The sequence below is a fragment of the Emys orbicularis genome, chromosome 7 (genome assembly GCF_028017835.1).
Source record: "Emys orbicularis isolate rEmyOrb1 chromosome 7, rEmyOrb1.hap1, whole genome shotgun sequence".
NCBI lineage: Eukaryota > Metazoa > Chordata > Testudines > Emydidae > Emys > Emys orbicularis.
The window spans coordinates 131,355,549-131,499,727 of NC_088689.1; the positions used below are offsets into that span (position 1 = coordinate 131,355,549).

A 144,179-nucleotide genomic window follows, 5' to 3' on the forward strand; every position below is an offset into this window, starting at 1 on the left:
AGTGACATTCACAGGAACCGCCCCCCGTTTAGTTACATCCTGCAGAGCCCCGACACCCACCTGTCAGCGACAGTCCCACTCCCTCACTCTCTCCTAGTCCCAGTGCTAACTGACCAGTTCTTGGAGTCTATCACAATGGAAATGGGTCTGGTTGTGGGGGGTCACAGCCCAGGCCCAAAGGTGGTGCGTGTGCTGGTCTGTTGTAACTGGAATGATAACGGATGAAAGCCCCCCTCCCAGCCCCCCCCAGATGCACTGAGAACCTGACCTACAAGAGAGCTTTGGGATTGGAGTTTAACTTCCCCCAGATTTTTCTTTAAATTGTTTTCATACTTAAAAAGATGTCCTTACTGCACAAGTGACTACGGCTATGGGCATGGACAGGAGACAGAGGCTGCATCGCAGTCATTGCACTTAGAACCATTTGCTTTTCTACAATGTACCCAGCTTTGCTACAGTCTCTGCCTCAGAGAAATTTGCATCCTCCTCCAAGGGCAGAGGCTGCCTCTGCTCACAAGTCTCACTCATTTACTCCAGACTCCAGCCTCTGACCCCCTGCACCCCCAGCATCAGGTGCAAGCTCCCAGCATCGGCCCAGAAGCCACTTCCAGAGGTAGCTGGAAGGAGTTATGGGCAATTCGGTCTTCCTTGAATCCAGGCAACCCTAGGAAAGTCCTGTCTGAGTCTTTACTCCTGGACCTTGAAGCTGCTGCAGTCTGTATTGATGGACACTGCCTCCCCCACGGTGTGGATAGTGCTGTGAACTGGAAACCCCTGACCCTCTGGAGCTCTGGTGGAGAGCAGGCTGCCCAGAATTAGGCAGGCTGATAGTCCGCAAGTCTGACTGCAACGATCTGGAACTTTGGGGAGCAGAGCTGGAGCCTGATGCTCCTGTGCAGGGCTGGGAAACCGACCCCAAGGATACTGAGTCTGCAGCAACCTGCTGTGCTGGACTGGCAGCAGCAGAGTGACTCTTCTTCAGAAGGCTGCTATTAATGCTTCCAGAGTGCTGCTGGCTGCTGTAATACCCAGAATTCCCTGCAAACAGAGCTGGGGAGTCCGTGGAAACTGAATGGGCAGGGCTGGAATAGGAGGTGGACGAAAGGGATGCTTCTGACGAGCCCTGAGCGGGGTTGTGTCCTGTTCTCGGTGGAGCTGCTCGGTAGCTGTACCCAGGAGACGGAGTAGAGTGTCCTCTGTAGGGGGAGGAACTCTGCTGAAGGAGAGCCTGGGACTCTGCTCGGGGGCTGTCAGACTGCAGGAGCTGGAGAAGGTTGGGGGAGGGAGAGAAAAAGTGTCAGAGCACAAATATTTCCTCCTCTCTCTACTAACCCCCACTTAGCAACACTGTTTGCTCTTCAGGCAACTTGAGCAGTTGCTGACAATGAACTGCAGGTTCTGATGCTTGCCTGTGACTAGAAATCAATGATGGATCTTACCTGGTAGCTGTATCTAGAAGGGCTGTAAACGGCTGGTCCTTTGAGTGCAGAACTGAGAACTTCTGGGGTGTCTCCATCAGCAGTACCTAGAAGGCATAACACAGTCAAGCCTTAAACTTCACTTCCTGGACCAGGGCCACAACTGATCTCTCCTAAGCTCATCTGTGTGACTCCAGTTATCTTGTTCCACAGTCCTGCTGCAGGTAAGGCAAGAGCACCACCCAGCACCTCAAGTCATTGGGCCCTCTGAAGCCAAAAGAAGTTAGCTAACGGCAATCTGGAGAATCCCAACACCCCACAAGAGCCACCAGCATGAGTAAAGAACGGTTATTTACCCAGTAACTGACCCTTCAAGATGTTGTAGTCGGCATGGAGCACACTGTAGGGGAGCATGAGCCTCATGTGCACAAGATCTTTTAACTTTTTCACAGTAGTATCTGTTGGGGCTGCGCCTGGGCTCTGAGCCTCCTCGTGCTTCTGCATGAGGGCATGAAGTGTGGGGCAGCCACAACCCTCCCTCAGTTCCCTCACAGTTCAAACCCGTTGTTACATTATTGACAAACTGTGACCATATAGATCATTGTTGCAACCGTTATATATTTGCAGCAAATACTGTACAAAGGTGGTTGTGTGAGGTGTCTATGGGAAGGTTATGATTTGCTGGTTATGATTATGCTGTCTGTATGTGTGTATCATTTTTGTAGTTGAAGTTATAAATATTGGCTATGTACTTGTATCTCAATGTGTTTGATTCAAAGGCTGTCTATACTGCCACTTTCAGTGCTAAAACTTTTGTCGTTTGGGGGTGTGAAAAAATACCCCCCAAGCAACAAAAGTTTTAGCGCTGAAAAGCGCCAGTATAGACAGAGCTTTAATCGCCGAGAGCCATACTCCTGGCGATAAAGCTACCACCTTTCATTAGGAGTTGGTGTTTTTAATCGCCGGGAGAGCTCTCCCCCGGCGATAAAGTGTGTCTATACTGCCCAAGTCACAGCGCTGCTGCGGCCACGCTGTAACATGGGTAGTGTAGACATACCTTAAATAGCATTAGTGAAGCATTTGGTCAGCTTCTTGAGAAAGGAATTTGCAAATTAAGTGCCCAGTCAAGAAACATTTAACTGACAAAGGACCTTGGGAGACTCCAGTCCACATAAGAAGTCTTCCTGGGAACATTCAAGGTAGCATGTGAGCCATGGCTGCCACCTGCAAACTGAGTCATGCATGGACATGTGACTTGCCCATGTGACTCCAAACTCCATCTTGCTGCTGTGATGTTCCACAGTAAGAAGATAGGGCTGTCCTGCCACAGGGCAGAGAATATAAAAGGCCCTGGAAACCCCTCCATTTTGTCTTCAATCCTGCTTCTGACCTCTGGAGGAACCTTGCTACAAACTGAAGCTCTGAACAAAGGACTGAATGACCCATCCCAGCTGGGGATGTTCCAGAGACTTGATTTGAACCTGCAGTTTATTCCATCACTGCTACAAGCCTGAACCAAGAACTTTGCCATTGCTGTATGTAATTGATTCCATTTAACCAATTCTAGCTCTCATCTATATTTCTTTCTTTTTATGAATAAACCTTTAGATTTTAGATTCTAAAGGATTGGCAACGGCATGATTTGTGGGTAAGATCTGACTTATATATTGACCTGGGTCTGCGTCCTTTGGGATCGGGAGAACCTTTTTTCTTTTACTGGGGTATTGGTTTTCATAACCATTCGTCCCCATAACGAGTGGCACTGGTGGTGATACTGGGAAACTGGAGTGTCTAAGGGAATTGCTTGTGTGACTTGTGGTTAGCCAGTGGGGTGAGACCAAAGTCCCTTCTGTCTGGCTGGTTTGGTGCCTTAATAGTAAAGGAACGCCAGCCTTGGGCTGTGACTGCCCTGCTCTGAGCAATTTGTCCTGAATTGATGCTCTCAGTTGTGTCCCGCCAGAGGCAGCCTCGTTACACCCGTGAAGCTGAGGACTTCGAAATGTTGGTCTGGAGGGTAGGCTGTGGGATCTACAGGGACTACAACATCCTGCAGAACCAGTTACTGTGGGGGAAGTAACCGGTCTTCGAGTAAGTGTTGAAGTGGATCCCCCTGGAGGTGACTGGCAAACAGTATCCCCTCTAGGCAGTGGCATGGAGGCATGCCAGCCACATCAGTCAAATAGCAGTTGGAATACTGCTCTTCTGAACCTGGCCTCAGACTAGCCACAGCATCCAAGGCGTCATGCTTGACAAAACTGAGTGGGGCGCTCCACAGCACAGCTTTACAGATCTTACACACTGGCAAGTTTCTGAAGCAGGTGGAAGACCCTGCCTCTTCCTTGGGGTGGAGCATGCCCTAACATTTGAAGGGAAAGGCTCGGTAGCCAATTGATGCCAAGTGGACATACTGCAATCTCTGAAAGGTTGCTGAGGCTCCTCCATCCCTCTGACCACTAGTCCATGCTGCTCATCCATGTGGGCACGAATACTGCCAGGTCTGACCCTGAGCAGATCAGCAGTGACTACAGGGCTGTGGGCGTGCAGGTGGTGGTGGTGTCTGTCCTCCTGGTTGAGGGTACGGTCCCAGGCAGGGACATGCACATCCTGGAGCTGAATGGATGGCTGCACAGATGGTGTCAGAAGGCGGGCCTTGACTTCCTTGACCACTGGGTGCTGTTCTGGGAAGGAGGTCTGCTGGGAAGAGACGGGGTTCACCTGACCAAGAAGTGGAAGAACATTTTCATGCACTGACTTGCCAACCTAGCAAGGAGGGCTTTAAACAAGGTTCAAAGAGAGCAGGTGACAAAAGCCTACAGGTAAGCATAAAAAAGGCAATCTTAACAGAAGACTAGATGTTGCTGTGTCGGGGAAGACATGGAAAATTAAAATAGGGTCATAGGAGCAACAAACAGTGGGGGAATCTGCTCAACATCTTAGATGTTTTTACACAAATGCAAGGAGTGTGGAGACTAAACAGGAAGAACTGGAAGTATTAGTAGATAAGATAAATTATGCAATTAGCACCACAGACACTTGGTGGGACAAGTCTCATACTGGAATATTGGCATGGAGGGATATAGCTTGTTCATGAAAGAGAGGCAAGATAAAAAGGGAGGTGGTGTTGCATTATGTATCAACAATATACAGACTTGTTCTGAGGTCTAGAAGGAGATGAGAGGCAGACTGGTTGAAAGACTCTGGGTAAAGATAAAAAGGGGAAAATAGGGATGATGTCATGGCAAGGGTTCTACTATAGGCAAATCACAGAGCGGAGGGGGATGAGGCATTTCTAGAACAAACATGAGAAATATCCAAAACACAAGAGTTGGTAGTAATTAGGGACGAACTACCCAGACATCTGTTGGAAAAGTAATATGGCAAAACACAAAATTTCCAGTAAGTTATGGGACTGTACTGGGGACAACCTCTCATTGAAGAAGGTGGAAGAAATAACCAAGGGGACAGCCATTTTACTTGATTCTAATTAACAGAGAAGTTGATTGCCAATTTGAAGGTGGAAGGCAATTTGGATGAATGTGATCATGAAATGACAGGTTTAGTTATTTTAAGGAAAGAAAGGAGTGAAAGCAGCAGAATAAGGACAATGGACTTCGAAAAACAGACTTTAACAAACTCAGAGAACTGGTAGGTCAGGGCTCACGGGGAAATCAAAGGAATAAAGGAGTTCAGGGGAGCTGGCAGTTCCTCAAAGAGACAATATTAAACACACAATTACAAGCTATCCCGCTGTGAAGTTAAGGGTAGGAAGAGTATTCAGAGGCCAGTATGACTCCATCAGGAGTCTTTAATGACCTGACAATCAAAAAGGAATCCTACAAGAAGCAGAAACATGGCCAACTTGCTAAGGAGGAGTACAAAAGAAAAGCACAAGTGTGTAGGGACAAAATCAGAACAGCCAAGGCACAAAATGAGTTACACTAGCAAGAGTATAAAAATCAGTAAGAAGAGATTCTTTAAGTACTAAGCCGAATATTTTTGGTAAAAATGTGACGCATCAAAGAGCGGGGGTCGGCTTATAAACAGGTCTACACCAAAATTTGATGATTTTAAACTCTATGGAATCATTGAATTGAATATCTAATACACTGTCGTTTTGTTTACCTGGAGCGTTCACCGGCACGGAGCCCCTCAGCTCAGCTGAGCCGCCGCTTCCAGCAGCTCCCATTGGCCTGGAGCAGTGAACTGCGGCCACTGGGAGCCGTGATCGGCCAAACCTGCGGACGCGGCAGGTACACAAACTGGCCCGGCCCGCCAGTGGCTTTCCCTGCACAAGCAGCGGAACAAGTTTGGGAACCACTGAATTAGAGAATTGGTCTGAATTCAAGAAGATTAAATTCAATAAAGACAAGTGCAAAGTACTTTAATGATCTTGAGGATGGCGTGGACTGCACCCTCAGCAAGTTTGCAGATGATACTAAACTGGGAGGAGTGGTAGATACGCTGGAGGGTAGGGATAGGATACAGAGGGACCTAGACAAATTAGAGGATTGGGCCAAAAGAAATCTGATGAGGTTCAGCAAGGACAAGTGCAGAGTCCTGCACTTAGGACGGAAGAATCCCATGCACTGCTACAGACTAGGGACCGAATGGCTAGGCAGCAGTTCTGCAGTAAAGGACCTAAGGGTTACAGTGGACGAGAAGCTGGATATGAGTCGACAGTGTGCCCTTGTTGCCAAGAAGGCTAACGGCATTTTGGGCTGTATAAATAGGGGCATTGCCAGCAGATCGAGGGACGTGATCATTCCCCTCTATTCGTCATTGGTGAGGCCTCATCTGGAGTACTGTGTCCAGTTTTGGGCCCCACACTACAAGAAGGATGTGGAAAAATTGGAAAGAGTCCAGCGGAGCGCAACAAAAATGATTGGGGGGCTGGAGCACATGACTTATGAGGAGAGGCTGAGGGAACTGGGATTGTTTAGTCTGCAGAAGAGATGAATGCGGGGGGATTTGATAGCTGCTTTCAACTACCTAAAAGGGGGTTCCAAAGAGGATGGATCTAGACTGTTCTCAGTGGTACCAGATGACAGAACAAGGAGTAATGGTCTCAAGTTGCAGTGGGGAAGGTTTAGGTTGGATATTAGGAAAAACTTTTTCACTAGGAGGGTGGTGAAGCACTGGAATAGGTTACCTAGGGAGGTGGTGGAATCTCCTTCCTTAGAGGTTTTTAAGGTCAGGCTTGACAAAGCCCTGGCTGGGATGATTTAGTTGGGGATTGGTCCTGCTTTGAGCAGGGGGTTGGACTAGATGACCTCCTGAGGTCCCTTCCAACCCTGATATTCTATGATTCTATACTTCACTTAGGAAGGGGGGGAAAAAATCACATGCACAATTACAAAATGAGGACGACCTGGCTAGGCAGTAATACAGCTGAAAAGTACCTGGGAGTTATAGTGGATCACAAACTGAATGAGTGAACAACGTGCTACAGTTGTGAAAAGGCTAATATTCTGGAGCACATTAACTGGATCAGTGTTGTATATAAAACACAGGAAGCAATTTTCCTGCCCTATTCAGCACTAGCAAGGCCTCAGCTGGAGGGCTCTGCCCAACTCTGGGCACCACACTTTAGGAAAGATGTGGACAAATTGGTGAGAGTCCAGAGGAGAGCAACAAAAACGATAAAAGGTTTAGAAAACCTGTCCTATGAGGAAGGTTAAAAAACTGGGCATACTTAGTCTTGAGAAAAGAAGACTGAGGAGGGACCTGATAAGTCTTCAAATATGTTAAGAGCTGTTATAAAGAGGAGTGATCAACAGTTCTCCATGACAACAAAAGGTATTACAAGAAATATTGGGCTTATAATCTGCTGCAAGGGAGATGTGGGTTAGATACAAGAAAAGCTTTCTAACTATACAGAGTAGTGAACCTCTGGAATAAGCTCCCGAGGGATGCTGTGGAATCCCTGTAACTGTAGGTTTTAAAGAACAGGTTGGACAAACACCTGTCAGAGCTGGTGTAGTCCTGTGCCTCGATGAAGAAGGCTGGACTTGATGACCTCTCAAAATCCCTTCCAGCCCTACATTTCTATGATCCACTTAAACTCTCTGTGATGAGATGGCTGCTTTTCAACAAGCCAGATATAGCCACAAAGAGATGAGGAAGCATTTGGTCCTGTCCAGGTAAGAGAGCAAGACACTGGAAACAGGCAAGAAACATCGCTTCTCAGAACCAGCTTGTCCCTGAGAAAGAAGTGTAAAGCGGTCTGGCCAGGAGGGCATGGAGCTAGTGGACACACTGTGCTGTGATAGCTACCAGGAAGACTACCTTAGGTGTATGTCGATTTATCGAACACTCTGATAGTGGCGTGAATGGAGGCTCCATGAACTTTAGGAGGAGTATGCTGAGATCCCATGTAGGAGTCAGGTCTCTGCCAGACAAGTAAGTATGCGGCAGGCCCTTGCGGAATCTCAATATTGTAAGATGTGACAAGACTGAGTACGACTGTATTGGAGAGTGACACACTAATACTGTTGAAAAGTGGACTCTGACTGAATTAAATGCCAAGCCAACCTGTTTCAGGTGCAGCATACAGTCGAGAATCTGGGGTATCGGAGCCTCAACGGGTTCCAAATGATGCTGGATTTTCCATATGGAGAACCATTTCCACTTGAAGGAGTAGGTCTTCCCAACAGACTGCTTCCTGCACTGCATGAGGATTTCGTATCGAGAAAAGTCTGCCAGTGGTGTGCAGCCAGCCAACTTTCAGGTCAGCTGCAACTAGTGTGGGTCAAAGTGCAATATCGGGCCACTGTGCTGGGATATCATGTCTGAGTAGATTGGGAGATGGATGGAGATGTGCCTAGGCCAGTAGGAAGCTATTAGGAGCAGTGCGGCCTTGTGCTGTCTATGGAGATCAGGGAGATTGGGGTAAAGGCATACAGGAAGTTTGGAGCCCACTGTAGCAGGCAAACAGTTGGTAAGGAGCTTGGACTCATGCTTCCTCTGGAGCTGAATTATGGGCACTTAGCGCTGTCCTCGGTGGTGAACAGATCGATCATGGGAGTGTCACATACATGCATGCTGACATGCAGCTGAGCAGCCCCAGACATGAACGTACTGTTGTTGTTGAGTTCTATCTTAGGTCCCTTGCCGGTGTCTGAAACCTGGTCTCTTGCAGGTGAGCGCTCTGTGATCAAGAGTCAATCACAGCTCCTACAAACTCTATTGTCTGTGATGGTGACAGATGATTTATCATAAGAACGGCCATACTGGGTCAGGCCAAAGGTCCATCTAGCCCAGTATTCTGTCTTCCGAGAGTGGCCAATGCCAGGTGCCTCAGAGGGAATGAACAGAACAGGTAATCATCAAGTGACCATCCCCTGTCACCCATTCCCAGCTTCGTAGTTCACAAAGAGTCCTCACCAGGAGAGCAGAGAGAGCATTTCATAGGACCACAGAGTTAGCAGGGACTGCAAGGGTCATCTAGTCTAACCCCCTGCCAAGATGCAGGATTTGTTGTGTTAAACCATCCAAGACAGATGGCTCTCCAGCCTCCTTCTGAAAACCTCCAGTGAAGGAGATTTCATGAGAATTTACTCCAGGGCTGCTGCTATCTCCTGCTGGGACTTGCCCATTATCAGCCAATAGTTCATACACAAGTATACATCAATTCCCTAAGCGTGCTGCCACCATTGCCAGGCATTTTGTGACTACAACCTGTGCTGTGGAGAGGCCAAGGGGCAGTACTCTGTTGTCACATTCTGGGGTGCAATCTAGACCAGGGAGAGGTTGGGTCACCACCTGGTCCGTAGCCTTGAGTGCCTCACAATGCTTTGCATTTCCAGCTCCCAATGTTATGGGGCAGGTGGTGACAAACCCTCCCTGGTCTGGATTGCACCCCAGAATGTGACAGTGGTGTAGTTGAAATAGGATTTATATACAACTTGCTAGTTTAACTGAGGTTTACACTTTAAGGAGAGAGATGGACAGTGCACAACACAGGTTTTGGGAAAATTCAGGACTGGGACTGTGTTGGGGTCACCCTGCTAGGCTAGTTACCAAGGCTGGTGGAAGCCAAAGTGTGGCTGTTGACAGGCTGCTGGGGTCAGAACTGCTGAACCAGGACTGTCTAGCACACAGACACTGAGGGTGTGACCTGCATGCTGGTAGGTTAGTTGTGAGTATCCCTGGTTGGAAGCCACAACAGCAAAGCACTGTGAGGCACCCAGGGCTAAGGGGCAGGCAGTGACAACTTCTCACTGGTCTGGATTGCACCCCAGAATGTGACACCTGCATAGGCAATGATTGGCTCCCAGTATGAATCTCAGATACTTCCTGTGTGCGAGGTGGATGGCAATGTGGATGTATGCATCCTGCAAGTCAAGAGCCAAGAACTAGTCTAGATCCTAGAGAGATGGAATGGTGGATATGAGCATTACCATCCTAAACCTGAGATGGCACGTGCATTAGTTGAGTCTCCTCTGCTCTAGGATAAGATGGAGGCTCTCTTCTGAATAAGGAAATACTCAGAGCAGAAGCCCGTTCCTCTGAATTCAGCAGTGCAATTGGAGGAGGAGATGATCTCTAGCACCCATCTGTCTGATGTCATTGCTGACCATGCTCAGTGGCATGGGGCGAGCTAGCTTCCAAAGGGGTGCTCTCTGAAGTGGAACTAGTGTGGCTCCTGAGTCCCGTCACATCTGTTGAAGTGCTGTAGGGTCAGGGCATGTCACTGAGGCAGAAGGCTGACAACTTCTATTGTATCTTGGCTTCTTCATGGAACGGTACTTGGGTTGCTCGGAGTGACAGGCTGGTGCCTACTGGGTTAAGGACGGTAAGACTTGTGATATGGGGCTGGTGTGCAAATCCCCAGGTGGGCTTTGAGTCTGTGCCCTCAAAGGGCATCCTCGATCATGGCCCGTACCTCCCTAGCGATGCCTGATGCTTGGAGCCAGAATGCTCTGTGCACAGTCACCGCCATGTCCACAGATCTGGCTGCAGCATCGGAGAAGTCCATTCCTGCCTGTAAAGTTGTCTGCCACCAACTGGCCTTTCTTGATTATTGCCCTTATTTTGAGAGAGAAGATGTCAACGCTACCCCAGCTCAAAAAGTCATTTTTGGCCAGGAATGCTGGGCAGTTTGCCACTTGAAGTTATAAAGAGGCAGAGGAGTAAGATTTTCTCCCGAGCAGGTTAAGCTGTTTTGGGTCTTTGTCCTTAGGGGTTCTCTTGTTTGATTTAGATTTTTCCTGGAGCATTGTAATGACTAAGGAGCCTGGGCTGGGATAGGCATACAAGTACTCAAACCCAGGCTGAGGGACCTGGCACTGTTTCTCCAGCCGTTTTGCAGTCATTGTTACTATGGCCAGCGACCATTACAAGGTCTTCGCCAGGTCGAGCAACTCTTCATTTATGTAGAGGATGGTTCTGGGTGGACTGGGAACTGTCAGAACAAACAACTTATGAGATTTCTCTGATGTGACTGAAGTCTCTCTCTCTCTCCAGAGTCTCAGCAACTCTTATAAGGAGCTCTAGGAAATACACTGGCGAAGTTCTCCGGCCTGTGTTCTACTGGAGGTCAAACTAGATTATCACAATGGGCTCGTCTGGCCTTGGAATCTATGAAGTCATCTCATGCTGAGATCACTGCCTTGTTGGGTGATGAAGACGGCAGGACCTTTGGGAGTGAAACAGGATGCTGCTGTTGCTCTGCCCTGGTGCCAAGGTATACAGTGCACTCAAGGCTTTGCACTGGTACCGGTATATGCCTCAGTACTGATGGCCCTGGTTTTCCTAGTAGCTCATCTTCAGCTGCGGTGTTGATGCTCGGGGTGAGGTGCTGGAGCTGGGATCGGTGTCAGAGAAGGCTTATTTTGTGCTGCAGGGTATTAGTCCTAAATGCTGTGTGGGGTTTGGTGGCTTTATCTTCTGAGGCATCAGGTGGTCTGTCCTCATGGAAGAATACTGAGCTCTGCCTCTGTGTTCGAAGCAGCCCTGCTCAGTGCCAGACTGATCCTGAGACTGTCGTCATCTGCTTTGGTGCTGATAGCACCTGCTGCGCTCGTGTGGTCCTGCTTTAGTGCCGGATCTTTCCTCAGTGGTCTCTTCTCCATGCTGGTCTTTGGAGTTGCTGCTTTGCTAGACTGGATGCTGGTGAAGCTGCCTTGTCCGCTACTTGGACCCTGAATCTCATCTTCTCAGGATCTGAAGAGATCTTCATAGACTGTTCCAAGAAACAAAGCTTCAACCATGCTTCCTTAAGCTTGTGTGTTCTTACAGAGAAAGAATGGCATACTGAGCAGCTGCTTGTTTTCCGGGACTCTCCTAAGCAGACGAGACACCTGCTGTATCCATATTTCTGAGGAATTAGTCCATTGCAGGCTGGGCGAAGCTTGAAGCCTGAAGGTTTGAGCCCATCATGTTGAGAATCCCTGTACAGAGATGCTGACTGTAAAATATTCAGTACAGGGGGTCGATTTAATTCAAGGAGGTTGTACATCAGAGAATCAAAAGCGTTATGAAGGGTTTTTTGGGAAGAGTTTGAAGAAATTTAGCAAAAGCTAAGAACTAGCAGGTTGGACACTTGCTAGGTTCTGTCTCAGTGCTGTGTAAGAGAGAACAGAGCGTCATGGCTGCCCTGGCCTTTATGCCCCTGTAAAGAGGCAGGAGGTGGCATAGGCAGCAAACGTGGCCCCAAAGGACACAGTTTTTGACAAAAATCAGCTGTCACGTGCATGAGGCGCACATGCAGCTACAGTGGGCTCCACACTGCCATACATGAAGAACAGTAAGACACTGCAGATCAGCAGTAAGGATAACAGGTTTCCATTCTAAGTCTTAATCTGACCTCCTTCCCTCCACTCTTCTGTGTGGCAATATCGCATGCATCACTTCCTTCCAAACCCTTCCATTGTTAACCTCTACCCAACAGTCATGCCAGAGATTGTTCCTAATTTTAATATTAAAGACCAAACTTTTTAAAAAGCCTGTATAAGACCAAGAGCTAAAACCTGTGTTCTAATGCTCTCGCCATTTATAGTCATCCTCTGCTCTGACATGTCCAATTTAGATGCAAGGCCCTCAGCGCTAGGAGCTGTCGCTTTATGTCTGTAAAGTGCCGTGCAGGCTGAGAGTGCTGCATGAATTAATTAAACTCCAGCCAGAGGAGAATTTCTTTGCAAATTTAAAGCTAATCAGAGGAGACTTTTTCTGAGCTATGAAAGCCGAAAAAAAGGAGGGTTACTTACCTTGTACGGTAACTGGAGTTCTTTAAGAAGTGCGTCCCTATGGGTGCTCCACACCAGAACATGCACATGCCCATGCACTCTCGACGAGAGATTTTCAGCAGCAGCATCTGCAGGTCAGAGCCTGTGACCAACACGCTGTATTGCTCCGGGGTGAGGGCATGGACCTGCTGCCACTCTAGTTCTTTCTTAACTGGAAAAGAACACTGAGAAAACTCCAAGGCAGAGGGAACGGAGGGCGGGCAGCGGAAAACCCACATCTCGAAGAACTCCAGTTACTTTAGAAGGTAAGTAACCTCTCCTTCTTCAAGTAGAGTCCCTATAAAAGTGTTTCACATGAGGTGGTGATTCCTGAGCAGTACCTCAATTATGGAGAAGGGTGCTAAGGAGGCTGATTGAGTAGAGAGTATAGAACAGAATCACCAAAGGCAGTGTTGGCTCTGAAAGCAGGTATGAGAGTATAGCGCTGGAAAGGGCATGCCGAAGACCAGGTGACTGCCTTGAAGGTGTCTGAGATGCATATGTTTTTAGTAGGGCTACAAGGTAGATGAGGCCCTGGTGGAATGAGCAATCACCCTTGGAGGGGGACAGCTCCCCATAAGCTCTAATGGAGGTTTCTGCAGCGCATTAGGGACTAAGATGAGGTCCGACTGTGGAGTAGGTTCTTTGAGAGGAGGAAGATGGTTGAACAGGCCTTTAATAAATGCCAGTCACTGGATGAGTGAAGACTGAAAATCCCTCACTAGGGGGTGAAAAGTTGTGACAGCTGCCAAATTAACCATAACGGAGCTCAGCTATAATCCTGTTTTTAAAATTTTTAGCAGATAAATCAAGAATGTATGTCAGACAAGACTCAACAGGAAGTATAGATTGGTGGCTGCACCAAACATGAAAATGTTTCCACTGCTGAAGGTAGGTTCTCCACTATGGAGCAGCACTGTTTGTCCCTCTGGAGAGCAGCCTTGTTCTACACCAGAGAGCCATCTAGTAGTCAGGCCTTGAGGGGAAGGTTGGGGGAGGGAGGGAGGGAGCAATCCCAACTCCTTGAAGAACTCTGCTGTCAGGGGAAGGTGGAGGCAGTTGCTGAGACATGCAAACAAGCTCTGGAAACCATACCTGCCTTGGTCATGATGCTGCAATGTGGAGGGCTACTAATTTCTCCTGTTTCCATTTGATCAGGACCTTGAGTAGTGATGGTGTTGGGAGATGATCATGCAGAGCTACATGGGGTCAAAAGATGACTAGGGCACCTCCCGTCAAGTGGCCACTGTGCCCCCTCGCCTCCTGAACAGAATCATCTGCACTTTGCATTGGATGGTGTCACGGAGAGACCTATCTCCAGATGGCCCCAGGTAAGATGTGTCCTTCGGCATACCATATCCTTCACCTCCCACTTGTGTTGAGGCAGAGGGAGTCTGCCACTGTATTCTGCAGTCCTGGTAGGTAAACCACTGAGATCTGTATGTGATGTGATATGCACCAGTTCCATAGTCTTATGGATTCGGTGCATAACGACCGGGATCTTGCTACTCCTTGTCAACTGAGATAATATATTGCTGTTCTGTTGTCCATCATTATTCTGGTTGGGTGGTCCCTGACATGGGAAAGGAACTGCTGGCAAGCGTAACACTATCCTGAGTTCCAGTATGCTGATATGGAGGATTGCCTCCTGTGGCGCCACTCTGACCTACGCTGGGAAGCCTTGGAAGTGCACACCCCGGCCTAGCAGGGAGGCATATGTAGAGATGATCCTTGTGGGAAGGGGCTGCTAAAATGGAACTCCCCACCCATACCATTTGGGGACCTTTCCACCGAGAACTCTCTGATGTATGGACACTCACTTGGATAGACTGTGTTGTTGGAAATGTAGATGGTTCTCAGCCAGGCTTGAGGACACAAAGCGTAGCCTTGCTAAGAGTGTCACAAACATACGGGTCGCCATACAACCCAGGAGTTGCAGGCAAGCCATTTCTGTGGTTTGCAGGCTCTGCTGTACTGTTGAAATGGGGCTGGACATTGTGGAGAACCTGTCCGTTAGCAAGTATGCTCTGGTGGTGGTAGAGGAATCTGGCGTGGCCCCAACAAAATCTATGTTTTTTGTGCGTGAGAGTGTAGACTTTTCCACGCCGAGGCAGAGGTCCAGGAAATGGAACAGAAATAGGGCCCTGTTGGTTGCTGTTTGTACTTCAAGAAACGAGTGACCCTTCAGGAGCCAATCATCCAGGTAAGCAAAGATCTGGCAGAGGTAGGCTGCGATGGCCAAGAGGACTTTGATAAAGACCTTGGGACAGTGGAGAGGCTGAAGGGCAAGACATGATATTGGCAATGGTCCCTGCCAACCACAAAACGTAGGAAATGTTTGTACAAGGAGTGGCCTGCTATATGAAAATAAGCATCCTAAAGTCAAGGGAGACAAACCAACCAATCTTCTGGATCCATGGAGGGAAGTAGTGTTGCTAGAGTTACCATTCTGAACTGTTGAGAGCAGATAAAGACGTTTAAAGTCCTGAGATCCAGAATTGGTCTCAACCCCCCATTTTCCTTGGGGACAAGGAAATACCGGGAATAGGATCATTTCCTGATGAAGGCCAGTGGAACAGGTTTGACTAGGTAGAACTGTACCTCCTGCCTCAAGAGACTCATGTGAAGGGTCCCTGAAGATGGACAGGGAGGGAGGGCATGCAGAATGAGCGGAACTGGATGGAATAGCCTGTAGAACTCACCTCCAGGATCCATCTGTCTGAGGTGATGAGCTCCCAGAAGGACAGAAAGTGGTGGAGAGAATCGCCATAAGGGTGGATGGGAGAAAGATGCATTGTAGGATCCGGAATAGGAAATAGTGCATGACCTTCAACCAACAGGTCAAAATGGTTGCTTCTAGCACGTCACGGACTATGAAGGATGGCCTCTTCTTGGTGAATCTAGGCTTCTTCCTGGTGGGAGATGGGGGTTCAGCTGGTTTCATGGGTTGATAGTGGACTGGGCAAGATTGTTGAGCCGCCTGTGATCTTATATTTTCTTTGTCACAGTCATATAGATGCCCAGAGATCACAGTGTCGCCGAGGAGTCTTTTAGTGAATGAAGGGACCTGTCTGTGGCCTCACTGAATAGCTTGGGTCCTTTGAAGGTAAGGTCTTCAGCAGTGTTTTGTACCTCCTGGGGAAAACTGGAACTAAGACGTTTGATGCATGACCACTGCCATAGATACAGAACACGCAACTGTATTAGCAGCATTGAGTAAGACCAGGAGAGAAGCTTTGGAGATTGTCTGGGGTTCCATTATCAGTGGGTGAAATTGTTCCCTGTGGTCCTGTGGCAGGTTCTCAAAAGACAAAAACTCAATTTGTAAAATCATGTTTTGCCATCAGGGCCTGGTAAATGGCTACTTTGCACTGCAAAGAGGCTGAGGAGCAGCTTTTGTGGCCAAGATCTAGCCATTTTAGCTCCCTCTCGGATGGCGCAGAGCAGGACCAATGTGGTTAGTTTCATTCATCAGAGGCCTTGACAACCAGGGAGTTAGGTATAGGGTGGGAGAAAAAAAAATACCCTGAGCCTTTGGGTGGAATACTGCATTTTTTAATCAGCACATTTACAAGTAGGTGGTAGAGTAGCTGGAGTTTACCTCAGACCTTAAGGGCTGGAGACAGCAGAGCATCATTGGTGGGCAAGGCAATTTTGCCCTGAGGAGGCATATGGAGAATGTCTAACAGGGAATGTTGGGTTCCTGTATCTCTTCCAATGGGATTTGCAAGGCCTCTGCGATCAGTTTCAAAGGCCTTGAAATCATTAGTGGGAGAGGCATAACAACCTTGTATGGCAAGGAGGATTTATGGGAAGATTTTTTCTTCTTCTTCCCCACCTGGCTCTTGCTCCTCTATAAGTCCTTCTGTCGAGCAGGAACCAGGGTCGGTGATTGCTGCTCTTGACATGCCCTCTTATGAGATGGAACCCTGAAAAACTGCTTGCCATAACAGGCCCATGGGTTCTAATTAGCCCATTGTGGTGGGGCATAAGAGAAAGGGCAGGACCCCAAGATTGCTGGGTGTATCTCCTGCTGGGAATTTCTTCCTGGGAGTGCACCTCAAAGGAAGGAAGCTGGAATGGGAAGTTGGAGGAGCCCTGTATGGACTTCTCGGAATCAGATGCAGTGTCATCTCCTGTGTCCACTTGAGGGACAAATGGTGCTGGTATCAGTGACTTTGCTGGTACCGGGGGCTGGAGAGGGCCTGGTAACCACATTGGTATGGAAGCTGAGACTTCGCTGGCTGGTAAGATAGTTCCACAAGAGGATATGTTGGTACTGGCTGAAAATGCCTCTTAGTAACCTCAAAATGCCTGTATGGGGCTGGTGACTGCATCGGTACCAGAGGACAAGTCAGCATTGTAGATGATACGACCAGAGGGTAAGTTGACTCTGGGAGATAAGTCGGTACCAGTGGGAAATGTGTCTCAGTACCTCTCAGCAATGGAGACTCAGAATCTGAAGGTCCTTCTGCAAAAGGCGCCTGGACAGTACGAGGGACTCTGGCTAGGAAACCTCAGGAGTCAGTATATGTAGGGGTATTGGAGACAGTACAGAAGCATGGTCTGGGCGTTTTCCTCGACTGGCTGCAGAAGACAGTACCAATGATGATTCTGGTTTGGTTTTAGAAGAGTTTTTATTCTTCAAAGGTACTGAGTCTGGTGCTAACAGCGATGCCACTCTATGTTGTTTAAGAGATGACTTCTTGGTACATGGCATGGCCTTTTAAACTGGTGTCAGGTTCTTAATATTGGGGAAGGTGGAAGCCACAGCAGTACCAGTGCTGGGACACAAGACATAGACCAAGAGGTTGACTTCCCTATGTTCTGTTCAATATCTTCATCAATGTGTTAGATACAGGGCCGGCTCCAGGCACCAGGCAACCAAGCACATGCTTGGGGCGGCACCTGGTAAGGGGCGGCGGGGGGGAGCGCGGCGCGGCATTCCATGGGGGGGGGCGGGCTCCGGCGGCGCGGCGCTCGGCAGGGGGGGCGGCGCGGGTGCGACGCTGGGGGGGGGGGGGGTTTCCGGCGGCGCGGGGCTCGGCGGGGGGGTGTTCCGGCGGCGCTCGGCGGGGGGGGGGGGGGGGGCGGGATCCGGCGGCACGGCACGGGGCGGAGCGCTGGGGGGGGGGGTTCCGGCGGCGCGGGGCTCGGCGGGGGGTGTGTTCCGGCGGCGCTCGGCGGGGGGGGGGGGGGGGGGGGGGGCGGCGCGGCGCTGGGGGGGGGCGGCACGGGGCGGGGGGCTCGGGGGGCGGCGCTTTTTTTTGCTGCTTGGGGCAGCAAAAAAGTTAGAGCCGGCCCTGGTTAGATAATGGCATAGAAAGCATACTTCTAAAGTTTGCGGACGATACCAAGCTGGGAGGGGTTGCAAGTGCTTTGGAGGATAGGATTAAAATTCAAAATGATCTGGACAAACTGGAGAAATGGTCTGAAGTAAATAGGATGGAATTCAGCAAAGTACTCCCACTTAGGAAGGAACAATTTGTTGCACACATACAAAATGGGAAATGACTTTCAAGGAAGGAGTACAGTGGAAAGGGTTCTGGGGGTCATAGTGGATCACAAGATACATATGAGTAAACAGTGTAACACTATTGCAAAAAAAGCAAACATCATTCTGGGATGTATTAGCAGGAGTGTTGTAAGCAAGACACAAGATTAGGCCTCAACTGGAGTATTATGTCCAGTTCTGGGTGCCACATTTCAGGAAAGACAAGGACAAATTGGAGGAAGTCCAGAAAAGAGCAACAAAAATGATTGAAAGTTTCAAAAATATGACCTATGAGGGAAGATTGAAAAGATTGGCAAGGAGTCTGGTGGCACCTTAAAGACTAACAGATTTATTTGGGCATAAGCTTTCGTGGGTAAAAACCTCACTTCTTCAGATGCATAGAGTGAAAGTTACAGATGCAGGCATTATATACTGACACATGGAGAGCAGGGAGTTACTTCGCAAGTGGAGAACCAGTGTTGACAGGGCGAATTCAATCAGGGTGGATGTAGTTCACTCCCAATAATAGATGAGGAGGTGTCAATTCCAGGAGAGGAAAAGCTCACCTCCTCATCTATTATTGGGAGTGGACTACATCCACCCTGATTGAATTCGCCCTGTCAACACTGGTTCTCCACTTGCGAAGTAACTCCCTGCTCTCCATGTGTCAGTATATAATGCCTGCATCTGTATCTTTCACTCTATGCATCTGAAGAAGTGAGGTTTTTACCCACGAAAGCTTATGCCCAAATAAATCTGTTAGTCTTTAAGGTGCCACCAGACTCCTTGTTGTTTTTGTAGATACAGACTAACACAGCTACCCCCTGATACTTGAAAAAATTGGGTTTGTTTAGTCTGGAGAAGAGAAGAGTGAGGGGAGGTGATAACAGTTTTCAAGTACATAAAAGTTTGTTACAAGGAGGAGGGAGAAAAACTGTTCTCTTTAACCTCTGAGGCTAGGACAAGAAGCAATGGGCTTAAATTGCAGTAAGGGCAGTTTAGGCTGAACATTAGGAAAAACTTCCTAACTGTCAACGTGGTTAAACACTGGAGAAAATTGCCCAGGGAGGTTGTGGAATCTCTGTCGCTGGAGATTTTTAAGAGCAGGTTAGACAAACACCTGTCAGGGATGGTCTAGATAATACTTAGTCCTGCCATGAGTGCAGGGAACTGGAGTAGATGACCTCTCAAGGTCCCTTCCAGTCCTACAATTCTATGGTTCTCTTAGATTCTTATTCTGGAGAAATTTTTTTTAAAAGGTCTGGATGGTGCTGAAGGGCCCCAGGGTTTCTGCTTACTGCAGCAGAGACAGTCACTGGAGCTCTTTAAACAGCCAAAGCTGATGTTCAAGGGTGGGGGGGCGGGAAGAGAGCCTGGAATGCTCCATCAACAGTTTCAGCCTTCCTCAAGTTTTCGAAATCTCCTTTCCATGGGTGAGCAGACCATGGGAATGTGGGTCTCTTCAAATCAGCAGAGGCAGATTCAATGTCTCTCATTGTGGGAAAGAGACCTGGGGCAGGTCCGACAGGGATTTTGGGCATAACCCATTAGTTGAAGTAGTGGATTGAGGCCAAATCCAGAAGCCCAGATTGGGCAAACAAAGGGAAGAGGGAGTAAACCCCCCAAACCACAGAACTGTGTTAAACAGAAAAATTAAATATTAAAAAATTACTACGAAAGAAGCATAAGAATAAATAAGAGAATAAAGCAGAAAACCACATGGTTCTCTATAGTGGACGCTGCAACACTCCCTCTCAAGCTGCAGGCAGCGGAGAAGGAACTGGAGTGGCAGTGACCCCAACCCCCTTGTACCCGCACACCAGAGCATGAAGGCGTGTAGGGCGCAGCTGTGGACCCAAGGACGGTCCTGATGAAAGTTTCTGATCAAGAATGCCCAGGCACGCACACATACTGAAGTTGAGCACCCCTAGGGACACTTCTCGTATAGTGAGTATTTAGCTGTTTGAAAACCCTTGTCCATTTGTAACTCAAAACACTTGCTTTAAAACAAGAACTAGAACAATGATGCTGACTGAACATGTCTCTTCAGTAAGAGGAAGTGGAGACACTTCCTCCAAATGTGTGGGAGCAGAAGACAACCACTCAGAAATTTCAGCTAGTGCAGAATGCAGAAGCCTGCTAACTAGCATTAGCTGGAGGGAACATAATGCTTGTTCTCTAGAATCTGCACTGATTCCCAGCTTACCTCTAGGTGTTGATTTGATCTATAAAACCCCACATGACTTGGGTCCTGACTACCTGAGAGAGACAGCCCCTCCCACAAGCTACCAATGGACAGAGAGATCCGTTGGGGTGCCTCTCCTATGAACTTCTAGATATAAACAACTGGGGGCAAAGCTTGCTCTCTCTCCAGTATTTCTAAGTTGCTTAATAAGGTCCACAACGATTTATTCTAGGTCTCAAGTGAGATCAGAATCCTATTGTGCTGGGCATTGTAAGTGAATCTCTGCCCCAAAAAGTCTGAAATCTAAATAGAAATGGTAAAGGTTCCATTTTACAGATGGGGAACTGAGACACAGAGATTAAGTGACTTGTCCATGGTCACACTGGAAGCCAGTTCCAAGAACCAGGAATTAAATCCAGACCTTTCGAGTCCAAGTCCAGTTCCTTAACCACAAGACCATCGTCTCTTTTGTGGTAAAATCCCAGCTCCTTTGAAGTCAGTCAATGATAAAACTCCCTTTACTTCCATTGGGCCAGGATTTCTATCATAACATCACAGTGCTCCTGGTATTTGATTTCCCCGCTGCTCTGATATAGCCTGAGTTTGTTGATCTCAGGCCTTTGCTTGGTGATGGTAGGTACACCACTCAGGTGGTGTTGAAGGAGCTCAATTCAGTTCAGTTGATCCTGACACCTCAGGGTCATTTGTTATATTTGTAGATCCACCCAGTGTCTTAGTAAGCAGAGGGTGAGAGCATTCAGGGACCCCTTTCCTGCATTCCCTCAAACCCCAGAACCCTGACACACAGTGAGGGCTCCCCTACACCCAGAGATGGGAAGGATGGCTACATGTAACTGAAGGTCAAACTCTTGAAAATTATATACGCAAGAGGTCAGGCGAATTTCACAACTGACCAGGATATTCACTTGGTAGGCGGCAGGGAATAAAGGGGCAGAATTAAGACTATGATTGGAACCTTAACTATCTGTTTCCTGAGTTTAAAGTGTCTATAATTCTCAGCTTACTTTTTGTGAGGAAATTTGGTGCTTGGTATCTTCAGAGAACTGTACAGCTAATTAACTCCACCAGCCTCCTGATGCCAGTACTATCCCCATCGTAGAGGAACAGGAAAACTGAGGCTTAAGGTGGTTTGTCCAAGGTCAAAGAGCAAATCTGTGATCTAGTTGTGGGATCAAATGCTGTAGTCAACTCCAAGGCTTTTCTAGGCCTGAAGGGTGAGGGAAGTAGACTTAAGGGTCTTGTTTGACTCACGAGGAAATGTGCTCAGGGAAAAGCTCCCATAGGATACTGGTGATGTCAAACATGGAGGTGCCACTTACCTGAGAGCCAAGCCCGCAGCTAAATCTATTCTGAACAGAGTCAGTTCCACCTGTCTAAGTATGAAATGCAGCTCTCCTTCAAAAGGCTCATCTGTTTACCTGGATCTCCCTCAGCAGCACTGTCACTTGTGGGTGAGGGCTCTCCTCTCTGGGATATCTTTGCACCACTGCGCAGAACCTTCTCGAGAATACCACGGCCCTCTCGAAGCCGCTCCACAGATGTGGGGACCATCCTGAAAGAGGAAGTAATAAGAGTTGAGGGCTGTTACTACACATCTTTGAGCACAATGACCAAGGCGTGGGGGTTGTGGGCCCCTTGATACACTTACAAGAGGGCTGTTTTTAAGCTCTTAACATATTCTGTTTAGAACGATTAGCATGAAGTCAGTGCTGGAGTGCAAGTCCCTGCCATACAGAGGTGGTAGAAGAATGGGTTCACCAAACAATTATGAGAATTAAGGTTCTGCACTGCTTTTGTGATGTCAACAAACCCTGGTGGATTTTACTCCATCAGTTGCTGGCTACCAAATATGACTACTGTGAAGTGTTTTCTAAAGCACTGCACTGGGACAATGAGATCTCTTCTCTTTGTTGTCAGATGATTGCGAGATATTTGATGTTTTATTGTGGTCTAAGTGAGTTTGGGTCCTCCTCTCTCAGAAAAGGGTATCAAGATTTAACAGCATTTTGGAAATCCTAGGATACACAAGTCTAGATATAGTCACCATATGGAAATGACTTTTTTTGCACTGAAAAAGCAGTTTATTGCAACACTCTATAATAATACAACATTAAGGTAGCTTTGTTAAAATATAAATCAGCAAAAGCAAGGTTCCTGGAGCAGTGTTAACTTAGCCATTTTACCTATAAATGCTACTTTCCATTCCTGTTTTCCTTGTCCAATTTGTTTTTTATTTTTAACACAGTAGCACTTAGAGGCCCCACACAAAATTGGTACAACATAGTGTTACTCACAATCCAAACACACAGTGAAAGTCTCAGCCCCAAAGAGGACAACAAGAGATGAAGTGACTTGCCTCAAGTCACACTGCAGGACAATGGCAGAGCCAGGAACAGAACCAAGGTCTCCTGGGTAACAGTCTGTCCAGTGGATCATGCAGTTTCTAAATGTGTATGCTTGTTATTTAATATGTAATACAGCAGTGCCTGGGTGCCCCAATCAGGGATTGGTGTGGTGCCACATTATTCTAGGCACTGTACATAGATAACAGAAAGCCCATGGTTTTTCTACAGTAAATATGTAGCATAAAACACAGATGTGCAGTCTAGCTGGATTAACATTGTGCAGGAGCTTAGACAGGAAATATAAAAATTAAACTGTGCAACCTCAACGTTGTATTAAGTGGTTTTTGCATTTATTTTCTCTCTCTCTCTCTTTTTTTTTTTTTTTAAAAGGAAAATATAATTTGTGCTCAACATTAGCATTTTAAGGGCCCAAAATGGACACTGAAATTCACACCTCAGTGAGGTGAATGGGGTAGGGGCAGAGTTCACTCCTCACTGAGGTGAATGGGGTGAGGGGGGTGAATTCACACCTTCTTTGCTGCTATTGTTTGGCTGGAGACAGTTTTCTGCAAGGCTGGGTTAACAGGGCAGCAGCACATCTGTTTACATTGTGATGGCTGTATCTTGGCAACTGAAAGAGATAGAAACTTATTTTTTTTTAAATGAAAGCTATTTGCAGATATTGTAGAATGCAGCAAAACTATGGAGACCTCTAAAAATCACAGCAAGTAATTTTAGCTCCCACTTCCTCCTGTCCCTGTTATGCCAGCAAGTATATCTGGAAATGTACAAGGGAGCTGTGCACAGGTGTCAACAGGGGACTTGGAATGAAACTGTTTTATAACCTTTACTCTAGCATGAGCCTTCTGTAACACCATTTAAAAGTGAAATGGGACTGTTCACTCTCAAGCCACACCCATTAGAACCAGGGAAGACGGAAATAGGATAAGAAAGGCAGCAAAACTGGTTAATCCCATTTTAAACAGATACTGATAACACTTCACCCTTGATAACCACATGGCACTGTGGCCCCCAGCCTTAGGCAGTGATACTGGCTCATGAGGCCATAGTGGAAACCAAACCCAGAGCAGCTGAATTAAGCAGGTAATGTAAAGGTGGACACTGGAGCTTGGCTGCCATGTGGAGAGGTGGTCCCACATCCCTATGCCTGGCTGTTGCATTCAGCCATGCCCCTCTCCCAGACAGCAGGGGATGGCACAGATGTGTGTGTGTGGGGTTGCTTTTAAACCTTTAAAAAACAGGCTGTAAAGTGAGCAATCATTTCCGTGCAGGGCCCCAGCTCAGCCAGTCCCAGCTTCTCCCAGCATCTCCATTGTGTGTGGAGCACTGAGACAGAAGGGCAAGACACGCTGTTTTTTTGAAAGAACAATCTCTTTTCTTTCATGCCTTTCTGTGGGGTTGTCATTGCAGTAAACTCACTCCAGCATATGGCTTCTCATGCATTTCCATTGTGGATCAAATCTTAATAGAAACTCTTGTGGACCCCACTTCCTACACCGCATTGCCCAGACCCACCTCCCTCCCCTCCTATGTCAACTACAGCAATTGCCTACACACAGAATTAGTATCGGGAAAATAATGTCTTTTTGCCTTTTAACTAGGGCTGCTGATTAATCGCAGTTAACTCATGCGATTAACTCAAAATAATTAATCACGATTAAAAAAATTAATCACGACTAATCGCAGTTTTAATCACATTGTTAAACAATAGAATACCAATTGAAATTTCTGAAATATTTTTGGATGTTTTTCTATGTTTTAAAATATATTTATTTCAATTACAACACAGAATCAAATTGTACACTGCTCACTTTATATTATTTTTATTACAAATATTTGCACTGTAAAAATGATAAATAATATTTTTCAATTCACCTTATACAAGTACTGTAGTGCAATCTCTTTATTGTGAAAGTGCAACTTACAAATGTAGATTTTTTTGTTACAGAACTACACTCAAAAATAAAAACAAACAATGCAAAACTTTAGAGTCTACAAGTCTACTCAGTCCTCCTCCTTGTTCAGCCAATCACTAAGACAAACAAGTTTCTTTACATTTACAGGAACTAATGTTGCCCACTTCTTATTTACAATGTCACTAGAAAGTGAGAACAGCAGTTCACATGGGACTTTTGTAGACAGCACTGCAAGGTATTTACATGCCAGATATGCTAAACATTCGTATGCCCCTTCATATGTTGGCCACCATTCCAGAGGACATGCTTCCATGCTGATGACGCTCGTTAAAAAAAAATGCGTTCATTAAATTTGTGACTGAACTCCTTGGGAGAGAACTGTACGTCTCCTGTTCTGTTTTACCCACATTCTGCCATATAGTTCATGTTATAGTAGTCTCGGATGATGACTCAGCACATTTTGTCATTTTAAGAATGCTTTCACTACTGATTTGACAAAAAGCAAAGAAGGTACCAATGTGAGATTTCTAAAGATAGCTACGGCACTCAACCCAAGGTTTAAGAATCTGAAGTGCCTTCCAAAATCTGAGAGGGACGAGGTGTGGAGCATGCTTTCAGAAATCTTAAAAGAGCAACACTCCCATGCGGAAACTACAGAATCCAAACCACCTAAAAAGAAAATGAGCCTTCTGCTGGTGGCATCTGACTCAGATGATGAAAATGAACATGGGTCGGTCCACACTTCTTTGGATCGTTATCAAGCAGAGCCTGCCATCAGTATGGACGCATGTCCTCCGGAATGGTGGCTGAAGCATGAAGGGACATATGAATCTTTAGCGCATCTGGCACGTAAATATCTTGCGATGCCGGCTACAACAGTGCCAGGCAAATGCCTGTTCTCACTTTCAGGTGACATTGTAAACAAGAAGCGTGCAGCATTATCTCCTGCAAATGTAAACAAACTTGTTTCTCTGAGTAATTGGCTGAACAAGAAATAGGACTGAGTGGACTTGTAGGCTCTAAAGTTTTACATTGTTTTATTTTTGAATGCAGATTTTTTTGTACATAATTCTACATTTGTAAGTTCAACTTTCATGATAAAGAAACTGCACTTCAGTACTTGTATGAGGTGAATTGAAAAATACTATTTCTTTTGTTTTTTTACAGTGCAAATACTTGTAATCAAAAATAAATATAAAGTGAGCTACTGTACACTTCGTATTGTGTTGTAATTGAAATCAATATATTTGAAAATTTAGAAAACACCCAAAAATATTTAAATAAATGGTATTCTATTATTGTTTAACAGTGCGATTAATCGCGATTAATTTTTTTAATGGATTGACAGCCCTACTTTTAATACAATTTAGCAGATGGAAATAAGGTTAGGCCAGCACCATGTGACACTAGCTCTCTGCAGAACCCTGGCAAGCACCATGTGGACCACAATAGGTTCCTGGAGCACAGTTTGTGAACCTATGCTCTAGGGTATTTGCACATAACGTAGACTAGAGATGTGCCCCTCATCTCCCGCATGTGCCATCGTGCCAAAGGTATAAGTCTCTGTTTGGAGGTCATGGGGAGGTGTATTATTTAGTATCTTTTTCAATAAAAGCTAGCATTAAGGTGTCACAGCAGCCCACACTCAGAGTCAAGGTCTGGCAGCAGAAGGCTAAAGTGCAAATCCCAAGGCAAGCACATGGTCCTAGAGTCTGGAGAATATGCCCCAAAAAAGAAAAATTGGTGGAGAAAAGAAACTTCTCATTGTTTTTTAATTTCCACCACGGATATTTGGCATCTAATCTACAAACGGGCTGGCTCAAGAGGCTGCTGGGATCACTTGTGTTTATACTGTAGAATTCAACTTATATAGCCAACCAGAATGAGTGCTGTGGCCCCGTTCTAAAGCCAGGCGATATATCTAGAGCCATTTCGTATGAAGGCTAACCCAGGATCCATCCCGGGTGAGCAGACACTTGCCAATGCGGTCTGACTTTCTGATGGATTCTATCTGTAGGCCTTTACACACATCTTCTTGGGAAAGCCCCAAGCAGAGAGTCTGACCGACTTCCTATGAAGCAACAACAACCTTGTCAGGAGAGCGAACACTCACCACCTACTGCTGATGTTCTCCTGGGATTTGCAGTGTGAGGTCGAGGAACTAGCCACCCTCAGGTCTGGTGGGCTGATCTCCTCTATGTGAGGCAGGGGGGGATGTGAGGGAGAACAGCCACTTTGTGGGGAGGATGGGGCTCGGACTACTGAGCCCTGCACACTGCTGGCCTCTGTGTCAGTCACAGAGCTGTTGCTGCCTTGTCGGGTCGGCGTCACTGTGCATCGCACTGAATCACTTCCCTCCTTGGCTTCCTGTTTTCGCTTGCGGTACTCCAGCAGAGAGACCTGTGAGAGAAACATTGCCATGAGCCTGGGCACTGAGGCTGTTAGTTGAACAGACAAATCACTAAGTTGGCAGGTCCAGGGGGAAGGATGCTATCCCTTCATATACTGCCCTAGGAGCACTGACTACATATACAAGTAAACATTTTAACATGCATAAAACCGCAGGATAGGGCATCCCTGAGCTATAATCAGGACTAGAAAAACAAGTTGTTTATGAAAAACAAGAGATGATTTGCATCTCTATAGTCCCTTTCATGCGAGGATCTCAAAGCATGTTACAAACATGAATGAAGCCTCCCCTGGGAAGTAGGTAGGAATTTTACAGGTGGGACAGAGGCAGAGATTAAATGACTTGTCTATAAGAATCATACACGAAGTCAGTTTCAAAACAGGGAAAAACCCCACGTGACAGATTAGATACCATCAAGAAATCATAGTTAGCAAGATATTACTGACAAATATGGAATTATGAAAAATATAGTCATTAATTTTAAGCCTATAATAAGAACCCCATGAAGTGACTGCAAATTTACCATAGAATCCACCCCAGCCTCAGAATTGGGTTGCAGAATTTAAATGGTTTCAGAGTGGTTTTAAATGTTCATTTAGAACAATGTACAAAGAAAACAAAGTTTGCATCCTTTTATATTGGAGTCACGTCTTCTTGAATTTGCAGACAGGCTGAAACAACAGCTCAGAGGTGTGACTGTCGTATTTTTCCACAATTAACTATTTAATGGATCATCATTTCAGAAGAAATATGCTGTTAGTAGTGTGCTTATCCCACAATCCCAAACTTCCTCCTGTACCTCCCCAATTGTCAAAAGCCTCAATGGCTTCTGTCCAGTTGCCAAACCTCCAGCATCCTCCTGACAACTTGTGCAATACAGGTCCACACAGTATAAAAATCTGAAGCACTCTGAAAGCTGAAAACAAAAGTGTTCTCTACTTCTATTCTCTATAGGTGACTTCACCATGCTCATCACCACAGGCTCTGAGCACCTTCCAGCACTGCATTAAACAATGTGACTAACATCTGTCATGGCCAATTAGGCCTCCAATCCTGCTAACACCAGAAGAACTGAACTACTGTTTGCAAAAGTGGGAAACTTTTGCAAAATTGCCACACTCCTGGTTTTTGGTCAAAGGCACAAAGCAAAGGATTCTATACGTCAACTGTATTTGGGGGGGAAAACACATTACATAGTCTCATATGATGATAACTCTCTTTCCATTCCTTTAGAATATCTGGAGGATGTTAAACAGAAGCTATTAAAGTTAGACATTTTAAAAATTAGCAGATCCAGATAACTTGCATCCAAGGATTTTAAAAGAGCTGACTGAGGCGCTCACTGGACCGTTAAGGTTTATTTTCATAGAATATCTGGGTTGGAAGGGACCGCAGGAGATCATCTAGTCCAACCCCCTGCTCAAAGCAGGACCAATCCCCAACTAAATCATCCAACAGATTTTTGCCTCATATCCCTAAATGGCCCCCTCAAGGATTGAGCTCACAACCCTGGGTTTAACAGGCCACTGCTCAAACCACTGAGCTATCCCTCCCCCTAAGTCTTGGAGCAATAGGGCAGGTTCAGAAGACTGGAAGAAAGCTAACGTCCCAATTTTTAAAAAGGGCAAATGGATAATTATAGACCTGTAAGCCTGACATTGATCCTGGGCAAGATAACAGCACAGCTGATCAATAATAATTACATTACCCTCTTTTAGTTTAATATAAATCAACATGGGTTTTGGGAAAATAAATTCTGTCAAACTAACTTGATGTCTTTTTTTGATGGGTTTACAAATTGGTTGATATAGTACTGTTGACAAAATATACGTAGACTTGGTACCACATGGTCTTTTGATGAAAAAACTACGACATAAAATTAACATGGCAACATTAAATGAATTAAAGACTGGCTAACAGTATACAGGGAATCATCATTGAGTGGGTGTGTTTCCAGTGGGGTCCTGCAGGGTTTGGTTCTTGGCCCTACGCTATTTAATGTTTCTATCAATGACCTGGAAGAAAACACAAAAAATGGGGGAGTGGTAAATAATGAAAAGCACAGATCACTGACTTAGGGTGATCTGGATCACTTAGTAAACTGGGCACTGGGTGTGTTTTAATACGTCTAAATGTAAATTCATACATCCAGGAATAAAGGAAGTAGGCTATACTTACAGGATGGGGGGGGGGGGGGGGAGGAGGAGAGAGAGTCTATTCAGGGAAGCAGTGACTCTGAAAAGATTTGGGGATTGTGGTGGATAATCAGCCAAACATGAAATTCCAGTATAACACAGTAGCCAAAAGAGCTAACGTGATCTTGGGATGCATAAACAGGGGAATTTTGAGTAGGAGTAGAGAGGTTATTTTACCTCAGTTATTTGGCACTGGTGTGACTGCTGCTGGAATGCTGTGTCCAGTTCTGGTGCCCACAATTCAAGACAGATGTTGATAAATTGGAGAGGGTTCAAAGAAGAGCCATGAGAATGATTAAAGGATTAGAACTGCCTTCTAGTGATAGACTCAAGGAGCTCCATCTACTTAGCTTAACAAAGAGGTTAGGGGGCATCTTGATTAGTCTATACAGCCCTACATGGGGAAAAAATGGTTACCTACTTTTTATAACTGTTCTTCAAGATGTGTTGCTCATGATCCATTCCATTCTAGGTGTGCACGTGCCCATGTGCGTGGTCGTTGGAGATTTTTACCTTAGTGGTATTCGTAGGGTCAGCAGTGGCATCCCCTTGAGTGCTGCACTCATGCGCCAGTATATCAGGCGCCACCACCCTACGCCATTTCAGTTCCTTCTTGCTGACAACTCCGACAGAGGGGCGGGAAGCAGGGTAATGGAATGGACACGAGCAACACATCTCAAAGAACAACAGTTATGAAAGGTAGATAACCGTTTTTCTTCTTCGAGTGCTTACTCGTGTCAATGGAAGTGGGCTCGGAGTTCACGATCTTGCAGCTTGCAGCACTGCCCTGCTGAAGCCAGCATCGTCCCGGGCCTGCTGGGTCAGCACACAATGGGACATAAACGTGTGAACAGATGACCAGGTAGCAGCTTTACAGATCTCCTGGATTGGCATCTGGGCTAAGAAGGCCGCAGAGAACACTTCTGCTCTAGTCGACTGTGCTTTGACTATTGCTGGTGGACTACTCCAGCTCATAGCAGCATCGGATGCAGGCTGTGATCCAGGACGAAATCCTCTGAGCAGACACAGGGTGACCTTTTGTCCTGTCTGCCACTACCACGAACAGCTGCACTGATTGACGGAACAACCGTATCCTATTGATATGGAAAGCCAGCGCCCTCCAGACATCTAGGTGTATAACCTGTGCTCCTCTTCGGATTTACGGGGCTTCGGAAAGAAGACCAGTAAGAAAATGTCCTGGCTGGTATGAAATGGGGCAACTACTTTGGGCAGGAACGCTGTGTGGCCGCAGCTGGACCTTATCTTTGTAGAACATTGTATAGGGTGGTTCTGACGTAAGCACTCTGATCTCAGACACACTGCGGTGGATGCAACCGCCACCAGGAACGCAACCTTCCAGGAGAGAAGGAGAAGAGAGCAGGAAGCCAGAGGTTTGAAGGGAGGCCTCATCAGCCTTGATAGCATGAGATTCAAATCCCAGGGAGGGACCGGATCCAAGACGTAAGTGTAAAGACACTCCAGACCTTTCCAGACCGGGCCGCCATGTCATGAGCGAAGATTGACCTGCCTTGGAATGCAGGGTGGAAAGCCGAAATAGCAGCCAGATGGACCTGATTGATGACAGAGACAAGCCCTGAAGTTTGAGGTGCAGAAGATAGTCCAGGATCAGCTGCAACGAGGCCTGCTCAGCTCGGACGTGTCATTCTGAGGCCCAGCTCGTGAATCTTTTCCACTTGGCCAGGTAATTCGCTCTGATGAAGTGCTTTCTACTACCCAGCAAGACCTTTTGCACGTGGGCCGAGCATTCCCGTTCTTCCACATTCAGGCCTTGGCTACACTCTCTCGCAGCGCTGCAAGTACTCCACCTCTCCGAGGGGAATAGCTTGCAGCGCTCCAGGCGCTGATTACACTGGCGCTTTACAGCGCTGCACTCGCTGCGCTCAGGGGGGGTGTTTTTTCACACCCCTGAGCGCAGCAAGTGCAGTGCTGTGAATTGCCAGTGTAACCAAGGCCTCAGCCATGCAGCAGCCACACTGTCAAGTGCAATGCCTCCAGGTTCGGGTACAGGAGACTGCTGTGGTTCTGGGAGAGCAGGTCTGGCCAGAGAGGGAGTCGCAGTGGCTCGGCTACCGAAAGGTCCAGCCGCATGCTGAACCAGTGCTGGCAAGGTCACTCGGAGGCTATCAGGATATGGATAGCAGGAAAGCATCTGACAGGGAACCCTGTCCATCGCCCGGAGTGAACAGAACACGTGGCATTTCCTGTTTTGGAGGGACGCGAACAAGTCCACCTGGGGAGTTCCCCCCTTTCAGGGGATCATACTGGCTGGCACCGGATGGAGCAACCACTTGTGGCGAGACAAGAAGGTCCTGCTGAGGCGATCTGCTAGCACATTTCTGGTCCCGGGCAGGTGCGCGGCTACCAGATGAATGGCCTGCCGCACACAGAAGTCCCAAAGGCTGACAGCTTCTTGGCAAAGGGCTGACGACCTGGCTCTGCCCTGTCTGTTGATGTAATATGTTGCAGCAGTATTGTCTGTCAGGATGCACCACCTTGCTCCTCAGGTGGGGCAAGAACGCCTGGCAGGCAAGGCAAACCACTCTGAGTTCCCTGACGTTGATGTGGAGGGCCAGATCGTCCCACAACCATTGGCCCTGGATGCTCAGCTTGCCCAGCTGGGCTCCCCAGCCCAGATCCAAAGCATTGGAGACCAGGGTCAGCGATGAGGATGAGGTCGTGAGGGGTACTCCCTCCAACACCGACCCGGGGCTCAACAACCAATCCAGAGACAATAGGATGCAATCCAGCACCCTGATCACCCAGCCTAGATCGTGTCTGTTGTGGGTGTAAACCAATGCCAGCCACCCTTGCAGAGGCCAAAGGTGGAGCTGGGCATGACTGACCACGAATGTACAGGTGGCCATGTGGCCCAACAACTGCAGGCAGGGGTGAGCCGTGGTTCTTGACATGGGAGATCAGGTCCGAAAACGCGCCTCTGGGAGAAAGGCTCTGGCCTGCATGGAGTCGAGAACCGCCCCTATGAACTCTATGTGTTGAACTAGCCTTAAGGTGACAAGTATCAGAGGGGTAGCCGTGCTAGTCTGGATCTGTAAAAAGCGACAGAGTCCTGTGGCACCTTACAGGCTAACAGCCGTATTGGAACATAAGCTTTTGTGGGTGAATACCCACTTCGTCAGATGCATGTAGTGGAAGTTTCCAGAAGCAGGTATAAATATGCAGGCAAGAATCAGTCTAGAGATAACGAGGTTAGTTCAATCAGGGAGGATGAGGCCCTCTTCTAGCAATTGAGGGGTGAACACCAAGGGAGGAGAAACTGCTTTTGTAGTTGGCTAGCCAGTCACAGTCTTTGTTTAATCCTGAGCTGATGGTGTCAAATTTGCAGATGAACTGAAGCTCAGCTGTTTCTCTTTGAAGTCTGGTCCTGAAGTTTTTTTGCTGTAAGATGGCTACCTTTACATCTACTATTGTGTGTCCAGGGAGACTGAAGTGTTCTCCTACAGGTTTTTGTATATTGCCATTCCTAATATCTGACTTGTGTCCATTTATCCTTTTACGTAGGGAATTACGTAGCCTTAAGGTGAATTTTTTCTCATTTATCAACAGGCCCAGGTGATGGCAGGTGGAACACATCAGACGAGGCTTCTCTGCACTGGATTCTGATACCTGCCCTTGACGAGCCAGTTATCGAGACATGGGAAGACCCTTGATGTCTGAGGTAAGCACCACTGGCGCCATTCATTTCGTGAAGACCCTTGGAGCCAATGAGAGGCCATGAAAGGGGAGTGCCGTAAATTGGAAATGGCATTCGGCCCACTATAAAACAGAGGAAACATCTGAGACCTTGGAATATGGAAATAGGCATCCTCCAAGTCGAGGTCAGCATAGCAGTCGCCCAGATCCAGGGAGGGGATGATGGAGGCCAGGGAGACCATGCGAAACTTCAACTTTGTGAGAGACTTGTTAAGGCACCGCAGGTCTAGAATGGGTCTGAGGCCCCCTTTTGCTTTCGGGATTAGGAAGTAGCGGGAATAGAACCCCTTTCCCTTCATGTCCCGAGGGACCTCCTCCACTGCCTCCAGGCGCAGGAGGTTCTCGACCTCTTGAACAAGGAGTTGCTCACGAGAAGGGTCCTTGAAGCAGGAGGGGCAGCCGAAAATTGCAAGGGTGTAACAATGAGACACTATGTCCAGCACCCAATGGTCCAAGGTAACTTGGGACTAGGCCAAACAGAAGGGACGAAGACAGTTGAGGAAAGAGCAGGGTGGATCCTGGAAGGTGACTGGGGTGTTGCTCTCGACTGCACCCTCAAAACGAGCACTTCTGGCCCCCGGGGTGTTTTGCAGAGGCGGGCTGCCTGGGACAGCGGGAGGAGGAAGGGCGACGGCAGCTGAAACTAGTGTCTCTGTCCCTTCTTCTTGCAGATCCTTGATGAGACTGCCAAGGCCTAGGCAGCGGAGGCGTCTGGAACTGCTTTCTTGCAGGCTGCAGTGTATGCATGCCCAGCGAGCGAAGGGTAGTCCTGGTGTCCTTTAGCCCATGCAGCCTCGCATCCATCTGGTCGGAAAAGGGACCGTTCCCATCGAATTGGAGGTCCTGAGTGGAGCTCTGCATTTCTTGGGAGAGACCTGCAGTCTGATGCCAGGAGCTGGGCCTCATTACCATTGCTGATGTCACCACCCTGGCTGCCAAGTCCGCCGCGTCCCACACCATCTGGAGGGAGCAACTGGCAACCGCAGTGCCCTTCTACACCAGGATGCCAAATTCCTAGCCCAAACTCTGAGAAAGGGACTCCTTGAACTTATTGAGGGGTCCCATAAGTTAAAGTTGTAATGGCTCAAGAGGGCCTGATGGTTTGCAATCCGGAACTGCAAACTGGCTGTTGAATAATTTTTTCTTCCAAACAGATCCAACCATTTGGACTCTTTATTCTTGGGGGTTGAACTAGTATGCCCATTCTTGTCTCTTTCAATGGCCACAGAGACCACCAGCGAGCCTGGGGGAGGGTGGGTATAGAGGTATTCAAACCCCTTGGCCGGGACAAAGTATTTCTTTTCGGCCCTTTTTGAGGTGGGAGTAATGGAGGAAGGAGTTTGCCAGAGGCCCTTGGCAATCTTAAGGACACCGTCATGCACCAGTAGTGCGACACGGGTTGGGGTAGAGGCTGACAGGACATTAAACAAGGTGTCTGCCTGCTCAGCCATTTCCTCCACCTCCAGGCCCAAGTTCTCAGCCACCTGACACAGCAGGGCCTGGTGTTCTTTGAAATCATCCAGTGGGCTGGCCCTCAAGGTCCTGCAACTGCCTCATCTGGGACAAGGATGATGACTGCACTGCTGGCGGAGGCTCCAGGGCATCTTCTCCCACAGGGAAGGGAGGCTTAGGAGTGGGCACAGTTCCTCTGCCTCGACCACCTAGCGCGCCTCGTGCACAGAGCCCGGTGCCATCAGTGCTGCCAACTGTTGCTCCAAGGCGGCGGTCCATGAGCAGTGTGAAAGGGGCATCACCACACCTGGCACTCCCCACACACTCCAATAAGGCCACTGCTCTGGCCACTGGCCGTGCTGCCAAGTCAGCGCTGTTGATGTGGCCTCAGATGCCCATTCGCGCTGGTGCAGTCTAGGTGAGCGGCTGAATTGGGCTTCTGTGCCGGAGGACTCCCCTTCTGGTGACCACGGTGGAGCCATTGACTCCTGGGTTTGTTTGTTGACCATTGCCGACCGGTGCCTGGAGCGAGGGGAACAGTGCTGGGGGGACTGGAGACACAACTGGGGGTGCTCCCACAAGGAAGGTGACCTGGACCTGCGCCGAGAAGACTGGCGGGAGGGCAAGTGGCGTCAGTAGTACGGAGACCAGCGTCTTGCTGAAGGCAATCCGTGTTGAGACGGCGGCGACCGTGGTGCCGGTGACCAAGGATGAGCACCAGAGAATCTGGGCTGCGACTCCGGCATGAAGATGGAGAGTGCTGCTTTATCTCAGGGGATCGGCGGTGCTTCACCGCCCGCTGAGGGGTCTTAGCGGCTGGCTTGCCCTCGTGCAGCCCACAGGCTGCATCAGCGGTGTGGGCGGAGGCCTTTGCTCTCTCAGCACCGGGGGAGCCTGTGAAAGTGTCGGTGCCGCCAGGGTTTTTGGTCCCATACTGCTCCTGGGAGTCGGTGGTGGACCTTTCACAGGGCTAGGGGCTCCGACCAGGGAGGTATAAGCACGCAGCTCTGGAGTGGCTGGGCGGCCCAAAGTGTGTCCCTTGCCTGATGACCCATGGCCTTTTTCCCCAGTGCCAGGGAGCCATGCTTTTTGGTCTTATTTTTGGACACCAGCAACAGGGGAATGGTGCTGGGCAGAGCCCGGTGCCGGGGGTGCACTGATGCACTCGGCGAGTTCTGGTGGGAGGGCACGGAAGCCAGATGAAGGGTGGACTCCAGAAGAGCCTGTAGCCGAATATCCAGCTTCTTCTGCATGCGGAGCTGGAAGTTTTTACAAATTCAGCACTCGTCTCTAATGTGTGACTCCCCTAAGCACTCGAGGGAGCTGCTGTGGGGGTCACTTACTGGCATAGGCCTGTTACAGTCTGCACAGGGCTTAAACCCAGGCGATCGGGGCATGCCCCGCCTGCGACAAAGTCCCTGCTGGGACTCTAACTGCTAACTACACTTAACTACTTAACACTAACAAACTATTTACAAGTCAGTAAAAGACATCCTGCTAGCCCGTGCAATGCAAGGAAAGGCACTCCGACTAACCATCATGGGCAGTAAGAAGGAACTGAGAGGGCGTAGGGTCAGCAGCACCTGATATGAGCACGGCACTCAAGGGGGCACCACTGCCGATCCTACGGATACCACTAAGGCAAAAATCTCTGACAATCGCACACGTGGGCACATACACACCTAGAATGGAATCGACATGAGCAAGCACTCGAAGAACAAATATTTAATAATGGGTTCTTAAATCTAACAGAGACACATGTAACACGATCCAGTGGCTGGACGTTGAAGCTATTTAAATTCAGACAGCAAATAAGGCATATATTTTTAATGGTGAGAGTAATTAACCATTGGAACAATTTACCAAGGGTTGCAGTGGATTCTCCATCACTGCTAATTTTAAAATCAAGATTGGATGTTTTTCTATAAGATCTGCTGTAGGAAATTAGTGTGACAGCCCAGCTTAATCGTCACCTAGCCAAGCTATTCACCAAGGTGAAACTGTAGCACTCTTCTCTCCCTGCTCCTGGACATGATACTTCTCATTGGCCCTTCTGCTGCCATACCTCATTTCAAAAATCTTGCCCAACTTGCTGCCTCCTTTCCCCAGGTCTCTGCCTCAGTCTTTTTTCACTCCCACTCAGCACGGGAGTTTGGATTATTTCCCCCCAGATGTATTAGCTTCAGTTTTCCAAGTTGTATCTCATTTTAGCTATTTCTGCCCATGGTTCTACTCTCTCTAGATCAGTGGTTCTCAAACTTCTGTACTGGTGACCCCTTTCACATAGGAAGCCTCTGTGTGCGACCCCCCTTTATAAATTAAAAACACTTTTTTATATATTTAACACCATTATAAATGCTGGAGGCAAAGTGGGGCTTAGAGTGGAGGCTGACAGCTCGCGACCCACCATGTAATAACCTCGCGACCCCCTGTGGGGTTCCAACCCCCAGTTTGAGAACCCCTGCTCTAGATCCTTTGAGTTATCCCTCCCCTCACTGGTATTTACCACTCCTCTCAATTTAGTGTCATCTGTGATTTCTTTAGCAGGGAATACTTGCCTTTTTCCTTTGTGGTGGGTTTTGGGGAGCAGATTTGACTCCTTCACAAACCCTCTCACCACCAGGAGACATGGATCCATGCAATGTCTCTTTAAGAAGCCCCGGCTCATGTCTGCTGAAGTATCCATCTGCAGGAGAGCTGCAACATCCCCCTTCTGAACTCAGGGGCTTCCTGTCTCCCACCTGAGGGGAAGCCCGCAACAATCCATCTACACGGGGCATAGCGTTCAAAGGGGAGAAGGCATACATTAAATTAAACTCTGTCCGAAAAGCCTGATCGGAGCTTCTTAGCAGCAGCTGTGCCTCCCCACTCTTTCCTGGGAAGTTGGTCTCAGAAGTGAAGTGAATGGAGGACTGTGGAGCCAGATCAGAGTGGCCTGAGCTCAGCAGCGATGGCCTCTCTGGACAGGTGTTAGCATTGGAATCCAGGTAGCCCACTTTTGCCAAATCCAGGTCCGTTCGAAGGCAGAGCTAGAAAATCCAACAAAGACATGGGGTGGGAGAGGGAGGGGAAATCAGGAGAAGGGGTAGACACAGGTGGGGAGAGAAACTTTTAAAGTCAGGAAACATTTGCTCCAAAGACAACTCGCTCCTTTCCAGCTCCTCTCTTGATCCCCCTGAGTCCTTTCTTGCCCTGCTCTGAAGCCTTTTAAGGTTCATCTAACATGGGGATCAAATCCCCATGGCACAGCTGCGGCTGGCCCAGGCCAGTTGACTCGGGCTGCAGGGCTAAAAACTGCGGGGTAGATGTTCGAGCTCGGGCTGGAGTCTGAGCCCTGGGCTCCTGCAAAGGTGGAGGGTCCCAGAGCTTGGGCTCCAGCCCGAGTGTCTACACAGCAATTTTTCAGCCCCAGAGCACGAGTCCCACAAGCCTAAGTCAGCTGCGGTTAATCCCATGTACAAATAGCCTAAGTAGAAAATGGCTGGGAATTGAGCATTACAGAATAATCCAAACATGGCTGTCCAGACTGCTGGGCCCTTTCCCTTTCAACTGGGTCGCCTTGACCCTAGTGTCAAGCCTAGGCGCTTGCTGAAAAAGAACTGATGTCTTCAGCTGGCCCCATGCAACATTAACACATGGTATTAAACTACCCGTCCACTAAAGGTGAAGAATAGTTCAAGGACATTCACTGCTCACTGGCTGTCTTATCAGCCAACTACTTGACTATCCAAATACCCAGTAATGAAAACTGCAAGCATCCACCTACAACTTCTCTCTACTATGACAGTACATTGCCCAGGAACCCCAAGCCATGTGCCATCACTTTGATCACAAGACCTGGGAACCGCTGGTACAAACACATTATAATTCAGCATCTTACAGTAGTGAGACATAACTGCCATCCTCTGTTCTATCACAGTGCCTGGGAACTCTGGGCACTGACACGCTTCCATTCCTTCTTTTACCAGATAGCACCTGAAAACCGCCTGCACCAAGATAATGTCCCGCCTTTCACTAGATTACAGCTCTGGGAATCTCAGACAATGAACACAACCGTGTCCCCTTTGACACATCCCATCCCCTAGGAGCCTCTGGCACTGAGACACATCCGCAGCTCCTTTGCTATATTTACAGCACCTAGGAACATCCAGAACCAAGACACAAATGCATCCTCTCTTTAAATTACAGCCTCCAGGAACCTCCAGGACTGAAACAGGAGTACACCCCCTTTTCTTATTACAGTGCTAAGGAGCCAAAACATGGCTGTGTCCTTTCTGCTATATCACAACGCAGGTCCTCTGCTATATTGCAGCTCCCAGGAACCTCCTGCACGGAGTCATGGCTGCACCCCTCCACACGTTACAGTCCCCTGGAACATTGGGCAATGAGTACCAACTGCATCCCTTTCACTGTATTACAGCACCTCCATCAATAAGGGCATAGCCTCTCCTATATTACAGCTCTGTTCCCAGGAATGGAATCATGACTGTATCACTTCCTCACATTTTTAGACCAGCTTTGCAGTTATCTGGTCTCTTTTTCCCTGGTACTTGCTTGACGGACTTAGGCTGCAGTGAGGTGATGATTCTGTCTGAACACAGCAGGTCAAGTACCTGACCTTGTCCCAAGAAGCTGATCAAAACCAATGAGTGATGAAGATGCTGAAGGTTCTGGACAGAGTTCTCACTGCTCCAACATCCTTCAGTTTAAACAGGGACAAGGGTCTCCCATTCCTCCCTCAATCGAAATTGCCCCTTTACAGCTACAAGAAGTAAACACCATATAAACCACTTCTACTGAGCTGAAATTGATGCCAATTATTATAATTCCAGGATCCCCAGACCTTTTTCCTTTCACCCCAATAACCAAGACATTGGTTCTTCACACTTTGCCTCCATTTCTCACCAGTATCTGCAGTATTATTAATACATCCCAGTTTTCCAAATAAATCCACTTTATTTTCTTTAGTCTCCCTTGACAATCCTGCAGTCTCTCCGCATTCTTACTGTGACTTGTGCCCCACCTCCCTCTCCGTTCCCGTTCTCTCACTCTCCTCACTCTCACTCCACCCCACCCTCCAGAACCTCTGGTACACATACACACACACACACACACACAGCCTCAGAGTGCAATTGAGATGGTGTGATAACTACCTCGGGTGACAGGGACTCGGGCCTATGCGCAGGGGAACTCTCAGGGGAGGATACGTTCTAGAGGAGGGAAAAGCATCTTGTTATTCATCTACTTAAAAAGTCAAGAAGCAAAATAAAATAAAGTAAAAACAAGCACAGAGGTTAGCCACAGCTATTCTAAACAGAGACTACCCCCAGGAACTCGCCTCAGTGATTAGAGGGGGATTCAATGAGTTAAGTAGTTTCTAAAGCCTCCTGGAAGCACAAAGACAGGACTGGGTTATTGTGTTCCATGCCACAACTTAGTATCCAAACCAGAGAATAGAAGAAATGTTAGCCAGAAGTATTTATTTCCTTATATTTCTGATGCTGCTAGCCAAAGAGTTTACACCAGGAAATATAGAGAAATCCATGTATGGCATTTAGTCCAATGACATGGGAAAGGCTGGAGTGGAAAGCCTGGCTTTGCCTAAGGAAAATTCCCCAAATGCTGTAGTTAGTATTAGACTTCAAATAAGGGGGAAATAAAATGGCTCCTTCAATTCACCATGAGTTTCCTCTTAGGTACCATCAAAGGAATAGGTATAAACTGACTGAGGGAGCTACAGAGGTCACAGCTGGATACAGTGCAAGGGAGAGCAATCCACCCATATGCAATGGTATGCAGAAGCCTCTCCACCTTCACTTGGTGTTACAGAACATCCCCGTCAGCGAGTCAGGAAGAGGGAAGCTCTTCCAGAGGTAGGGTACTACCAGTGACGGGGATGTGGTTGAGTGGATCCTGCTGGACAGGAGTACGTACAAAAACCCAAAGTGATAAGGACTTTCAGAACCTTCTCAGACAACTGGGGAGACTTTGGATGGGCAGACTCCCTAGGGATAAAGCAGATGAAGGACACTACACTCCAAGTCTCTGCTACAAATGTTGATTGGCCCAAGCAAATCCAAATTGAGGTCCCAACCTCATTTGGTCTTGAATTAGCTCTAAAGCCCTGGTCCGCAAGGGCCTGACCTGCTAGAGGCTTCAGAAATTTGTGGGACAAGCTCCCCAGAAGAGCAGATGCAGCAGATTAATTCAGTATGGAGCATCTCAAAAGTGGCACTCAGAACCATCTAAAGCCTGGTTAACATCAAGCTTTAAAGAGGCACCAAACTCCCCATCAACCCAGTGTCTGGTCACTTTCAGTTCTCTAATCGAGGAGCTTGTCCTATTAGTAACCAGATAAAAGACCCTCCCCCCCTGTTCTCTTCTCCCAGGGCCATGGTCATAGGACTGAAGTGTACAATCTGTATACATGGTGAGATGCATTCTCTTGAGTTAGAACTGGTGGTAACTAAATGAAACCGACAAGACACTAAAATGGAAATGTTACAAATGAGCTGCATTTAGTGAGCTATAAAGCTTGAACACAGAAGCCTATGGTCTACCAAGCTGTTAGGTTTGTTCCCTAGAGGAAAATAGAGGCAGCAAGGGCAAGTGGGAGATAGAGCCCAGTAGGCTCTAAGTTTCTTCTCTGTCACACACAGCAGCAGGAGCAACTAAGGCTATTTTACATGGGACTGAGGTTTGTAGCTAGACTATTGAGGTCCATGGTGCCACTGACCCTCAAACATTCAGCTTGTACCAGTGCAGAGCCCAAGGATAATTGCCAGCTCAAGCTCTATACCTGAATCAGTCCTTCCTCCTACTCCTCAATACTAAAGAATCTTCTCCACTAGCCTTGACAAGTCTCCCTCTACAACAGCTTTCAGCAAAGAGCTCTCCACGGAAAAGCGACAGCACCAAGCTAACAGACCCCATCGGCAAAGGGCTCTGCACTGCTCCAGAGCAGAGGAGGGATCTCTGCAGGATGCTCTCAAGCCAGTGGCCAGGCTGTCATTTACTGGACTGTTCCCACCTGGGTCTGAACGGTAGTGTGATGGCAGCACCAGGGTTGGAGAGTTCCACTTTCCAATGAGAATGAGCAATAATGGAAAATAAAAAGAGAACTGCAAACCACCTGGCACTTCCTGCCAATCGTAGCCACGGAGATGGAACATGGCAAGAGGGAGGAGGAAGCTCCAGACTGGAGGCACTGGCAAGTCCCCCCCAGATAGTGCTGAGCACGGAAAAACACCCGCCAAGCTCTTTACATGCTTCCTAAACTCCTGCAGATAGAGGCTACCACAAAATCAAAGGCAAATGCATATAACGGGAGCACAACAAGTATCAGTACACCTGGGGCATTAAACACTGGGTGGAGGGAGCTGTAAGCCCTTGCAATGCTGAGATCTGAAATGTCTGATGTCCCCCAAGGCCTTGGGGGCTGCTGCATAAGAGAAAGGGAGCAGGGGCTGCGGTATGTCTGACACGCTTGAGAGCTTGGGGTTTGCTGCACTGTGAGAGAAAGGGCATGGGGGGAATGTGCTGTCTCAGTAGGCGAGGGGATTGCTGTGCTGCAGCAAGGGGAGGGGTGCAAGCAAAAGTGAGCTTTTGTGTTGTGTACAGCAAGAAAGTGAATGCAGGCTATGCTGACTGGTACCCCTGGAGAGCAAGAGGGTTGCTGCACTGCAGCGAAATATGACATGTAACAGAGGGAGCAGGAGCTACCACATCTCTGATGGCCTTGGGGAGCGAGAGAGTTGCTACAGCCAAGGGTGCCACAGAGGAGAGAGGTAATAGCTACCCCTGTGTGGGACACTTGGGGTCTTGCTCAGGAACCTAGCCATGTGTCTGAAAGCAGACTGCACCCAATGCACCTCTTCTAGTCTCTCCCCTTTTGGAGCCCCCAGACCTCTATCCCAATTTACCTCAAACTGTAGTGGAGTATTGCAGCGACTAGCAGCCAGAGAGGGAATTGGTGAAAACATCATGCCATAACCATTGCGACTTTCCTCCTCTCCTGGCAGAGATGAGCAGGGTGTGGTGAGTTGTGGGCTCATTGAGCCAGGAGGTGGAGGGGTGACTGGAGATAGTGGCCTCAGTAACTTGGTAACATTCTGCTCCATCAGGTAGCGAGATTTCCACTTCTTCAGGGGGCTCAGCAAGTCTGTGAAACATGAACACAACTGAACTGAGAATCATGATGCACCATTATTAATACCAAACCATGAACAGTACCCGTCCCAGCCAGAGCCCCACAAATGCTCAGCCTCTAACTGCATCCCATTAAAGGCCCCTAAAAAATGAGGAGCTCCCAATACCAATGAAAATCCTTCTCATCCCAAAGGAACATGGAGACATGTAACAAAGGTAACAAAACAACTCAGTTACAATAAATGACATGTGGAAAACAACAGGGCCAGGTGTGGGGAGTGGTGTCAGGACAGGACTGAAACAGAAGGCGAGAGAGAGAGATTACATTTCCTGGCTCAAAGAGATGACGAAAACAAGACGAATTCACTCTATGACTGCTATGGATAAACCACAGCACAAGTCTCACCAGCTGAGCTCCACAATGGCATAACACAACGCCCCGGAAATGATCATTCCCACAAAGAGGGACCCTTGCCTCAGCCCTACCCTCCGAAGTGCACGGCACCACACTTTTCAATTACTTGTAAGCTCTCTGGGGCAATGGCTAGCCTCTGCCTGGCTTTCTGTGAAGAGCACAACCTATTTTGAGATACAGAAAATAATTTGCCAAGGCAGGAAATCTGAGCTGTACACTAGAGAGAAAAAAAACAATGTGACATTTCCAGATCACTACCATGTAGTGTTATCACACCGTGCCCCCAGCTCCTCTGTGCAGGGTGCAAGGGTAGGGTTCCAGTTGCCTCAATACCATTATCCCCCTTCCACATCAGAGTGCCTAGCCCAAATTGCTTCCTCACTCCCAGCCGTGCCCCCTCCAACTACTGAGCTTTAGTTTACCTGGACCCCTCTGGAACTCCTCCGTGCTGCAGCTGCCTTCCCCAGCATCTTTCCCCACATGTTTTTCCTGACCTGTTTATCCCTAGCATCCTCACTGCTAGGTCTTGGCCCCTAGTGTTTCTGAATGAATTTTGACCTCTTTCCCAGCTCTAAGGGCCCCCAATGAGGCAAGTCTCCTCTGTTCCAAGCAGAAGAAATTTGACTCATCCTTTCTTCAGACCCAGGATCCCCATAGGGCAGTAATCTCCTTCCTGTCAGATGGTACCCAGTGCTCACAGACAGGGACTAACAGGGGCACCTCGTCTGGGATTCTGCCTTTATGCCTAGTATTTCATCTGCCTTTTTACCAGGCTGCCAGGTTTGCTGCTTCCTCACAATCATCTTGAGTGCTCTGTGGTTGGTCCAGTTAGCTCATATTCCCTAGATTCAGTCCTTGCTCCCCGAGTCATGATTTTACACTGGTCTCCATTGATCTGCATTTCCCCACTACTGTCCAGTCCTCCAAACCCTGGCATCCCTTTGGAATCTCCCTGCGTCCTTATTATGTGCGGTGCCCCACAGTCAGTCTGGCCTGTGAGCCCAGAGAGCTTGTTTTCAATCCCCTCACATCCAGTGCAGTTCCATGAGGAGTAGAGGTCCTAGAACCACCCTGAATGCTCCACTCAGCCATTCTGGAGCTGGGTGAGTCTCCTACTAAGAGCCCCCTTTGTCTCGTGCTCCCACACTTTTCTAGCCAGTTCCCTTGTCTCTCCTCCTACTCCTGTGCTTTGCCATGAGCCACTTGTGTGGGATGTTGAATCCTGTCCGTTGTTTAGACCAACTCTCTGCTGATCCCTTATTTCCCCTTTCTCGGCAGTGAGACCCTCTCAGGTCCCCTGCTGTTACACACAAACGCTTTGCTGCCTGAATCCACCTTGGCAAAGCCAGCTGCCAACTGGGCTTCCTAGGACCTAACTGTCAGGTCCTTTATGCAAGAGCTTAACATCAATCAGGGAAACCCTAGAAACAAGATGCTCTTGGTTTCCTGGTGTCATGATCTTTGTAAAGTGATGCTGTTTGCCCCTTTCCAGGCCTCAGGAACCTATCCTAAATTCTCTCTATTTTTAAAAGTGTCTTTTAGAAGTTCTCTAGTTTCTTTGCTCACTTTCTTCAGGTTTTGCTCAGGGATGCATAGTATCCAGACCTAGTGTTTTGTTCACTTTAAGTGCATCTAACCTTTTAATAACCAATTCTGTTGTTATCTGTACACTGTCTAGCTCCTCGTCTGTCGTCCTTGGAAAACTGATCCCTGACTTGGGCAGATCTCCACCCTCTTCCTCTGTAAAGACAGATGCAAATTAACTATTTCACAACTCGGCTACTGCTTTTCTCACAGATTAAACGCCAATGTTTTTGAGTAGCTGTTTTTTAAACCTGTGCCTATTACCTATGTACCTGCTGACCCTTGTTAATTCTCTCAGCATACATTAAAATAGCCAGCTGTCACACATGACAGTATGACGCTGTTTACCTTTGTCGTGCAGGACAAACTCTGTATCATACAACTCTGGTGAGAGTGCTGAGAGATGCAGTATCACCACAGTGTCACAGCAAAGGAGTCAGGATGCCTCAAGCTAGGATGAGCCTATGGAAATTGGGATGGGTGATAAAGCTACATCCCCACCTGCCACAAACCTGTACCAACATGCAACAATGCACGTTTGCAAAGCCTTTGTCTCATCCTGTGCGTCAATACCCTTTAATGGCCCACAGCCTCCTATAAATGCATTCACCAGGCATCCCAGCACCGCACTTGAGGGTTCTGGATACATACCTGCATTGTCCTTGCAGATGCTAGAAGAGCTGCTGCTCTCGTTACTTTGGTATAGACATTGGGTTCTGTTCTCTTGTGGAGTAGATGAGGTCTGAGTCATCCCTTCTTCCAGGGCTTGTTTCATCCAGCGCTGCAACAGAACTAGACTACGTCAGCATGCAGTCCCCCAGCGCTTCACATGTACACGTGCAGGTGTACTCAAGAACTCCTGAACGTCTGTATAGCAGGGCAAATGCCTGCAGAGCTCTGCATCAACTGTGTCACGTGCGCCCAGCCAAAACAATTGGTATGATAGAATTGTTAAAGCTGGGCCCAAAGACTACTATGAATGGTTCTGAATTGCGGCTCTAGATGAGACAGGTGCTAAGGGTAATAAATCTGTATCAATAATCTAAAGGTACAACCTCATTAGAACACAGACTTCCCAAACCCAGAGAGTAGGAAGCTAGGGAACTCTAAGCAGAGGTTTTTAAAAGCACTTTAGGAAAGTATGGCTATTCAGAACTTGCCCAGAGAATATGCCTTCTGCACAAAGCCCGGCTTCATGCACAGGTGGGGAAGCACTCTGATCCCCACTCTACTTGCTCTGGAAGACACATCAGAACCAAGAAGAGTTTCTACCCTACCACATAGCGCAAGGAAGTGACAAGCTGACTCTAGTGCAATTCTCCCAGGACTGTGTTTGCAGTCAAAGAGCAGCAATGAACATGCAAACCTGATAGTGTGGGAACTACAATTTAAGAGGGGCTAGCCAGGAGGAGAAAAATCAAAGTGGACCCTCCTCAGGAGACTGAGCAGTGGTGGGGGGAAATATATGAAAAATCGTAGCAGGGGAGAGCATAGAGTAAGAGAAGATGATTCCCCATGGATACGTGGAGAAGAGCCAATCTACATCACCTCACCTGCCAAATTTACTGGCTTCCCCACCTGCTGCAATGCAGCTGTGTGGAAACACAAAATTCTGCAGCAAGTGACCTTTGACAGCACAAGATCTCTTCCAACTGATTCCAGTTATTTGAAGTAATGTAAGAAGCTGGGGAGAGAAGCCAAAAAGTGCTAAGGACCACATTGGTGTGACAGTAAAGTGACAGTGAAACTAAACGCGAAAAGAAAGGGAGAGAAATACCCGAATTAAAGATAACACCAATGATTTGTCAGCATTTCAGAAACAGACAATGAAGTGCAGTGGCCTTGTTTTTACCACATTAGCATTGAATTTGATGTTTATTTATATAGTCCCTTCTGAAGATCTCACAGCACTTTACCAACCTATGCCTCATATCACCCTCTTGAGGGGTGTAATCCTATTTTACAGATGGGTAAACTGGGGCACAGAGGACTTGACCAAGGTAACTCACCAAGTCTGGAAAAACTAGAAGAACCACCCAGATCTAGCAGACTCCCAGATCAGCAAGCCACAGGGGCATCTTTCCTTTGACAATCCAAATGGTGGAACTTACACATTCCATGCTAACTTTAAACAATTTAAAAAGCCTTGAATCATGCTTGCTGGACAATCAGCAGATCTAGCAGCTCACATGAGGTGCATCTCTGACACAAGGCGGCCCTGGAGCAGTTATGCTACCACCTTCTGTAAAAGCTAAAGCCTATAAATAGTTTTCAAGGGGATCCCTAAATAAAGTGCAGTACAGTAATACAACACAGAGCCCACAAAGGCTTGGCTCAGCATGGTGAGGCCAGAATCTAGACAGAGAAGAGTGCAGCTACCAAACATTTAGAGGTAACAATGCCCCATCTGACCCCTACAAGAACTTACCATTCTACATTCAATCTGGGAACAAAAATGACACGACATGCATCCGAAGAAGTGGGTATTCACCCACGAAAGCTCATGCTCCTATACGTCTGTTAGTCTATAAGGTGCCACAGGACTCTCTGCTGCTTTTACAAAAATCATAAAACTTAAAAACGCTGGTTTTACGGCTCATTAGAACAATTTGTAACACACCTCACTGCCTGCTAATCCTTAATTGCCCACTTCATTTTAAGTGGTCTCCTACAGCATGTGTGAACCTCTTATGTTTAGTAATCTGCCCCACCTTGTATTTAGCTTGGACACTCTGGTTACCTTCTACAGACCTGATTAAGAGCTCTTTGAAGCTCAAAAGCTTGTCCCTTCCACCAACATAAGTTGGTCCAATACAAGGTATTACTTCACGTACCTTGTCTCTCTCATATCCTGGAACCAACATGGCTACAACAACACTACAAACAAATACCGAACTTCTCCAGACCACTGCTTACAATATAATATCTTCATTTTATCTGCCTGGATTCATTCTAAATTTCAGCCAAGCAGCAGGACAGAGCAAATATGGTTGGATGACAGTGTTACAGCTTCATATATATCGGGGTGGCCAAACTTACTGACCCTTTGAGCCACACACAACAATCTTCAGAAGATCAAGAGCCGGGGCACACCTGCTGAGGCTCAGGGCTTCAGCCCAGTGGGAGGTGCCTGCCGGGGCTTCAGCCCTGCTTCTGCTGAAGCCCCAAGATCTGGCAGGTGGCCCCGTGGGGCTGAAACCCCTACTCCACTGCAAGGAAGAGGCTCCGAGTTCCCCACTCCAGTCTGGTAGGTGCAGAATGGGGGGGGGGAGGGGGGAAGACACATAAGGGGGCTCTGCGAGCCGCACTTTAACTGTAAAAGCCGCATGTAGCTCGCAAGCCACGGTTTGGCCACCCTGACATACATAATCAAAAGTGACAGACCCACTCTCCGTAGAACTGTAAACAGGAGAGACCTCAAGGCTAATTGTATTACTCCTTACACTGACTAGGACCAGCTCATAAGAAATACAGGGATTCACTCTTGCAATCCTGTCCAACCAGCTAATCCATGTAGTGGAGTCAGGAACACCTTGTGACCAAATCCAGTTCCTACAGTCTCATTAAAACAGTGGAATCCATCATACAGAATACTGACCTCTCTATCAGGTTAGGACCTGCAGCAACATTGGAAGATGAAAAATCCCACATCATGCGGCTGCCCCTGGAGCTGCCCAGTCATCACCGTCCCCATCATCACATTGGGAGAGGCGGGACTGAGTTTCAGAGGATGATCTCAGCCTTTCAGCTAGGCTGGCCCCTCACTCCAGAAAGGAGGCAGTGAGAACTAACCCGGCTCCCTGCCCGGATCTCACCCACAGGCTGGCCGCTTCCGAGTCCAACTCCGCAAGAGCACGAGCCCATTCCTCTCCCTTTGCTCTGGTGCTGCCTGCTAGGCACAGGAGAGCCCGGGCTCTAGTGCGCTGGATCTCAGAGGGGCCAGGAGAGTTCTGCTCAGGTGCTGAGCACACCAGGCTCTCTAACCCTTGAACTGCTCCCTGAGCAATTCCTCAACACCTCTAGACACGAGAAGAGAGGTTTCTTTCTCTGCTTCCCGTACAGCCCTGGAACACCCACTCCAAGGGGCACTCTGGCACATTCAGACCCAGACTCCAATCTCCTTCTTTGTTGCTATTTCATTTTTCTGTGAGCTCTGGGAATGGAGACTGAGAACATGCACTAACACACCATGTCCTCACCCTCAACTCCACTGACCTCTTACTCTACCCAGTGTTTCTCAACCTTTTTGATTCCAGGGGCTGGCTTGCTGCCTTTCTAAACTGTGTCAGGGAAATCTCAGGGACTGGCAAAGAGGTTGCCACGGACCAGTTGTTGATAAACACTGCGCTAGAGTATGCAGAAATATGCTGGGCAGGGCTAACTCATTGTGACTGCATAGCGACAAGCTTGACATGACAAGCCTTTACAAGCACGCGCTGATGATAATAGAACGTGGGTATTGAAGCCCTGACAGAAGAGGAAATGAGCAGACGTACCTTTTTACAGGAGCTGTATATCCCATCCAGCTGAAGAGGCCTTCGACGTCTCTCAGGGATGAAAGGCGAGCCAAAGCGGATGTAGTGTTTGGGTGTGGTACAAATCAGTGGGGAGTGGATAAGACCTGGCAACATGTTGAGGGTTGTTGCCAAAACAGTGGGGTCCGTGGTAATACGTAAAGGACACTCGATGGGGCATTCCTGCTTTTCTGCCTTGTCATTCAGCCATTCTGTAACTAGATACTGAAGAAGAGAGCAATTATGAATACAGCAGGAGCTGGCGAAGAATGGAAGTAATAAAACAGAGTATGTAAGGGCGTACTGCCCAAGACACCACCACACCAAGAGCTGAGTTATGTTCTGCAGAAAATGCACAGGGGTGAGGCACCTGATATAGCTCATCACAGAGAGCAGCAATGTCCTGAAGGAAACACGCTGGAGGAGAACTATGTTAGCATGCATCCGAAGAAGTGAGGTTTTTACTCACGAAAGCTGATGCCTAAATAAATCTGTTAGCCTTTAAGGTGCCACCAGACTCCTTGTTGTTTATGTTAGCACTGTGCATCAGATTCACTGCAAGTCTTCCAGAGACTCCTTTTGCATGACCCAACCTTCTCTCTAGGGGCCTGGCAGAGCCCACCCCCTCCCACGTTTGATGAAGACTCTCACACCACTTACCTTTTTAGTTTTGGGGTACTTTACTGTGGCTCGGTTAGACTGGGATCCTGCAGCCAGCATCACAGTTGGGTCAGACCCCATCAATTGCCTACTTTCTCCTGGACCCTCTATGCTGCTGACATCTGCAGCAGTTACTGAGCTGACGCTGCTTCCCTCCTCTGGGACAGCCTGGGAGAGCTCGGTCTGCTGGGAAATGGCCTGCTTCTGCCGTCTCAATCTTTGTGCTGAACTGGTCCGATATCGAGAAAAACGGCTTTTGGGTCGGGGCCTGGAGGGTTTGGCTGGAGCTGGCTTAGTGATCGTCTTTTCTGGAATTGCATCCTACAATGCAAACCACATCATCAGTCTGTGAATTTCTAAGGTTCTCCCCTCTTCTCCTTTATTCTGCACATGGGAATTAGGAATAACAGTTATTTTCTGGCACTGTTTAGCTAGCTTTGTCAGACTGGACCCCATTAACGCTGGGCTCTGAGAGGGTAGGGCTGGGAATGGCTTTATGAATCCTCTTGAAGGGCTGGACACGTTTGTGCCTCAGTTTATTGCTTTTTCTCCCTTTTGCATCTCCACTATGGAATCTGGAAAAGAGACCGACTGGCACACTCAGGAGCGGTCTCAGCTTCAACAAGACACATATCAGAAAGCTGCAGCATGAGACTCACCCCCTGCCTGAAAGGAACTGCTGCCACTCCTAAGCACTGATAGCACTGATTCAGTCCCAGACAGTGATCTGTCCACAGCCCCACCACCACGGGACACTTGGCAATGGGAATTCAGATCCAGCATGGACTTATTAACTGAAACGGTGCGAATACCTTTCTCCATGGCTCCAGTGTCAGCAGCCAGCTGGAGAGCACATCAGTGCACTAAAAGATCCAGACCCTTGGCCATTAGCTATTAACCCTTGCAAGGCACCAAAGGGGCTGTGTTGAACTCGCCTTGGTGTAAGCTATGCAACAGCCCTACCTCCAACTTACTACTGACTGTGTGGACCTCCGTGTGTTCACCCCAACATTGCTGCTGCTGTTAGGAGTGCTTGGAGCAGCCCCACTTAAAGCTGAACTGCTGTCTTCAGTTTCAGGAGTCTCCATTTTCACCTCCTCCAACTCAGAAGCCTCAGGGTTAACGATGAATTCGGCATCTGTGCTGCTCCGATCTGATGGTTGCTCTCGTCTTCTCTTTCTCTTCTCCAAGTTTTCAAACATGTGCATGATGGCTTCTACCTTCCTCTCCTCCCGGGACTAGCATACACAAGAATATATCCGGGTCAGCAATACCAGGCAAGCAAAAGGACAGGAAGAGGTAGGAAAAAGATCAGGAGTACAGTGTGGGGGAGGGGCCTTGGACAGCATATGGTCCACAAAGGTGATGGTGCAGAAGAGGGGAGGGGGATTATGGATTCATAGAGAACTGGAATGCCTCATAATGAAAGGAGACTGCTTGAATCAGACTGTCTCAACTTAAACAAGGAAGGGACCAGCCTCCTGGCATTAGCACTGGCAGACCTGTTTGGAGAGGAGGAGACCTTTTAAGTAACCCAAACAACCTAGCATGTATCTCCAACATGAACAACAGAAGTCAGACGTTTTACTATTGCCTCAGTTGGTATCAGTGGGGCATTCGAGTGCAGAAACCTTAGCATTATGAGAGTTGCTGATGGGGCATCCTTCATGAAGGGCCTTCAACTTTTGTATTCACTGCTTCCCACCCTGCTTGGTTCGACATACCCTGAATCTGTTGATTTTCTGGGCATGTTGTAAAGCCCATCTGTTAATTGATGCATAGACTAGGCCAGAAGGACCATTGTGATCATCTAATCCAGTGGTGGGCAACCTGCGGCCCATCAGGGTAATCTGATTGTGGGCCGTGAGACATTTTGCTGATGTTGACCGTCCACAGCTCCCAGTGGCCGTGGTTCGCTGTTCCTGGCCAATGGAAGCTGCAGGAAGCGGCGGCCAGCACGTCCCTGCGGCCTGCCGCTTCCCGCAACTCCCACTGGCCGGGAACGGCGAACCGTGGCCACTGGGAGCTGCGGGGGGCCATGCCTGTGGACGGTCAACGTCAGCAAAATGTCTCATGGCTCTCAATCAGATTACCCTAATGGGCCGCATGCGGCCCGCAGGTTGCCCACCACTGATCTAGTCTGACCTCCTGCATAACGCAGGCCAGAGAACTTCCCCAAAATAATTCCTACAGCAGATCTTTTAGAAAAACATCGAATTTTGAATTTCTTGGAAATTTGACTTTGTCTAATGTCAAGCCATTGGATCATGTTACACCTGTCTCTCCTAGAGTGAAAAAAAAAAACATCATCATATATTTGTTCCCTATGTTGGTCCTTACAGACTAATTAAGTCACTCTTTATCCTTCTCTTTGTTTAGCTAAATAGATTAAGCTCCCTGAGTCTACCACCATAAAGCATGTTTTCTAATCCTTCAGAGAGACAAGTTGGGTGAGGTAATACCTTTTATTGGACCAACTTCTGTAGATGACAGAGACAAGCTTTCGAGCTTATCAATCATAATCATGGCTCTCCTCTGAACTCTCTCCAATTTATACATCCAGGATTCCAGCAGCAGTCGCACCAGTGCCTAATACAGAGGTAAAATAACCTCTCGACTCCTAATCGAGAATCCACTGGTTATGCTTCCCAGGATCACATTAGCTCTTTTGGCCACAGCTTCTTACTGGGAGTTCATGTTCAGCTGACTATCCACCACGACACCCAAATCTTTTTCAGAGTCACTGCTTGTCAGGAGAGAATCCCCAATCATAGACTTTAAGGCCAGAAGGGACCATCACGATCATCTAGTTTGATCTCCTGCGCATTACAGGCCACACAAACTCAACCACCCACTCCTGGGACAGAGCCCTAACCTCTGTCTGAGTTACTGAAGTCCTCAAACCATGATTTAAAGACTTCAAGTTACAGAGACACTAGTTTAAACCTACAAGTTACCCGTGCCCCATGCTGCAGAGGAAGGTGAAACTCCCCCAGGGTCTCTGCCAGTCTGACCTGGGAGAAAATTCCTTCCCGAACCCCAAAATCGCAATCAGTTGGACCCTGAGCATGTGGGCAAGACCCAGCAGCCAGACACTCTGTAGTAACTCAGGGCACTCCCCATCTCGTGTCCCATCACCGGCCACTGGATATATTTGCTGCTAGGAGTTGTAGATCGGCTACATGCCATTGTAGGCAGTCCCATCACACCATCCCCTCCATAAACTTATCAAGCTCAGTCTTGAAGACAGTTAGATTTTTTGCCCCCACTGCTCCCCTTGGAAGACTGTTCCAGAACATCAGTCCTCTGATGGTTAGAAACCTTCATCTAATTTCAAGCCTAAACTTGTTGATGGCCAGTTTCTATCCATTTGTTCTGGTGTCCATATTGGCGCTTAACTTAAATAACTCCCCTCCATCCCTGGCATTTATATCTCTGACGTATTTATAGAGAGCAATCATATTTCCCCTCAGCCTTTTTTGGTTAGGCCAAAGAAGTCAAGCTCTTTGAATCTCCTCTCATAAGGTAGGTTTTCTATTCCTTGGATCAACCTAGTAGCTCTTCTCTGCACCTGTTCCAGTTTGAATTAATCTTTCTTAAACATGGGAAACCAGAATTTCACATAGTATTCCAGGTGAGGTCTCACCAGTGCCTTTAATAATGGTACTAACACTTCCCTGTCTCTACTAGAAATACCTCGCCTGATGCATCCTAGGACTTCATTAGCCTTTTTTTGCGGCCACATCACATTGACAGCTCATAGTCATTCTGTGATCAACCAATATACCCAGGTCTTTCTCCTCTTCTGTCGCTTTCAACTGATAAGTCCCCAGTTTATAGCAACAAATTCTTGTTATTAGTCCCTAAATGCATGACCGTGCACTCTGCACTATTAAATTTAATCCCTTTTCTATTACTCCACTTTTCAAGGTCATCCAGATCTTCTATGGTCCTCTTCTGTATTGGCAATATCTCCCAACTTCGTGTCATCCTCAAATTTTATTAGCACACTCCCACTTTGTGCCAAGATTATTTATAAAAATGCTAAGTAAGATAGGTCCCAAGACCGATCTCTGAGGAACTCCACTAGTAACCTCACTCCAGCCTGACAATTCACCTTTCAGTATGACCCGTTGTAGTCTCCCCTTTAACCAGTTCCTTATTCATCTTTCAATTCTCATATTAATTCCCATCTTCTCCAATTTAATAATTCCCCATGTGAAACTGTACCAAATGCCTTATTGAATGGAGGTAAATTAAATCTACTGCATTTCCTTTGTCTAAAAGATCAGTTATCTTCTCAAAGAAGGAGATCAGGTTGGTCTGGCATGATCTATCTTTTGTAAAACCATGTTGTATTTATCCCAATTACCATTCACCTTTATGTCCTTAACTACTGTTTCCTTCAAAATTTGTTCCAAGACCTTGCATACAATTGAGGTCAAACTAACAGGCCTGTAGTTTCCTGGATCACTTTTTTCCTTTCTTAATAGGTACTATATTAACCATTCTCCTGTCATAGGGTACGACCCCCAAGTTTACAAATTCATTAAAAATCCTTGCTATTGGGCTCGCAATTTCATGCGCAAGTTCCTTTAATGTTCTTGGATGGAGATTATCTGGGACCCCCGATTTAGTCCCATTAAGCTGTTTGAGTTTGACTTCCTCCTCAGATGTGGTAATTTCTACTTCCATATCCTCATTTTCATTAGCCATGCTGCCACTATTCCCAAGATCCTCATTACCCTTATTAAAAACTGAGACAAACTATTTGTTCAAGTGTTGGGCCATGCCTAGATCATCTTTAAACTCCACCCCATCCTCAGTGCTTAGCGGTCCCCCTTCTGCTTTACTTGTTTTCTTTTTATTTATATGGCTATATTCCTTTCACTATTGGTTTTAATCTCCTTTGCAAGGTCCAGTTCTGGCTGGCTTTTGGTAACTCTCACTTTTTGCCTACATTTTCTGACTTCCAAGAGGTAGCTTTCCTTGCTGATCCATCTGGTCTTTCCTTCCTTGTAGGCTTTCTGCTTTCTCTTAATCACCTGTTGAGATGCTTGTTCATCCAGACTGGTCTGCAACCCTTCCCTACGAATTTTTTCCCATTGCTTGGGATACAGGCTTCAGATAATTTCTGCAACATTGACAAAGTAATCCCAAGTCTCCCCCACATTCAAATCCCGGAGTTCTTCAGTTGAGTCCATTTCCCTAATTAATTCCCTTAATTTTTGTGAAGTTTGCCCTTATGAAAATAGGGGGATGCCACTTGCAGATCTATTTTTGTTTATCCTTCCATTTAGTTCAAACTGAATTAGTTCATGAACACTCGAACTAAGGTTGTCCCCTACAACCTTCTATGAGGTCCTCACTGCTCACCACACCAATCTAAAATGGCATAATCTCTTTTAGGTTCGGCGACTATTTGGTGATGAAATCTATCAGCCATCACATCCAGGAAAATCTATTTATTAGTAGCACTTATCCTTCAATCTCTAGCTGGGAAGTTAAAGTCTCCCATAATCACACAATTCCCAGTAGTATTTATTTCATTAAAAACGTTAAAGACGTCTCAAATTGGATCCTGGGGGTCTGTAGCAGACCCCAAGCACTATCCAAGGGGCACCTCTGGTATCTTTCTTCCCCAAAGTGATTTTGACCCAGACTCCATTTTATCCTTTCCATCACTTCTAATTTCTTTACAATCTACCTCATCATTAATATACAGAGCTACTCCACCACCTTTACCTTTATTTCTGTCTCTCCTGAACAGCACATTACCCTTCAACCCCTATACTCCAGTCATGACTACTATTTCACCACGTTTCTTGTTATCCCTATAGTATCTGTTTTTGCTTCCTGCACCAGTAGTTCTAGTTCCTCCAGTTTGTTACCCAGGCTCTTTGCATTGGTATACAATTTAGTTGTTTCTACTTGGCTTTGCCCACATTCCTCACCCGACTGGGTAGTCATTCTACTGCCAGTATCATAGAATCATAGAATATCAGGGTTGGAAGGGACCTCAGGAGGTCATCTAGTCCAACTCCCTGCTCAAAGCAGGACCAATTCCCAACTAAATCATCCCAGCCAGGGCTTTGTCAAGCCGGGCCTTAAAAACCTCCAAGGAAGGAGATTCCACTACCTCCCTAGGTAAAGCATTCCAGTGCTTCACCACCCTCCTAGTGAAATAGTGTTTCCTAATATCCAACCTAGACCTCCCCCACTGCAACTTGAGACCATTGCTCCTTGTTCTGTCATCTGCCACCACTGAGAACAGCCGAGCTCCATCCTCTTTGGAACCACCCCCTCAGGTAGTTGAAAGCAGCTATCAAATCCCCCCTCATTCTTCTCTTCTGGAGACTAAACAATCCCAGTTCCCTCAGCCTCTCCTCATAAGTCATGTGCTCCAGACCCCTAATCATTTTTGTTGCCCTCCGCTGGACTCTTTCCAATATTTCCACATCCTTCTTGTAGTGTGGGGCCCAAAACTGGACACAGTACTCCAGATGAGGCCTCACCAATGTCGCATAAAGGGGAACGATCACGTCCCTCGATCTGCTGGCAATGCCCCTACTTATACAGCCCAAAATGCCATTAGCCTTCTTGGCAACAAGAGCACACTGTTGACTCATATCCAGCTTCTCGTCCACTGTGACCCCTAGGTCCTTTTCTGCAGAACTGCTACCTAGCCATTCGGTCCCTAGTCTGTAGCAGTGCATAGGATTCTTCCGTCCTAAGTGCAGGACTCTGCACTTGTCCTTGTGGAACCTCATCAGGTTTCTTTTGGCCCAATCCTCCAATTTGTCTAGGTCCCTCTGTATCCGATCCCTACCCTCTAGTGTATCTACCACGCCTCCCAGTTTAGTGTCATCTGCAAACTTGCTGAGAGTGCAGTCCACTCCATCCTCCAGATCATTAATAAAGATATTAAACAAAACCGGCCCCAGGACCGACCCTTGGGGCACTCCGCTTGAAACCGGCTGCCAACTAGACATGGAGCCATTGATCACTACCTGTTGAGCCCGACGATGTAGCCAGCTTTCTATCCACCTTACAGTCCATTCATCCAGCCCATACTACTTTAACTTGGCGGCAAGAATACTGTGGGAGACCGTATCAAAAGCTTTGCTAAAGTCAAGGAATAACACATCCACTGCTTTCCCCTCATCCACAGAGCCAGTTATCTCCTCATAGAAGGCAATTAGGTTAGTCAGGCATGACTTCCCCTTGGTGAATCCATGCTGACTGTTCCTGATCACTTTCCTCTCCTCTAAGTGTTTCATAATTGATTCCTTGAGGACCTGCTCCATGATTTTTCCAGGGACTGAGGTGAGGCTGACTGGCCTGTAGTTCCCCAGATCCTCCTCCTTCCCTTTTTTAAAGATGGGCACTACATTAGCCTTTTTCCAGTCATCCGGGACCTCCCCCGATCGCCATGAGTTTTCAAAGATGATGGCCAATGGCTCCGCAATCACATCCGCCAACTCCTTTAGCACCCTCGGATGCAGCGCATCCGGCCCCATGGATTTGTGCTCATCCAGTTTTTCTAAATAGTCCCGAACCACTTCTTTCTCCACGGAGGGCTGGTCACCTCCTCCCCATACTGTGCTGCCCAGTCCAGCAGTCTGGGAGCTGACCTTGTTTGTGAAGACAGAGGCAAAAAAAGCATTGAGTACATTAGCTTTTTCCACATCCTCTGTCACTAGGTTGCCTCTCTCATTCAGTAAGGGGCCCACACTTTCCTTGACTTTCTTCTTGTTGCTAACATACCTGAAGAAACCCTTCTTGTTACTCTTAACATCTCTTGCTAGCTGCAACTCCAAGTGCGATTTGGCCTTCCTGATTTCACTCTTGCATGCCTGAGCAATATTTTTATACTCCTCCCTGGTCATTTGTCCAATCTTCCACTTCTTGTAAGCTTCTTTTTTGCGTTTAAAGTCAGCAAGGATTTCACTGTTAAGCCAAGCTGGTCGCCTGCCATATTTACTATTCTTTCTACACATCGGGATGGTTTGTTCCTGCAACCACAATAAAGATTCTTTAAAATACAGCCAGCTCTCCTGGACCCCTTTGCCCTTCATGTTATTCTCCCAGGGGATCTTGCCCATCTGTTCCCTGAGGGAGTTAAAGTCTGCTTTTCTGAAGTCCAGGGTCCGTATTCTGCTGCTCTCCTTTCTTCCTTGTGTCAGGATCCTGAACTCGACCATCTCATGGTCACTGCCTCCCAGGTTCCCATCCACTTTTGCTTCCCCTACTAATTCTTCCCTGTTTGTGAGCAGCAGGTCAAGAAAAGCTCTGCCCCTAGTTGGTTCCTCCAGCACTTGCACCAGGAAATTGTCCCCTACACTTTCCAAAAACTTCCTGGATTGTCTGTGCACCGCTGTATTGCTCTCCCAGCAGATATCAGGGTGATTAAAGTCTCCCATGAGAACCAGGGCCTGCGATCTAGCAACTTCTGTTAGTTGCTGGAAGAACGCCTCGTCCACCTCATCCCCCTGGTCTGGTGGTCTATAACAGACTCCGACCACGACATCACCCTTGTTGCTCACACTTCTCAACTACCTGAGTGTTAGCTTCATTGGCATTGGCAATATCTTTCCTCTTAATGTCCATTCTCTTACTCACTGTTGTTTCTTTTCTCCATTGCTATATTCTCTCTCTCTCTCTCTTTTCCTCCTGGTCAATATTAGAATCAGGCACAGAGATTACTTGAGCATCTCCCAATCGTCTCCCCGGAGTTCCTTGTTTAAAATTCTTTTAATCAGTTGCGCCAATCTCCACCTCAGAAGTCTATTTCTCTCCCTATTCAGGGGCAGTCCATCCATTGAAAACAGTCTTCTATACACGAGTGCCTCCCAGTGGACAAACATCCCAAAGCCCTTATTATAGCACCACTGCCTGAGCCATCTGTTGATCATCATAATCTTGTCTTACCTTCGTTCTCCTCCTCTAGAGAGGGACAGAATCCCACTGAAGGTCACCTGAGCCTCCATTTCTTTAAGTGTCTTCCCCAGCCTGGCAAAATCTCCTTTGATATGTTCTAGCGATAATCTAGCAGTATCGTTTGTTCCCATGTGAAGGACAATCAGTGGATTCTTTCTTGATCCCATTAGGATCCTCTTCAGCCTCAGTTCCATATCCTGTATCTTATCTCCTGGCAGACAGCACACCTCTCTGTTTTCCGGATCAGGTGACAGGCCTGGTGACTCTTCTTAGTAGGGAGTCACCAATCACATAGACCTGCCTCTTCCTGGTGTTGGTGTGATTCTCCAGCCTTCCTCCTGTTCTTTCTGACTGCAAGTCCTCTTGTGTTTTGTTCTCTTTTGCAATCTTCTGTGAGTTATCCGGTATCCTCCTGGGGCTCCAAACTCTGGCTATCTCCGTTGACTCTTTCCCTCTTCTTATAGGAATAGCTGCTCTTCTCTTTTTCCTTGCCCTCCCACCTTCTGTTACGCCTGATGCGTCTCTTCTTCATTTTCCAACTCAGCAAACATATTCCTGAGCTCTAGTTCTCCTTCACTAGCTGATCTTTTCCTCTGCCGGTTCTGGTAGTCACATGTTTCCACTGGTCATTTTCCTGACCCAGCAGTCTACCCTCACAGTTCTCCAGTCCAGCTTGCATCTGCGAGTCTTGACATTTCCTTTCAGCCTCGTCTTGCCTTCTCTCCATCATCTGCCTGAATCCCCTACGAAACTCAACCTTCGTTTCAATCCTGTGAATATGACCTACATTCTTTATTCCTACACGTGTGCATTTACATGTAGCTGGATTAAAGCACATAGTGTTTGCTTGCACTCAGTTTACACAGTGACCCAGAACACCCTGAGTCAGTGACCTGTCCTCTTCATTATTTACCACTCACCCAATTCTTGTGTCATCTGAAAACTTTACAAATGATGATTTTATGGTTTCTTCCAAGTCACTGATAAAAATGTTAATAAGCGTAGAGATAAGAACTGATCCCTGCAGGACCCCACTGGAAACAAACCCAATCTGTTAAAGCAGGCATTTCGGAGAGGGCTAAACCATTTTGGGGGAACAGGAAAGGTGGGAGATTTTGAACTGTGATATATGTGCTGGTTGGTGGTAGATACAAGGGGGATGGAGTATGTACTGTTGTTATTTTCATTGCACTTTCAATTAATGTCAAGGACACATCTCAGGATAGACATCCTCTTGAAGTACATATATTTAAAAAAACCTAGTTCTTAGTTGTACAGAAAACTACCATCCAGAAAACCAACCCAGATGCTATAGAGAAGGCACATAGATCTTTGAGGAGACCCTTGAACCAACACTACAATCCTTGCATTTTCCCCAAAAATTTGTAGTCTGAGGATAAACAGCAAGTAACCACACCTGAAAACCATACCAGCTAGGGTTGCAAGGAAAAGGGCAGTAAAAGAGCAAACAGACTGTGTGTTGCCAAAAATCTAAGCAGACTAAGAAGGACTTTTACAACCATGTATGTGCAAAACAAGGATCACTAATAAAAGATGTGGGGAAGACATGCCTCTTAGGGCATTAGCTAGTAACCTTGCAGAAAAGTTGGAGGGAATTCAAAAAAAAGCAAAATGATCAGGGACCTGTAGGGATTGATGTATGGGTGTGATGAAAGATTAAAACAGCTAAGTATATATAAGCTTGGCTAGGCTACAAAGGAGGGAGGGAGGAGGAGGAGGAAGGAGGCATAGGGACATGATAGTAACCTAACAATATTTACTTTGAAGTGTGTGGACACCAGGGAGTAAGGAGAAATTATTTAGTGACCAAGAAAGGAGCTAGGACTAACTGAATGAAACCAAGAAAGGAAAAACATTCTTACCAATTGGATGTTGTAGGCTGTGGGACAGTCCCCCAAAGCAAATGGTGGTTGCTAGATTTTCTCCATCTCTAACTTGTTGGAGCCTAACCAGCTGTGTACAGACACCCTCGGATGTGAAATCTGCCAGGTTCACCCTTCCTGACAAAAGTCAGTGATTTCTGAATATTTGGAATCATGTCACTAAACAACAGAAACAACCAATCTGCCCTGCGTGACTGCTCCATCCTATACACCTGCCACAAAAACGAAACTACGGATCAGAGTAGAAGAGGTACTCACCCGTCTGCTGTGAGCCAGGCCTCCCTGCTCATCCACAGCCTCCTCTCTCTCCCCCTCCTCTTGCTTCTCTTCTTTATCTGCAGCCTGAAGAGAGCAGAGAGAAGCCAGGACTCAGAACAGTCACCATTGCAAAATGAAAATATAGAGCAGTTGGAAAATTACCAGGATTAGTTTTGGTATCTCACTAGAGTGAGGCTTAAGAAAGAGCTGTTGCAGTTCTGGTTCTAGAGATACCAGCGCCCTGTAGGACCAAATTCCTCCACAGTGAATGACCAAACACCTGGCATTATAAAGTGTCAAATTTTACCTCATTGTCGCTGGCTGCAGCAGGTCCCTCTGGAACCTCCTCCGCTTGCTGGTTGCTGTTCTCATCTGATGCAATGCCCTGCTGTTCCAATTCTAGTTCCTTCCTACGGGCTTTCCGACGCCTTGTTTCTGCCCCCATCATCAGTGTGCCTAGAACAGGTGGAGGTAGGTGTTCTGCAGCATTTGGGTTCCGTTTCTGTACAGGGCAATTCCTGTTCCCCTTGTGACATGCACAGTCCACTTTATAGTTGCTGGTCCAAAACACAAACATATCTGTGTCACTCCTCATTTCTCAGCCCTCCTACAGAGACATTCAATGCATCTGCTACTACAGATCTCGCCAGGTGCCAAAGCAAGGAGAGCCTGCTACCTTCCAGCCTCTATCACAGAAGAGACCAGTAGAACTGGGCAGAATAAATATATGAAAATACAATTCAGCAGATAATGGAGCAAAATGTAAGAAAAGAGGAAGGGGCTGGAGGAGGAGGAGGAGGAGGAGGTCTGTGCCAGGAGACCAGCACAGGCTGGTGAGATGAGGGACTCACCAGATGCTGTACTCATAGTCAAAGGCGATGGTGACCTCTGTGTCCTTGGCAATGGAGGCGAGCGCATAGATACACAAGTGGATCATTCCATCAGCAATCACATGACGGACCTTCACAAACAAAGCAGACAGAAACGGACATCCCAAGAGAGATGTTCCTCATTCCAAAGGGGGCAGTCTGCTACCAGGAAGGGAGTTCCTGCATGGTTTGCTAAAATTACCCTCTCAATTTGCCCTAGAAAAAAGCCTGTTTTGCTGCCCTTCCCCATCCTTTACTTTGTCCTATCCTGGACCACTCCCATGCCCTGACCAGAGGAAACCTACAAGTCTCCCCTTCTCTAGCTCTCTTAGGCCTTCAGGAGAAAGGCCCTGTGTGCCCCAATCTCTTCCCTCCCTGTCCCCCATCTTCAGCCTACAGGCAGCCAAATGGGAAAAATCTGTACAACCCGCTGCTGGGTTATCAAGTTCTCTCCCTTTTCTTTACTGACATTACTTGTGGCCACTGCATTCTATTCAGGGCTTGAATGCTCGTGAAAGGGGCTCTACTGAACCGGGTGCCCTGCTGGCCTGTGTTTGCACCCAAGGGGGAGCAGGAAGTTTACCTCTGCGTTCGGTGCGCAGGAACGCCTGATGAACCTGGCGTCGTTGCCAAAGGTGCGCGCATCCACACACATCTCCACACCGTTGAACTTCGAGTAGAACAGCACAAAGGGGTATGGCCTGGGGAAGTAACAAACCCGTGTAATCCCCCAGACTCAATTCCCACCACAAACAGAACAGCCACTCCTTACTCAACAGGAGTATGGGAAGCAGCTCTTCCTTTGCTTCTTTCACTCAGGCACTTCATCTACCCCAGAAAAAGAAGAGATTTTTATTCCATAAATGGAAAAACACATAAGAACGGCCAGACTGAGTCAGACCAATGGCCCATCTAGCCCAGTGTCCTGTCTGCCGGCAGAGGCCAGTGCCAGGTGCCCCAGAGGGAGTGAGCAGAACAGGGCAATTTATCGAGTGATCCATCCTGTTATCCAGTTCCAGCTTCTGGCAGACAATGGTTATGGGACACTCAGACCATGGGCTTTGGTTCCTGATCATCTTGGCTAATAGGCATTGATGGATCTATCCTCCATGAACTTATCAAATTCTTTTTTATACTTTTGGCATTCACAACACCCCCTGGCAGGCAATGAGTGCCACAAGATGACTGTGCACTGTGTGAAGAAGTACTTTCTTATATTGGTTTTAAACTTGCTGCATATTAATTGCCTCGGGTGATCACTAGTTTGTGCGCTATGTGAAGGGGTAAATGACATTTCCTTATTCATTTTCTCCACACCAGTCCCGATTTTATAGACCTCTATCATATCCCCCCTCAGTCATCTCTTTTATAAGATGAACAGTCCGTCTTTTTACTCTCCTCATATGGAAGCTGTTCCATACCCCTAATCGTTTCTTGCCTCCCCAGCTGTACTTTCCCAATTCTAATATATCTTTTTTGAGACGGGGCAACCAGAACTGCGCACAAGTATTCAAGGTGTGGGCGTACCATGGATTTATATGGTGGCATAATATTTTCTGTGCTATTACCTATCCCTTTCCTAAAGGTTCCTAACGTTGTTAGCTTTTTTGACTGCTGCTGCACATTGAGTAGATGTTTTCAGAGAACTATCCACCATGATCCCAAGGTCTCTCTCGAGTGGTAACAGCTAATTCAGAGCCCATCATTTTGTATGTATAGCTGGGATTATGTTTTCCAATGTGCATTACTTTGAATTTATCAACATTGAATTTCATCTGCAATTTTGTTACCCAATCATCTGGTTTTGAGATCCCTGTGTAACTCTTCCCAGTGTGCCTTGGATTTAACTATCTCGAGTAATTTTGTATCATCTTCAAACTTTGCCACCTCACTGCTTACCCCTTTTTCCAGATAATTTATGAATATGTTGACCACCACTGGTGCCAGTACAGATCGTTGGGGGACACCGGTACTTACCTCTCTCCATTTATTCCTACCCTTTGTTTCCTATCTTTTAACCAGTTACTGATTTATGAGGGGACCCTCATCCCATGACTCCTTACTTTGCTTAAGAGCTTTTGGTGAGGGACTTTGTCAAAGGCTTTCTGAAAGTTCAAGTGCACTATATCCACTGGATCACTCGTGTCCACATTTGATGACACCTCAAAGACTTCTAGTAGATTGGTGAGGAATGATTTCCCTTTACAAAATCTGGGTTGACTCTTCCCCAACAAATCATGTTCATCTATGTGCCTGATGGCATCTGGAGCCTTTATTAAAAATCGGCGTCACATTTGCTATTCACCAGTTATCTGGTACAGAAGCTGATTTAAGCAATACATTACATACCACAGTTAGCAGTTCTGCAATTTCACATTTGAGTTCCTTCAGAACTCTTCAGTGAATACAATCTCGTCCTGACTTATTACTGTTTAATTTAACAGTTTGTTTCAAAACCTCCTCTAATGACACCTCAATCTGAGACAGCTCCTCAGATCTGTCACCTAAAAAGAATGGCTCAGTTGTGGGAATCTCCTTCAACTTGATCTGGGCTGTTTTGTATCTTTTTTACTTTTCTATGCATGGCACAACTGCAAGACCCCTTGTGACAGGGTTTCTGGCAGTGTGTGGTTCCCCCCCAGTGGTCCTCAATCACTCCATGCCCCCTGTGCTCTCACACTGGTCATTGAATAGCAGTCTTACTTTTTGAAGAAATGCCCATTGACCTCAAATTGCTGCCGTAACATAACCTTTCCTCGATATTCAATTATAAGGGTATCTAATGCCAAGTCTCTTGCTGCCCTCAAGATCTTCCGGTGCTTCTGAACCCGAGTCACTCTTCCCAGCTGCAACTGCAATGGAAACCAGAACAAAATATGAGAACTCAAAACAGAACCTCAGGCAACAGCCCTGTAGATTTTATCCTATGATTTACATATGAACAAACTGGCTTCTAGTAACAGGACCTGGGAATTCTGACCAGCTCATTAACCACTCACTCCAAGACAGACATTTGGGCAATGGACAATGATTTGGAAATAATGTTTATTCATGGGAATAGGAAAATGTATCTGTGCTTACCCAAAAATGTCCTTTCTTTGAGTAATAAGGTCAACAGATCCATTAGAATTGGTACTTCAGCCTGATTGCAGCTTGGGGGCAGAACCAGACCTGTCAATCATTGGCAGTAGGAGAATGCCCCACCTCCTTAAGTTCCTTCCCTCTAGTTGAGATAATTTCCACAGCCAGGATAATTCAAAACTACTTTCCTAAATTACAAATTGAGGAAAAAGCACAATTTCTCTCACGGCTGAGCATGGTAAATTCTTCCTAATGACAACCACCCCAAATCCTTGCATGTCAATTTCCTTCTCTATTCTGGATGACCCATTTGTCTCCAGGATCTGAGGACCTTAATATTTGAAGAAAGCAAATTTTCAAGTAAGCATAGATAAACTTTCCTATTCTTCTTCATGCTAAGGTCCACAGAGCTGTTACAGTGGGATTGTCAAAGCAGTGTATCTCCAGAGTGGGAAGCAGGATCATCCTTTAAATGTGGACACTCAAAACGAGGTAAATTATACATAAATAACTCCTCCATCTCCCCCCGGACACCAATTCACAAAGACTTCTGCGCCCCCCCCCCCCCCCCCCCCAAAAGGCATTGGCTAAGACTGGATGACCAATATACAAACTTGGTGAACTTATGTATTGATGGTCCGATATCTGTGTAGCAAATCTCAATACTCAAGATGTGACTGCTCCGCCCTGAGACTGTCAGTGCTCCTAAGGGCTGGACTGCTTAACTAAAGGAAGAATATTTCTTGAATTCACTTAGAAACGAATGCTATGACAGTTGTGAGTGTAGTAGTATGATTTTATGTTTGTATTTTATATAATTTAGAATGAAGGATAAAGAATAATAATGTAGCATGTATTAAATGTATTGGTGTATGATTTGATCATATCCTGCCAGCCACCCTTTTTGTTATGCATTAAAATGTTATGCATATAAGAAGCACAGGAGGACTGCCTGTTTGAGTTCAGTGTATGACACTGGGTTCCAAAGGAGAAAGCTCCAAACTTAAAAAACAAAACAAAACCCCCACACTTCTGATTGGAGACAGCAACTACCAGGCGGCTACTCTGATGGATATGAAGTGTAACAACACTTCCTGCAGTGGTTCAATCTGGGCTGTAAGGAGCAGAATGAGATTTCCAGGTCGTGGCTCTATGACTTTGCAGGATTGGAAAAAGACTGATGCCCAAAGGTTTAATGTTGAGATTTGTACAAAACTTCCTTTTTGAACATGCTGAGAACACTCTACTACAGAGATTTGTACGTTTTGCTTGTACACGCTTGTACACCCATAATAAAACCCTCTGGAGGATTTCAAGTCTATGCTTCATTAGTTTAACATGGAGTTAAAATAATGGACTTTGCACCAGCCAGTAGAACAAGTTCTCTCTTGCAGTCCATGAAAGCAATCACTTCATCCAAGTATTTATTTTAAACCAGTCTGGTTCCGGATAGAGAACTGCTTTCAATAGCAGACCTCCTCTATGAGAGAGACATCCAAAGTGCCAATGCTAGGTTAATCAGGCCCGAGAGCCCCAACCGTCTCCAGCCAGAAAGATAAACAGTATCACTGCTGCTCTCTCCTTCCTATCCAGGGAGCAGTGGAAAAGGTGGGAAGACATACTGGAGGGAACTTACCCAGCTTTTGAAGTGTCATTCACTTCCTCACATTCCAGGTCCTATTACATTGAGACCCCGCAGGGTACTTTATTGTTTCCAGATAGAAAAAAAGATGAACAAGATATTTCCGGGTGCAGGAGCCACTCTGCTAATCCTTTAATGGACAGTGCACATACAGATAGGAAACTGTGCTCTGCCGAGGACAGGAGAATTTCTCTGTGTTCTTTGTTATTATGAAAATCCTATCAGACACATTGATTATTGGACCAAAACAGCTTCATTTTCCACACAAAGAAAGAATCATTGTGTTCCAGCTGGTGGATGCTGTATTCACTTTCTGGTATTCATTCCCTGAACTGAATTTGGAAAATCACTTAAAAAAAATTGATATTCTGCATTCACCAGTTGTGAGAGTGAAGAGTATGCAACTGGAACTAGATCTCTGCCAATGCATAGAAGAGGGTGAGATGCAGAGGGGATACCAGGAATTACTGGAGAGATATCTCACAAACCCTGGATCATTGACGCATGCCTGTGTATGAGATCAAAATTCCAAACAGGGGCCTGTAAGAACTGGATTTTTGTTTGTGATACTTCTTGTTTTCCATTATAGCCATCTTCATCTTATGTCAATGTTTTTTCTGATCTGAGACCTTGTTCCGGATAGTATCCATCCTCAGTCCAGGCCTATGATAGACTTTCCTGGCACCATGAATCTGTCCTTGATCCAAGATTCTCTAGAAACCATATCTCTGTGCTTCCTCCACTTTTTCTGTACAGACTCTTATTAGAAATATTGTCTAAGAACAGATAAGTGACTTTCTTCTTCCCTAAAGCCAACATTATTGCTACCATGATCCTGAGAGAGAGAGAGAGAGAGAGACACTCTGGGAGCACATGGAAGATCAAATGGTAAAGATCAAAGTTGGGAAAGGAAAGAGGCTGCCACCCATCTACAAAACACAGGAATGACCAGAACATGGTTAAGTGGGAGTGCAATGCTTTGAAGTGTAGCCTATCGGATTAACCTGCTTGCTTGCAAATATATATCTTTTCTTATAGTTCAAGTATTTGGTTTATTGTAATAGGTTTATAGATTTATATTAAAGTAAGTTTGGCTGTAATGCAAGAGACCTACAGGCCATATCCTGTATGTTAAGCTAAGGCAAAGTTAGCATATCTATATTAAGATCTTTTACCCAGAAACGTAAAGTTGACTTATAGCTTGTTACCTAAATAGATAAGTACCCATGCATATGTCAAGGACCTTTTATCTAGGCCAATAGACAATGAAGAATGGCATAGAGTTTTTTTTCAATTTGTACCCACAGACTTAACAGGTACACCATAATGAAACTTATGTGCGTATGTACAGGTCATCAATATGCACATACATACTAGCCTATGGAGTAAGCGTATCCTAACATTTTGTGGGTGAGGAATGAAATTTGGGCATAGGAGGAAGGATTTATGGCACTTGTGCCCTATAAAAGAGGTGACTCACTTCCTCCACTCTCTCTATCTACGATGACTGCTACTATTACTAGGCTGTACTTGTTCTTCTTAAACTTTAAGTTTCAAGGGAACTAGGCTAAGCTTGGTTTCCCTAAGTTTTATTCTAAGGCTTGGTCTACACTTGCCCCCCAAGTCGAAGTAAGGTACGCAACTTCAGCTACGTGAATAACGTAGCTGAAGTCGACATACCTTACTTCGAACTTACCGCGGTTCAGACGCGGTCCACACGCGGCAGGCAGGCTCCCCGTCGACTCCGCGGTACTCCTCTCGCCGAGCTGGAGTACCGCAGTCGACGGCGAGCACTTCCTGGTTCGATTTATCGCGTCCAGACCAGACGCGATAAATCGAACTAGGAACTTCGATCCCCAGCCGCCGAACTAGCGCGGCAGTGTAGACTAGCCCTTAGTTTATTAGGTTTTGATTTTAAGTTTAAGTTAGTCAAGTAAACCCTAATTTAGTTTTCATAGCGCGTAGCATTAATTTCCTCTAAGCACTGCATCCCTTACTCAAGACTTGAGAAACCTGAACTGCAAGGCTGGTCCTGTGTCTCTTACCACCAGGTTATCAAGGAAGGAAGGGTGTGAGTGTATTAACCAAAGCTTTGTAGCATATAATAGTATATTATCATATGTATCTTTAGAATAGCAGTAATGCAATTATAACTTTGTAACTCTGATTATTTTACCATTTGCTTACTATTTCAATTATTTTAATAAAAAGTCTTTACGACTATATCTGTCTCAGTGTGAGCTTCCTGTCATACCCCTGAGGGTCCTTTGTAAATTCTGTGGAGCCTGATTCGGGACAAGAACTTTTATCTTCTGATCAAACAGATTGGCGAGCCTAAAACCCATACTATTAATATTAATAATTTATTATTATTAAATAAAATAAATAAATTAAATGTCCATATTATCCAAATTAATATTATTAGTACACCCTAAATCAGGCTACAGAAGACAAGCCTCCTTTAGGGAAAAACAGTTACTAACCTTCTATAACTGTTCTTTGAGATGTGTTGCTCATGTCCATTCCAGGCTAAGTGTGTGTGCGCAGTGTGCACCGTTGCTGGAGAATTTCCCCTCAGTGGTATTTGTTGGGCTGGCTGTAGCGCCCTCTGGAGCTGCACGCATATGTGCCAGTATAAGGGGTGCTGCCGGCCCCTCATCCTGTCAGTTCCTCCTTACCGGTAACTCTGACAGAGAGGTCATGGAATGGACATGAGCAACATATCTCAAAGAATATCAGTTACAGAAGGTTAGTAACCATTTTTTCTTCAAGTCCATTCCATACTAGGTGACTCACAAGCAGAACCCCAGGAGGTGGGCTCAGAGTTAATGGACGTGCTGACTGCAACACTGCTCTTCCAAACTGGCATCGTCTCGGGCCTGTTGGGTGATGGCATAGTGGGACGCGAAGATATGCACTGAAGACCGGGTTGTGGCTCTGGAGATGCCCTGGTTTGGGACCTGCATGAGGATCACCGCTGATGAAGCTCGGGCTCTTGTGGAATGAGCGGTTACTATGGCCAGAGACAAGACGTTCACCTGCTCATAACAAGCCCAAATACAGGTGGTTATCCAGGACAAGATCCTTTGGGTTGACACGGTTAGCCCTCTCATCCTTTCTGCTATAGCCACAAAGAGTTGCATGGATTTGCAGAAGGGTTTAGTTCTCTCAATATAAAAAGTGAAGGCCTGCCTAACGTCCAATGAATGAAGCCATCGTTCCTCAGAGTTCTTGAGAGGTTTTGGGAAGAAGACAGGTAGGAATATGACCTAGTTGTTATGGAATTGTGACACCACCTTTGGCAGGAAGGCCAGATGGGGACTCAGTTGGACCTTGTCCTTGAACACAATGTAAGGTGGTTCTGACGCAAGGGCCTTGATCTCAGAGACCCTTCTGGCCGAGGTGATCACCACAAGGAAGGCGACCTTCCAAGAGAGAAGTAGCAGGGATCACTATGCTAATGACTCGAAGGGGGGGAGGGAGGAGAAAGAGGATGAGTTTCGACAGTAACAAAATTAAATTCCCTGGGGGGTGGGAGGATAAGCATTTCAATTCAAAAACCAATGTTAAATGTTTTCATTTTTGAAAATATATTAATTCTGATGGGGGCTTATGAAAAGGGCTCCCAGAGAGTATTTTAATATAAAAAATATACCAGGTTTGTGAACCTGAGGATACAGTTTTTTCAACTTCTTGAGAAACCGGACCGTTATTTCGTGGGAGAACACTGATCTGCTGTTCACTGGGGGGGGTGGAAGGCTGAGATGGCTGCCAAATGTACCTTAATAGACAAGAGGGCCAGGCCCTGCTGTTTTAGGTGGAGCAAATAGTCCAAGATAGACTGAAGGAAAGATTGAGATGGATAGAGATCACGTTCAAAAGCCCAACGAGTGAAACATTTCCACTTGGCCAAGTAAGTAGTCCTGGCGGAAGGCTTTCTACTACCTAGCAAGACCTGCCGATCCTCTTCTGAGCAGACCTGCTCTTCAGGGTTCAGCCATGTAGCATCCATGCAGTTAGGTGCAAGGAGGTGAGATTCGGGTGAGGAAACCAGCTGTGGTCTTGAGAAATCGGGTGCAGATGGAGTGGGAGTGAGAGCGGAGCTGCCACCGAGAGGTCCAGGAGCATGCTGAACCAATGCTGGCATGGCCATGCTGGTGGTGCTATGAGGATAACTCATGCCTTGTCCTGCTTAATTTTTAGAAGAACTGTGTGCACAGGGGATGGGGTGTACAGTAGGTGGTCTGTCCACAAGAGCAGAAAGGCACTGGAGAGGGAGCCTGGCTGTGCCGTGCAGCGAACAAAAACAATGGCATTTTCTGTTCTGCCTGATGGCGAACAGATCCACCTGGGGAGGCCCCCACTTTGGGGGGGGGGGGGGGGGGGGAGATAGCTCAGTGGTTTGAGCATTGGCCTGCTAAACCCAGGGTTGTGAGTTCAATCCTTGAGGGGACCACTTAGGGATCTGCGGCAAAAATCAGTACATGGTCCTGCTAGTGAGGGCAGGGGGCTGGACTCAATGACCTTTCGGGGTCCCTTCCAGTTCTAGGAGATAGGTATATCTCCATATTTTTTTTTTTTATTATTTTTATTTATTATTTTGGAAGATGAATGTGGTGATCTCCGGATGAAGGGGACACTCGTGGTGAGAAGAGGATCTGCTGAGGTGATCCGCCAATACATTCCAGGCCCTCAAGAGATGTGAAGCCTAGAGATGAATGGAGCGTCTCGCACAGAAGTCCCATAGATGGATGGTCTCCTGACACAGGGTTGAGGATCGATCTTGTCCTTGCTTATTGATATAGAACCTGGTGCTGTATTGTCTGTCAGGACTTGTACCATCTTGCCTGAGATCTGGGGAAGGAACGTCAGGCATGCTAAGTACACTGCTCTGAGCTCCCTGATGTTTATGTGCAGGGAGAGTTCCTTCCTGGGACCAGAGGATCCAAGTCCTGAAATTGTTGAGGTGGGCTCCCCACGCTACATTTGACACATCCAAAACTAAGGATACTGATGGTTGTGGGGTAACAAAGGGCACCCCCATTATTACCGATCTTGGATCTTTCCACCAGCCCAGGGAGGCGAGAACCAGGGGAGGGACCATAACCACTGAGTCCAAGTGGTGTCTTCTCAAGGAGTAAAGTGACGCTAGCCACACCTGGAGGGGCCTGAGGCACAGCCTTGTGTATTGAACCATGTAAGTACAAGCCACCATGTGATCCAGAAGCTTGAGGCACACCCGAGCTGTTGTGATAGGGTGGGCCATTATATTGGATATCAGGTCCGTCATGGTCTGGAAACAGGCCTCCAGCAGGAAAGCCCAAGGCTTGGGTCGAGTTGAGCACAACCCGAATAAATTCCATTCTCTGAACTGGAACAAGAGTTGACTTCTGCTCGTTTATCAGCAGGCCCAGTGCTCAGAAGGTGGCTTGGACCGTGCTGATGCTATTCTGTACTTGAGCCTGCGACCAACTTTTGATCAGCCAGTCGTTGAGGTACAGGTAGACTTGTATGCCTCGCCACCTGAGGAAGGCTGCAACAACCAACATACACTTTGTGAAAATGTGCAGGGCTGCCAATAGGCCAAAGGAAAGGGCGGTGAATTAGTAGTGGCGCTGACACACTATAAACCTGAAAAATCTTCTCTGGTCATGGAAGATAGAAATGTGAAAGTATGAGTCCTCTAAGTCGAGGGCGGTGTACAGTCCCTTGGATCCAGGCAAGGAATGGAGGAGGCCAGGAAGACCATGTGGAACCTCAATTTCCTGAGATATCTGTTGAGGCAACACAGGTCCAAGATGGGTTGGAGGTCCCCTTTCGCATTAGGAAATACTAGGAGTAGAAACTCTTCCCTCTCAAGTCTTGAGGAACGTCCTCCATGACCCCCATACGTAGGGGGGGATTACACCTTCTCATAGGTTTCACCCCCACTCTGAACTTTAGGGTACAGATGTGGGGACCTGCATGAGAACCGCTAAGCTTAATTACCAGCTTAGATCTGTATGCTGCCACCACTAAATCATTTAAACAACCGTTTATGAGTCATTTGGGAACTCTGTCTTCCCCCCCAAAATATCTCCCTCCCAAGTACTATAACTCTTCCCTGGGTAGCCTTGAGAGACTTCTCCACCAATTTCCTTGGCCCCTTGGATCTTAAAACAAGGAAAAATCAATCAGGTTCTTAAAAAGAAGACTTTTAATTAAAGAAAAGGGGTGAAAGGAATACCTCTGTGAGATTAGCATGTAAGCTACTCTCACAGACAACAGATTCAAAACACAGAGGATGTTCCCCTGGGCAAAACCCTTAGTTACACAAAAGAAAACCCAATTTGATTATCCCTCTATGCAAAAAGAACAAGTCACAAAAGGAAATAAACATAAGCTAATACATTCCTTCTCTAAGGGTACGTCTACACTTACCTCCGGGTCCGACGGCAGGCAATCGATGTTCTGGGATCGATTTATCGCGGGATCGATCCCGGAAGTGCTCGCCGTCGACGCCGGTACTCCAGCTCGGCGAGAGGAGTACGCGGCATCGACGGGGGAGCCTGCCTGCAGCGTCTGGACCCGCGGTAAGTTCGGACTAAGGTACTTCGAATTCAGCTACGTTATTAACGTAGCTGAATTTGCGTACCTTAGTCCGAAGTGGGGGGGTAGTGTGGACCAGGCCTAATACTCACTACCCTGTTTGATTCCTGGGTCTTTTCACTCCGGCACAGAACTTAATGAATAGAACAAAGGAAGAACTTCCCTCCTTCCTCTTGAAACATCTTGTCCCCCCATTGGTTCCTCTGGTCAGGTGTCAGCTAGGCTAGGTGAACTTCTTAACCCTTAACTGTCTGTTTATGACACACCTCCTAGGAGGAGGAGTTGATCGCGAGAAGGTCCCTGAAGAGGTATTGGTGGGAAAGAGGAGGGCAGGAACTTCAGGGTATAACCAGCTGTCACTGTCCAATGTTGTGAATGACCATCCCAGGCTGAAGAGCGACAGACGGTCCAAAAATAAAAGGGGAGGCAGATTTGACACTGTGACTGGTATAACGCCATTGGGCACACCTTCAAAAGGCCTGCTTGGGCTGACCAGAGTATCTCTGAGACCCGACTGGGAGGCTGAGGTGGGCAGAAATGTTGGCGCCATTTATAACTCCTTCCGTTTCTTTTGTAAGGCTCCTGTCTTGGAGGTGCTGGAGGTGCCGAGAACCAAGTAAGCTGCTAGGGCCTGAAGTGCTTTCTGGAAGCAGACGGAGTGTACAGGCCTAAGGATCGTAGAGCCCTTCAGTCCATGAAGTCTTGTGTCCATCTGTTCCGAGAAAAGAGAGGAGCCTTCAAAGGGGAGGCCCTGGATGGACCGTTGGACCTCATTGGGAAACCCAGAGGACTGGAGCCAGGAACAGCACCTCATGGTGACCACAGAGGCTACTGTCTGGACTGCCAAGTCGGCAGCATGCAGAGCCGCCTGGAGAGAGGTCCTAGCCACGTTTTAACCCTCTCAAACTCCTGTCTTGACTTTTGGGGCAGGGAGTCTTTGAATTTATTCAGGGAGTCCCACAGATATGATTTTAATCTCCCCAGCAAAGCGAGTACAGGTGTTCAAACTCGCCTGCCAGCACAGAATTCTTTTCTCCCCTCTTTGAAGTGGGGGCCAAAGAAGGAGGAGTTTGCCACAGGGCCTGGATTGGTCCCATCACGGTCTCATTGATGGGCAGGGCCACCCTGGATGGAGCTGCTGCAGCCAGGATATCAATAAGACTGTGTGATGTCTCTGAGCTCCTCGATCTCCAAGCCCAGGTTTGAAGCGACCCGCTTCAGAAGGTCCTGATGGGCCCAGAAATCATCCTGTGGAAGCAGGCTACTGGGACCCGCGACAGCCTTGGCTGGGTATGACAAGGAGAAGGCGTGCCCCGGAGGAAGGGCTCCTCCTTCTTCCTCTGCTTTGACTATGTCCACTGGAGGCATCTCCTGGATGTCAGTACTGGAGTCAGTAGCAGAGTCGGGGTTCGGTGCCAAGTGGGAAGGAGCGGTAGCCCATCTTCCGGAGACCACAGAGTGGGATTGGTGGGAGGAAGGACCCAGCATCAGGGGAAACCTCGAGGTTCCAATAGTGCCACTGCATAGGCCAGTGACCCGCTGGCCAGATGCCTGCTGGAGGACTGGTGCTGAAGCTCAGTGGAGCATAGGCTGGGTACTGATGGTGGGCTTTTGGCGGTACATGACGTTCCCCTTCAGACGCTGAAGAGGATTCTTCTCTCAGCAACCACAGTGGAGTAGTACCCACTTCTGCCTCCATGGGGTGCCGGGGCTCCGGGGACTAGTGGTGTGCCAGAGATCGGGATGCTGGGATCAAGTGCGTCTTTTCCCCTAGGTGGTGCTGGGGGATCCGGTGCTGGGAAGGTGCCCAACGCACCCTGTTCCCTCCTGCTTCCAGTCGCCACAGCTGGTGGGTGCCCCATTGGTGTTGGCAGGACCGGAAAAAAGAGAAGAAGCAAATGGTGGAGGCTCCTTACAGCCTATCAGTTCTTCCACATTTGGGCAGCTGCCACGCTCATCACTCCACAGCTATCTGCTGGGGGAGAGAAGGTGGAGGAGAGGCGTGGCAGCCTGAAGGAGAAGCTTCGAGCAATAACCTGGATATTTAGGCATGGCGACCCGCAGTGACAGCTGGGAACGGCAGCCCAACAGCCAGGGCATGGCGACCCGCAGTGACAGCTGGGAACGGCAGCCCAACAGCCAGAGCATGGCGACCCGCAGTGACAGCTGGGAACGGCAGTCCAACAGCCAGGGCATGGCGACCCGCAGTGACAGCTGGGAACGGCAGCCCAACAGCCAGGGCATGGCGACCCGCAGTGACAGCTGGGAACGGCAGCCCAACAGCCAGAGCATGGCGACCCGCAGTGACAGCTGGGAACGGCAGTCCAACAGCCAGGGCATGGCAGCCCAACAGCCAGGGCATGGCGACCCGCAGTGACAGCTGAGAACGGCAGCCCAACAGCCAGGGCATGGCGACCCGCAGTGACAGCTGGGAACGGCAGCCCAACAGCCAGAGCATGGCGACCCGCAGCTGGGAATGGCAGCCCAACAGCCAGGGCATGGCGACCCGCAGTGACAGCTGGGAACCGCAGCCCAACAGCCAGGGCATGGCGACCCGCAGTGACAGCTGGGAACAGCAGCCCAACAGCCAGGGCATGGCGACCCGCAGTGACAGCTGGGAACCGCAGCCCAACAGCCAGGGCATGGTGACCCGCAGTGACAGCTGGGAACGGCAGCCCAACAGCCAGGGCATGGCGACCCGCAGTGACAGCTGGGAACAGCAGCCCAACAGCCAGGGCATGGCGACCCGCAGCAGCAGCTGATGATGACAGCTTGATACTTTCTCAGTCTTGTAGGTCTGTCAGGACACCTCTGCCCCTCTTATATAACTCCCCAGTGTGTATGAGGACAGTTAGATAGTTATAGATTGTCTAGGGGAATGCAGACCTCCTAAGGGTAATTTTACAGAACTCATTACACTCTTGCCTGACAGTCTCTCCTCTATTTGGTTTCGATAAAAAATTATAGTTTACGATTTTATTCTCTAACTTGTATGTGAAATGCGGACCTTCCTTTCCTAAAGAGGAAGAATTCCCCTGGTGGTGGGAGAGATCTGCATGCTTCAAGAATCAGCACGTCTATGGCCTGGTCCTTTCTGCACTGATATGCCATGCTGCACTCTGAAGGTAAGGAGGGAAATGGTGCTGAATGTATTATTCATTTTATCCCCCTTTGGGAGTTTGTCCCTATGATCCTGCTTCAGAAAGAGTAGCAAACTTGAGCTCAGAGATTGCTCTGAAAACATTTCAAGTGGATAGCAATCGCCCTGTGCTCAAGGAGGTTGGGCTTAATTGTCTCCCTTCCCCCACATGGGCCCCTTATAGGTCTGTCAAGGAAGGTACTGGCCTGGGGCTCAGGGATGGGCTTAGGGTGACCAGATGTCCCGATTTTATAGGGACAGTCCCGATTTTTGGGTCTTTTTCTTATATAGACTCCTATTACTCCCCACCCCCGTCCCAATTTTTCACATTTGCTGTCTGGTCACCCTCGATGGGCTCCTCCAAAGCTCTACCTCCTCTACTACATTGGAGCCACATGAGCCATAGAAGTCTGTTTCCATTGGAGGACAGTTGTGTGTTATAGGGGTCAGCAGGGGGAAGGAGTTGGGCTTGTAGATCCCTTGCTGCACTCTCCAGCGTTGGCAGCATCAGTGCTGTATCTGGTGCCCTCCATCTGCAACCCGCAGGGTAAGCGAAGACAGAGGAGGCCATCAAGCTCCACAGCCAAAGGCATGATTGCTGTTGCGGGCTATAGAGACTACAGCACTCTCTTCCACCAGGTGCTCTATCCTTCTGACATCACTCTCCTCATGGAGATGGGGGAGGGGGACTGCCTGCCCCAGAGCCATTTCTTTCCAATCCTGCCAGGCTCCCTTCCTGCCAGGGGATGGGGGGCCAAGACAACCCCATCTAGACTGGGCTTCATCTTGCCCACCAGGGCCAGCTGAGCTCTGCAGCAAGACACTCCATAAGAGGGGGAGCAGGAGACAGAGACCTTTCCTTTCATTGCTGGCCTTTCTGGGCCTAGATTGCTCCCTGAAGCAAGCAGGGCACCAGCTGATGCAAATGCCTCCGAAGGGGAAGTGAAGCTGAGGGGACAATCTCCTCAAAGATCCAGTACAGACCTGGGACACATCTGGGAATTAGACAAGACACATTGAGTCCAACTGTTGGTCTAAAAATTTGAAGCAAAATTTAAAATTTCCCTCAGAAAAGCTTTGCAGTGGGGAGGGCTGATTAAGCCACTGGCTGCTGTAAAAACAGAAAAAACTGGAGGGAACATCAGGAAGTAGGAAATAACCCCCTGCTCCAGAGACTGAAAGATCTGATTCTGCCCCTAATCCGTAAGGCTGAAGTACCCATTGCAATGGATGTGTGGACCTTAGTATGAAAAGAAAATATATTCCAGGAAGGCATAAAACATCCCTTACGTAGCAGCAATGGTTTGGCTAGGCCAGGAAGATTTCTGGACCTATCCCTGAGAAGGGCCTCATTCTTCTATAAACAGAGTTGGGAAGGGTGTACAAGAAGTCGTAAAGACTGTTGGCCTGATGTCTCATGAATAAGGCTACAATTTTTCACGGAGGTCGCGGAAGTCACGAATCCATGACTTCCAGCGACCTCCATGAATTCAGCCCTGTCGTCTGGGAACTGCAGCGGGGGGACTCCGGCTCCCCTGGAGTTCCCAGCTGCTGTGGGCCCCATGCAGCTCTTAACTGCTGCAGGTGGTGGTGACCCTACCCGCAGCTCCTGGCTGCTGTGGGTGGCAGGGCTTCCCTCCCACCCGGCAGCCTCTGGCTGCTGTGAGCGGCGCGGCCCCTGGAGTTCCGAGCAGCTGCGGGCACTGTGGGTCCTTCAAAGCTCCCGGCGGCCGTGGGGGTATCCTGGAGCTCTGAGCCCCCACAGGCGGTGGGGGCCCCCAGAGTGGCCCCGCAGCTGCCAAACCTCTGCAGGCGGTGTGGGGACCCCGCAGCTGGGCTTTGTCAGGGATATTGTTAGTAAAAGTCAGGGACAGGTCACGGGCTTCTGTGAATTTTTCCTTATTGCCAGTGACCTGTCCCTGACTTTTACTAATAATATCCATGACAAAATCTTAGCCTTAGTATGAATTATGCTAACCTCTTCCTTCTAGATACAGAAACATAGGACTGGAAGGGATCTTCAGGGTCATCGAATTCAACCCCTTGATACTGCAGGCAACTTCGTCATATAATCCTATCCATAAACTAAAACTAGTTGGGTTATTTACCTGCACTAATCCTATTGGGAGGCTATTCCAGAAACTCACCGCTCATGGTTAGAAACCTTCTTCGAATTTTCAGCCTGAATGTATGCACAGCCAGTTTATACCCATTTGTTCTTGTGCCAACATTGTTCATTTTGCTTAAACAGCTCATCTCCTCTCAGGTGTACATATAGACACCAGTCATATCCCCTCTCGGCCTTCATTTTGCTAGGCTACACAAGCCACACTCTTTTAGTCTCCTCTTGTAAGACAAGCTCAATTCCCCTGATTGGCATTGGAGCCCTTCTCTGTACCTGTTCCAGTACGAATTCATCTTTCTTGAACCTGGATGACCAGAACTGCACAGTTTTCCAGATGAGGTTTTACCAATGCCTTGAACAATAGCATACCTCCCTATTTCTACTGCAAATACTTATACACATATATGCCTTTATCTGCATCTGGGACTTGAAATGGTCTTCTTGCTCACCCAGCCCAGACCTTGCACCTAGGACCCCATGGGATTGGCCTCCATTTGCTCCTGTATTCACACTGGTTCTTACCTGCATCTGGGACCCAATAACTGTATTATTGCAGGCCAACTCTGTCTTGTTGATTGTGTCCAGCACAGCAGTTTTGCCCACAAATTCTTTATTGGTGCTTAGATGCCGTTCCAGAAGGTTCTGTACATCAGCACTGTACTGGTTAGTAAAGGCTTCTTCATACTGATCTGTCCAGAGCCGTATCCGGTTCTCCCACCCCTCAGCTGTGTTCTCATCCAGGGCATGTGCTTCAGAAGGAGAATTCTGCATCAAAGAACATAGGGTGAATGAATAGCACTTGCTGGGAGAAAACTCGATCCTAGAATCTCGTGGAAGTGCTGGAGCTCACCAACCTTCTTCCTCTATTGCCAGAACTAGAAAAGTGAATCGCTCACCAAGCCCTGGGGCCCCACTCAAATACTCAGATGATCACATGGGTACCCAAGAGGTGGTACCATTACATTTTACACCCTCTAGCACAGAGCATAAAGCTGCTTCTTACTAGCGAGCCATGGAAAATTTTGCATTGGATGAAACCCATAAGGGACACACTGCTTGAATCGTCCTATATGGAGAGATGACAGACTCAGAGGCATGGGGAACAGAGAAACAAGACCAATTTTTCTCACTTGCCTCCTGACCTCCTCCTTTTTCCCTGCTCCTCTTGCCTACTCTTCCCTTTCCAGCCCTTTATTCCCCACTCCTCATTTTGCTCTCGCCCCAACATTCATTCTATACACCTCTACCCCGATATAACACAAATTTGGATATAACGCGGTAAAGCAGTGCTCCGGGGGGGGCGGGGCTGCACACTCCGGTGGATCAAAGCAAGTTCGATATAACGCGGTTTCACCTATAACGCGGTAAGATTTTTTGGCTCCCGAGGACAGCGTTATATCGAGGTAGAGGTGTAGTTCCCAACCCCAAAAACAGAAAGGACAAAACACAAAAAGGTAAATGTTTAAGAATAAAAAGTAGAAATAGGCTAGTAAAAATGCACACTTGTGTAGAGGTTGCAAAAAGGGAAACTTAGAAATAACAGAACAGGTGGAGGATTCAATAGTAGAAATAGACACATAATAAAATAGTTAAAAATAACAAAACATAAACAAACACTTCACTCCAGTTCGGAACATTACAGATGTGCCCATTGTCCAAGCACTCATCATTCTGTGTCTTGATTACTGCAACATCCTGCCCTCTGATCTTGACAAATGCAATCTTGCTCCGCTCATATCCACTAAGAATGCTGCTGCTAAGATCATTTTCCTAGCCTGTCACTTTGACCATGTCTCTCGGTATCTCTCCACCAGCTCCCTGGTCTCTACCGAATTAAACGTAAGTTGTTTGTATTCACTTTCAAGGACACTCAGGATCAATCCCCACTTTACATATAATTTCTTATTTGCTGCCAATTCCTACCTCCAATTGACCCATGATTCCAGCCTCCATCACCTAGTTGTAAAGTTTTCATAAACATGCACCTTCATGCTTTCTCCCAGGCTAACCCCTGCGTTTGCGAGGCACTCACCATAAACATCTGCAAAGCTACCTCATTATCCTCCTTCAAATGCTCCTTTGCTGTGATGCCTACAAAGAACTTGACAACAGTCAGGCTGCTGGTGTGCTAAGACCACTGCCTACCACTAGCACTGTCTCATGGTTTCCCTGTAATCCCACATGTCTGTATACATCTGTTTCTTGTTTCACACTTAGATTGTAAGCTCCTTGGGGCAGGAACTGTCTTTTTGTTCTTTGTTTGTACAGCACCTCGCACAACAGAGTTCTGGTCCATGACTAGGGCTCTAGGCGTGACGATGATGTAATTAATAAATAATTGTAAAATAAATATGTAAGTATACAATATTAGCACTGTTAGCTTGTCCTACCTTCCCTTCCATTGTTTTCACACTGATTTGCTGCATTTTCTCTTAAACCAGACTGTGTTTTACATGTTTGTGCAGCACCCAATACAGTGGAGGGCTCTAATCCTGAGCACAAATAGAGTGGGTGCAGAATCGGGCAATGAAAAGTGGCTAGAAGCATGGAAAGACCTCTGCATGAGACGATATTGAGAAGGCTGGGATTGTAGTTTTGACAGGAAATGAATGAGGCCATGATAAAGGCATTATTAAAAGTGAATGAGAGAGAATATAATTAGGTGCTCCTGTTTACCCTCTCTTATAAGACTACAGCAAGGGAGCCAAACAATAAAATTGGAAGGCAATAAATTTAACAGGGAAATTTTTACATGACATAATTAACCCATGGAACTCTCTGACACAAGATACTGAGGCCAAGAACTTAGAAGGATTCATAAGGACTGAAATGTTTTTGGCACTGATACTTCAGTGACAGGCACCACAGAATAACCTCAGAGCATAATAAGAAAATTCACAATTATATTAGATCAGATAAACAAAGGATAACAATATTCAGAAACATGAGTTACATATATAACTGTCCACTACAGGATTTTGTGCAACTTCCTCTGAACCATCTGGTACTGGCGACTATCAGAGCCAAGATACTGAACTAGGATGGTGAGACATACCAGGTACAATCCAGATTGAGTAGCTGTGTCACCCCTGCCCTCTATCCTGGGGTGCGCTTTACAATGCTTTGCTGCTGTAACCTCCAGCCTGGACTCTACCCTGGTATGTCAAAGTGGCGCAGCAAGCAGAGTTTATGCACAGCTTGTTTTTTTAAACAAGGTTTACACTTTAAACACTGGTATACCAAATTTTAAGTGAGTCTCAAGTGTGATGGCTGGAAACAGTCTGGTGTTGTCTGTGCTGCAAGAACACAAAGAGGGTTTTCTAACAAGCCAGGGAAGACACTTGCTAACCCATAAAAAAATCTGACGAAGTGGGTATTCACCCATGAAAGCTCATGCTCCAATACGTCTGTTAGTCTATAAGGTGCCACAGGACTCTTTGCTGCTTTTACAGATCCAGACTAACACGGCTACCCCTCTGATACTTGACATAAAAAAATCATTACAGAAGGACCAGGGCCCACTGTCAAGGTGCAGGAACAGAAATACAAAGCATGTTGGACCTAGAAGTAATTAAAGCTTCTGACAGTTCTTGGGCTTCGCCTGGGATCTGGATCTCTCAGAAAGACAACACTAAGGTTTTGTGCTGACTGTAGAAAACTCAATGCTGTCACAGAGCCAGATGTGTATCCCATGCGTACAACTGATGATATGCTGGACATTTTAAGCAAAGCTAAATATCTCAGCTCTTTTGATTTAACTAGAGGTTACTGACAGATTCCTTTCAAAAAGTATGCACAGAAAAAAATCTGCTTTCATCATTGATACGGGACTCTATGAGTCCACAATGTTACCGTTTCGGTTAATGCAGGGAACATCCTTCCCCCTAGACTTTTTGTCTCCTGGTACCCAACTGGAAATGTTTTTCAAGAAGGGACTGAAACGGTAAAAGGGAAGGACAAACATGCCAAGGCACCCCCTTTCTCCCTCAGTGCCCATTGCATTCACTGCACCTGAAATGACAACGGGAGAAGGGGTCCTGAACTAAGAAGTTTGGTCAGTAAGATTGCTGAAAGCATATGATGAGAAACGGCACCAGTAGCATTTTAACTTTATTTTCTTATAACCCTTTCTGACTTTTATGCCTCATTACTTGTACTCATTTAAAATCTCTTTATAGTTAATAAACTTGTTTAGTCTGCAGAAGAGAAGAATCAGGGGGGATTTGATAGCTGCTTTCAACTACCTGAAAGGGGGTTCCAAAGAGGATGGATCTAGACTGTTCTCAGTGGTAGCAGATGACAGAACAAGGAGTAATGGTCTCAAGTTGCAGTGGGGGAGGTTTAGGTTGGATATTAGGAAAAACTTTTTCACTAGGAGGGTGGTGAAGCACTGGAATGGGTTACCTAGGGAGGTGGTGGAATCTCCTTCCTTAGAGGTTTTTAAGGTCAGACTTGACAAAACCCTGGCTGGGATGATTTAGTTGGGGTTGGACTAAATGACCTCCTGAGGTCCCTTCCAACCCTGATATTCTATGATTGAATCTAAGACTGGGAGTGTGTTGGGATCACCCTGCAGTCTAACCAAGGCTGGTGAGAGCCAGAGAGTAACCCCAGCGTGGCTGACAAGCTGAAGTTGCACACAGACACTCAGGGTGTGGCTTGCATGCTCGAAGGCTGTTTGTGAACAATCCAAGTGGGAACTCCTTCAGCAAGGCACTGTAAGGCACCCAAAGCTGCAGGGCAGGGGTGACACAGCTGCTCATTAGTCTAGATTGTACCCTGGTACATCACAGATGGACCTTGGTCTGATCTGATAGATAAATGCCACATTTCTATGACAGTGCTTTGGTCCAAATGTAAACCTTTCCCCAGAAATGGTACCTGTGAGACAACCATTACCAATCCAGAAAGCCTGAATACTTACATTCATCCTTCCCAGTTCATGGGGCATGGAGAGGAATAACACCATTTCTGTTATGGACCCAATATTATTTAAACTTATATGGTATTAGATACCAAAGTGATAGACAACTTACAAGTACATTAGATTAGATTAATCAAATGACAGCTTACCTCACTAGATACTGGGCCATGACTCAACCCTGCGTTCTCTCACAGCTGTCCCTCATCAGCCTCACCCTAGGTAGCAGGATGGGGTTTACCCAGCAGAGAGAAATGGATGAGCCCTCTCAGGTGAAAGCAGAGTTCACCAACCAATGGGACTCAGAAAAGGTTCCTTTGTGGTGCGTGAAAGGTCAGGGCTTGTCCAGAAGCTAGTGTTGGAATCAGAGAGCCCCCCACACACAAATCAGGAAAAAAACTACTGAGAGAAGTGACACAATCATGCGGGCAGCTCAGTTCCACTCACCTTCATCCGCAGAGATTTCCGTGAACCTTCTCGAAAGGCCTGTGCCCAAAACAAGAGAATGGTGCCCATCAGTATTTATACCCTTTCTTTAGATTTCTATAAAGCACTCTCCCCCCACTCGATGGAATCCAAGGATCACATCTAAATTAGATAACATTAAACATGTAAATTCCTCCCAGCCCAATGGCCCAGAAATCACAGCATTTCACAAAAGATGGCCAATGCCGCAGGAAGATTTAAACAGGAGGTGCCAGACCTGAACAGAAAAGCCCCACAGAAGGACTCCAGCAGACATTCTGAACTGAGAAAGTTCACCCCCCCCGACCTGACTAAGGCAAAATCTTGGGACCACGAGAAAGAGCGAGCTGACCAATCTCATCTGCTTTGGTAAGGAGGAGGGTCGGGGACCATCTCTCATTGAGCTTTATTATTCAGTAATACTAAGAATTGAACCAGTTGGTTTTATCAGCAACCACTGCAGATCGCAGAGGGTTGATGCTATCAACTCCTCAACCCTAATGAGTAAGCTGTATTCTGTTATCTCTGTGACTGCAGATCAAATTCAAGGAAAGCCCAAGTAAATAGCAAATGACACTAATCAAGCTGCTGGTGAAGAAGACACAAATAGCATGTATTGTCTGCTTCACAACACACACAGGCATGATGAAGAACAATCCAAAGCTATTTGAAATCCCCAAACCCTTTCATCAGACTCAGACCACCTCAAAGAAAGCCACCCAGAAGTGCCACAAGTTGTGGGTATTCCAGAAAGGGAGCTGTTAGACAATGAAAAGCACGTATGGAGATCTCCTTCCCAAGAATCAGCTCACCCCATGCAGAACAGTTCTGCCTACCCCCACCAGTAACTGCATCCCAGACACACAGCACACACCTCTGAGAAAGAAGAACAGAGTCCTCTTAACATTTCAGTCCCATCATATCAATGAACCCTCTGCCACAGGCAGATGTGGACCCCTGAAGAGGTTTTTCTGAACTCTGATGAACCAGCAGGGGGAATGGAGATGCAATTCAAAACCAAACCTAAAGCCTCTGAATACCAATGGGCAGTGTAGGGAAACAAAGGGGAAGACAGATCAATCTGTAAGCTCCAGGCTGGGGTGGCCAAGCAGCTCATAAAGATGAGACAGTGGTGGGACATGAGGACTTTCTGCCCATACAGGCATTGCTTACGCAGAGTAACCGAAGGATGACCCACATTTGGGCATGCTGACCACAGCAGGGGTCAGCCTGCACTCACCAATACTGTGTCCCGCATTTGGTCTGGGCTGTTTTTGCCATGCTCAAATACCTTGATTTTCTTGGCCTTTGGTGCAGTGCGAGCTTTCTCCATACTCCTCTTCCTCTTCTTAGGTTTGTTTCTGCGTACCCGATTAACAGTGAGAGTGATGCTTGTGGGTGTGTGCTGCGTAGCTGTGTACAACACTGTGGAGGGGGAGAGCTCCTCATCCCAACTCTCAGTTGCACTACTGTCTCCACCTGCAGGGAGGAGTATCATGTTAGCAACTTTATGTCTACCATGGAGAGATCTGCATGTCCCCTGGTCCCCCTTCACGATGATTTGCTAGTTAGACATTGCTCCCCAACCTGAGAGCCCCACAAGCTCAACCTCCCCTCCACCACTCTCCCAATCTTCTGACACTGCACAAGATGACATTGCTGCATATTTGGTCTCTCTGCCCCCCCAGAGAACTTGCCACATCCCTGGAGTCCCAACGGTGAAAAGGAAAAGACACATGAGTGTGTTTATCACAGCTATAGGTGATTAGAGCACTGAGAGACAGTAACCAAGAATCTTCCGGCCCTGTTGGAGGAGACAACAGTGTCACCATTAGTCTCAGCATAACCGCAGCCTTACCTGACACATTGTCCTGCTTCCGGCGACGGAGTCTGATCACTTTCCCCCTGCTCATTCCCCTGCAAAAGGAGAATGAACAATTGAAGCCAGTTTTGTAAGGGTCAGTCAACCTGAAAGTCAACCAGATGTCACAAGCTGCATGCCCTCTAAGGGGCCTACGGTGGTAAGAGCATCAATTTATCATTCTCATCTCCACTCCTAGTGCTCCCAACACTTGTCAGGTTGACAGAGCAAAGGGGGAGGGCCGATACTTGGCAAAGCACTCGACAGAACACTTCAACCAGCAACAGGAAGTCCATCCCCAACTCAAATGTGATAGTCTGGCATTAGAAGTGAAAGCAGGAGAAGCCGTCCTGTTCTGCGATGCATCAGAAGTTACCTGCATTTGTCACACTTGATGAGGAAGCCATCTTGAGAGAGTGTGCAGTGACACCAGCTGGGAATGGACTCTCCCTCTGAGGAGCTCTCACTGTCCCCCGAGTTCTCCTCGTCAGGTGAGTGCAAGCCATTCAGCTCAGCACGAGGGATGATAGTCTGAACTGGGGGAGATGCTGGAGGGGTCGGAGGAGGAGGAGCTCCATAATTATGATCCTGAAAATAAACATCTCCATCAGAATTATTTTGAACATAGGGAGTTCAAAGTCTCAGGGTATGTTTACACTGCAGCTGCGCTGCTGCAGCACTGCTGGCGAAAGCGCTTTAAGCCAACAGGAGAGAGCTCTCCCATTGGCTTAAGAACTCCCGCCTCCACAAGCGGCGGTAGCTATGTCGATGGGAGAAGCTCTCCTGCCAACATAGTGCTGTCCACACTGCTGCTTAGGTTGGTGTAACTTATGTCACTCCGGGGTGTGGATTATTCACACCCCTAAGCAACATAAATTATACCAAAGTAATTTATAGCGTAGGCATAGCCTAAAACTCAGCTCTAACTCAACAGCCATCCAGGAAACCAACAATCTGAATGGAAAACAGCAGTCTGCAAACAGCTTGAAGCAATAGCTCTGAGAGGCGTGAACTGCACTATTTGTCTCAATTTTTTTACTATTTGTCACTATTTTTCTCAAACCTCTGAGAACAATTCAAATGTCAATATTGACTGTTTCACTGCTAATCGTTTTGAAAAAACATCCAGCTAATGTGCTTATCCCAAAATCTCAAACCACTTTCCATGCTTTCCCTCTGCAGATGTCGTCTCCAACTTCTCCCCAACCTTCCCAAGTTCTGACAGGTATGTGTTTTCAATATGAAAATCTGCAGCACGCTGAAAACGAAGTGTGAAGACAGTGTAAAATAAATTGCAGTTGGTATCAACCACCACCAGCAAGGATACTGTGGAAGGTGTTACACATTCATATACTTTGTTCAACAAAATCCTCCATTTTAAAATTTAAAGGAAGCTGTTGCAGATTTTCCTATTTGCCTCACAGAGCATTACAGGAACCAGGGGATCTTGCCACTGAATCTACATCAAGCTTGCTGAAGAGAACATGGGGCCTTGAGAGTAACAAACACACAAAATGCAGGAAGTTTGGTAGGACTCAGTCACACTGCCGTTGCCCCAAAATAAGCTAAACCAGCAGTTTTCAAACTGGGGCACACATACCCCTAGGGGTACACGAGCTCTCATCAGGAGGTATGCGAGAAAAATCCTGTAATGGAAGACAACGCATTTTATTTAGTACAGAGGTTTAGTACTAGGGGGGCAAGGAGGAACATTCTGGGGGGCAAGCAGCGACACCAGCCCTGCACAGTGTGGCTCGGGGAGGGAACGCCGTCTCCATTCCTTACCGGGCCAATTTCAAACTTTTTGAGCTGAGCCTCCCCTTGGAGGTACAATGTTTGGTTGCGTCCCGCCCAACCAAGACAGACTGGGTGGCCCACTGAGGTGAGGCTTGCCCAACAGTTAGTAAACCTCTAGAAGCTGTTGCTAAAGGGAAGGCAGAAATCGGGGGGGGCACGTGACCCCCGCATGCCCACACCCACGCATTGCCTCTGTCTCTCTCAGATGGAGGTACACAGTAGACTGCATAGTACGCAGCCTACAAAGTTTGAGCTAAACAAAGCAGCAGTGCAGGTTATGTAGGGAAAGGGCTATAGAAGGAGCAAGGGAGCAGAGTGTAAAGGAAGGGGCTGGTACAGTGTAATTAAGGAGTGAGTACTCACTGCATAAGGCAGCCCTCGATAGCTGTGCCTCTGGGTGGCCTCATAGCCATGACTGGAGTACACATTCTTCTCATCGACAGCTGGACTAGCTTCCACGGACTCTGGGCTGCAGAAAATTGCCAGAAATAAGATCCATCAGTATGGAACCAAATTCCCCCTTGTCAGGCACTTGCCAATATCTCAGCATTCTCCTCTTTCCCACTCGGCAGAACTGTAAACGCACTGTTAAGAGATCTCAGGGAAACTGAGGTACATTATCCACTTCACAATGTGGCCCATACATGGAGGATGGGGGTGTAGGATAAACCTGTGATTGACAGACAGAACAGGCAGCTAAGCAGGGTTCATGCTAGATAAGGGGTAACTAACTCATCTCCTCATGCTGAAGCAGGAGAGGAGTAAGAAACATGCTGACACAGCCAGACACATTATGTGCATACTCTCATATTCCTCCACTATCTTCCCATTCACCTCCGGATACAGTTCAAGATTTCCTGCCTTGATTTTAAAACCCTCCATGGACTTGTTCTATCTGGGCCTATGATCCTTATCACACCCCACTCCATGCCCTCTGCCTGGCCAGTGCTGATTTAGTCTCAGTCTCACCCCACTGACACACCACCACCTTCTCCTCCTTTAAATCCAAAAAGAGCATCTCCAAACTGCAGATGAACACACCTCTCCTGCCTTTATGCCTGTTCTTCTTCCCCTCAGCTACTAAGGCTATGTCTACTCTACGGCCCTTACAGAGGCACTGTGTACTGCCGCAGCTGCGCTGCTGTAAGGTCTCCTGTGTAGCCGCTGTATACTGACAGGAGAGCGCTCTCCCGCTGGCATAATTAAACCACCCCCAACAAGTGGTGGTAGCTATGTCGGCAGGAGACGCTTGCCTGCCGACATAGTGCTGTCCACACTGGCACTTTTGTCAGGGAAACTTTATGTCAGTCGGGGGGGGGGAGGGGGCGGAGGAGGTTGGGTTTTTTGGCACCCCGATTGACAAAAGTGCTAGTGTAGACAAAGCCTTAGTGTCACTTAACTTCACAGTGTTTTGGGATATAATTTGTATGGAAGCTACAGTTGTCCTAAAAACATCTTGCACAGTTTGGGATGGTTAAGATTCCATGTTGCAAAGAAGGGTCAATAAAACTCATGGCTTGGACAGAAAAGGGCACAGGCAAAGCAGTTTGGCTTTATGCTTCCTACATGCCGACATGTGTTGAATGGGAATTTTGTTGCTAACTTAAAATGACAATGCATATTTTCACCACACGGTGGCGAAAAATATCAGGTCAAAATCAAGTATAAAGTGTGCTATTGGTGAAGGACTGCAGGAGTCCTGGGCAGAGGAGGGATAGCTGCAATTCAGCACAGGGAAGCGGTAGATAATGAGGGCAGCGACAGAATACCAGAAAGGAAATATCCTCTCAATTGAGAGGCATTCCAAAACAGGAGATGGAAGAGGACATACTACTGCACATGTACAATTATAGGTTGCATTGGAAATGACACAGGAAATAAGTGAATCACATCTGTAGTTCCAGGGCAGGTCTACATTTAAAACACTGCAGCAGTGCAGCTGCGGTGCTGTGTGCTTCTGTAAGGTTGCTACTTTGCCAACAGGAGGCCTTTTCCTATCAGTGTAGGTACTGCACTTCCCCAAGAGGCAGCAGCTCTGTCGATGGGAGAAGCCCTGCCATCAACATAGCACTGTCTACATCGGGGGTTAGGTCTGTATATCTGCATTGCTCAGGGGTGTGGCTTTTTCTCACCCCTAAGCGACGTAGTTATTCCAATGTAAGTTTATAATGTAGACTTGGCCCCAGTCTCCCCTTCAAAGATTATAGCATGGGAGAAGGGGCAAAGCAGACAGAAAAGCAGGATTCTCACTCCTGGGTCTTGTGTTGCCAGTGTGAATCCGGCAGAACTCTAAACACTAAGGACATGTCTCGACTACAAAATTATGTCGACTTCAGTTACATCGGCATAAAGCCGCCACAGTAATTAAATCACTTTTGTGTGTCCACACTACACTCCTTGTGTCAATGGTGCGTGTCCTTACCAGGAGCGCTTGTACTGACTGTAGTGTCAAGTGTGGGGCATTGTGGGATGGCTTCTGAAAGCCAATAACAGTCGACGTAAGCAATGCAGTGTCTTCACTGGCACTGCATTGACCTAGCTACATTAACATTGACTCTACACCGCTTGTGAAGGTGGAGTTAGTCAGTCAGTGTAGCAAGGCTGTTATGTCAACGGGAGCAAAATTTTAGTGTAGACACTTACATAGTTAGGTTGACATAAGCTGCCTTGCGTTGATCTAACTCGGTAGTGTAGGCCAGGCCTAAGGCTTCGTCTATACAGGGACATTTAGGAAAATTAATATGCATTAACTAAAGGTGTGAATTTAAAGTGGATTAGTTAAATTGCATTAAGCGTTTAATTCAGGGCATGGCTACACTTGCAGATGTAGAGCGCTGTGAGTTAAACCAGCCCTCGGAGAGCGCAGTAGAGAAAGCGCTGCAGTGTGTTCACACTGTCAGCTGCAAGCACACTGGCGTGGTCACATTTGCAGCACTTGCAGCGGCATTGGGAGCGGTGCATTATGGGCAGCTATCCCACAGAGCACCTCTTCCCATTCTGGCGCTGTAGCTTGTGGGAAGGGGGCAGAGGGTGCGGGGCATTCTGGGTCCTGTCCCAATGCCCTGTGATGCATCGCATCCCAGCAATCCCTGTGCTTCCATCCATATTTGGCGCCATCTTTCAACGTATTTTGTACTGCACACTCTGTCTTCCCTTTCGGTCTGCAGGAATGGAGCTCGAAGTGCTGAGAAATATGCTGATGAGTCTTGCCAGCACGTCGCATTTGGCAGTCGAGTTACTCCGTAAGCTACAAACTGACAGTGAGGAGTCCGACGATGTTGACTCGCGTAACGCATATGACACAAGATTGCTTGGGGCATTCACGGACATGCTCACCACCGTGAAACGGCGCTTTTGGGCTCGGGAAACAAGCACTGAGTGGTGGGATCACATTGTCAGGCAAGTCTGGGATGACGAGCAGTGGCTGCACAACTTTCGGATGAGAAAAGCCACTTTTATGGGACTGTGTGCTGAGCTCACCCCCAACCTGCAGCACAAGGACACAAGATTGAGAGCTGTCCTGCCGGTGGAGAAGCGGGTGGCTATTGCAATCTGGAAGCTGGCAACTCCAGACAGCTACTGATCGGTCGCTAACCAGTTTGGAGTGGGAAAGTTGATCGTTGGAATCGTGTTGATGCAAGTTTGCGGGGCCATTAATCGCATCCTGCTCAGAAGAACCGTGACTCTGGGTAATGTGCATGACATTGTGGCTGACTTTGCACAAATGGGTTTCCCTAACTGCGGAGGGGCGATAGATGGGATGCATATTCCAATTCTGGCACCAGCCCACCTAGCCTCCGAGTACGTTAATCGGAAGGGGTATTTCTCTATGATTCTCCAGGCGCTTGTGGATCACCATGGGTGTTTCATTGACATTAACGCAGGCTGGGCCGGAAATGACGCATGCATCTTTCGGAACACTGGCCTCTTCAGGAAGCTGCAAGCTGGGACTTTCGTCCCAGAAGATCACTGTAGGGGAAGTCGAAATGCCCATTGTGATCCTTGGAGACCCTGCTTACCCTTTAATGCCGTGGCTCATGAAACCCTACACAGGGAGCCTTGACAGCAGCAAGGATCAGTTCAACAACAGGCTGAGTCGGTGTAGAACGACTGTGGAGTGTGCTTTTGGCCGTTTAAAGGGCCGCTGGCGCTGTCTGTATGGGAAGCTGGACCTGGCCGATGACAACATCCCCACGGTTATATCCGCGTGTTGTACCCTCCATAATATTTGTGAAGGGAAGGGTGAAAGATTCAGTCAGGCATGGAACTCGGAGGTTCAACACCTGGAGCCTGAATTTGAACAGCCAGAGAGCAGGGCTATTAGAGGGGCCCAGCACGGGGCTGCAAGGATTAGGGATGCCTTGAGGGAGAAATTTGAGGCTGAAAGCCACCAGTAATGTTTGGAGCCCTGCATGAGAGTGAAGAGCGGTGGTTCCAATGTTAGTAGGAATCTGTGTTTGCTACACTGACTTGCAGTGCCTGTTGCTTTCCTGGGCTAAGGTATCTTTTACTTAATGCAATAATAAAGAATGTTTTCAAAGCCAAAAAATCCACTTATTGAAAAGAAAATTCATTTATTGAAAAGAAACACAACTGCTTGGGAAACAGAAAGGGCAAGGGATTGGGGTGGGGAACGGTTCAATCACAGATTTGCGTATGTCCTGTTATCTTACTCTGCCTTCCTGTCTGGAGTGCTGTGCAATGAGTGCTGCACTTCAGGCAGGCTAAAATGCATGGGGATGGGGGTTGAGTGCAGTGGGTAAGGGTCATAGTTTGCAGAGCTGGGTGGTGAAGCTACAGGTGTTGGAGGCAGTTGGTGGCGATAAGAACCCGGATGTGGGGAAAGTGGGTTGGAGGTGACATGGGGGCACAAGGGAAAGAGTTTTGGAACAAGGGCTGCGGGGGGGGGGGGGGGGGGGAGGAGGTAAGGTAGTGCTCCGCCTGCATGGCTACGAGCGCCTGTATCAAGTCTGCTTGGCACTCCATAATGCTTAGCAGCTGCTCTGTGCTTTGGTGCCAGCGATCTGCTTTCTGCTGGCAGACCCTCCTTTCACTCTCCCGCCACTCGTGCGCTTTTTGATTTTCATTAAGGGACTGCTGCATTACTTCATGCAGCGTGGCCTCTTCCCAATTCTTTTGAGTCTTTCAGCAGGTGATAAGATGGACGGCTGAGATCTCAAAGTTGCATCTGTAAAGGCAAAATGCAACACTTAACAGAGGCAGCATTGTTCACACCAAACAGAGCAATGATTCGCCCGTACTTAAAGGCAAGCACAGTCTACACAATAGCAGAATTTGCCCATCCCAAAGCGAGCGCACATAATCCACAGGAGCCCCAGAATGGTGAGTAAGCACAGGGGCAAGGGGGACTGTGGGCCATAGTGTTCTCTGGGGTTCTGTGTCTTGGGGAGAGCTAACAGCTGCAGGGGGGCCCTATACTGAATACTGTCCCCACATTTTTCACAGGAGTTCATCCTGGAAGATATCTCGCTACTGAGGGTGACCTGCGAAGCAAGGGAGGGTCCTTCTACTACAATGCTGCTTCCGCCCTGGCCCATATGCAGCTTGCCTGTGTGCAGCAGTGGTCCGACTGCTCCTCACGGCACAGTGGCGCAGACATGTTAGCCTTACTGGGACAAGGAGTACAGTAGCTCTCCCAAGGAACCTGCGCAAGTGCATTGCCCAGCTTCTGCATGAGACCTTTGAAGAGATCACTGAGGCCGATTACTGCAATGTGAGAGAGCACATCAATGTCCTATTCCGCATCAAGACATGCATGCAGCCCTAACCCTCCTCGCCCCAAGAACCTGCACCAAACAACTTCCTTCCCAAAATAAAAGCCGCTTACCAGGCACCTCCTCTAGTGTTTGTCCTTCCCCAAGCACCGGCTACCGCGACTGGCTACCTTCCTCCTGGCTTGAGAACAGCTCCTGGCTGCATGCATCTAGGGATGCTGGGGTGTCTTCCTCCTCCTCAGCACCCTTGCTCCCGCTTACCTCCTCCTCCTGCCTTGTTGAACTGAGCTCTGAAGTGTCCATGGTGGTCCTCGGTGGAGGTGAGGTCGCCCCCCAAGTATTCTGTCCAGCTCTTTGTAGAAACGGCAGGTTGCAGGGGCAGCACCAGAAAGGCTGTTTGCCTCGCGGGCTTTGTGGTAGGCATTCCGCAGCCCCTTCCCTTTAACCCTGCACTGCTGTGCGTCCCGGTCATGGCCCCTTTCCATCATGTCCCTTGATATCTGCCCAAAGGTATCGTAATTCCTATGGCTGGAGCGCAGCTGGGACTGGACAGCTTTCTCCCCCCAAACACTGATGAGGTCCAGCGCCTCGCCATTGCTCCATACTGGAGATCGCCTGGTGCGTGGAGGCATGGTCACCTGCAAAGATTCGCTGAGAGCTACTCCACGCCTGGCTGAGCAAACAGGAAGGGGATTTTCAAAATTCCCAGAGAATTTAAAGGGCGGGTCTGAAGGTTGGTCACCAGAGCGCATTAACAGATCAGGGCGTCCACACTGGCACCACAGCACTCCCGCCGGGGCACAGCAAGCGTTATGCCTCTTGTCGAGGTGGATTACCAGGAGCGCTCCAGCTGCGGAGTCCGGGTGCTCTATGTGCCTTGCCAGTGTGGACGTGTCGTGAGTTAGGGTGCCCAGGGCTGCTTTAATGCGCTCTAACTCGCAAGTGGAGCCAAGCCCTCAGTTCGGTTTATGAATTAAGCTAAACTGAATTAAGGGTGAAATAGCAACTGCAGCCTCCAAGGCAGCTTCAGAGCTAAACAAGGTTAACTTGGCCAGGCCCTTCAGCATACACGGCCACGCAGGGGTTCCACCCTGCCCTGAACAGGAAGGATAAGTTGATGCTGAAGACCCTTACAACACACTGCCTGGCACTGGGAGCTTCATCAGTGGCAGTGCAGCCAGCTGATGTTTATTATTCAGAACCAATGCCTAGCTACCACCAACTTCACGTGCCGAGATCTTCAGGGGTTTGGGAACTCTGCATGGGGGAAGTCCTTAGCTTTGAGAGATTGGTGCAGGATGCTTCAGACGCAAACCTAGTCTGCTAGGACTGTACTGAGGTGGGTGGCACCACCAGAGTCCTGGCACACAGCAGTTGAAGCCAACTCAGGCTTACGTTTTGAGGATTTTTCTTTCAAAGCACATCAGGCTAGCTTTATGCTGGACATATGGAAGTCTCACAGACTGTGCCCCGTAGAAGGGTTGGAGGGATTCTGAATGCTTTGAGTGACATCTGCAGGTAGATCCGACTCCCCTACATGTCCTACTCAATCTCCAGGCAGAAAACATGCTGAATGGCTTAGCCTGTTACCAACATTCTCCTGCTGCAGTTTAAGTTTAAAGTTACTGAGAGCCAAGACGTCAAAGTGAAATAAGGCACTGAGGTAGGAGGTGCTGATGGTAACAAAGCTAGAAATAAAGAAGCAGTCCTGGACTCAGCCCCAAAGACCTTCTGAGGTCTCTGGAGGTCAATGATCCTTCAGATCATAGAATCATAACAGTGTAGGACTGGAAGGAACTCAATAGGTCATTAGTCCAGTCCCTTGCACTAAGATAGGACTAAGTATTATCTAGACCAGTGGTTCTCAAACGTATTTGATCGTGCCCCTCTTCTTCGTGTTTGTAGTAGTTTATCCCCCCCACAAGTACATATACTGATAAAAAAAAAAATTCAATGTGCAACTCTCATTAAATATTAAAAACAATAAGGCATTGATTCAAACAGAGCTACTTAAATATATAGCACATAGCTCTCTGGCCGCCCAGCTCTGAGGCAGCGCCACCGCCAGCAGCAGCACAGAACTAAGGGTGGCAAAACCATACCATACCACCCTTATTTCTGCGCTGCTGGTGGCGGCGGTGCTGCCTTCAGAGGTGGGTACCCGGCCAGCAGCCGCTGCTCTCCACTCTGCCTTCTCACGCCTCCCAAGTATACATTCCGTGCCCGCCCCAGTTTGAGAACCCTAGTCCATCTCAGACAAATGTTTGTCTAAAAAATCCTGTGATGGAGATTCCACAACTTCCCTAGGTAATTTCTTCCAGTGCTTAACCACCCTGACGGGAAGTTTTTCCTAATGTCCAAGCTAAATCCCCTTGCTGCAATTTAAGCTCATTATTTCTTGTCCTGTCCTCAGTGGCTAAGGAGAACAATACTTGAAGAGTTATCACATCCGCTCCCTCCCCCACTATCTCTTCTCCAGACTAAACCAACCCAATTTTTTCAATCTAACCTCATAAGTCATGTTTTCTAGACCTTTAATCATTTTTGCTGCTCTCCTCTGGACCTTCTCCAATTCGTCCACATCTTTCCTGAAGTGTGGTGCCCAGAACTGGACACAATACTCCAGCTGAAGTCTTATCAGTGCTGAGTAGAGTGGAAGAATTATTTCTCATGTCTTGCTTACAATACTTCTGCTAATACAGCCCAAAATGATGTCCTCTTTTTTTTTTTTTTTTGCAACAGTGTTACATTGTTTACTCATATATTGGGGTGTTAATGACAGAACCAATGAAAAATAACCATACTAAAAACCACTGGACTGGGCAGGAAGGGCCATAAAGAGAAAAGGATACTGGTAGCAGGAGTTGCCCTCCCCTGCCTTGTGGTATCCCTGGCAAAGTTCCTTCGCTTTCATATGGCACTGCTACTGATCCCTGTTACACCCCTTTGCTTGCATCCCCAGTGCAATCTGCTATTTCTACAGCTGTTCCGTAGTTGTGCTTGTGTCATGGACTCACAGGACCTAGGCTCTCTCGGCTCCTTACGGTCTCCGGGAGGAACCCCCCTTCATCGCGACAGCCCTTCTCGGGGAGTCCATGATCTCTTGGGGGTTAAGCCCTGGGCTCCAGTGCCTCCTGGAACCTCACCTCTCTGAGCCTCCAGCCTGCTGTTTCTCGCCGTGGGCCCCCTCTGGGAGTCCACTTGCTTGGGACCCTCACAGGTTTCAGTCTGGATGATCTGGAACAGCTCTGGGAGCACCTTAGCCAAGACTCTGGTGCAGCTTGACTCCCCTCACGGCATGATGTCCAGGGCAAGAAACCTCCTTGGCTTTGGAACTTCCTGGGACCAATCTCGGAGCATTCAGCACCCCTGTTCACACCATGAGCTCCCCGCAGTGAGTCCACCTGAATAGGATGCCTGGGGAAGCCTTGCACGCCCCCAAAGGGCCCTATACCCCAACTTCACAGTCAGAAATGACTCTCAGCCAGCGTTGTAAAACAGAAGGGTTTATTAGTCAATAGGAACATAGCTTAGAACGGATCTTGTTAACGCAGAAAGTAGGACCATTCAGTAAAGTCCACCTTGGGGAGAGGGAAACCCCAGAGTCTTGGGATCCTGACCCTTCCCCTGAGTCTGACCCCTTCCAGCTGCCTGGCCTCCATCCTGCCCATAGCCCCTGCTCCAGTCTGTGTCTTTCAGAGTAGCAGCCGTGTTAGTCTGTATCCGCAAAAAGAACAGGAGTACTTGTGGCACCTTAGAGACTAACAAATTTATTTAAATAAATTTGTTAGTCTCTAAGGTGCCGCAAGTACTCCTGTTCTTTTTGCAGTCTGTGTCTTGTTTCCTGGCAAAGTGTCACTTGGTCGCATCTCCCTCCTGGTTCTCAGGTTACAAAGGGGTTTGGCCATTGTCCACATGCAGGCAGCTGAAGCAGTCTCACCTGCCCCGGGGGTCTCAGCAAAAGACACACCCCCTTATCCCCACTGCCTAGGCTTTGGTGTAATACACAGGGGAAACTGAGGTACATACAGTATTCATGCAAAACATTAAGGCTCACAGGTGTCAAGTATCAGGGGGTAGCCGTGTTAGTCTGTATTCACAAAAACAACAGTCTGTAGCTTCAGATGGAGTCATGCATCTGAAGAAGTGAGGTTTTTTACCCATGAAAGCTTATGCCCAAATAAATCTGTTCATATCCTAAACCCAAAGTCCTCCAGGATCAAATAAATCTGTTAGTCTTTAAGGTGCCACCAGACTCCTTGTTATTAAGGCGCACGTACAACATAACAAGGGGAAAAAACCCACTTCCTCACAGCTTGCACAGCCTCTTCTCTCCACAGGCCCTGGAGATGCAACACTTCTTGCCTGTTCCAGGCAGGAGTGCATCTAGTACCTCTCTGTATGTGCTGGACACAAACAAAGGTGAGCTGCTAGGTATGCTTGCCAAGATGGGCAACCAGGAAAGGGCATTTCAAAAAACACAAGGTATCTAAAGGTGGGGGGCTTCCAGTTTCTATCACTCCTAGGTAATGGAGTTTAAAATTGTGAGTAGAGTGGTCACTGTTGTGTGGCCTGGGTACTGTGGGACGTTGGCTGGAGGACTGTTAGTGTTGACATGGGTCACACTGCGTTGACCAAAGTAGGTCGATCATAGTTTTACACAGTTCAGGAAGATGATTTTACTGTGTCACTGTAGTAGGTCACTTACGTCAGTCAGAGACAAATTTGAGCATAGACTCATAAACAGGCCCATGCAAGGCAACTTACATTGACCTAACTTTGTAGTGCAGACTAGGCCTGAGAGATAAAGAGCAGGAGCATCTCCTCCTGTGGGCAGCTTCTTGGTTGAGCACAATCAATATTCCAAGGGACAGTTCACATCCTAACCCAAAGTCCTAACAGAGCTTGGGGTGGTCTGTCTGATGTTGGGAAGCATAAAACCCAGGTATGAGAATCCTGTGCTGATGATATCCTTAGAGAATAGGAAAATGCAAAGGAAAAAAACAAAAAACAAGTGGCCCATCTCTCAGAGAGAGTAGATGCAGTCAGGACTTCACTGAGAGATGCAGGGGAATAGAAGCTGGAAGTATACCGGTGTGACAATCTATACTATTATGATCACCACTTTTACAAGACTATGATAAATTTTGTACAAAGTATGCCTTGTCATTTGAAAACTCAATCTGTTGAACATTATTGTCCTGGTAAAATATCTGTATCAACTTTGTACGTAAAGTTATACGTTTCTACTGCATAACATTGTTGTCACATGTTCCGGAGTTAGAAAGTCAGGTCCAAACCAGCTTTTCAGAGTCAAAGACATACAAGCACCCCAGCTAGGTGTTAAAGAGCAATCACCAGCTTAAACAGCCATTCTTCAGCAACAGGAAAGTATAAACAAGAAATTTACATTTCATCACAGAGATGGCTCAACCCTCACATCCACAATAGACTACTTGTATTGCCTGTACCCCAGATGGGAGTAATCCTCAAAGAGGGGAGGGTGATATAAGAGAGAGACAGACAGACCCCGTGGCCTCCATTTCACCTCTCCTCCCATCTCTTTGCTCATGATATCAACATCTCTCAAAGAACTGAACTAAGGGGGAGTGATCCCAGGCTGAAGAGAGACCCAGCCTGTGAAATTTACATCAGCATATGATGAGACAAAACCCTAGCTTTTAAGGACACTTAGCTTGTTAAGACAGTGAGACAGGATCCCCGGGGTACAACCTGGAACTGTAGGACTGCTGTGCCCCCCTTAACTCTCCAGCCTGGGCTATCTCACACAATGCTATGCCAGTGACAAACAACAAACCCCTCTAGGCGCTGTGATCACTCAGTCATCAGCATGTGGACCTCCACACCCAGCTAAATTGCATGAATGCTCTCTCAGCCAGTCATGAATTATACAGAGAGGCACCAGCCAATCACCGCAGTCCCCAGCCTCCCACCCCGTTTTACACTGCTCAAGACTCTATTGGACAGTGCAAGCTCATTAATTAGTTCGCCACTCTTACAAAGGGTAGTGGATGTGCAACAGCCCTTGTTAACCTGAGCTGAGATTTCCCAAGCACTTCCACAGAAAACACACTGTTTTAGTATTAGTTTTAGTAAAGGGAGCAGCATATCTCTTTTGTATTGGCCTTGGGAAGGAGGAATCCGATACCTTTGGAGCTCCCCCTTCCTCTAACTGCTGTCTCAAGTTCATCTGTTCCCTCCATTCTGAGTTTGCCAAACATGCTGGAGTCTGAAAAGGAGCTCACCTCTGCCTCTGCATTCACTCACACATATTCAGAGGAAACACCACTTACTCGGATCCTGCAGCCATATCTGAGTAGGATGTATCTGGTGTGGTGACTCCCAGAGGGATTGCAATGCTCATGACGTCCGTCAGGGATCACGGAGTCCAAAAGGTAGCGACTGGCCGCTCCAAGGGTGGGGAGGAGCCGCAGAGCCTCGGCCAACACGTCACGGACATGGGGAAACCTAGCAGGGAAAAAACAGTATGTTGCATTTTTGTTAACCTTTGTTATATGCAAGGGTTTTTCCCATACCCACTCCCCCATGGGGACTTCCAGCAGAAGGGGAGAGAGAGAGAGAGAGTAAGCAGCTTTCCAGCAGGTGACATGCACAACCACCTGTGCTTGTTGCTAAACTATCACCCGCAGCTCCAAAGCCCTTCTTTACAACCCAGCCTCAACCTGAAAGGAGCCAATTTGCTACCTTCCCCAAACTAAACTCAGTGCTGATTAACAGACAAGCTGTTCACACCTTTTGCATTCAATTACTAACAGCTGTTACCTATCCCCATAGCCCTTCATGAACCTAGCCCCATCCACTCCCCAAAATACAAACAAACCCCATTCTGAGTGGCAGGGCAATAAGGAGCCAGAAATCTTTATTTACATTCACGTCACATACACTGCCATTGTGTCCAACCTGTGGGCAGATTATGTCTAAATCACAATCAAGGCTGCTCTTTACAAGAGAGCCCATCCCCTGAATTCTGTAATGATTACTTGGGATAGAGCTCATTGATACAGAAGGCCCCAAGCTTCCTGAATCCCACCTTGCACCTCTCCTAACAGCCAAGCTATGTCAGATATTACATTCTTTTCTGATAGGTTAATCCAATAAGGAACACTACAGCCTTACTAGTTCATTTCAGAAAAAGAAGGTGGAATCATGATCACTTCACCCTGAGAGAGCAGTTGTGGCCCACAACTCTGCAGAGTGTGGAGTGAAGAGAACTCCCAGTGCTGTGAAGAGAAAACCCAAGCTTAAGCTCTATATTCACTACCCAAAATTTCTGCAAAGAAAGCATATGGAATTGATGAAAATGTCACAGACTTCTGAGGGGGAGAATACTGAACTAGGTAGAAACCCAGGGTAAATCCCTGCTTAGAAAACAAACTCGAGCATATAAAAGTTACTGTAGGAGGAAGATGTTTGTGATATCCTAAAATGGTAATATAACCATATATGAAGCTGGCAGAAGGATCTAAATGAAATGAATCTAAAGTGTTACAGAGAACCAGATGGGAACACCACCTCCTGTTTAACTTTTATTTTATGCAAACCCCCAAAAGTTTTACACAACGCTGCTGCATTTCACAGATGCAGACAGAGCGGGAGCCACAGGGGAGGGACAGGAAAGACTGGGTGGACATGCGGTCATTGAGGAACCCTCTTTTCTGGAAGGAAAGCCTTGACTTGTATTGAATTCAGGGTCGCCCTGAATAATTTTTTCCCAGTTTAGCCATATACCTCGGGACTGGAATCCAAGGAATTCCTTTATGGCTTGGAGATTGCCAGTCCAAATCAGACAGTTTTCTCGGTAGAGACCCACTTACTCCCTGGGTGTTTTAGGTATGCTACTAACTAGCTAGGCACTCAGTGAACGCTCTTGGGCTATAGAAAGGCTGATGGACAAAACTTTGCATTAGTAGTGATTGTCTCACATGCAAAAGTGCAGTTACTTTCCATGAGCTGGTTTGATATGAAGGCTCTCTGTCTTGCAGTACAAAGACTTTCCCTCTGCACTGCATTGGCACTTCTATTGCTCTCTCCCTTAATAAAGAATCCACCTTTGCTCTGAGCAATAACTTGTGAGAGGGATGCCTGCAGTGGGATAGACGGTAGGAGTACTACATGGAAGAGAACTGGCTTATCACCAACACATAGCGATCTCTGGTAATTTCATGCCATGCCACAAGGAAATGGTCCAAACAGTCTCAGAATGGAGGGGGGAAAGGGGGAAAAAGCACACAAGTAACCCATCAAATCCAAATCTAGCTGGTTGTTCAGGAAGAACAAGCAACAGAAGACCTGGATCTTTGTTTACAGTGTCTCCTTTTACACAGTTTCTTCTGCTAGACTTCTGGAGAAGAGGGGGCAAAAGGAACCAGATGAAAGATAACGCCTCTGAAATTGAAAAGACAATAAAACTGGGTGTCTCCTTCTCTGGCTAGGAGGGTTCAACCCCAAAGACTGCAGATAATCTCTCTCCTACAAATTCTTACCAGTTTTGCTGTTAAACAAATGGTCATTCTCCAAGGGGAGATCCAGGTCTGAGCCACAAATAGGCTGATCAACTTAAGCCAATATTACTGGCAGAGAGTGATGCCAGCCATAAGAATTCCTGCTGATCTACCTGATGCATCATAAGAAGCTTAAGAGGAGGCAGGGGCACACAGGGCTCTGCAGCAGTGCACACCTAAAAACTCTGTGGCTCTGAGCAATATGGCTCTTGCTACCTTCCTTTGAACCTCCAGGAAGGAATCAAGCAAAGGGAGCACGCACTCCCAAAAGATGTAGCTGATTATATCAGCCAGGAAGATCTGATCATTGGCACCATGATTCCTAGTGTACCTGAGTCCATCTTTCTGCCCACATTGTCAAGCTTTCTGGTTTCTGTTGCATAGAGTGATCATCATCATCATCGGCCACCCCTCGATTAGAGGATGATCTCTACCACAGATTTACATATGGATCCTGAGATGACTGAGGAGTCCGATCCTGGAACCACAGATCCGCCTGTAGTAGGTACAGACCTTTCCTGGTGGGTGAGCTGCCTGCTGGGAGAAAGTTCTTTCTTTTTCCTTCCTTAGTGATTAACCCTCAAGACCTGATCTGTAGAGACTACCAGAAAACCAGAGCTGAGAGTACGCAGAAATATGCAAATCCCTGCTGTGGAACCTAATACAACAAGCAATTTACCTTCTTAGTGACAGATGCCAGGGTCAGCTGGATATTGCCCAGCAGGATCCAACATGCCTTAATTGATGTGCAAAGTCACTTTCCCTTTTCTTTTTGGTCACTAGCTCCAGCCACTCAACCACGTGAACCAGCAACTTCTGAAATGGTCTGCAGTCGTGAGGCGCTGACACGCACTAACATGATGCTGTCATTGGGAGAAGCAAAGACCCTGCTGCCTCCTCGCCAGTAGTTAATGACGAGTTGACATCCCCTGCTTCACCCCCATCAGAGTCATATAAGTTGCTGTGAATGCTGGCTAGAAGCTAAGGTGGTGGTGCAAGTTCCACAACAGGAGGGTGCGATTGCACCTTTTGGAAGAGGCAGAAGATCACTGTTTATCTTTTTAAATACATCCTCAGATCTCTACACTGATTTCTTGCCCCTACTCTGATCAATAGCTGGCTGTCAGCAGCCTGAGACTCAGTCACACCAGGAGAGCAGATTCTAACCTCTTAGTTGCTTGTAAATCAACAGGGATGGAGATTTCCAGAGTGGCTGCTGGGCTCAATATTTCCAGGACCTTTTGTAATTTATCAGATATCTTGGTAGCCGTAATGGGTATGTTCAAGTGGAGCATTCCCTTCACCAGAACTGTTCAAATGCCCAAACCATTTTATTGCCACAGCAGTAAACTCCTATTACTGAAAAACATCAGCTGAGACAACCATGAACAAACAAAAATAAAGATAAACAGTTTGGCAGAGTTACTCTGTTTCAATCACCTTTATATTGACCTATGAATGTAAAGTCCCAAAAACCTCTGTGCCAGTGTCCTGTATAGATCTGAGGGAAAGATGACTGGTAAACCAAGACACAGCAGGCAGGACTACACAAATCTGGAAAACTACACACATCTGAACAAAGGAAGTGGGTTGTATGATCCTTATCCTCTACTCTGTTAGTTCCTATCCAATCCACCCTTCCTTGTACACAACCCGTCTCTTTCTCCATCCATAAGAGCTCCAGCCACACACTAATATTTCCCTTAGATAGGGACATGCACTCTCTTTCCTGCTCACAAGGCCCTCTGCAGAAAGCTTACTCCACATCACAGTGACTACAGAAAATTGAATATTTAGTCTCCTATGACATAACAGAGTCTAAATTGTAATTTTATTCCACCACTGAATCAGTGAAGCCCAAACCAGTGCTCAGAGCCGTGGTAGTCTGGTAAATCTAGGAAGCCTTAACACTAACCGACTGGAGTTTCTCTCAGAGGAGTTTTCAGACTACTTCTCTGACAACCTCCCCGCCCTCCCCCAACAATCTCACCCTTCACGTTCAATATGTCTGTGCCTGTAGGGGAGACAGATTGACCAAGCATGTTGGATACTGTATGAGTGAGAAAGGTGGTAACTATCAGACTCTTCTCTGGCTGAGTTCTGAGACCAGAACTGCTACTGGATGCACTAGAGATGCTGAACAGGTGGTGTTCCACCACTTCTGATCTAAATCTTTCCTCTCCAGATGAATGAAAACTAGGGATGAGATATGGGATACATGGACAAGAATGGCTAATGCCAGCGGTTATACTGTAGCTCAAAATCACCTGAACAGCAACAGCTGCACTGCTTATTACAAAGGCTGGATCTCCCTTCTTTTGAGGAATACTACTGAGAAAAAGGGATTGTGGCCACTCCACAGATTCCCTGAATCCCTATCAATATGAATTTAGATATAGGGATGGCACAGAGACTGAACTGTTAGTTGTGCCTCACCTTTTCCTCCTAGCACAGAATGCAGATAATCAATCCATCATAGGTTTCAGAGTAGCAGCCGTGTTAGTCTGTTTCCGCAAAAAGAACAGGAGTACTTGTGGCACCTTAGAGACTAACAAATTTATTTGAGCATAAGCTTTCGTGGGCTACAGCCCACTTCTTCGGATGCATAGAATGGAACATATATTGAGGAGATATATATACACATACAGAGAGCATGAAAAGATGGGAGTTGTCATAATTATTAGATCTATCCGCAGCCTTCCATGTCACTGTGACCCTAAGACTTCCATGCCAGACCTTTACAATGGTTATAATCCCTCCAGCAGAGACAGACCAGAATAAACGCTCACAACTGTGTCCAAGGGCCCCTGCACATTCCACTCTCTTCCCCTTCCTGTTCAATATCCATGTGCCACTAGGGGAAACAGATTTTATGAGCTGCAATACTACCAGGAAGCAGAAGACACTCAGCTTTTTTGTATGTGTTAAAACCCAGTTGCTATTGTTTCTCTGCCTTCTGCTGGCTGAAACAAGGTAAACTGATAAAAAAAGCATCAGGTGACAGACATTAGTCACGTTGCTTATCGCACTACTGGAAGACACGAAGATATTACAGTCATGAGAATGCAGTATAAGAACCTATATAGAATAGAACAGAACAGAAAGGGCAGAGGTTGTGCAGCATTACTGTGGGTATATGCTCAGTCTGCCAACATGATTCAGCTTCAGGATCATGCTGGCTCATGGGTGCTCCTGGATCTTAAAGTAGCAACAGCTAGTAATTCTACTCTCATCTAAATCTGACCAGGTTGCCCTGAACTGTTCCTCTTGAATGAACATCTCACTAGTCATCTATGACTGTGTCAGCTTCAGGATGGATTATGGCAATCTGCTCATTCTAAGACTACATCTGCAAAGCATCCAAAAGCTATAGTCAGTGCAGAAAGCGAGTGCTAGTGCTGTAGCCAGTGCAGTGAGATGAGGAGCTGTGAGCTCAGAACATCTACTAATTCACTTCCAGGTACAGTCCAAGAGGATAGTTATGATCGTTGAACTTTAAATTATCTGGGACCCAGTTATGTAAGAGACTTCCCTCTGCCTCACTCCATCCCCTGCATAACAGCACAGCAGCAAAGAGCAGTTGGGTGCCCTCCAGATCCACTAGAACCTAAGGAACCAGTTCTCATAGATTCATAGATTCTAGGACGGGAAGGGACCTCGAGAGGTCATCAAGTGCAGTCCCCTGCCCTCATGGCAGGACCAAATACTGTCTAGACCATCCCTGATAGACATTTATCTAACCTACTCTTAAATATCTCCAGAGATGGAGATTCCACAACCTCCCTAGGCAATTTATTCCAGTGTTTAACCACCCTGACAGTTAGGAATTTTTTCCTAATGTCCAACCTAAACCTCCCTTGCTGCAGTTTAAGCCCATTGCTTCTTGTTCTATCCTTAGAGACTAAGGTGAACAAGTTTTCTCCCTCCTCCTCATGACACCCTTTTAGATACCTGAAAACTGCTAACATGTCCCCTCTCAGTCTTCTCTTTTTCAAACTAAACAAACCCAATTCTTTCAGCCTTCCTTCATAGGTCATGTTCTCAAGACCTTTAATCATTCTTGTTGCTCTTCTCTGGACCCTCTCCAATTTCTCCACATCTTTCTTGAAATGTGGTGCCCATAACTGGACACAATACTCCTGACACTCCATACCATAACAAAAGTTTGGTGAGCTTCAGGGTACAGCACAAAGCTTCTTTGCTTCATCATAACCTTTTTTTTTTTTTTTTTTTAAACAAGGTGGTTTCCTGCCAGGTGGAGGCAGGGATTGTGTTTGTTAATATGGGGCTGACTCAAATTGTTTATTGTTTATGAGAACACAGTACCTCAAATAAGTACTTTTGTGTTTCAATCTCAAACCTCCCAGCCTCTTTAACCAGACATACTGATACAAAGACCCCTAGCTTCCTACCACCAGCAAGAGAGAGGCTCATATGAACACCCACCCCCACAACTGTCATTGTTAAGATTCACTCCTCTCACAAATTGCTTTGCAATCTGTGACGAACTGGGACTGTTCTTAATGTGGTCTTTGAATGCTGAGTGGGGACTGTTGGCTGGGAAGGCAGGGGAGCGTGGCTAGGATGGTCTGCATTGGGGGATGGGAGACTGGCCGAGGGAGAATACCTGAGCATGTAACATGAGAACCCAGGAAGGGGTTAGAGGCCAGGTGACATCTCTGCCCCGGAAACTGAACAAAGGCTGGGGAGAGAGGTGCAGAGCTGGCTGGTGGAATGGCTGGGAGGCAGACGGGGCTCTGACCTCCCAAGGGGGCTGTGGTGCCCTGGGACCCCAAGATGCACATAATTGGGGGGGGTCCTGTTGCCTATGCCTGCAAGACCTGTCTTGGACTGTGTTCCTGTCGTCTAAATAAACCTTCTGCTTTACTGGCTGGCTGAGAGTCATGGTGAATCGCAGGAAGCCGGGGGTCAGGGCCTTGTGTCCCCCCACACTACGTGACACAATCCTCTTCACCCAGCATACAAACCACTGCCCAGGCAGCGGTTCTCAAACTTTAGCAACCCGAGGACCCCCATTTTGATTTAAAATTTTTCAGGAACCCCCAAACCCTCCTGCTCAGCCCCAGGTCCTGCCCCCACTCCACTCCTTCCCCCATGGCCACACCCCCATCCCACTTCCTCCCACCCCCCTCTCATTCCATCCCCCCGCCAGTGGAGTTCCTCAGGGATCAGTTTTGGGACCAATCTTATTTAATCTTTTTATTACTAATCTCGGCACGAAACGTGGGGGTGTGCTAATAAAGTCTGTGGATGACAAAGCTGGGAGGTATTGAGAAGGACCGGGATATCATACAGGAAGATCTGGATGACCATGTAAATTGGAGTAATAGTAATAGGATGAAATTTAATAGTGAAAAGTGCAAGGTCATGCATTTAGGGATTAACAACAAGAATTTTTGTTATAAGCTGGGGACTCATCAGTTGGAAGTAACAGAGGAGGAGAAGGACCTCGGAGTATTGGTTGATCACAGGATGAACATGAGCCGCCAATGTGATACGGCCATGAAAAAAGCTAATGCAGTCTTGAGATTCATCAGGCGAGGTATTTCCAGTAGAGGTAAGGAGGTGTTAGTACCGTTATACAAGGCACTGATGAGACGTCATCTGGAATACTGTGTGCAGTTCTGGTCTCCCATGTTTAAGAAGGATGAATTCAAACTGGAACAGGTACAGAGAAGGGCTACTAGGATGATCCAAGGAATGGAAAACCTGTCTTATGAAAGGAGACTCAAAGAGCTTGGCTTGTTTAGCCTAACCAAAAGAAGGCTGAGGGGAGATATGATTGCTCTCTATAAATATATCAGAGGGATAAATACCAGGGAGGGAGAGGAATTATTTAAGCTCAGTACCAATGTGGACACAAGAACAAATGGATATAAACTGGCCATCAGGAAGTTTAGACTTGAAATTAGACGAAGGTTTCTAACCATCAGAGGAGTGAAGTTCTGGAACAGCCTTCCAAGGGGAGCAGTGGGGGCAAAAGACATATCTGGCTTCAAGACTAAGCTTAATAAGTTTATGGAGGGGATGGTATGATGGGATAGCCTAATTTTGACAATTAATTGATCTTTGACTATTAGCGGTAAATATGCCCAATGGCCTGTGATGGGATGTTAGATGGGGTAGGAACTGAGTTACTACAGAGAATTCTTACCTGGGTGTCTGGCTGGTGAGTCTTGCCCACATGCTCAGGGTTTAGCTAATCGCCATATTTGAGGTCGGGAAGGAATTTTCCTCCGGGGCAGATTGGCAGAGGCCCTGGAGGTTTTTCCACCTTCCTCTGCAGCGTGGGGCACGGGTCACTTGCTGGAGGATTCTCTGCACCTTGAAGTCTTTAAATCATGATTTGAGGACTTCAACAGCTCAGACATAGGTTAGGGGTTTGTTACAGGAGTGGGTGGGTGAAATTCTTTGGCCTGCGTTGTGCAGGAGGTCAGACTAGATGATCATAATGGTCCCTTCTGACCTTACAGTCCATGAGACTATGAGTCATTCGCTCTCCCCCCCACCCTCATTCACTTTCACCAGGCTGGGGCAGGGAGTTTGAGTGCAAGAGGGAGTGCAAGCTCTGGGAGGGAGTTTGGGTGCAGGGTGCAGGCTCTGGGCTTGGGTGCAGGAGGGGGTGAGGGCTCCGGGCGGGTGGCACTTACCGTGGCCAGCTCCTTAAAGCGAATAGCACATCCCTCTGGCAGTGGCTCCTAGGTGTGGGGGGTGGAGCAGGGGGTCTCCGCGCGCTGACCCTGCCCGCCGGGCACCACCCCCGCAGCTCCCACTGGCAGCAGTTCCTGGCCAATGGGAGCTGAGGAGTTGGCTCTTGGGGCGGGGGTACTGCGCGGAGACCCCCTGGGCCCCCAGGGGCCACCGGGACGTGCCAGCCACTTCCGGGAGCAGCGCGGAGCCAGAGCAGGCATGGAGCTTGCTTTAGCCCTGCTGGACTTTTAGTACCTAAAATCTCCCCTTTGGCTTCAGCAGCCTCTGGGAGATAGAGCCTGACTCCGGGAGACCAGTTGATCAGCAGGGCTGGCAGCCCCAGACATGATCCCGGCCCCTCCCTGCTCCTCCTGCGCGCCAATGGAGCAGTTGATCAGCAGGGCCCACAGACCCCCTGGAGTACCCTTGCGGACCCCACTTTGAGAAACGCTGAGCTAGGAGACAGCTCTGCTTCAAACAGAGGCCATAAGGATTTCTCTCTCGATTAGGAAACAAAGATATTAGCTTATACATTCTATAACTGTAGTGTAGACTTTAAAATGCGTTAAACTGGTTGATTTGAAGCATAGGATGTGTTAGCTAACACTAACAATACAGTAACTCCTCACTTCCCGGCAATTACAGACCGGTAAGTCTAACGTCAGTACCGGGCAAATTACTTGAAACAATAGAAAATTGTCAGACACAGAGTAGAACATAACTTGTTGGGCAAAAGTCAACATGGTTTCTGTAAAGGGAAATCATGGCTTACGAATCTATTAGAGTTCTTTGAAGGGGTCAACAAACATGTGGACAAGGGGGATCCAGTGGACATAGTGTACTTAGATTTCCAGAAAGGCTTTGACAAGGTCCCTCACCAAAAGCTCTTATGTAAATTAAGTTGTCATGGGATAAGAGGGAAGATCCTTTTATGGATTGAGAACTGGTTAAAAGACAGAGAACAAAGGGTAGGAATAAATGGTAAATTTTCAGAATGGAGGGGGTAACTAGTGGTGTTCCCCAGCGGTCAGTCCTAGGACCAATCCTATTCAACTTATTTATAAATGATCTGGAGAAAGGGGTAAAAAGTGAGGTGGCAAAGTTTGCAGATGATACTAAACTGCTCAAGATAGTTAAGACCAAAGCAGACTGTGAAGAACTTCAAAAAGATCTCACAAAACTAAATGATTGGGCAAAAAAATAGCAAATGAAATTTAAATGTGTATAAATGTAAAGTAATGCACATTGGAAAAAATAACCCCAACTATACATACAATATGATGGGGGCTAATTTAGCTACAACTAATCAGGAAAGAGATCTTGGAGTCATCGTGGATAGTTCTCTGAAGACGTCCACGCAGTGTGCAGTGGCAGTCAAAAAAGCAAACAGGATGTTAGGAATCATTAAAAAAGGGATGGAGAATAAGACGGAGAATATCTTATTGCCCTTATATAAATCCATGGTATGCCCACATCTTGAATACTGCGTACAGATGTGGTCTCATCTCAAAAAAGATATACTGGCATTAGAAAAAGTTCAGAAAAGGGCAACTAAAATGATTAGGGGTTTGGAACGGGTCCCATATGAGGAGAAATTAAAGAGGCTAGGACTTTTCAGCTTGGAAAAGAGGAGACTAACGGGGGATATGATAGAGGTATATAAAATCATGAGTGGTGTGGAGAAAGTGAATAAGGAAAAGTTATTTACTTGTTCCCATCATATAAGAACTAGGGGCCACCAAATGAAATTAATGGGCAGCAGGTTTAAAACAAATAAAAGGAAGTTCTTCACACAGCGCACAGTCAACCTGTGGAACTCCTTGCCTGAGGAGGTTGTGAAGGCTAGGACTATAACGGGGTTTAAAAGAGAACTAGATAAATTCATGGAGGTTAAGTCCATTAATGGCTATTAGCCAGGATGGGAAAGGAATGGTGTCCCTAGCCTCTGTTTGTCAGAGGGTGGAGATGGATGGCAGGAGAGAGATCACTTGATCATTACCTGTTAGGTTCACTCCCTCTGGGGCACCTGGCATTGGCCACTGTCGGTAGACAGGATACTGGGCTGGATGGACCTTTGGTCTGACCCAGTATGGCCGTTCTTCTGTTGTTCTTATGTTCACTTAACGTCCTCCCACTTAATGGTGTTTCAAAGTTACGTCGCTGTTCAATTAGGGAACATGCTCGTTTAAAGTTGTGCAATGCTCCCTTATAACGTCGTTAGGCTGCCTGCTCTGTCCACTGCTTGTAAGATTCTGTGGAAGAGCAGTGACTTTAAAAGGGAGCATCCTCTTCTCCGCCTCCTCCCTCTCCCTCCCAGAGCTTCCCCCACTGCCAAACAGCTGTTTGGCGGCAGGGAAGTGCTGGGAGGGAGGGGGAGGAGCAGGGAAGCGCCGCGTCTCCACTCCTCCCCCTCCCTCCCAGAAAATCCTAAGTGCTGCCAAACAGCTGTTTGGCAGCGCTTAGGACTTTTTGGGGGGAAGGAGCGGGGATGCGGCGTGCTCCGGAGATGAGGTGGAGTGGGAGTGGGAAGAGGTGGGCCTGGAGTGGAGCGGGACGGGGACAGGAAGAGGTGGGCCCGCAGCATTCCCGGCAAAGTCGGCACCTGTTCTTCTCCACGGAAGCTGCCGCTGCTGCGAAGGTGCTTCCTAGCGTCCTTGCCTGCAGCACGCTGTGCCTGTGTGGGGTAAGCCAGGGGCACTTCCCAACCACAGTACAGTACAGTATATAATGCCTTTTGTCTGACCCAAAAAAATTTCCTTGGAACCTAATCCCCCGCATTTACCTTAAATCTTATGGGAAAATTGGATTAGTTTAACATCGTTTTACTTAAAGTTGCATTTTTCAGGAACATAATTACAACGTTAAGTGAGGAGTTACTGTACACTTACATTCTAGTCAAGACAAGGCTTAGAAAATGGGCTCTGGAACATTTCTTGTGGGGTTGCCTAGGTCAGTTGTTCTCAACCCTGGGGGCCGCTAAACATGGCCTGTATTAGACTCTCAGGGCCCAGGGCAGAAAGCCAAAGTCCCGCTGCACGGGACTGCAGCCCGGGCCCTGCGCCACACCACCCAGAGCTGAAGCCGAAGCAACTTAGCTTTGTGGTGCCTCCTGTGGTGTGGGGCCCCGAGTAATTGCCCTACTTGCTACCCTCTAACGCCTCCCTGGCTTTTGTATGAAGAAAAAGAATTGTTGTGGCACAGAGGGGCCATGGAGTTTTTATTGCATGTTGCGGGGGCCTCAGAAAGAAAAAGGTTGAGAACCCCTGGCTTAGGTCACAAGTAACCACTACTGAAACAATTGTTGTTCCCAGAGTCTAGTAGGCTGCGTCTACATTGGCTTTTCCCCCACCTACAGTTTCCCAACACTACAGATCCGCCACTGGAAGCCCTAATGCTGACAAGCCAGCAGTTTTTTACCACCATGTTATTACTTATTTGTATTGTGGTAGCGACTAGAGACCCCAATCATGGACCAGGGACCACTGCAATTGGTACAGCCGGTGTAGGCATAACACCAGCAGGCTTTGATTGAGTTAGCTTGATAAAAATAACAAGGTAGCCATATGATGGCATGGGCTAGCCACCTGAATATGTACCGAGGACCCTGGGCAGGATTGTACTTGCGCCACTAGCCCATGCTGCCCTGCTGTTTTTAGCAAGCGATCTAGATCAAAGCTAACTTGTGTATGATTATGTGTGCTGCAATTGTGTCTCCCAACTGCAGTGATGACATACCCTTTGAAGAGCAAGCACTGCCAATTCTCCAGCACAAGCCCTATGCCAACCCTCCTCACGCAGGGTTCAGCTAGTCACAGTAAAGAGGGAACTAACTTACTAAAACTAAAAACAGCCCCCCCCCCCCCCCCAGAGTCTTTGGAAGCATAAGCAATTAGCTCTAAGACAATTCAACCCTCAGTGGTTTAGGGACATGCTGTTTCAATGATTAGTGTCTTCAAGGAACCTTATACTCCCCGGACAATCTCACAACTAGCCAGAAAGCATTAAAATAAAGCCCATGCTTGCCATGTACTATTCTTACATTGAAAGGCACTCAGGCACTTCGGATGACAGGGTCTCTCATATGTACCTAGACAGACACATAGGCTCACCGCAGATACAGCCTCAAATAACTTCGCTCCAACACACTGTGTAGGACTTGGACTTCTACAAATTATTTGGGTTATGCCTTATGCTCCCAATCTGAATCCGCAATTATGCTGTGAAAGCGGGTTGGCTCCACTATAGCTGGCAAGGGAGTGCCTTATCTGCAGCAGCTGTGTCAGGTGGCGGTTGCTCAGAATGGCAGGCAAAAATAAATATGCACCATTATTAATTATCAGTAGCACCTACAATCTGCTGGCTGACTAATGAGACAAGAGCGAGATATAAAACAGTCCCACCCTTCTAACATGACTCTGTATCCAGTAGGGTGCTAGTGCGCTGCCCTCTTCTGTTGGACCTGGGCACGGTGATAGACACATTAGCGACCTCTGGGTTTGATTATTGCATTATACACGGAAATGCAGACACCAGCCATAAAACACTATCTGGTTCAAAATGAAGCAGCCCACTCAGAACACAACACCTCATGGCTTGTCTAGATGGACAGTGGGCAAGCTGGGATGTAAATCTATAGCACACTGACGTGCCACGCATTCACTGGCCATGTGGACCTTGCTACTGCACACTAGAAGTTCCATGGTGTGCAGTATCAGGGTCCACATGACCAGCAAATGTCTGGCACACCAGTGCACTGTAGATTTATTTACATCCCAGTTTTCCATGCCCTAACTCTACGTCTAGACAAACTCTCAGTAATGCACTAGCTCCCTATGGGATACAGAGTCGAGTTAAAGGCTTCTGTTCTTATCTTCAAAGCTATCCATAGAAGCACCTGAAGCTACCTAAAGTTTGGTCTACACATACAACTTGCACTGTTTAGCTACAATCAGTTTTGTCACAGATTTGGTTAAACATGTACAAAGCCCAGTGCAGACACCCTTAAAAACTAGTTTAAATCAATTTAGCTTAATTTGGTAAATTACTGAAACCTACACAGTTACCTCCCTTATGCTATTGAGCCAATTGTAAACAAATCTTAAGTGTCCACACATGGGTTTCCACTAATTTAACAAAATTAACGACAAACTGATTTTAAACAAACCAGTGCAAGTTGCCTATGTAGACAATGCCTAAGTCCTAAGGGACTGCCTCACCTCTGTGATCACAACTGCCCATCACAACAAAGAACCAATGAAAAATGGAACTATCAACCACCAGAAACTAGGAGGTGCACAAATGAGCACTCTCAGGAGCTGGCCTACAATTGTGAAACTCATTCATGGGAGTAACGAGAGAGAGAGTTTACTTACCTGCACAGTAACTGTTGTGCACGATGTGTTGTGCACATATACAGTCCACTAAAGATGTGCGTGCATCCAATCCACTTCAGCTGGCGACTTTTTGCCATTAGCACCATTAGACAGCACATGCGCCCCTACTCTCTTTGTGCTCTCAGGTGACTCCTCTGTTACATCACAGAGGTAACATCCAAAGTAGTGAGGAAGGTAGGAGGGTCATGGATTGCATTTGTGCACAACACACCCCAAAGATCAGCTACTGTACAGGTAAGTAAATGCCTTTTTCTCCTTCCTGTCAATGTCCACATATACATTTCACTGCAGGTAACTCATCAACAGTTCCCTTAAAGGTGGAGGGACTTTGGATCACCTGAAGAAAGATTGTAATACTTACTTGCCAAAGCTGGCATCATCACGAGAGGCTTGAGTGATGGCACAGTGACTGGAGAAGGTATGTACAAATGAACATGCTGCTGTTGTGCAGGTATCAGCTACTGGAATATTGCTCAGAAAGGCTGATTAAATGGACTGAGCCCTGGTAGAGCTGTTTTTCCTCAATGGTGGAGAGATGTTAGCAAGACTGTAGCAGAACTTAATGAAGTCAGAAATCCAATGTGAGAGATTTGCTGAGCTGATAATGATTGACCCTTAACTCTCTCACTGTAGGGTACAAAAAGGCTCAGAGAGGTTCTGAAGGACCTAGTGTGGTCCAGGTAGAATGCCAAAGCGCTAATAAAGGGGTTTCAGGAAAACTACTTCAAGATTAATAGCTTAGGCTTGGTCTACACTACACACTTATGTCGGTATCACTACATCCCTCAGGGGTGTGGAAATCCCATGGCCATAGCTACCACCTCTCAGGGAGGTGGTGTACCTACACCGATGGGAGAACCTCTAGCGTCAGCATAGATAGTGTCTTCACTAAGTGCTGCAGCTGCACCGCTGCAGTGCTATATGTGTAGACAAGTCCTTAGTTCAGATGGAAACTGACATTACTTTAGGGATAAAATTTAAGGTGTGATCTAAGGGAAACCAAGTCTTTATGCAAGACCATGAAAGAAGGGTCAAGCCAGGAGAGCCTGAAATTGTGAAAACCTTCTTGTGGAAGTGATTGCCACCAGAAACAGTCTTCATAGACAAAGGTAGTGAGGTTGTAGCCACAGGTTCAAAGGAAGGTCCTATCAGTTCAGAGAGGAGTAGGTTGAGAACTTATACAGGTACAGGATCAGACAGGAGGATAAATGTTGAGTAGACCTTTCAAAAACAGTAAATGAAGAAGATAGAAAACGGAAAACCTCTCTACTGGCAGATGTACTGCAGAAATGGAAGCCAGATGGACTCTGATGCAACTAATAGAAAGGCCTGATGATTTCGGGTGCAATAGATTGTCCATCACACATGTACCTCTGTAGGATGGGACGCTAAGCATCAGAATGCTTGGAGTGCTTTGAAGAGGCTGATGGCGAAGGTGAAGAGTGATGTTTCTCACCAGGCTTGTGCCTCAGCTAGAGTGGTGCTCTTTGTCGATGCGGAATTCGATGCCTCGCAGTCAGGCCTTGGTTCTGATGCAGGATGCAACGCCTCTTTTGTGAGGTTATCTTTGAGGTGGAAATCTGTTTTTTTTTTTGGCCTGGTGGGGAAGGAGGTACAAACAGGGCATCTGTTCCGCACCAAGACAAACCAAACAGCTTTTGTGCCTATCTGTGACAAGGATAACAAGTGGCACACTGCTTAAAACCCAAGTATTTTTTTCATAATAAATCCTCCAGGTAACTACTAAAACTGCAGCTAAACTAATAATATTACACTAATTATTACTAACTAAAACTATATACACTGAAGAGTTTTGAAGCACTGGATAACAGAAGAAAATTCTCGCCATGGGCAATGAGAAGGAACTGAGAAAGAGGTGGTGGACGTGCCACTTTTATGCCCTCACCTGAAAACACGAGGTGAGCCAGGCGGATGTGCCGCCTAGTGGTCCTACTGGCAAAAGTCTCTGATTTGAGTGCACTGGGGGCACATATACTGGCAGTGGAATGTATATGTGCACAAATCACTTGACGGAAAAGTACTAAACTTTAGCATTTCCTACTGCAATTATGAAGATACAAAAAAAAAATCCCTGCAATATAGGGACAGAGAAAAACTCTGTCGGTGCATTTCTTTCACAACCAGTAAGGATCTCAATATAACCATAAGAACAGCCATACTGGGTCAAACCAATGGTCCACCTTAGTCCAGTATCCTGTCTTCCGATAGTGGCCAATGCCAGATGCTTCAAAGGGAACGAACAGAACAGACAATCATCTGATCCATCCCGTCATCCACTCCCAGCTTCTGGCAAACAGAAGCTAGCGACATTCAGAGCATGCAGTTGCATCCCTGACCATCTTGGCTAACAACTCTTGATGGACCTACCCTCCATGAAATTATCTAGTTCTTTTTTTGACCTTGTTATAGTTTTGGCCTTCACAGTCATCCCCTGGCAACAAATTCCACAACCTTCTCATGGTCACTGCCGAGGCCATGACTGATCGAAGTAACCACAACGTCCAGAGCAGACTGCAACGCAGTCTTAGCCACCAAGCAGCCTTCGATGATGAATGCCCAAAATTCCTCCCATGTGACTGATGGTGGTGAAGGGCAGAGAGTGCCGCCACGATAACATTGGCAATGCTGACAGCAGGGGTGCCAAAGAAGTTCCCAGCGCCAAGGACATCCCTTGTGCTGAGCCCAGCACTGTACTCACTTCCACAGACAGCGGAAGGGAAACATCAGGGTTCAGTGCCACAGACCGACAAATTCAGTAGCCTGCCCAGCCAACAGGGCTATACAACACAGCCTTGGCAAAGTCCTGAACCAAGCGAGAGGTTGGGACAGAAAGGCAGAGGTCCATTGCCACCTTATATGCTGCTGGCTCAGAAACAGCCAGTGCCGGACTCAACCGATGCCCTGGGGCCAGAACCAGAGTTGATAGTATAGGGTCTCAGACTTACTTGCGCAGTACCAGGGTAATGGGACCTGCTCCATCCCGCACACCAGCATTTACACTGTGCCAGTCCACACCTAAGTTCCCTCTAAGCTGCACGGCCGTCTATTAAACCCCGTGCAGGGGCTCAGGGCTGAGGCGGGGCGAGATGCCTCTCCCCCAGCATGGAGTTGCCGCGGTGCGGAGAGGCGCCCCTCCCCGCTGGCCCCAGCACAGACCTGACCCAGACGTGCCGCGGCTGGGGGAGAGAAACCGCTCTCTTGCCCCAGCCCAGCCCAGCCCTGCTGGAGCTGCCGTGCCCGGGGAGAGGCGCCTCTCCCTCAGCCCCAAGCTACTGCGGTGAGAGAGGGCTGGGGGGAGTCCTCTCTCCCCACCGCAGCCCTGGGGCAGCCTGCACTCCAAACCCCTAAGCCCTCTGCCCCACCCTAGAGCCCCTAAGCCCTAGAGACCCCACCTCCAGCCGGAGCCCTCACACCCCTGCATCCCACCTTCTGCCCCAGCCCTGAGCTCCCTCCCACACTCCGAACCCCTCGGCCCTACCCACACCACATGAATTTTGTTATGTGCACCAATATGAAGGTGATGTGTCACACATCATCACCTCCATATTGGTGCACATAAAATTCATTCCGCACATGGACATAAAAAATTAAGAGGGAACACTGGTCCACACTCCTCCTGGAGGAAGCAGATGATTCTCCACACGAGATGGAGTGACCTCAATCAGTCTTATATGACCTTTCCCTCAGCACACTTGATGGGGACCAATGCCTCCATCTCTTTGGAGAAGCTCTAGCTTCAGGATGCGAAGTGGCAGCACTCTCAGAACCCGAGGGCAACCTCTGATCCAATGTAGGCTCAGTGCCGAAGCAGGCTGCATGGCCTAGTCGAGCAGTGCTGCTTTAGATGAAGATCTCTCAACACCTGAGTCCGTTTTGTGAATGATTTGCAAATTGAACCCTGCTTCTTGATGTGGGTATCACCTAAGCACAGCTCACCCCCACACGACAGACAGTGTTTAAACCCTGATGAGGTCCATCACCAGGAAAATATTTAAACTAAGCTAACCAACAGTATACTATGGGTACTACACCTCTACCCCGATATAACGCTGTCCTCAGGAGCCAAAAAATCTTACTGCGTTATAGGTGAAACCGCATTATATAGAACTTGCTTTGATCCGCCGGAATGCGCAGCCCCTCCCCCCCCGGAGCGCTGCTTTACCGCGTTATAGCCGAATTCATATTATATCGGGTCGCGTTATATCGGGGTAGAGGTGTAGTTAACTATATAAACCTAGAAAATTGTGAGGTTAGGAACCACACAAAGCTCTGACTCCAGCCATAAGCAGTAAGAAGGAACTCGGGGGGGGGGGGGGGAAAGGGGGGCGCGCCATCTCTGGTAGCCAGGGACGGCTATGTCCACGAGTGCCACCTCTACCAGTACTGCTAAAGCAGTGGTCCCCAAAATGTGGCTCGCACACCATTAGTGGGGCGCGGCGGGGCCCAGGTCAGCCCCCATGCGGTGCAGGGGCACCACTCAGTTCCACTCTGCCCCCAGCTCCACTATGGCCCCACTCCCAGCGCTGGCCCCAGCCCCTGGCTGCAGCCCCCAGCTCCGCTCCCGGCCTCAGCCGCAGCTCCTGATCCTAGGCCCTAGCCCCAAGCCTCGGCCACAGCCCCTGCCACAGCTCTGCTCCCAGCCATGGGCTCCAGCCGTAGCCCTGGCTCCCAACCTCAGGCTGTCCCGGGGCAGGGGCGCAGACAGGTTCCATTACGGGTATGAGGGGGCATGACGGAAAAAAACTGGGGACCACTGTGCTAGGGAAAATTCTCTGGCTCTGGTGCACTGGTCACGAACATACCTAAGTGGAATACATGGCTGCATCTACTCGAAGAATTGACTAAGCAAAAAGAATTATCAAATGCACAAAATAAACAATGAAAAAAGAAAAATACTTCTATTCTTTGAGTTTTAGAAATCTTAGGTAAGAGGCAATAATAGGGAAAACACATTTTGCAAGCAGCTGGATAAATTAGCTGTCCTAATGGGTCTCTTTCTTCTGTAATTTCTGATTCTATCATTCTTTCCCTCTCAAAAGGTGGAAGAAAACTGTCAGACGTCAATGTGTCACAAGAGTGAGTCAAAAAATAAAAATTTAAAATATTTTAGAGTAGTTACTGAGATTAAGACTAAATTAAAGGTTAAAATTTATAGAGGTCTGTCCTCACGGGAAATATACACTGCATAAGCCAAGACGTGAATTCAAACTGATATAGCTATACCAATAAAATTCCCTGTGTGAACACTCTCATTCCAGTATAAGAGAGTGCCTTTTTCGGTTTAGCTTATGACATGTGGGAAGGGGCCTAAGCTAAACCAAAAAAAAATAAGACACTATTACACTGAAATAAGAACGTTCACACAGAGATTTATATTGGCATAACTGGTAAAAGTTTCTTGCAAAGACAAGCCCTAAATTAAAGAGGCTGTCAGACAAAAGAAGGTTTCAGAGTAGCAGCCGTGTTAGTCTGTATCCGCAAAAAGAACAGGAGTACTTGTGGCACCTTAGAGACTAATACATTTGTTAGTCTCTAAGGTGCCACAAGTACTCCTGTTCTTTTTGCAGACAAAAGAAGGCGTGCTTCTTTCAAATGAAAGTGTGGTGGGGCCACCGACTTGAAGGACTTGCAATGAAAATCCTATGAAGCCTGCTGGGTCATAGCAAAATGATGCAATAAAGGGCAATGGCTAGGATGGAATTCAAACCTATCTTGGCATACTCTTACATGAATCAAAGTATACCAGAGAATCTCTATGGATAGAAATTCCATGCTTGAACAAGAAGAATACAGCAGTAGGAATATACTGCCAACCACCTGACCAGGATGGTGATGGTCACTGTGAAATGCTCAGGGAGATTAGAGAGGCCACAAAGACAGAAAACGCAATAATAATGTGAGATTTCAACTATCCCCATACTGATTGTGCATACATCATCTCAGGAAAGGATGCAGAGATAAAATTTCTAGACACCATAAATGACTGCTTCTTGGAGCAGCTTGTCTTGGAACCCACCTTAAGTGGTGCACAGGATCTGGTCCAAGAGGTATTGAACCACTCGGTAACAGAGACCATAATGTAATTAAATTTAATATCCTGGTAAGGGGAATAATGCCAAACAAACGCATGACAGTAGCATTTAACTTTGAAAAGGGGAATACACAAAACTGAGAAAGTTAATTAAAAAGAAATTAAAAGAAACTGTAACAAGGGTGAAATGCCTGCAAACTGCATGGAGACTATTTAAAAACACCATAATAGAGGCTCAACCTAAATGTATACCCCAAATCTGAAAACAGTAAGAAGATCAAAAATATGCCACCATGGCTACATAGCGGACTAAAAGAGTTAGAGGCAAAAAGGCATCCTTTAAAAATTGGAACTCAAATCCTAGTGAGAAAAAGAGAAAGGAGCATAAACTCTGGCCAGTGAAGTGTAAAGTATAATAATAAGGTAGGCCAAGAAACAATTTGAAGAGCAACTAGCTAAAAACTGAAAAACTAACCGCAAAAAAAAAAGTTGAAGTACATCAAAAGCAGGAAGCCTGCCAAACAGTGGAGCCACTGGACAATCCAGGTGCTAACAGAGCACTCAGGGAAGACAAGGCCATTACACAGAAGCTAAATGAATTCTTTGCATTGGTCTTCACTGCAGAGAATGTGGGGGAGATCCCCACACCTGAGAAATTCTTTTTAAGTGGCAAATCTGAGGAAATGTCCCAGACAGGTTTCAGTAGCAGAGGTCCTGGAACAAACTGATAAACAATAAGTCTCGGGGAGGGATAGCTCAGTGGTTTGAGCACTGGCCTGCTAAACCCAGGGTTGTGAGTTCAATCCTTGAGGGGGCCACTTAGGGATCTGGGGCAAAATCAGTACTTGGTCCTGCTACTGAAGGCAGGGGGCTGGACTCGATGACCTTTCAAGGTCCCTTCCAGTTCTAGGAGATAGGAGATCTCCATTAATTTATTTATTTATTTATTTTAAGTCTCTGAACTAGATGGTATTGACTTAAGAGTTCTGAAGGAACTCAAATATGAAATTGCAGAGCTACTAACTGTGATATGTAAGCTATCACTTACATCAGCCTCTGTACCAGATGTGTAGAGGGTAGGTAACGCAACACCTATTTTTTAAAAAACGTCTTCAAAGGCAATCTTGATAATTACAGGCCAGTAAGCTTAACATCAGTTCCAGGCAAATTGGTTGAAACTATAGTAAAGAACAGAATTATCAGATAAACATGGTATGTTGGGGAAGAGTCAACATGGCTTTTATAAGCTAACAATGTTAGGAACCATTAGGAAAGGAATAGATAATAAGACAGAAAATATCAACATAAATCCATGATATGCCCACAATTTGAATACTGAGTGCAGTTCTGGTGTTCCCCCCCCCCCCATATCTCCAAAAAAAAAAAAAATTGGAAAAATACAGAGAAAGGCAACAAAAATGATCGGGGTATGGAACAGCTTCCACACGAGGAGAGATTGGATTAAAAGACTGGGACTGGTAAATTTAGAAAAGAGACAACTAAAAGGGGGGATATGACAAAGGCCTATAAAACCATGAACAGTGTGGAGAAAGTCAATAAAGAAATGTTATTGACCCCTTCACATACCATAACAACTAGGGGTCACCTGATGAAATTAGTAGGCAGCAGGTTTAACAAACAAAAAGTAGTACTTCTTTGGACAATACCCAGTCAACCTGTGGAATTCATTGCCAAGGGATGATGGAAAGGCCAAAAATATAACTGGGTTAAAAAAAAAATTAGATAAGTTCAAGGAGAACAGCTCCATCAATGTCTATTAGCCAAGATGGTGACTGACCGAACCCCATACTCCGGTTGTCCCTAAACCTCGAACTGCGAGAAGCTGGGACTGGACAACAGGGGGTGGATCACTTGAAACTGTCCTCTTCTGTTCATTCCCTCTGAAGCATCTGGCACTTGCCATTGTCAGAGACAGGACACTGGACTGGATGGACCATTGGTCTGACCCCATATGGCCATTTTTATGTTCAGCTTCACAATTCCCAGGTGAATTCAAACAGTCCACATGAAGTCACAGGAAGTCACTGAATATAGAACTAGAATCGGCAGAATTCACTGGTACTGAACACTCTCCAGAAATTGTGATTGGGGAAGGCTGACCAGAATTTGCTGGGAAATGACTGTAACCACCAGTCCGAGGATCGGAAAGGATTTCTTGATCCTGGTGAAGACTCCACATCTCAAGTCTGGCTGTATGTCCTTTATACATCTATTTAACGACCCCATGTGACAATCCACAGAACTCTGACTGCCTGGCCACTCCCAGAAAGAGCAAACAAAACAGCTCTAGAGCGGATTTCAAGAAACACATTGCATCAGCCAGGTGTACAGGAAGCAGCTGGAAGAGGGAAGCTGACTTACTGAGAGACTCTTAGAACAAGTTTGTTTCAGGAATCCTGTGGAAAGGACAGACAGGAAGAACAGATACTTCAGAGACAGAACAAGCCTCATCTGCTTCAGAAAGTCTTTGTACTAAGGCTCCGGGCCTGGCCATTCTCCCAGAGATGATGCAACCTTGAGGAACAAGGTCTGTGCCAGAGAAAAGTATTCACAGCCTATGCAGATGGCAAGACAGCCAAGGATCTCTGATCAAAACACTTCTGAGCCAATCCAAACATGGCAAGCCCCCCACCCCCAACCTCACTGGATGCAATATAACAAGAATCCTCCATTTCAGAGAAAGAAAAAGGGATCCTATGACAGGGAGGGAGAGGATGATGAAAGATCAACTAAAAATTAATTCTTCCTGTAATACTAGAGTTCACTCTGCAACCCACTTGAGAGTGCAGACTGGCAAGAAACTGAACTACTGTTCAAAGTCTCAAAAACCCAAGCTCTGAATCTCTCTGTAATCACTTTCTTGCCAGTGCAAGACTAAACTCCCTGCACGCAAACAGCAGCTCCACTCTGACTGCTAGCTTCAGTACCACTCTCGTAATCAGGAAGCCATACACAGGAACCATGGCAACACAATACAGTGTGGCAATTATGGAGCCACTCCAAAGTTAAGGTTCAGTCTCACTTTCCATTGTAAGATTCATTTTAACCCTCCCCTGCTAAAATCACCACTAAATATCCTTACACGCTTCAATTCGAGCATGCGTTGCCTGTGGACAGCAGATAATTTTTTTCATTTTTTCAACCAGAATTGAGGTTATTCAAATAAAAACTTTTTAAAAGATATGAGGGAAAGAAAAAATAGATATTAATCTTAGTTTGAGAGTTATCCTAATGCTAAAAAAACAGCTTGTCCAAGACACTTCAAATGGGGGTAAGCTGAAAGATCTTTGTATGTTGAAGAAATGCAAAGTAAGACTGAAGATGTTCAAAAGCACATTTAAAAGTTATGCAATGGCAAAGACATCAAAATCCATGAACTTCTCACAGGTAATAATGGGTTCATACGATCTTTAAGTTCAGACTGCTACAGTGCCCTAATATCACCACATTCAGGCTCTGTCTAGACAACAAGTGCTACAGCACCACAGCTGCAGCTATAACGCGACGGAAGGTATTTTTACGTCGTTGTAGTAAATCCACCCCCTAGAGAGGTGGTAGATAGGTCAATGGAGTAATTCTTCCATCAACCTAGAGGTGTCTATGCTGGGGTGGTGGTGTTGACTTCTTAGGGATGTGAATTTTTCATACCCTGAGTGATGTAGCTAGGTTGGCCTAAGTTTTAGGTGCAGACCAGACCATCAGGCCTGCTATAGAACTCCACAGGCTGCTGTACTGTCCCAGACACTGGAGGCCCCAAAGTGCTTCTGGTCATTTTAAGCACTGAGAGTAATACAAGGCTTGAAAAATGTACTCAACACCTATTAGCCACAGGGCTAAACCCATTAGCCAAACGTAGATACAAAAGATGTGGTGTGGATACCAACCAGCAAGGTCCAGAGACAATGTCACGGTGAGAAGCCCAGATCCTCTGTCATCCCCAGATGCTAGGATTCCTATCTGGAGTTGACCCTGAACACTGCTCAGGGGCTCCATCTTAAGTATAAGCTTCTGGCCTATACAAGTCAAATTTTATTCTCGCTCAGCTTTTTTCTATAGTTGATGGAATGGAGAAGCTCTGTCTTTTCCCTAACTTCAGAGTCTCCTGGCTACTACTTTTGGAGGTGGGGTTTTCCTTCCACTATTCTACCCTTGCCCCAACCTCCTGGCTGTTGTAAGGGAGGAGGTTTCTTCTCTAATCCACCCCCAAGCGGTCTTTTGGGTCCTACTTCCTATTAGTAGTTCCTGCAGATTTGAACAGACAAGGCTGATTAGAGATGGTAAGCAATGGAGACTGCATTAGACCTTGAAGCTGAAAGTCTTTGCTGCACATAGGCCCAGAGCTTTTCCTCCAGCAATTCCTTTGGCATTGAGAAAGGAAATTCACAGTTGCTAAACAATCTATTTCCTGCAGAAGAACAGCTCAGAGTTTCCATGAGCAGATTCTGGGTACAAATTGCAGCTGCCTTTCGATGCATCCTATCTTTGCCAGAGGACAATTACTAAAGTACTTCCTCTTTGCTTTATAGTTGGTGAGCTGGCAATGATTAAGCAACACAAACTAACAGAGCACAAAACATCCAAGTCCTCCAGTGCTGGCTCCTGGGTAAGGAAAATCTGTATACTTCAAATAAGGTTGGAGCTATAGCATATCCCCCAGTTTCTGCTGAACTTTTCATGTCCACAGATAAACTGCTTCCCTTTTGTGAGACTCAGAGGAGTCTACAGCCATCAAAACTGCAGCCAGCAGGAAGATAAACCATAGCAAAGCAAGTAGGCCTACAAATGACCAATGCACCAAAAATAATGAAGCAGGTGAGGAGGTGAAGGCTGGCTGCAAGAAGTAGCTGTTCTTTAGAGCTTCTGGAGAGAAGCTAAGAACACCACAGGTCTGCAGCAGCATTTAGGGCCAAGGAAGCCTGTGGAGTGCAGAAACTCCCAGGCACTGATCCAAACAGCACTGAATGGGTGAGTGAGCATGTAAGGAACACACGTGGTCTGGAGAAATCGCCAATGGAGCCACTAAGTTTCAGAAGGAAGTAAGGCAAAGGGAAAAGCATGAACTTTCAGTGCTCCAAAGCTCTGAAGGGGACTGCAATTCAAACAGCAGGGAGACACAGTGAAGCAAGTACGCGGACTCCATCAGAAATCCTGTCTTTGGACAATTCTTAAGCATTTTTTCAAATATAAGAAAATTCCCAGACAAGAAAAAAACCATTAAACTGCAGTTAAGGTCGAGAGCATGCATTACAGTAACTCAAGGATAAAAGCTCTTACAAGAGCATTGTATTTATAAAAAAAAAGCACTAGAAATCAGAACATTCAGATTTCAGGTTAAAATTAAAAGAAATTCAAACTTCTGAAAGTATGTAAATGTACATTTATCGTCAAATAGCCTACCCCCTGCCCTCTAGTGGGACCACTAGTTATATTGACTTGGTGAGATAGGTTATTTTTTAATGTCTGACTCTTACTAAGGGCTGAGAAGTCTATAGGCTTCTGCTGTGGGCATCTAGAATTTGGAAAAGCTACTGTATGAATAGTCACAGCCATCTCTTCCTCCTTCTCCTCCTATGAGCTTTCAGAAGGGGGGGAGGGATAGCTCAGTGGTTTGAGCATTGGCCTGCTAAACCCAGGGTTGTGAGTTCAATCCTTGAGGGGGCCACTTAGGGATCTGGGGCAAAATCAGTACTTGGTCCTGCTAGTGAAGGCAGGGGGCTGGACTCGATGACCCTTCAAGGTCCCTTCCAGTTCTAGGAGATGGGATATCTCCATTAATAAATAATAAAAAGAAGTCCTCTCCACATTTAAGGTGTGGCTGAAGATACCATACTTGCACAGCTTTTTGGTGGAGTTTTGAAAATGTGAACCAGAGCATACATTTTATAGTTGGTTTCACACATACGTGGCACAACATTTTGTCATCAGGCTAACTTTGCTCTTTTTATATGTTAACTGGTGTCTAAGCACACATGCACTAGCTCTAGCGATTCCTGAATAGGACATAACCCTAAAGCCAGAAGGGACCACTATGATCATCTAGTCTGACCTCCTGTATATGCAGGCCATAGAATTTCCCCCAGAAGGTGGATTAAAATGTTGTTAGAAAGATATCTAGCCTCATTTTAAGAACTCCACCTGACAGTGACTCCAACACTCTCAGTGTTTAATCTGCTCTTACTGCTATAACGCTGTATCATATTTCAAGGTTGAATTTGTCAAACTTGAACTTCCAGCCATTGGTGTAGAGTGGTTATAGAGTTCCCAGTCCTCCAGAGTTATCAGAAAGGTCCAGGATGTGTTGCAGGGGGAGCAGAATAAACGGGACTTCCCAGTTATGGGGGTTCTCTAGTTATGGGGGTTCTCAGGGGCATGGCTCTTTGTGATTACACTACATGGTGTCAGAAGTGAGCGAATCCCTCTCTCTAAAGAAGGAATAAGGGAAAAGAGAGAGATCTCCAGACTTCCAGAGTAGGAAGAGTGTCACAAACGGGGAAAATCAGGGAGGAGATCTATGAAAACTGCAGCGGAAGGAGGGGTAGTCCTGTCTCAGCACAGCAATGGATCCCATAGTACAAATGGCTGCTAGAGAAGTTGAATTTTGGCATCTCTGGCTGCTGGCCATGCTGGATTCAGAGATGAGTGATTGCAGATGGCTTCTGATTTACCAGAGAAAGCCAAAGAGTACCAAGTAAATGCCCTGATATTTGGCATGGATGCTGCTGCTCCTATGTACTGTATCCATCACTGGTGAGGAAAAGAACACATCAAAGTCAAAGAAGCTTTCGATGCCCATGTCATAGACAGATAGAATAGAGAAAAGGGCCAAATTTAATAGAAGGTGCAAGGAACGGGGAAATAGCGGATACTTTTATTACTGCAGTTCATAGTCTGGCTGAACATTTCAAATATGGAACATTAAAAAAAACTAGTAAGAGACAGGATAGTTGGTGGTATAAGAGACTCCAATTTACCATCACAGCTTCAGTTAGACCCTGATCTCACACTAGCAAAAGCAAGAATCCATACTGAAATAGCAATGTGACTTACATGTTAGCAGCATCAGACAATATTGAAAGGAACAGTCAGACCAAATTCACAACGTAAGAACTGTGCACAACTAGAAAGCTGGAGACCAAAGAACCTTAACAGGAGGGAAGAATAGAGAAGTTGTGGAAGATATGGCCAGACACCAAATCACAGCTGGCAAAATGTACAGCAAAAGAAGCAGAATGTAGGAGATGCTGCAAAAATGGGGCATTTTACAACAGCATGCAGGACACCAAGAGCAGTAGGAAACAATTCCAGAGGCAGGGTTGTCCTCAGATAACAATAAGTCCACACTTCACGAGACTATGTCCTCAACAGAACAGACACCACCTTGGTACACTAACATGAACCTACTTTGTCAAAGCCTTAAATTAAAAATTGATACTGGGGCAGCAGTCTCTGCAATTCCAAAAAAATATTATAAACAATCCTGGGATGGAGATCTGCAGAGACCAAATAAGATTAACGTGGGGCTAAGTGACAATACATTGGATGTTTATGGACAGTTCCCTCAGAAACTAGAGAAAGGACGGAACAAGCTCTTCAACAAATAATATGTAATACAAGGACTAACACTTCTCTGCTAGAGTTGCCAGCAATACAAGGACAACACATAATACAGAAACTGGAATGCATTAATGGCAGAAAGAGAACTATACAGGAAACATATCTATGTCTTCACAGATCTAGGAAAGTTGTCAGGGGAGTACAAAACAACTGGTGCCATCAGTGATTCCATTTGCTCTGACAGTCCCACATCCCTATACCCTTGCTAGGGAAGAATTAAGGTGAATGGAAAATTGTGTGGGGATGGTTCTAGTACCAAAGCCCAATATCAACATCCGTACTTGCGTGGACCTGTCTCAACAATGACTACATTCATCACCCCACTTCGAAGTACTGTTTTGATCAGCTTCCATTTGGCCTATATTCAGCACCAGAACATTTCCAAAAGAATCTCTCAGATTATGTCATGTTTGCCTGGCATCCTTTTCCATGCAGCTGATATGTTGGTAATTGCAGAGATAAAAATGAACACGATGAGCGACTACGTGCAGTTTTGAGATGCTTCCAACAGACCAGCCTCCCTCTGAATAAAAACTGTGAATTTGAAAATGAGCACATAAAATGTGTACAATGCAGAATTAACAAACAGGGAATTCAAATAGATTCAGACAAACTAAATACATTATTTGCCTTTTGCGAACCCCAAAATGTTTCTGTAAGAAGATTCCCAGGCATGACAAACTGACTGCATAGACTGTCGGCCCTTCATCCGTTAAGACTGAGCCAATCACAACACGTCTTCCAATCTTCTCTCGCTCAAATTATTTTGGAAAATTCTTATCAAATGCAGCTTATTTAAAAAATATCCATTAAGAGATCTCCATACTGGTCACAAAATGTGGATATGGGGGAGCATATCACAAAATGCATTTAATAAAATAAATGAACTATTGACATCTCCACTTGTTTTGGCACAATACTCAGTAAACTATCCAACTACAGTAGCAGCAGATGCATCTTCATATAGTTTAGGAACAGTGATCAAATGAAAGCAGACAGAAGGAGACCAGAGATCTGTTGCATTTATATCAAGAAGCCTCATAGAAACCAAGCAGCAGTGGGCTCAAGTGGAAAAGGAAGCTTTAGGAGTCACTTGGGCCTGCGAACAGCTCAGTGATTATCTCAGCTTGGATTTTAACAAAGAGCAGACTACAAGCCCTTATTGGTATTACTGGGTTTAAAAGCCACTGGATGACCTTCAACCTAGAATTCAAAGATTGCTACTGCAGCTGATGCAAGTTTCTTTAAATGCTGAACACGTACCATGGAATGCACTCATAGCAGATGGCACACTATCTAGAACCCTGATTAAGCAGCCACCAAGAAAAAAAGGCTTTAGAGAAAGACCGGAAGTATGGCAAGAGACCATCATGGCTTAACCAGGAGATCTTCAATGACCTGAAACTCAAAAAAGAATCGTACAAAAAGTGGAAACTAGGTCAAATTACAAAGGATGAATATAAACAAATAGCACAAGTATGTAGGGACAAAATTAGAAAGGTCAAGGCACAAAATGAGATGAAACTAGCTAGAAACAAAGGGTAACAAGAAAACATTCTACAAATACATTAAAGCAAGAGGAAGACCAAGGACAGGGTAGGCCCATTACTCAATGATGGGGGGAAAACAATAACAGAAAATTTGGAAATGGCAGAAGTGCTAAATGACTTTTTTGTTTCAGATTTCACCAAAAAGGTTAGTAGCAGTTGGACATCTAACTTATTGAATGCAAGAGAAAATGAGATAGGATCAGAGGCTAAAATAGGGAAAGTTAAAAATTAGACAAGTTAGATGTTTTCAAGTCACCAGGGCCTGATGAAATACAACCTAGAATACTCAAGGAGCTGACAGAGGAGATATCCGAGCCATTAGCGATTATCCTTGAAAAGTCATGGAAAACAAGTGAGACTCCAGAGGACTGGAAAAGGGCAAAATAGTGCCAATCTATAAAATGGGGGGAAAAGGACAACCCAGGGAATTACAGACCAGTCAGCTTCAGTACTCGGAAAGATAATGGAGCAAATAATTAAGCAACCAATTAGCAGACACCTAGAAGATAAGGTGATAAGTAAAAGTCAGCATGGATTTATCAAGAACAAATCATGTCAAACCAACCTAATAGCTTTCTTTGAAGGGTAACAAGCTTTGTGGATAGGGAGGAAGCAGTAGATGTGGTATATCTTGACTTTAGTAAGGCTTCTGATACCATCTCGCATGACCTTCTCATAAACAAACTAGGGAAATACAACCTAGATGGAGCTACTATAAGGTGGATGCATAACTGGTTGGAAAACTGTTCCCAGAGAGTAGTTATCCGTTGTTCACAGTCAAGATGGAATGGCATATCGAGTGGGGTCCTGCAGGGATAAGGTCTGGGGCCAGTTCTGTTCAATACCTTCATCAATGATTTAGATAATGGCATAGAGAGTACACTTATGAAGTTTGCAGACGATACCAAGCTGGCAGGGGTTGCAAGTGCTTTGGAGGGCAGGATTAAAATTCAAAATGATCTGGACAAACTGGAGAAATGGTCTGAAGTAAATAAGATGAAATTCAATAAGGATAAATGCAAAGTACTCCACTTAGGAAGGAACAATCAGGTGCACACATACAAAATGGGAAATGACTGCCTAGGAAGGAGTACTGTGGAAAGGGATCTGGGGATCATAGTGGATCACAAGCTAAACAGGAGTCAACAGTGTTAGACTGTTGTAAAAAAAGCAAACATTTTGGGCTGTATTAGCAGGAGTGTTGTAAGCAGGACACGAAAAGTAATTTTTCTGCTCTACTCTGCGCTATTAGGCCTCAAATGGAGTGTTAGGTCTAGTTCTGGGTGCCACATTTCAGGAAAGATGTGGAGAAATTGGAGAAAGTCTAGAAAAGAGCAACAAAAATGATTAAAGGTCTAGAAAACATGACCTACAAGGGAAGATTGAAAAAATTGGGTTTAGTTAGACTGAAGAAGAGAAGACTGAGAAGGGACATAATAACAGTTTTCAAGTATACAAACGGTTGTTACAAGGAGGAGGGAGAAAATTTGTTCTCTTTAACCTCTGAGGCTAGGACAAGAAGCAATGGGCTTAAATTGCAGCAAGGGAGGTTTAGGTTGGACATTAGGAAAAGATTCCTGTCAATGTGGTTAAGCACAGGAATAAATTGCCTAGGGAGGTTGTGGAATCTGAATAATTGAATATTTTTATGAGCAGGTTAGACAAACACCTGTCAGGGATGGTCTAGATTAGTCCTGCCTTGAGTGCAGGGGACTGGCCTAAAAGACCTCTTGAGGTCCCTTCCAGTCCTATGATTCTATGAAAGATGTCTAAGTCTTCGTTGACCTTGTCCCGGTAGCAATTCTAGTGTCTGCCCACCAACTTCAGCAAATTACACTGGTCTACAATTTTTGAGAAGTCGTCTGCTTCAGAGATAAAATGTGCTATTTATTATGTATGTTGATGTGCGGAATTCAAATATGACAATTAAAACAACTGATTGGCTACTGTTTCTAAGATATTTAAGTTTTTACATTTTATGTCTATGTATATTGTGTAGATAGTACAGTTTTAATCATAAATTGTAAACCTAGGTCTTTTCATGTGTTTATGGTTGCTTTACATGATAATATTTCACCTGTCCTGTTTATGTAACACTTTAAAAATCAGCAAAAGGGTTATATAAATAAAATTTATTATGAAACAAAAGGCAAAAAACTATTATGTACATAGTTTAGTCCTATTCAGTGTCTACTCGGCGCTTCTTGGCTTGTCTCTTGTATTCATTAAATGGAGCATCTCTTGTCACTGTCCAGCAACAGTCTGCAAGCATTGATGGGCTCCATTTGCCCTGATAGCGTTTCTCCATTGTTGCAATGTCCTGGTGAAATCGTTCGCCGTGCTCATCACTCACTGCTCCGCAATTCGGTGGGAAAAAAATCTAGATGAGAGTGCAAAAAATGTACATCTTTAGTGACATGTTGCAACCAAGGCTTTTGTATGCCTTGAGGAGGTTTTCCACCAACAACCTGTAGTTGTCTGCCTTGTTGTTTCCGAGAAAATTTATTGCCACTAACTGGAAGGCTTTCCATGCCGTCTTTTCCTTGCCACGCAGTGCATGGTCAAATGCATCATCTCGAAGAAGTTCACGAATCTGAGGACCAACAAAGACACCTTCCTTTATCTTAGCTTCACTTAACCTTGGAAATTTTCCACGGAGGTACTTGAAAGCTGCTTGTGTTTTGTCAATGGCCTTGACAAAGTTCTTCATCAGACCCAGCTTGATGTGTAAGGGTGGTAACGAAATCTTCCTTGATTCAACAAGTGGTGGATGCTGAACACTTTTCCTCCCAGGCTCCAATGACTGTCGGAGTGGCCAATCTTTCTTGATGTAGTGGGAATCTCTTGCACGACTATCCCATTCGCAGAGAAAACAGCAGTACTTTGTGTATCCAGTCTGCAGACCAAGCAAGAGAGCAACAACCTTCAAATCGCCACAAAGCTGCCACTGATGTTGGTCATAGTTTATGCACCTCAAAAGTTGTTTCAGGTTGTCATAGGTTTCCTTCATATGGACTGCATGACCAACTGGAATTGATGGCAAAACATTGCCATTATGCAGTAAAACAGCTTTAAGACTCGTCTTCGATGAATCAATGAACAGTCTCCACTCATCTGGATCGTGAACGATGTTGAGGGCTGCCATCACACCACTGATGTTGTTGCAGGCTACAAGATCACCTTCCATGAAGAAGAATGGGACAAGATCCTTTTGACGGTCACGGAACATGGAAACCCTAACATCACCTGCCAGGAGATTCCACTGCTGTAGTCTGGAGCCCAACAGCTCTGCCTTACTCTTGGGTAGTTCCAAATCCCTGACAAGGTGATTCAGTTCACCTTGTGTTATGAGGTGTGGTTCAGAGGAGGAGGATGGGAGAAAATGTGGGTCCTGTGACATTGATGGTTCAGGACCAAAAGTTTCATCCTCTTCCTCGTCTGACTCAAGTGAGCATGATTCTGGTGCATCAGGAACCGGCAGTCCTCCTCCGTGGGGTACTGGGCATATAGCTGATGGAATGTTTGGATAATGCACAGTCCACTTTTTCTTCTTTGAAAAAACCTTTCCCAACTGGAGGCACCATGCAGAAGTAACAATTGCTGGTATGATCTGTTGGCTCTCTCCTAATCATTGGCACTGCAAAAGGCATAGATTTCCTTTTCCTGTTCAACCACTGGCGAAGATTTGTTGCACAAGTGTTGCAGCATATGTGTGGGGCCCACCTCTTGTCCCGATCTCCAATTTTGCAGCCAAAATAAAGGTGATAGGCTTTCTTAACCATAGTGGTTATACTGCGCTTTTGTGATGCAAAAGTCACTTCACCACAAACATAGCAGAAGTTATCTGCACTGTTCACACAAGTACGAGGCATCTCTGCTCACTTTGGCTAAACAGAAATGTGTCCCTTTGCAAAATCAAACACTGACAAATAAGAGAGCATGACACTATGATTTCTAGAGCTGATATAGGGCAATTTGTTCAGCAGAGTGATGTAAGCTTCGTTATGATTGCATCATCCATGACTTCTAGGAATAACATGATGCAATTCATATCATGTATGACGCAATACCAGCTTCAGATTGCATCATTCATTGTTTTGCCTAAAAAGCAAGTACTGTCCAAACCCAGTCATAGATTTATTCATAGATCCAGTCAAAGATGTATTTTAGTCATTTCTGGTTTAAATTGAGATCCCTTCCCTTTATAACTCACTTTTAGTCATTTCTGGTTTAAATTGAGATTCCTTCCCTTTATAACTCACATCTAGTCCAACCCCCTGCTTTGAGCAGGGGGTTGGAGCAGATGACCTCCTGAGGTCCCTTCCAACCCTGATATTCTATCCTCCGCCATTCCCAAGTCAAGGGTCGTATATACTGACCCAATAGCATATCTTGAAAACTAGAGCCAATCAACAATTTTAAGCATCATTTTCGTTCTCAGTGACCCAGAATTAGTAAAGTTTGACTACTTTTATTTCAGAAGCATTTTGGCTGTAGAGCAGTGTTAGTGATAAACAATTAAAGGATGACACAATGCCAGAAACTTACTCAACTCTGCCAAAGAACGCGAGTTTGAAGGAGTCAACTTCCAACAAACTTACCACCACACTGCCAGGACCAAAACTATCTTTGCACAACCACTGGCCTGCTTCAGACAGGACGGTGCATTTTAATCCCTATGGTACTCTAAAAACAGATGGTCTCCAAAATCCATGAACACCAATATATAAGTGCAGAACATGAACACAATTATTCGTATCGTGGCCTGGTCTGAGTAGGCAAATTCAGACCTTAGTAGAGGGCTGAGAGGTACGTAACTAGGGGGAAAAGAACAAAGCAAAAACAAATTGCCTGAACAGTTACCGTATATACTCGTTCATTAGCCCGTTCGCTTATAAGCCGACCCCCCAAGATGGTTAGGTAAAAATAGCAAAAACTGTATGACCCTTTCATAACCCCTATATTTCAGGGGTTGGCAAACTTTGGCTCCCGGCCTGTTAGGGTAAGCCTCTAGCGGGCCTGGACATTTTGTTTACCTGGAGCGTTCACAGCTGCGGGAAGTGCCACCATTGGCTGGGAACGGCAAACCGCGGCCACTGGGAGCTGAGTGGCTCTGTGCCTGTGAACGCTCCAGGTAAACAAAACATCCCAACCCGCCAGCGGCCTACCCTGACGGGCCGGGAGCCAAAGTTTGCCAACCCCTGCTATATTTTAAAAGCTGACATCACAAGAAACACTCAAAAGTTTTGCTAGAATTATTTTAATGTAATCGAACGAAAAACCTGTTGTTGTTATAATAACTGAACAAATATGTATTCACCTTCAAAATTAGTCAATATTTAAAATCAGTAAATGGATATTTAAAACAAGTAACTTAGAACAATATGAGACTTTAAAAAGTCTTACAATCCTTCAAAGTCTGAATTAGTCTCTGATTCACCAAACAGTTCATTAAACTCGGCTTCAGTCACAGCTGCACCTGCATTGTCATCGTAGATGTCGGCAGTATCGTCTTTAGACTCAGATTCCTTCTCATCATCAGCCTCTGTTGTGTCATCATCAAATATGGCATCATCTTCTGGCCCGTCAAGTGCATTGCTGATACAGCATTTCCTAAATGATTTTTCTACCATTTCCGAGGGAATGGACACCCACGTGACCTTGATCCACTGGGCGACCAGATTGATTTCAGGCTTCATAAGATTCCCTCCCGCCTTTTGTCAACTTCGCCATGCCTGAGCACATCCATTCAGACCACATTTTGCGTAGCCTGTCTTTAAAGGGTTTGTTCAGGCAGACATCAAGCGGTTGTAGAACTGAAGTTAAGCCTCCAGGTATTACAGCCAAAGTAGTTTTCATATTTTTGGCCACATTTTTCACCTCATCCGTCTTGTGTGCCCTGAACATGTCCCAAGCGAGCATAGCAGGTTTCTTGAAAAGTGCTCCTGGTCTCTTATTCCACACTTTTTCCAGCCATTCAATAGTCCCACTTTCATCCATCCATCCCTTTTTGTGTGCACGTACGATGACACCAGCAGGAAATTTCATGTTTTAGGCAAGGTTTTTCTTTTAAAAACAACAACAGGAGGGAGCTTTGATCCATTTGCCAAACACAATAATACCACCGTAAAATGGATTTTTTCATGGCCAGTGGTTTTAATTAAAACTGTTTTTTCACCAACACCGATTACCGTTCTGTTGCTCGGGAGATCGAATGTCATCGGTGTTTTGTCCATATTTCCTATTTGTGACAGTTCAAATGCATATCCCTTTCGATATTTTATAATAAACCTTTGGAAAGATTAAATTTTTTCTTCCAGATCTCTCGGCAGCTTTTGCGCTATCTTTGTTCGCTGACGAAGACAGAGACCATGACGATTCATGAACCGAGTACACCAACCCACTGACGCGACAAACATTGATGGCTTTACTGACTTGTATTTGTCATCTTTCGACATTTGCAGAGCACGCAGACAAATTCCAGTTCTAGTGACAATGTACCCATTTTGTCGACATTCAACAACCCAATTATTAAGATCTTTCTCCAGCTCAGGAAATGAAGCGCACCTCATTGGACATTTTTTCTTGCTTCTTGGCATGTCTTTTAGTGTGGTGTTATTTTTTTGCCATTCTCTTACTTGCTTCTCATTGATACAGAATTCACGAGCAGCGGTGCAATTATTGTTTACTTCTGCATATTCAACAACTTTAAGTTTGAACACTGCGTGATAAGCAGACCTCTTTCTTTTGATTTACCGTTGTTAATTTTAAATACTAGTATGAAAATAGATTATTATTGTAGTTATAGATTTTGTAGGACTTTATATAGGAATGTCACCTGCTTTATCACTGTCAAATTATTATTGTTCTTTGTTTATGTCAAAGCGGCCCTGTAGATTGGCATGTCTGTGGGGATAACAGGTTATTTCAATTTTATTAGAGATTCCATCAATTCTGCACATTATATTTTCATATTGGCTCGAGACTTGAGGTCCAATGGTAGAAATGCATGAAGAGATCAAATTACACAGTAGCGGACTGACACCAGTGCTATAGTACTATCGTTCACTGTATTTTTCTGATTGGCTTGTAAGGCATAGCATTTTGTGAAATGCATGGGTCAAATGACATGCAGATCTGCAGCACTGCTCTTTTAGTATTCCTTTCAAGCCAATCTAGTCCACTAAACAAAGCCTTTGCAACTTTAAAAGGCTGCAGTATTGACATCAATAAATGGGTCGGCAAACTTTCGCTCCTGGCCGTCAGGGTAAGCTGCTGGCGGGTCGTGACGTTTTGTTTACTTGGAGCGTCTGCAGGCATGGAGCCCCTCAGCTCCCTGTGGCCGCGCTGCACCGTTCCCAGCCACTTCCCACAGCTCCCATTGGCTAGGAACGGCGAACCGCGGCCACAGGGAGCTGAAGGGCTCCATGCTTGCAGACGCTCCAGGTAAACAAAACAACGTATTAGATATTCAATTCCATGATTCCATAGAGTTTAAAATCATCAAATTTTGGTGTAGACCTGTTTATAAGCTGACCCCTGCTCTTTGATGCGTCACTTTTTTACCAAAAACATTAGGCTTATGAACGAGTATATACGGTACTCTACAAAGCTACCTAACAGTCCTTGGCAGCATGTAGTAACAGATCTCTTTTTCTGGAAAGGGCACCCACATGACTGTAGTTATTTCTCCACACATATAGACTTGGATACACTTACATAGACCTCAACAGCACAGGTCACACAGAAACTAAAGTTAATATTTGCAAGACATGGAATTCCTGAAGCCCTGACATCTGATAATGGGCCTCAATTTAATTCTGAAACACTCCTAGCTAGCATCTGCACAGAACTTTGATTTTGAATATAAGACTAGTAGTGCACTTTACCCGCAGATTTTTAAAAGACTTCTGCAAAGATCAGTGGACCCACATTAAGCATTCCTGCCATGCCATCAACACCGTTTGCGTGTGGACTGTCTCTAGCAGAACTCCTGATGGGAAGATGAGTAAGAATGCTTCTGCCTGTGGCACTGATACGGCTTACACCTAAGTGGCCCAACCTGAAGGAATTTTGAAAACAGGATGCTGAAATAAAACTTTGGCAGCAATAAAACTTCAAGATTTGTCATAGAACACAAGCACTACCTGAACTGAAACCAGGGAACAAACCGTGGATCCAAGGCTCCCAGACTTATGGAACTGTTCAGAATTTGGCAGAAGCTCCCAGATCTTACCCACTACAGACTCCAAAAGGATTTCTCCAGAGGAATGGAGTTCATCTTCAACATTTCCCAACATAACAAAAAGAGTCTGGGGCCTGTGGGTACTCAGTCAGGAAGTGAAATCCCTCCACAGGGAACTCCACATGCAAATTCAATAGAAGTGAGAACATGGTGTGGAAGACTGATCAGAGCCCCTCAAAGACCTGATCTTTAGAATACTGCTCAGAACTACTTAATTGCAGTTGATAAGGGCACATGGTAGCATAAATAGTTTTAAAAATTTTGAAGTTTATTTTAAATTATTGTGTGTACACACACACACACACAGGTTTATAATGCAAGTTTTAATCTTTCATTATAAAGAAAGGGAGATGTGGAGTGGTTAGAGAGTTCCTGGTCCTCCACAGTTACCAGAGAGGACCTGTATGTGATGCAGTGGGAGCACAACAAACAGGGGGACTTCCCATTCTTTAGTTGCTGAATAGGGCCTGGGTTGTTATGTTTATGTCCCCCACATTACAACTGGATTTTATTGTGCCTTTGTCTGGAAGATTACACACACAGACAAATGTACATATCTTTGCCATGCATAAGTACCTACATACAGTGATCAAATCACCTCTCAACCTTCTCTTAATAAACGGAAAAGACTGAACTCTTTAAGCCTCGCATTGTAAGTTTTGTTTTCTAGCTCTTGGATCATTTTGTGGCCCTCCCCTGAACTCTCTCCAGTATTTCCACACACTTCCTGAAGTGCGGACACCAGAACACACAGTGTTCTAGCAGAGGTCTTACCAAAACTGCATGCAAAGGCAAATTGACTTCCCTACTTTGACTTGCTATTCCCATTTTTGTACGTCTAATAATCACATTAGTCTGTTTGGCCACAGGACTGCACTGAGAGCTTGTGCCAAACATGGTTATCTACAATGTCTGCTAAGTATCAGAGGGGTAGCCGTGTTAGTCTGCTAAGTCTGTTTTTGAGGCTATGCCTATCCTAGGAGCACTTTACCAGTATATAGATCAGAAAGACACTTCTAATTCGAATGCACATCTACTGGCAAAGCTGCACCAGGTACAAGTATAAAAAAAACCACCCCTAAGAGAGAAACAAGCCACATTGGTACAAGTGCAGTTTTGCCAATATAACTGAGTCTGCTCTATGGGTTTCTGCCAATACTCTGTTGGTCAGGGACCACATCTTTTCACACCCCTGACTGATAGAACTGTGCCATCAGAGGCCCTTACCTTAGACATAGCTGAGTCACTGCTTTCCAAGACAGTCTCATACCCTGTAGGCATAGCCTGCTCTGTTGGTTCCCAGATATATTATGTTGCATTTGGCTTTATTCACACACATTTTGTTTGCTTGTGATCATTTAACTAGGTAATTCAGATCATTCTCTAACAGTAACCTGCCCTCCTCACTATTATCCCCCCCAATCTGTTTCATTTGCATTTTACCAGCAAAGATTTTACATTATTGATACAAATTAGAGCCTGTCAATCAGTTAATGAATGTGATTAATGCAAAACAAATTAACTAGATAAAAATAGTCGTGATTCATCGCAGTTTTAATCACACTGTTAAACAATAATACCAATTTAAATTTTATTATAAATATTTGTGGATTTTTTCTACATTTTCAAATATACTGATTTCAATTACAACACAGAATACAACGTGTACAGCGCTCACTTTATATTATTTTTTATTACAAATATTTGCACTGTAAAATAGATAAACAAAAGAAACAGTATTTTTCAATTCATCTCATACAAATACTGTAGTGCAATCTCTATCGTAAAAAAGTCCAACTTACAAATGTAGTTTTTTTTACATAACCGCACTCAAAAACAAAACTTTAGAGCCTACAAGTCTGAAGCATGAAGGGGCATACGAATGTTTAGCATATCTGCCACATAAATACCTTGTAATGCTGACTATAACAGTGCCATGTGGATGCCTGTTTTCACTTTCAGGTGATACTGTAACTAAGAAGCATGCAGCAGTATCTCCCATAAACGTAAATAAACTTGTTTATCTTAGCGATTGGCTGAACAAGAAGTAGGACTGAGTAGACTTGTATGAGGTGAACTGAAAAATACTATTTCTTTTGTTTATCTTTTTTACAGTGCAAATATTTATAATCAAAAATAATATAAAGTAAGCACTGTACACTTTGTATTCTGTGTTGTAACTGGAATCAGTATATTTGAAAATGTAGAAAAACATCCACAAATATAATAAATGTAAATAGGTCTACTATTGTTTAACAGTGAGATTAAAACTGTGATTAACTGTGACTATATTTTTTAATCTCATGATTAATTGCTATTATTTTTTTAATGGTGTGACAGCCCTAATAGAAATATTTATAGGTTTATGGCAGGGTGGATAAAAATCAATTTTAAAAAAACAAAAAACAAAAAAAAAGTTTTATTTAAATTGGATTTTTTGATTTAAATTGGAATTTTTTGATAAAATGCTTTTTGAGGAAAAAACCTATCTAAAGATAGTTTTAATTAAGATACATTATAGCTCAACGATATCATGGAATAGAGATTATAAATTTTAATTCTATAGTATGAGACAATATATTCATGTAATGTTTAAGAAAAGTTTTGTAAATGAGTTCCAATAGTTCATGGATTAGGGACCCAATTTTATGGTGTTCTACAGGCTTCTGTATAGATTATTTAGGTTAATATTTCTATCTACCCAATGAGACTCAGTGCTCAGTCTAGAAGATACCATCAGAGATGCTTAGTTTTGCAGTTCTCAAACTGTGGATTTGTGTCTCCAAAGGTAACATGCTTGTTAACAGCAAAAATGTTTTTAAATAAATAAATAAATAATATATAGAGGTAAGAAATAACAGACCTCAACTCTATTGTCCCTCTGCAAATTTGTGTACACAGTCCAATCCCTTACCTCTCTCTAAAACTGCAAAGTTTCAAAAAGTTCAATGAATAGAAGATTGTTGGGGGCGGAATAGATCTGGATAAGGAGAAGAAGTCTGGAGATAAATGTGAGAAGCGAGGGACATATGCTTGTTTTGTTAAAATATTATAGGTTTGCTGTTGAAGAAAAAAAATCTAGAATACTTAACGTTGTTGTTTTAGTTAAATAAAACAATTTAAATGTCTGTCTGATGATGGTCTCCTCCTAATACAGCAAGAAAATACAAATATTAATGATTAACCTGTTGAATTGGAGAAATTTATGAAGTCATTGGGAAGTGAACTATCTGCTTCAATTACCTTTGGTAAATGAAATAATCAAACAATCATTCATTTTCTGATATAGCTGTAAAACTAATCTGAAAACTTTTCAAAATAAATCACTGTTTAAAAAGGTATAGTGTGTACCTTCTAAAAAATGAAACGTACATCTATCTCTGAGTTGTGAAGAATATGTATTAAGGTTATAACAACCAGTAAGAATGCATTTTTATGTAGAAAGCCATGATTAAATCGAGTCTTCCTGACTAGTGATTTAAATCAAATCCACCCTGGTTCATGGATTCCAAGGCCAGAAGGGGCCATTGTGATCATAGCCTAACCTTCTGAATAGCACAGGCCAGAGAACTTCCCCAAAATAGTTCCTAGAGCAGATCCTTTAGAAAAACATCCAATCTTGATTTAAAAATTATCATTGATGGAGATGGTGCCACAACCCTTGGAAAATTGTTCCAACAGTTAATTACTCTCACAATTAAAATCTTACACCTTATTTGCAGTCTGAAGTTGTCTAGCTTCAACTTCCGCAGCTGCAGCGGCCGGTGCGGCTGACCCCGAAGCCAGTTGCTCAGGTGTGCTGCAGCCAACAGCACCGGCCGCTGCTGGAGTGGCCCTGGGACCAGCCACAATGGCCGCTGCTTGGGCAATTCCTGGGGCCAGCCACACCATCTGTCCCTGGGGATGCCCGAGCAGCAGCGGTCCTGGGAGTGGCCGGAGTAGCAGCCCGGGGGAGCACCTGAGCATCAGCCCCGGGGGTGGCCCCAGGGAACGCCCAAGCAGCAACGGCTCCAGGGGTGGGTAGAGAAGCGGCCCCAGAGGTTGTTGGTAGAGTGGTCCCTGGGGGCCTTGGAGCAGCAAGCCACCAGGGGCAGTCAGTGCCCACCGCTGGAGCAGGGGCTCCCCGAAGCAGCAGGGCACCAGGAGCAGACATTTAGTCATCATAGGTATTTATATTAAAAACCAGGGGCCGTGAATTTTTGTTTATTGCCCGTGACCTGTCCATGACTTTTACTAAAAATGCCCATGATTAAATCTTAGCCTTACCCATTATTACCCGTGTAGGTACTTATAGAGTAATCAAGTCACCTCCTAACCTTCTCTTTGTTAAGTTAAACAGATAGAGTTAAAGAGCTCAATCACTACAAGGCATGTTTTCTAATCCTTTAATCATTCCGTGGCTCTTCTCTGAACCCTCTCCAATTTATCAACATCCTTCTTGAATTGCAGGCACTGGAACTGGATACAATATTCCAGCAGTGGTTACACCAGTGCTAAATAGAGGTAAAATAATCTTTCTACTCCTGTGCGAGAATCCCCTCTGTTTACGCATCCCAGGATTGAATTAGCTCTTTTGGACACAGGGTCACACTGGAAGCTCATGTTCAGCTTATCCACCACAGCCCCCAAATCTTTTTCAGTCACTGCTTCCCAGAATAGAGTCTACCATTCTGTAAGTATGGACTACATTCTTTGTTTCTACATGTACACATTTACATTTAGCCATTTTAAAACACATATTGTTTGCTTGCACCCATCCAATCCAGATCGTTCTGTACCAGTGAGTCGTCCTCTTCACTTTTTGTGTCATCTGCAAACTTTATCAGTGATGCTTTTATGTTTTCTTCCAGGCCATTGGTACAATATTAATTAGAGTAGGGCCAAGAACTGATCTTTCTAGGATCCCACTGGGGAAACACCCATTCAATGATGATTCCCCGTTTATAATTATAGTTTGAGAACTACCAATTAGCCAACTTATGTGCCGTGTTAATTTTATATTGTTCACTTTTTTTTTTAATCAAAATGTTGTAGGGTACGCAAGTCAAACACCTTACAGAAGTCTATGTATATTATATCAACACTATTACCTTTATCAACCAAACTTGTAATCTCAAGCATTGGACAAATAACTGTTATGTGGGGAAAGAGCGTCTTTTTGTAAAACTTGACAACCAGAGAGTTGCGCGACCCTTGTTTCCTGATGAAATTTACATATATTATGGATGATTAAATTTGTGCCAAAGTTTCTGATTGTCCTCAATGAATCATTACTGGTTTTCAGTTAAGGTTGTTTGAGCCAACTTAACTGTGCATTTTCATGTTTTCAGAAGTTATGGGACATAAGATTTAACCTTAACTTTGCATTCATGTCTTGGGTTGTTTAAAAACAAAACAAAACAAAAAACAGGTATTTGTTGATTTTTCTAGTTCTATACATCTGAATGTCACTCAAGTATTTAAAAATTGGACTCTTCTTTCTCTTTTCATTCTCAGCCCATAGGAGGAATAGCTTGTTTATAGAAGAGACAGACAGAACCAACTACTGAGGGAAAGCCACAAGGAAGAGATGAGTTTTGCATTTTAATTCTGAACATGGGGAGGCCCTTCACCCATCAGACTCTTAATCTTAACTTTGTTTTGAGTACGGGAATTAGCTATTCTTAGAATCTTAACAGAGAAAGTGCATACCTGGGGTCTCATTGCACACACAGCTTTCTCTACCAGCACTCCCCACCCACATCCCCGGGGCTCAATATGTGTCCTGTTCTCCCCTCTAACTTCTGCCCTCCCCATCCAGTGCCCCAAAGCAAACACAACCCTGCCTCTACTAGTTTTTAACTCCCATCTCCTTTCCTGGGGCCCTAAGTGCATCCTCACCTCCATCCCCTTTCCTGAGGCCTCAGACTGCACAAATGTTACATATTTGAGGGCCAGAAGTGACCATTATGATCATCACCTGACCTCCTGCATAACACAGGCAAGAGAATTTTACCTAGTCATTCCTACATCTACCACAGTAACTTGTGATTGAAGCAAGCATATTTTTCTACTTCTTAGGCCTGGTCTATACTTAGAAGTTTTACTGATAACTGTTTCAGCTAGGGGTGATTTTTTCCCCTAGCAATTACACGAGCAAAAGCCCTAATGTGAACAGAGTTATACTGGTGTGAAGATGACATACTGGAACAGTTAGTGCCCTTCCCATACAGGAATAGGTATAATGGTGTGAAGCAGCTTGAGATCAATACAACTAAGTCCAAACTAGGGGGGTTGTTCCACTTTAACTATACTGCTACAGTAACTTTTATGTGTAGACAAGCGTTTGTAGTCCCCTCCACATTCGCTCTCACTCCTGCTTCAGATCACAGACTGCACCCCTTTTGACAATAGCTGGAAGCCTCTCAACCTGGGGGGCATGCGGACCAGGGTCCAAAGGCAGAGGCATCACATGAATAATCAGGTCTGGCATCATGATGGAGATGGGCTGTCAGCTACAGACTCAGGTAAGCAGTTTTCACCAGACATTGCTTTAGTCAGGAGGGAGGTGATTTACTGTGTAGATTAGAAGCATTCTACACAAGGTAAAGGAAGATGACCAGGTCACAGAGATTTCAGCTGCTACAAGACTGGAAGCTGCATTCTAGAGAAAGGACAAATCTCTAGAGCCAGCATTTCCTGAGGTATACTATTTCCTTTACGCCCCCCACCCCCTTTCAAACAGCTACAGAGATATTGAATTTTCCCCAGCACAAATACTATAGAGAATACCCAGAACAGCAGCTTTTAGTCAAAGGAAATTCCACACACTAGCGAACTAAGGGCTGAGTTCATTTCCCTACAGATGAAAAAAGGAGAAATCTCAGAACCTAGGATTTTAGCACAGTGGGAAGTTACTGGTGAATTATGGCATACTAAATGTTACTAGACTCTAGAACGCTAAGCATCTACACAGAAGTTTGCTACACATATTCTAATGTTAGCCCTTAT

At 46.3% G+C, this 144,179-nt stretch overlaps 1 protein-coding gene across 2 annotated transcripts; it reads right to left on the reverse strand.

Annotated features, from left to right (window-relative positions):
* Positions 1-664: 664 nt before the first annotated feature.
* Positions 665-99,514, reverse strand: SETD5 (SET domain containing 5). 2 transcript variants are annotated; one of them, XM_065407252.1, is made up of 22 exons: positions 99,375-99,514; positions 87,689-87,794; positions 85,905-86,116; positions 85,526-85,584; positions 84,959-85,146; positions 83,650-83,688; positions 78,804-79,046; positions 64,410-64,558; positions 62,290-62,407; positions 61,689-61,798; positions 61,145-61,394; positions 60,838-60,921; positions 50,710-50,973; positions 49,736-50,056; positions 49,058-49,300; positions 45,213-45,342; positions 42,337-42,575; positions 36,973-37,443; positions 26,739-27,025; positions 21,762-21,895; positions 1,440-1,525; positions 665-1,264 (listed from the first exon to the last, which is right to left on the reverse strand). In XM_065407252.1, exons 1-22 carry the CDS (start codon positions 99,443-99,445, stop codon positions 665-667), a joined length of 4,404 nt encoding a protein of 1,467 aa, XP_065263324.1. In that variant the 5' UTR covers positions 99,446-99,514. The 2 variants fall into 2 exon arrangements, with proteins under 2 accessions (XP_065263324.1, XP_065263325.1); XM_065407253.1 differs by lacking the exon at positions 83,650-83,688 and having other exon boundaries at positions 85,905-86,059.
* Positions 99,515-144,179: the final 44,665 nt, after the last annotated feature.

Excerpts from the sequence above, each read along its gene's own strand:
- SETD5 (XM_065407252.1), bottom strand. The coding sequence starts at position 99,445 with ATGAGCATTGCAATCCCTCTGGGAGTCACCACACCAGATACATCCTAC. Across the intron at positions 64,559-78,803 it reads TTATTGGGTCCCAGATGCAG|TTGCAGCTGGGAAGAGTGAC; the intron begins GTAAGAACCAGT and ends TTTCCATTGCAG. Across the intron at positions 60,922-61,144 it reads CTGCAGCCAGCGACAATGAG|GCTGCAGATAAAGAAGAGAA; the intron begins GTAAAATTTGAC and ends TGCTCTCTTCAG.